The 136,904-nt window shown below is 42.6% G+C and overlaps 1 protein-coding gene across 1 annotated transcript; it reads right to left on the bottom strand.

The window, feature by feature from the left end:
- Nucleotides 1-20,399: 20,399 nt before the first annotated feature.
- On the bottom strand, nt 20,400-136,641 carry NCAPG2 (non-SMC condensin II complex subunit G2). Its single transcript, XM_077808360.1, has 28 exons — nt 136,604-136,641; nt 128,821-128,932; nt 125,180-125,368; nt 124,007-124,121; nt 122,744-122,904; nt 117,974-118,108; nt 109,225-109,319; nt 106,699-106,768; nt 101,974-102,060; nt 99,139-99,234; nt 83,715-83,840; nt 82,501-82,680; nt 81,405-81,557; nt 69,189-69,411; nt 66,918-67,030; nt 66,241-66,414; nt 58,044-58,114; nt 57,629-57,782; nt 57,298-57,471; nt 56,431-56,547; nt 56,200-56,346; nt 47,257-47,356; nt 37,580-37,767; nt 35,677-35,820; nt 32,436-32,539; nt 27,746-27,843; nt 27,190-27,292; nt 20,400-20,869 (listed from the first exon to the last, which is right to left on the bottom strand). The coding sequence occupies exons 2-28, from the start codon at nt 128,896-128,898 to the stop codon at nt 20,818-20,820; spliced, it is 3,447 nt and encodes a 1,148-aa protein (XP_077664486.1). The 5' UTR covers nt 128,899-128,932; nt 136,604-136,641; the 3' UTR covers nt 20,400-20,817.
- Nucleotides 136,642-136,904: the final 263 nt, after the last annotated feature.

The following is a 136,904-nucleotide window of genomic DNA, read 5'->3' as shown; positions in this document are numbered from 1 at the left end:
CTATTCATCTGTTTTCCACATCATCATAACCCAAGGAGGGAGGAAACAACGTTATATTAAGTGCAGTTACTGGATAAGTTTACAGTAAATATATCAATACAGTAAGAACAGTTCAGCCTGCTTAATTTTAAGTGAGAGGGAAAGAGTTGTAGAGGGGTGTTAACTGTGTGTCCACCTCAAAGAGATTTTTTTCAAAATACTTGCAACTTCTCCATGAAAATGTTATTTCTCCTTCGGAAGTATTTTAAGAGCCCACGGATGAACCATATCCAGCAGGGTTGATTTAGAAGTATTTGGATAGGATGTTAATTAGAAACCTAGTTATCACCCCAACATTCCCTTTAACTGAATGGCTGGCTATTAACTAGGGGTCAGGGGGATCTCGGAAGAACCTCTGCCAGAAAAAAACACCGCTTTTATTTGCCCTCATAGGCTCTTCTCATCACCTCACCATTTTGATAGATCCTTTAGTGTGACTAATTTAAATCCCAAGAATCTTGCATTCTTTAGCTCACACAGCTGTCCTGTTATTGCTCTTGCTGTCAAGCCCAGGGGCATGCAGGCAGCTGGACCCCAGTACCACACACTGTTAATGACTTAATTCATATATTGTTGCTAGGCCTTTATGAAGGTTTTTCTTGCTTCAGCCTTTATGCAAACGACCTTTCATTATATTTGATGACATTTTTCTTCCCCTTTATACTGGCTAGAATCATTATAGCCTCTCATTCACAAACTTTATAACGTTGGAATAAAGTGTTAGCTGTCACTTATCATAGATGTGGAGCTGCAGCATACATGAAGGCAGAGCATTGCATTCTGGAACCGGTAGGCTCTCGGGGTTGCCCTTCCATATTAAAGTTTAAAGTTACTGCAGTCTCCTCTTTGTTATACAAATTTTATGCAGACCCCAGCATTCCTACATTTTGCCTTTATGAGCAGTTTGTGAGCCCCTCCCTTAAGAGGTATGAGTGATAGTTGTGGACGGGTTATAGGGTTGCTTCCTTACTTAATCGTGGTGAAGAAAAGACAATTCATGACTTCTTGGAAAAACACAAGTTTGGAAAGTAGTAGGCACACAAAAGTGAAGATTATCATGATATCTAATTTCACCAGAAGTCAGGGAGTTTGGGGAGGGGAAAACCAAAAAGAAAAAATAGCAAGTTAGAGAACAGACACACAGAGATGGAAGTGCTGCAAGATAAATTAAGCTATGCTCATGGGTCATGCAAACCATTTGGCTCTAAAGCCAGCAGTAGAGGAAACAATGAAAAAGGCCATGTGAACGTACAGAAAAGTGCAAAAAATGACTGAGTTAAGAAGGGGCAAATGGCAGGCATAATGATATAACAAGTTGTTTAATATATCACAAGATAACTAACGTTAGTGCAGATTATTGTAATTCCTATTGTTTGCAGTGAGCTATCTTCATAGCAACTAAACATTTATTAATGAATACAATGTAGAGCATCATGGAAACTCAATACATTTGTATGCATAGTGTGCAGGTGATTGGAAAGATTACAACATTAATATTTAAAAATGTGAACTTGAGACATAGAAGGCAATTCATCAAAGAAAAGAAAAATAATAGGAAATCTTTTAAGTACACAAGGCCAGTGAAGTCAGGAGTAAGGCCTCAAAGAGAGGATAAACATAGTTAATTGACAAGTGAGATAGACATTCCAAAACTATTGAAAGGGCCACTGTAACAGGGTCGGCACCCGCCTCTCGCGAGTGCCCCCTCTGCTTGGGTGCGTCCGCGGTCTTTAAACCAGTCCCAGCCCTGCTGTTGGGCTGCATCCCCAGGGCTGCTTGCTTGGAGGACCTCTCCATTGCTCCTTACCTGGGATGAGTGTGGCAGGACCCTGAGACCTCCAGGAGGGGGCCTCTGGGCCTAGTCCACCCCATCACATTTCTCCCCTCCCCAACAGGATTGGGGTAGTAGTTCAGTAGTGAGTACTCTCTCATTTTGCCCCACATTAGCAGGGTCTTTCCCCTCCCAGACTTCTCTGTTTGGAGGGCTATTAGTTATAGTCTCTCTGTGCCCTGATCATAGGCACTGACTTCCTCTGTTCCCGGGGGGTGCTTGACCCCCAGTACGCCCCAGGCCTCATCCCCACTCCATCCCTTCCACCACCCTCACCCCCGCCCCTTCCTGCCTCCTCCCACCAGCGCCTCCTGCATGCCGCTAAACAACTGATAGCGGTGGGCGGGAGGCGCTGGCGGCAAGGGGGAGGTGCGACCTGTGGGGTTACCAGTGGGTGCTGAGCACCCACTATTTTTTTTTCCGTGGGTGCTCCAGCCCCAGAGCACCCACAGAGTCAATGCCTATGGCCCCGATCTAGCAGGGTCCTTTTCTCTCTGGCCTCTTCACTTTGAGAATCTGTATTACTTCTTGCCCCTTTCAATCAGGTCTCCCTCCCCCAGACCTCACTGTCTGGTGAGCTTCTAGCCAGGCTTCATCCTGTGTCCAGAGTCGAAGCTCCCAGGTCTTTCTTACCTGGAAAGCATGTTCATGGTCCTTGACTCACTTTCGCCTCCTGGGCTTTGGGGTCTCTGTACGCCACGCCTCTAACTGTGTTTCATAATCATACACTGTGTGGGGCAAGCGCTCTTTTTCCTCCTCGGTGAACTGGAGCTCTTCCGTCACCTGCTCATTCTTGAACTTGAGATCTTCCAGTTCCTTTTCTGCTGGCTCCAATCATTTCACCAGTTCATCCTCTATTAGGAGGGAGCTTATAAAGCCTGCATGCACTGTTTCCTTCCCTATCCTAGGGTCCTGTTCTTTATCCCAACCCTTCTCATTTTCCTCTGCAAGTGGGGGTGAATCTGTCTGGGCCTCTGTACTAGTTAGCACACTGGGTATTTTAGCCTGAGTTCCCACAGTGTTCTGCTTGATGCTGAACTCTGTCGAGGTCCCTGCTGTACTCTGCTGGGCCCAGGCCTTTTTCTGGGTCTCTATTGTATCCAGTTGTGCCCACTGATCCTTCTGCCTCTGGGCCTGGGCCAATGCTGCCTGCAAAGCCTCTGCCCCTTGGCTTCCACTTGTACCCGGGCCAATTCCTGCTCTACCCGGACCAGCTGGCTAATAACTTTTTCTCTGGAGATGTTAGCCTTGTCCAACTCTTGCCGACACTTCCTCAGCAGGTTCCTCACATCTGGGGTATTCTGGTCTCGCTTCTGGACTCTTTTCTGGGGTCTCCTTACCCTACTTCTCCCACTAAGACAAGCTGGAAATCCCTTACCCAGCTCTGTGCTCCACCTAGTAGGACCTTCAGGAATTTCTCTAGGACCACCTGAGCCAGGTGCTTCTCCACCTAGCTGGTTTCGGGGCAAAGCCAGCGTATCGCCAGGTCTCGTAACTTCTGGGCCATTACCCATGGTCATGCCCCTCATGGGAACGATTCCATCTGGAACTTGTGACTGTACGCCTCTCGAGTCAGCCCTAGCTGATCCAAAATGGCTGCCTTCACCACAGGGTAAGAACTTGCTTGCTCATTGCTTACCACCCAGTAAGCCACCTGTTGCCCAAGTTGACTCTTTCCAGGCTGCTGCCTTGGCTACCCGCTCAAAGGTCCAGAGAAAGACCTCAGGGTCCTCATCTGGTCTGAGCTTCGCTAGGCCGGGAGCCAACTGACCACCAGTTCTATCACCAACTGGGTTCTGGGGTGTGGGGTGACCCAACCACCTTTGTATCCACTCCTACTGGTTGGAGTGGATCTCCTGCCACCGTTGCTGCACTGCAAACTGGGCCTCCTGTTGCCTCTGCAGGTTCTTCATTACTTGCATCAGCAGGGCCTGGGGCCGCTGCTGCTGTTTCTGCTGCATAGCTGCCTCTTGCTGTTGCTGGCCTGCCACCAACAGACGGATCACCTTTCCCATGGTCATGCCCCTTGGTGATCAGGGTTTGGTCTGAAGAATCCTCACTTCTGGTACCAAATGTAATGGGGTTGGCACCCACTTCTTGTAAGTGCCCACTCTGGTTGGGTGTGTCCGTGTTCTTTAAACCAGACCCAGCCCTGCCTTCAGGCCATACCCCTCACCCAGGGCTGCCTACTTGGAGGACCTCTCCACTTCTCCTTACTTGGGATGAGTGTGGCAGGATCCTGAGGCCTCCAGCAGGGGGCCTCTGGACCTAGTTCACCCCACCACAGCCACTTTCAAAGTTGGTAAGCCTAAAATATTACCAAGATCCTATTTTACTTTAGGACTAGCTCTTATTTTCTAGTCCTTCTGATATTTTCCAGCAAATACTTCGTTTTTGCAGGATTTCTTAGTCCCATGTATTTTTCATCAGTTCTGCATTGCACCTTTGTGAACACACACCCAGGCAAAAACAAAAAAAGCAAAACCAACATATAAAAAACCTGTTAAGTTGATAGGCCTAAAAGTTAACCTACATATTCTTTCCACTGAGGAATTGCTTGCTCTAAAACTGGTGATTATGAAACAGTGAGTAATTTGGTGCACATACTAGGTCTTATAAATGTCCATTTTGGAGAAAATACTGAAAACAAGTATCAAACAAAATAAAATAGCTAGAACGTTAATTATGATTTGGATGTACATGAGAAAGATTTACAGTACATCTCTGTCAATGAGGGAGGGATCATGTCTAAGAAACCTGAAGATTTTTTTATAGCAAAAAGTATTGATGGTGGAAGCATCAAATGTAATTTATCTGGACATACCAAATGTTGTATCTACAGAACATATGAAAATGTGATCTACAGGCCAGTAAGGATAACGCACAGGAGAGTATGTGCAGCCTAAAGGGATAAAAAAAATCTAGCTAAGATATTGAGCAAGGAACTTGAGTAAAGAAGTTTCAGATACTGTGAAGTGACCAAAGAACATTACAGGGATCAGCGTTAGGACTGATCTGGTTAATTTTGTACTGTTAGGTAATGAACTTGGCGCAGAGGTACAAGAAGGTGGAAAAAATTGTTGATAGAATTTGGAGGGATGCAAGAGTGGAGGGTCGTTAAGTTGATGAAAAAACAACAGAAAAGTGGTTTAGTCAAATCAAAACAGAAAATGTCCAGGGTAATAGATCCAGGGATAAAAAACATGAAAAAGGAAACTATTTCAACAATCAAATAATACCAAATAGGTTTTTGGATGGAAGGGACAAACAATATGAAAGAGATCAGAATAAATATTTAAAGTTATGAGAAAGTTTGATAGCGCAAATATTCTAGAATATGTAAATAGAACTGTAAATCTTTCACTATGTATTGGACTAGTGAGGTAATATTTGAAAAACTCTCTGCAGTCTAGTTTCCTTATTACAAATGAAGGCAATCAGAATGCCAGAACTGTACACACACATACACAAGAATCATAGAGGCTGTGTTCATATGTTTGTGTAGGGTGGAGTTATGCATTTCACGTACTTCAATCTAATATTGGAGAACAAATCCAATTATAGGTTAATACAGGTACAAAGTAGAGTCTGTACAAAAGGTCAGTTTCAGCTACTAAGTACAGTGGTTAACATTATAAACAAATACTCCCTTAAACAAATAGCATCAGAATTGCATTCTTCACTTTATTTGTTCCAGGTAATCAAGTCTTCTGAGCAGGTAGAGTGTAAATTATCTGTTCTGTTAATGGATCCAAAAACTACAGGGATCTACCAAATAGTTTATCTTAGATAAATTATATGCTTTAGCAACCTATATATCTTGCCACAGCTTTCAGATTTTTGTGTGAGAGAGATTTATGGTATATTCCTGTCCATTTGAGACAAAATGTAGGCCACTCATTTTGGTCCTGCTGGGATCTGCTTCTGATGAGCCAATCATCCAGGTAAGGGTAGATGTGGATGCCTTATCTTCTCAGGTGCGCAGCTACCACAGCTAGGCATTTCACGAAGATTCTCAAGTGCTGTGGAAAGTCCAAATGGCAATACCTTGTACTGAGTGATTTGGCCCTACTGTGTATCTCAACTACTCCCTGTGGGCCAGGTGGATGACTATTTGAAAGTATGTATCCTGCAGACTAAGAGCCATGAACCAGTCTTGAGTAGCAGAGATGGAATCACGGACGCAAGAGTTACCGTCATGAATCTGAGGCAGCATATGTATTTGTTCAGTCTCCTCAGCTCTAGGATAGGATGAAAAAACCCTTTTTTCTTTGGAATTCAGGAGTAAAAGCCTCTTCTTTATTCCTGAGGTACCTCTTCTATGGATCATAAATGAAGCAATAAGGCCACTTCTTTCTGTAATAGGATCTTGTGAGAAGTCCCTAAAGAGGGATTTGGAAAGGGGGAGATAGGAGGTGGACATGAATACAGTTGCCCTGGGCAATGATGTCCAACACCCATTTGTTTGATGTGACAGTGGAGCTAGTCTAGTGAAAAGGGGTAAGATGGTGCCTGAAGATGGTAGCAGACTTTAGATTGGTTACAATTTGACTCCTGACACTCCACCAAATCTGCTGCCTCTGAGATGGTGCCAGGTGTGTGATGGAAGAGGAAGGAGGAGGAGAAATGTCTCCTGGAGTATTAGGGAACTTTTACTTGCAGGTACTCTTGCCACCCAATCTGGAAAGGGGTAGTCTCCTCTGTCTTTGAGGTTGGTGTTTATATACCTTTCAGTGTGTAGGTCCTTAAGGATGAGCAAATGGAGCACTTAATCTGTTCTGCTGATAAAGAGCTCCATCAAAGGGCAGGTCCTCTGTGGTGGCTTGCCCCTCCTCTGGAATGTGTGATGCCAGCAGCCATGAAGAGCTCCTCATGATAGCTCTGGTCATTGACTTGCGACCACATGTGATGCATTCATGGCCACTTGCAATGCTATTCCGGACACCATCTGGCCCTCTTTTACTGTCTCTTTCAATTCCTACCTATTCTTCTGAGGAATTTTCGACAGTAAGGGAATTACTTTTTCTCAGGTGAGGAAGCTACATTTTCTAAACAGGCCCTAGTAGTTCACAATCCTGAGGAACATACTTTGCACCCAAAGAGGTACAGGTCCCTTTTCCTTGGGGGCACTTTTTGTGGACCTGTACTTTTCTTGCACAGACGACACCATCGGATACCCTAGACACACCTGGTATCTCTTTTCTACTCATTTAGATGTGGGAAGGCAGAGTGACTGGGGTGTGCCATAGTTCCTTGCCAGTTCATACATGCCCTCATTGATTGGGAGGGTGATCCTGGCCAGCGTTATAAAGCTCAGTATGTCAAAGACCTTGTGGAACTTTTCTCGGATTACTGTGGTTTCAGGGCCCAGTGTCTCTACACTCTGGGACAGGAGGCCCTAGAAAGCTTTGAAGTCATCAACTGCCGGTGCCAGGGCCAGTGCACTGCCTTATCTGACAACAATGATTCTTTCAGTGGAGACTGAGGTTGCTGCTGTCCCTCCATTGTTACCTGCTCCTGGAGTTTGACATCCGACTCTTGAATGAGTGGCCTGGCTAAAGATGTCACTGAGGAGCCAGTTCTTCTCTTCTTTGACATGGGGGAGGTGGGATCTGACATTATGACATATGTGATGACGGTCCCCAGTGTGACCAAGGCTGCATGTTGTAAAGGTTGAGGTTGGCTGGCCCAGTGCCACTCCCATCCTGCTTGAGGTGGGGCCTGGAATCGGCGGCCTCTGGCACCTTCCCTGGGGTCACTCTGAAAAGGTATGGGAGAGGGATCTCTACTCAACATCAGTGAAAGCAAGTAGGTTGGCAAAGGTACTGAAGCATGGGCCATAGGATGGGGCGGCTCCAGTGCTGGTAGTGGAAGTGCAGGCTGTTGCTTCAGTGTGGAGGATGTTTCAGGTTCCCCTGTCGGGGTATAACTCAGACCCTGGCTGGGCTTGGCCATCTGTGCTGGTGGCTGAGCTCCATACGAGGTTGGGAGTTTTATCTCTGGAAGAGTGGTGTTTTAGAGTCCTCTTTGTGGGATAGACCCACAAGGTGCTTGTAGCTATGTTTGTGCTGTATTTGGTTTTGCTTTGCAGTGTCACTCTTTGGTCTCGTGGATGCTGGGGTAATCTATTTTCTTCCACACAGTATGTAAAACAAATGTTTACATTAAAAGGGGCTGAAGGATTTGTTAATCTGCTGGGGCCACAGCTGATGTAGTCAGTGACGAAGGCATCGGTCTCAAGGTTGTTGGTGTTGATGTTGTTGAAGCCTTCTTTGAGATCCCGGAATATAGTGCCTGTTTGAGGGAGTACTGACAAGTGATGATTTCTTCAGCTGCAGTCTGGTTGTTAGCATTTGCTCTAGGTCAGAAGTGACCCATATAGACTGCTCTAGCAGATGTAGTTTGAGCCAAGTGACCCTGGAGTTGTGAGTCCTCAGAGAGACTCTGGCAAACAGAGCACCTGTCCAGGACATTTTTTTAATCAAGATATACAAGTTGTATATAATTTTTTTTATATTCATGTTATTGTCAGTAGAAAATTTAAAGTTTTAAGGGATTTTTAATTGAAAATGTTAATGATTGTGCTAACTTTTAGGAATTGTTGAATGTTTGTGTCTGTTCCTGGCTGTAATAGCTTTTAAGGTCAAAAAAGAGCTGCTCCTATGATAATCTGCAACTTATTTCTACATACATATATTGAAAAGGGAGAAAAAACATGTTTTTTCTGGTTACAACAATTAATATTGTTTATTTATTATACACAGATATTTTAAAAGCTAAAAATAAAATGTCAAAAAATAATTTTTAAATTTCAAAATAGTTAATAACAAAGAGCTTGATCCTGAAATGGGATTACTCACACTAGTAACAAGCACTCTGTGTCACAGAAAGTGTTTGCAGCATCAGGGGACTAATGGCACTTATTACAGATGAGAGGTAAAACACGGGCCTTGTTTACTGGTAGTCATTAAAAGCACATGATGCTCTTCCCAACAGTAGGGCCTGGTATCTTTTCTTATCTACATTCTATTGGGTAGTTGCTCTTTATTTAAAATTACTAATTTCGTTTCAATTAAGTACAGTTCACTTAATTATTGGGCCAGATCTTTTTTGTTGTAAACAGGAGTAGCTCCACTGAAATCAATGGAGTTTCACCAGTTTATACCATCAGAGGATCTGGCCCTCTCTCTTTACAGTTCTTTATTTTGTAGCGTTACTGTGTGCAGTTTAAAGGCTTTTGCCATTCACTCCAAAGGTAGCTGAATTTGGGTGACAGACTATATGATTTCTGCATGTTTGTCAACCTTGTAGAGCACTTTGAGATCTTTGGATGATGGACACTATGGTCCCAATCCTGTGAACATGTATGTGTGTGCTCGATTTTCAGCATGTGAATATTCCCATTGATTTCAATGGGTTAAAGTTGAGAATTAGCTTAAATATTTGCAGGATTAAGGCCAATAGGCTATCAGCTGTTGTCATCATGTGAGTACAAAATATACAGCAGTTTCTGTCAATGCATAATGCAGCGCATTTGACACTAGGGTATATTCATAGTGTTGTGAGAGGCTGACTAAGCCACCACTACAAATAGTCCTTGGAGGTTTGGGAATTTCTTATGAATGGGAAAACACCGGGAAAAAATAAAAGATTTACCACAGTTAATGTATCACACTATTAAACACCCTAAATGAATGCTTTCACAGCACAATGCAGTTAGAATAAGAGAATTGTGTTTACACTTCGTGGGAGAACATTCAGGATTATTCTCATGAGGCAGCAGCAATTTCATCTGGAAGATTTTATAGAAACCGTGGAAAAAATCCTGGTAGGGGTTAACTTCCTGTTTGATTTTATTGCTGTTTTTAACTAGTATAAACTAGTATAGTATTTTCTACTATACAGTTTGTAACAATGTTTGCATTACACTGTGCTAAAAGGTTTACACTAAGTACTTCCAGGAATAGAGGAGGGAAATGAAGATGGAGACACAAAAAACTCCTCCAGGACTACATGAGTGATAGGGCAATGTAAAAAAGTAGCCTGATTTTAGTGATGACTGATGGGCTGCAAGCTGCTATTTGATTCCCTATGCTGCAGCTGGATGATAATAATTTTGTGTTGCCAGAGCAGAGCTGTTGGAAAGGAGCTTAAAATGGAGTGGTCAGGGCCTGCGAGCTGAAATGCAGTGAGAGCTGTGAGAACAGCAATAGATGAGATTTATGTTAACTGAAAACGACAAATGAGACTTACATTAACTGACGACTTCAGCATCTGCTTATGTGAGTGTTTGTAAATGATATTTTGAGCTGATTTGGAGGCGACACACATTCTCCAGGGTTTGGTACCAGACCAAGCTTTCTTAGTTTGTATGGAGGTTTGGGTTGTGTTGAAAAATTTTCATAATCCCTTATGCTAGATTAGCCATGGGCAGGGTAGCTTTTCTTAATGTAGGCTTTTGCTCACAGGTCTGGGCAGAACCCAAACCACTGTGATTTGGGGGAATTGAGGATTGTATTTGAATTATTCACATAGTCCTTGTGGAGATACTGGCACAGATTAACAAGACTATTGGAGCTGCACTTCATATAAATCTCATTGGTGAGAGGGCAAAGGTGGCATTTTTTCCTGATCCTGTGCATGGCAGACACAATCCTCTGTCCCCAGCACAAGATAGAGCAGCCTTGCCATTGCTCTATCTTACACAGGTTGCCTTTGAATGAAAGGGACTGATGTAGTAGCCAGGCATGTGGCAGACATAGAAGCTCTCCAGCCATGACCACTACAATGAGTATCTGTGGATGCTCAGAACCTCTGGAAGTCAGACCCAAGGTGTCCAGTTTGGGGCCAAACTCAGTGGCCACTTTTGAGAACTTTGGTCTAAGAAGAGGTATGTAAGGCTCAGTGTGGAAGGGGATAGTTCCAATGAAAACAGGGACTAAAAGCATAATAAGATCTTCTACACTTTCCACAGTATGCATCCGATGAAGTGAGCTGTAGCTCACGAAAGCTTATGCTCAAATAAATTGGTTAGTCTCTAAGGTGCCACAAGTACTCCTTTTCTTTTTGCGAATACAGACTAACACGGCTGTTACTCTGAAACTAATCACAGTATCCCACCAGTGCTACTGACATACACATATTGCTGAAATCACTGCATATCAATCTCGTGTGAAAATAGGATGAAGCTGGAAAGCCAAACTAGTGTGTGTCAGTGAGAGATTTAAAGAGGTTATTATTGTTAAAACAGGAGGCACTGCACTTTTAAATGTGTTTCATTTTCTAAAAGATTAAAAGAGAGAAAGAGAAAAGTAATGAGTAAGAGAGACAGAAAAAGAGGAATAATTGAGTCACATAAGAGATTTTTTTGAAGAATTTCTCTTTCCCTACCTCCCACACAAAAAGATACATGAAAGAGAATGGGTAGGATGTTTATGGGAGTAAGGCATCAAGGTGCTTTTCAAAATCCCATTAGGTACCTATCTTCATAGCTAAGCACCAAAATAACTAAAATTTGGCCCTGGCTGAGTCACTCTTATACCCCATTACCAATCCTCTGATACAACCTACTCCTCCTGCAACTGAATTAAAGAATGAATTAAATTAGTGTACTTTGTGATCTTGAAAGAACAGTCCTTCAGCTGATTAAATCACTTTGTCTTACAAGGGTCTAGGAATTAATTGTTCTGAAAACTATAAGAGCATTATAGCAGTATCTCCTATGTATAATAGAATAGATAATGAATGAAGCAACATTAACAGAGCTTTCTCTCTGTGGTAGTCAGAACACTTTTCTTTAATTTCCAACTATCTTTTGCTTTTCATTGGAGATACAGATCATTTTAAGACAATTCTTTATCTTGCTTTAGATAAATCATCGTTTTATGCTACTCATCTAAATCTCATAACTTCCTTCTACCCTTTTAGGAATAGAAGGTATTTTAATGTCCCTTATACAACTGAATCCAGGCAACATTCTTTCTGGGTATTTTTTTTTAAACTGAAAGACAATTCTGTTTTTAAAAATTACCACTTTTAGGTCTGTAATTGAGTGACCAGAGAGATTGAAGTGTTCTCCCACTGGTTTTTTGAATGTTATAATTCTTGACGTCTGATTTGCGTCCATTTATTCTTTTACATAGCGACTGTCCAGTTTGGCCAATGTACATGGCAGAAGGGCATTGCTGGCACATGATGGCATATATCACATTGGTAGATGCGCAGGTGAACGAGCCTCTGATAGTGTGGCTGATGTGAGTAGGCCCTATGATGGTGTCCCCTGAATAGATATGTGGACACAACAAGTACAACAAGAACAACAAAATGCCATGGTTGACCCAGTGAACAGAAGAACACTGTTTTTCAGATCAGACAACTTCTATTCATTAAGAGACCACCCTAATAAAAATGTTTAGTCTACACTGAAGTATAAGCTTAAAGGCCCAAAAGTGGGACACAAGAAAATCAATGATACAAGCTGCTTCTTTGAGTGCATAACACTACCTATTCCACTTCTAGTGCAATGTGCTTCATTGTGCTTAAGTTCAGATTCTTTTGAATAAAAAGTTTTTTTTTTTCTCTCCTGCTGGTAATAGCTCACCTTACCTGATCACTCTCGTTACAGTGTGTATGGTAACACCCATTGTTTCATGTTCTCTGTGTATATAAAATCTCCCCACTGTATTTTCCACTGCATGCATCCGATGAAGAGAGCTATAGTTCATGAAAGCTTATGCTCAAATAAATTTGTTAGTCTCTAAGGTGCCACAAGTACTCCTTTTCTATCTGTGCACTGTATGTAACTATTGCCTGTAGCACAAACTAGCTTTAGTGAAAAAAATAAACACAATGCTTACTGTTTTTTCCTGGCTGGAGTACTCACTATTAATTTATAAAATTTCTCTCTGAATAAAAGTGGGGGAATGTAGAATCCAACAACAGTGTCAACAGAGACTTCACAAATGAGGTCACAATTCAGTCAGAACAATTGAGTGCAGTTCATTGGCAGTAGAGTGTTATGAGTTGTTTCTTGTTGCCATTGGTCATTATGAATATTGAGTAATAAAAACTGTACAAAAAATTTCTAAATTAAGACAAAGTTAGACAGTCTTGTTTAGCTTGGTCTCATATTCCAGAGTACAAGCCTGCTTGTGTGTCTGCACATGTGCATCTCTCTTAGAGGAAGGTTATCTAGATCTATGTTGCACCCAAAAAGAATACAGGAAAAGTTTGTGTCAGTGACAGCTGGAAGTGGAAAAATTACTTGGACTATATTAAAGACTACACTGTGTCCTTGTAATGTTGAGTCAGGCAAAAGCAGAGGGCATGGAAAGACTATTAAAAGCTGAATGATAAAGGAAAAGTCAGGGTGTTCCTTTTTCATTCTGAATCTTCAGCTTAAAATATGTTTCTATTACCCTTGATATAGTTCAGAATGTTCTTGCACAGCACAAGAGACTAAACAAAAGTGTTTTATTTGGTCTCCCAAGGGACTCCTCTGTTGTGGCGGAGAACAGAACAGGAGAGAATGACAGATGTTCTATGAACTCTTCTGCTCTGTATAATAGATGATGCTCCAATTCCACATTAAGCAAGGAAACTACTCATACAGGACTCTTGAATTTCTTATGACCTGATTTTAAGATGTGCTGAGGACCCACAATTCCCACTGAAGTTCCTGGGTACTCAGCACCTCTGAAAATCAGGCCATTATTGTATAACGTTGTTCTAAGGTCTGGTCTACACTACGGAGTTAGGTCGAAGGATGCTGCCTTAAGTCGACCTGTTAATGTATATGTCTACACTACTGGGTCCTTTACATTGCCCTAAATCACTTCTGATGTCGACTGCTGTAATCCACCTCTGCTAGAGGCGTAGCACTTAGTTTGATCTTCATGGACCGATTGCGAGGTAGTGCAGACGCAGCATTGTGTAATTCGACTTAATTGGCCTCCAGGTGGTGTCCCACAATGTTCATCTGTGACCACTCTGGAAATCACTCAATTCTGCTGCACTGCAGCCAGGTATGCAGGAAACAGCCCCTCCCCTGCAAAAGTCCTGGGAACTTTTGATTTCCGATTTCCTGTTTGATCAGCATTGGGAGGGTGGCAGGTTGAGCACAGCTGATCATGCAGACTACACGCCCCAATCACGCTCCAGCATGGTCTGCACAGGAGATGGTGGATCTCATCGCTGTGGGGGGAGAAGAGTCTGTGCAGGTAGAGCTCTGATCCAGCAGAAGAAACCCTGACATTTATGCAAAGTTCGCTCATGGAATCGAGAAGGGCTACACGAGGGACACGCATCAGTGCAGTGTGAAAATAAAAGAATTTCGCCAAGCATTCCAGAAGGCAAAGAAGGTGAGCAGTCATTCTGATGCTGAACTCCGCACATGCTGGTTCTACAACGAGCTGCATGCTATTCTCGGGAGTGACCCTACCAGCACCCCCACAAGCAACATGGACACCTCACAGGTGTGAGGGTCTAGGGACAACAGGGAGGATGATATGGTGCATGAGGAAAAGGAGGCGGAAGAGAATGGAAGACAGCAGTGGATCCATTCTCCCCAAGAGCCAGGAAATATTTTTAACCCTGGAGCCCTCTGGGTCACAGGACATCATGGTGGCCAACTGTGATACCGGGAAAGGCACCTCTGGTGAGTATCCATTTAAAATGAAAGTCCAGTTAAACTTTAGCAGACACACACATTTGGTGGTATTGCATGTTTACTGTGAAGAAAAAGCAAGGTGCTGTGGTTCTCTGCTTACAAGAGGCCACTCCAGCTACGCAGAGGGTGGCTCCCGGAAAAGACTGTTTATGTTGACTGGGAGATTCTGGGAACCCTCCAGGGATATCTCTAGGAAACTTTCATGGAGGTAACTCTGCAATCCTTTGCAGAAGGTTTCTGGGCAAGGCAGTCTTATTTCTTCCACCATGGTAGGACACTTTCCCATGCAACTCCTGAATTAATTCTGCTGGCATCATTGCGGTACACAGAATAGCAGCATAAGGACCAGGTCTATACTCAGATGCTTGCAGCATCTCCTCCCTTTCTGCCTCTGTTACCCTCAGGAGACTGATAGGGTCACCTAGGGGAAATGGGGGAAGTTTTCATTAAAAGTGCTCTTACATGGAAAGAAAAAGGGCATGTAGACCCCCTCCCACACACACACTCCAGCTCGCCAAACCACACAGCTGCTAATGTGCCTTTCCTGTGCTCGGGATGAGTGGGCAAGTAGTTTAAAGTGGCTGATAGGGGACTGGGGCCCACATGAGAGATTCTGCAATTTGGGAGTGAAAACCTTCCTTCCCCACCCCATCCCATTTGTAAACAGCTTCCCATGGCGCTATGGGGAAGGGCCATTGTATGACTAGCTACCTGTGTGCCCGACATGAGCCTGCCATAAACTTCATTAAAAGTGCAGTCACCCATGACCCAGGGGGGCATACTCACTATGGCCGGAGCAGCAAAACAGCACAGTGAAGGTTACCAATTCTGATTATGTTATGGCTTGCACCTAGTGTAATAAGGGTTTTTATTTTATGAAAATGGCCTTGCTATGGAAACATTTTTATTCATGTACAATGGCTCCTTTATTTTTTCCCCTGACTGACGGCTGGAAATTTGTCCATCATGTCATCAACACCTGAAAGCAGACTTTCAGTGATTAGAAGGAGGAGAAAAGAACACAGGAGGATATGTTCACCGAGATAATGAACACCTCCGGGACAGCTGACACAGAGCTGAGAGTGTGGAGGATTTCATTGTCCGAGAAGTTAGACATGGACATGGAGAGCAGGAAAGCTTCCAATGAGCGAGAGCATGCGGCGCAGATTATGCATGCATACAGATGCTTCAGATTATGAGGGACCAAGCAGACATGTTGTCAAGGTTCCTTCCCCACTCTGAACTCTAGGGTACAGATGTGGGGACCTGCATGAAAACCTCCTAAGCTTACTTTCACCAGCTTAGGTTAAAACTTCCCCAAGGTACAAATTAATTTTATCCTTTGTCCTTGGAATATCCACTGCCACCACCAAACTCTAACTGGGTTTACTGGGAAACGTAGTTTGGACACGTGTTTCCCCCCAAAATCCTCCCAACCCTTGCACCCCACTTCCTGGGAAAGGTTTGGTAAAAATCCTCACCAATTTGCATAGGTGACCACAGACCCAAACCCTTGGATCTGAGAACAATGAAAAAGCATTCAGTTTTCTTACAAGAAGACTTTTAATAGAAATAGAAGTAAAGGAATCCCCTCTGTAAAATCAGGATGGTAGATACCTTACAGGGTAATTAGATTCAAAACATAGAGAATCCCTCTAGGCAAAACCTTAAGTTACAGAAAAGACACACAGACAGAAATAGTCATTCTATTCAGCACAGTTCTTTTCTCAGCCATTTAAAGAAATCATAATCTAACACATACCTAGCTAGATTACTTACTAAAAGTTCTAAGACTCCATTCCTGTTCTATCCCCGGCAAAAGCAGCATACCGACAGACACAGACCCTTTGTTTCTCTCCCTCCTCCCAGCTTTTGAAAGTATCTGGTCTCCTCATTGGTCATTTTGGTCAGGTGCCAGTGAGGTTACCTTTAGCTTGTTAACCCTTTACAGGTGAGAGGATTTTTCCTCTGGCCAGGAGGGATTTTAAAGGGGTTTACCCTTCCCTTTATATTTATGACAGAATCGATATGAGCAATCACTCGAAGAAGAAGGGTGACAGCCACGAGGCATGAGCACCCGCCTTACAGGTAGAGTTAGGCAGAATTCTCTGGGTTTGGTGTGCTAGGCGTCCAGACACCTAGATGGAATACACGGCTGCATCTATTTGAAGAAGAATTCTAGTTGTCATCAGGCACCTTTAATCCCATGCTGTACTGTTTCTACCACATGGGAGACTGCTCAGCTTGTCCTGGAAAATGTCTTCTACCACAAGTTACTGACAGGCATTATATCTGACTGGGATCCTAGTTCATCTCCCGGTACTGGCAGGAATTTTTCACATTCCTTGGCATCAAGTCCCTTACTTCAACTGCCTATCACCACAGACTAATGGGCAAACAGAGAGGGTCGATCTGGAAAAGTATCTTGGCTGCTTTTTGAGTTGCCAGCAGGACAACTGGCTCCCCTGCTATTCTATGCCAAATTTGCATAGAACAATGCAACCCATGCCTTGACCCAAATAGTCCATTCTTTGCAAATTATGGCTTTCATCCCCACTTCCACCCCAGTACTCGCTGCTGTGGATTCAGTCTCCCACCTATACCAGGTACACCAGGAATTCAAAGAATTCTTGCAATCTGCCAAAGAAACCAACAAACACCAATGGGGACCAAGAGCATCAAGCTGCCCCAGTCTGACTGTAGGGGACAAGGCGTGGCTCTCTGCTCAGAACCTTAAATCAAGTTGCCTATCCACCAAACTCAACTACAAATACCTGGGCCCTTTCAAGATTATAGAAAGGGTAAACCCATTGGCCTTCAGGTTATAGCTGCCTGAGTCCCTGAGGATCCACCCCATCTTTCACACCTCATTTGTAAAGCCCTACATTGAGAACCCACACCCCACCTGCTCCAACCTACCACTGCCACTCATAACAGTTCGCAGACAGGAAAAGCACTTGGTCTACCACATCCCCAACTATCAGCAAGTTAGGAGAGACTAGGAAGACTACGCCAGATGAGTGGTTTTGAGAACTGATAGAGAACATCCACACGCTGGCCATATTGTGAGAATTCCCTTAGAAGTACCTGGAAAACAGCCCCAAGGAGGCACCCTTGAAGTGGGGGACGGTCAAGGATCAGATCCTGCAGTAGAACCAGTCTCTGTGCAATCTAAAGAGGGTAGCTGGTCTGTAGTATGCTGCCTGACTGGTTACATCACTTCATTGGTTGGAGGAGGAAGCAGACTGGCTCTTACATGCGGTAGCAGTGGTACGGCTGCTCAAAGCATTCACCAGTGGCTGTGATCATTCCTGTGCCTGCTTTTTCCCAGTCCTACCTCACGTCAGGTAACCCAGATCTGACCTAAGTTCCCCCTTAGCTGTGTGGCTATAAAGGGCAGTGTAGGTGCACATCCACAGGGACCTGGAGAGGACAAAGGTAGGAAGTGGGCAGGGAGGGCAGCAAGTTGAGGCGTGCAGGGCTGCTGCAGGCCTCTCCCCCGGCCCCGGAGCTGCAGCCGGCAGGGAGAGGCACATCTCCCCCAGAGCTGCTGCTGGCAGGGAAAGGACTGGGGGGAGTCCTCTGGCCGCATCCCCGGATCTGCTGCCGGCAAGGAGGCCTATGGCCTCAGCCCCAGAACATCCTGCACCCCAAACTTCTCATCCCTGGCCCCACCCCAGAGCCCCTACCCCCATAGAGTCATAGATAAGAGTTGGAAGAGGCCACAGGAGGTTGTCTAGTTCTAGTCCAACCCCCTGCTCAAAGCAGGACCAACCCGAACTAAATCAGCTGGAGCCCTCACCCCAATGCTCTGCCTCAGCCCTGAACCCCTCATCCTCAGCCCCACCCCAGACCCCCCACCCTAGCCAGAGCCCTTACCCCTGCAGACCAACCCCCGCCTCAGGCCTGAGCCCCCATCACACGCTGAACCCCTCAGCCCCACTCCCAACACATATCTCCAGGTGGGATCACACGCTCAACGCCTCTACCTCATTTGAACAGTACTCAAGTCCATAAGATGGCAGAAGCCGAAAGTAAAGGATATCACACAAAGAAAGCCTCTTAGACATACATTTCCATGTATCCTTAAAGATGTTGGAGCCCACATGCTGTCTGATTCATGCCAAGGCCAACTTACTAATGAAAAAGGATCACCTCTAGTAATAGGAGGCAATTCAATCTCTCTGATTTTTGCATTCATGAAATATTTGTATAATGAGTATTTAGGGGGATCATGATTTGGAACACCTGCTTGCTCACAGATGCTTAAGCAGAGAAATGAAGGTCAAGAAATGTAGTATTTTATGAGTTAATAGACAGTTGGCAGCTTTACTGATTTTCCTATGGTGGCCAATTCACTTTGTCTACAGCAGCATCCTCGATAAAGCGCTGAAGGGACTCTGATCGCTTCTAGGATTCATTTATCCACATTTGTGTAGGCTTTGCTGATGCAAAGTTTGACCCACTTGCTTATGGAGGATTTGCATGCTTTTAGGCACAGATACTCTGGATGAAAGCAAGTGAATAGAAATGGAGATTTTCCCGAAGTCTTTAGTTTTAAAAAGAAAAACAGTTCTTCTCACAATCGGTATGTGCCCCAATCTTTTCAGGTGTTGCAGTTTTGGGTAAAACAGGAACAATAATTTGCTGTGATGCATGGAAATAAGTATTTCTGTCCAAGAACGCTTGACTGTGAAGAATGATCTTGTCTCTGTGGGAAGACTCATCAAAACTCATGCCTCCCAAGAGCAAAGGTTTTGGAAACTCTTCTTGCAGACATAATTGCAACCAAAAACGCTAGCAGAGACACTAAAACAATTTGTTTTGTGAACATATGTGACATAATATTCTCTGACAATTGTGCTTAGGAATGGACTGGGTACTGTTAGCAAAGTTGTGTAAGGAAAAAATAGTTACCTACCTTTCCATTCCAATGTAAGTATGTGCATACCTTGTAGACAGTTAGTCATTAGAGAACTTTTTCCCTTAGTGGTACCCTTCAGGGCATCTTGAGTGCCTTCTGTCACTCTGTGCCACTGCACACTGGTGTAAGAGTGTGGAGCCGCCCCCACTCAGTTCCTTCTTACTGGACATACTCCAAAAGAAAGGGGAAGGCGGTTGGGTCATGGCATGGACACGTGCAACATCTTTAAGAACGACAGTTGTGGAAAGCTAGGTAACCGTTTTCTTCAGCTGGTTACATATGTCCATTCCACTGTAGGTGACTCACAAGCAGATTAAAGTAAAGGCAGGCTTGGAGTCTACCTGAACAGCGATTTATAGAACAACCTGTCAAAAACTGGCATAGTTTCTTGACTGACAGAAAATGGCATAATGAGCACCAAAATGCAAACTGATGACCAGGCTACTGTTTTGAATGTCTTAAATAGGTACTTGTGCTAGGAAGTTTGCGGAAGCTGTTCGTGCTCTAGTCAAATGAGTCAATACTCTAGGAGATGGCAAGACATTAGCTAACTGGTAGCACAAGAAATCCAGGAAGAAATCTTTTGAGTGGAAGTTGGTTTGCCCTTCACCCCTGAAACTGCAACGATTACCTATTGGAGGGTGGAACGCTGAAATGACTGCCAAAGTACTTTAACTGAACTGTCAGGCATTGATTTTTTAGGTGCTACATATAATCCAAAACATAGATGGAAGCCTGCATTGGAGAGACACTTCTCTGCTGAGACCAGATAGAAAAAACATTTCCATTTGGCCTGGTAAGTATGCCATGTAGAATGCTTTTTGCTATTCAGAAGCAGCTGCTATTTCCCTTAAGTGCTCATGCCTTACCTTTTAGGTAAACCCATGTCATTCAATGTCAAAGGGTTCAAGAAAATGCTATTCAAAGGGATAGTTCAGTCATTTTATTAATTCTCTTTTTTAAAAAAAATATATAAAAGGTATTGATTTTATTTCACATGAAATACTTGGAATATACCTACAAGACCTTCCTCATAGCCATTCCAAAATCTTTAATAATACGTTATCTATGTATGTACAAAACATTTCTGCATACTTTAAAAGTTTCTGCACAATTGTTTTAAATATGAAAGGAATATAAAACTGATTTGTTTTTAAAAGTTATTCATTTGCTTGCTAAGACTTTCAATTATGTATGTATGTACAAAGCATAAGCTAGCATAATACAAGCATTCCAATAAGGTACAATTCACTATTATATTAAATATGTTTTTCAAGGTACCATATTCCTTTGCTTTATAAAAAACAATACATCTTCCTTCTTTCTACTTTTCATGACTTGAAGGCAGCGGTACAGTCAAGGATTCAAGATGTCATCCAAAATTTTCATCGATGATTCATATACGGTTCTGAAACCAGAGAAATCAGTGAGCAGCTGAATAAAACGTGCAAAAGAAACATTTGCCTATTTGCTTTTCAATAAATAGCTACTCCCTTATTTCTTTGAGAAGTTACACACCATTAGTTTAAGGAATTAAAGAAGTTGTTGTGTTTGATTACATTTAAGAGGAACAATCTTGCTCAGCATTTCCATTCACCTCTTTGAATGATTATAGACTACAGTATAGCTACGGAGAGTCAAATCTTTAATTTCAAAATTGACAAAAAAAGTTTGAATAAAAGCCTGAATTTTTTCTGTTTTGACAAGCTTTAAATATGATCATGCTATATTGTTACTGTTTAATATTTAACCTTCTACATACTTAAAACACTGTTCATTTACTTCTCTGAATATTTGATTTACTGCCCTTTTCTACCTCTGCCATCTTACTATCACATACACAGCATTAATCCTCTGAAGTCCAGTCTTGCCCTTTCCTCATTTCCCCTTCTCATCTCTGCTCTCCACTCCCCTACCTCCTCCTCTTATGCTCACTCATTTTCCCCATTCCCCGCCAATCTGTATAATTTCTGCATTCTCCTCTTCCTCCGGTATTTGTTTTCCCTAGTGCTGATCTTCCTGCATCTTTATCCTTAGTACTAATAGCCACCCATCTGTCACTTCAGCCCCATGCGTAGTATCCTTAGCAACATTCCCACCTCTGCACACACTGGAATTCTTATGCAATCTCAAAAAAGATAACTGCTATCCCCAAGCTTTTAATTGATCACTCTCTATTTCCTTGCATTCCTCATCCAACATTGCATCTGCAGTTGCACTCTCCCACAGAACTTCTCACACTCACCTGGCCTTAAACTGTCCTCAGAAGACCACAGTCAGGGCATCTGCCCTATCGCCAAACACTAATGCAACACTAATCTTTGTAGATTTGATTTTTCGATGCTTGAATTCATATTGTGACAAACTGTCAGCTTTATTTTCCATGCATCATTTGTTCAATATTTGCAATGTTAGTTATTTGTAAGATTCTAAGGATGCCCTATATTAGCAGTGCTAGTCACTAACTTAAGTATTGTTCCAGGTGCCCAAAGAGCAAACATACAAGGAATAATTCAGTAATTTTATTTAATATTTTGTTTGGCTTTAGATCATTAAACTGAGATGTCCCTTCACTGAGAGACTCATCATGCCCTAAGCTAATGGACGTCCAACCATAATAGAACTCAGAATGACTGTAAGGCACCCAAAAGAGGAAAAAACAAGGTAAATTTAAAGTCAGTTGTACTAAATGCTCTTTACCTTTATTATTTTGAGTATGCTGCAGGGAATCCTATACAAATAGTGAGAAACTATTTGCAAGTTCTCTTTAATTAGCACTTCACTGACAGAGCAATGAAGGGTTTGGAAAGATATCTATATGATAACGTGAGGAAAACATTAAATGTTTCAGCATAAAAGTTAAATAGATTTAATTTTAGTGCCCATAGACTGAAATGCTAAACATACTAAGCAAAGATGATTATATATATTATAAATTATATCATAATATTTCATAACTTATTTGTTCATTGGGAAAATCCATAATATTCGCTTTTAACTGTCAACTGAAACTGCTAGTTCAGTTGAGCAGAGAAGACTAGATTCTAGTAATTAGAAAAATGTGTACTTCTGGTGTAGTGAACTAATTTCTGATTTAAGGGCAGCACCTGAGGTACTCCAGTATAGCAGACCTCTACATATTTCTTACTGTGCTACCACATACAGATGTTTCCTGGTGCCCGATGCCCAAATTTAAAAGGTTGGGGCAGCATGCAAAGTCCCTTGGAAATTTAGTCAGTTCCCAGACTACATCCACCAGGGATAAACTAATTCCCAAAGGGCTGACATTTTAAAATAATGTAAACAGATGTAAAAAGTAACAAATTAAGCTTTGAGAAGAGTAAATTTATTACAGTTGATGTTAGCATATATAAATTAGTACATTATCAGACCATGTAATGAGCTGTGGACTAATATGCAAACAATTTTGACTACAAGTTTTCCTCTGGCCAAACAGAATGAGAAAGGTGTAATAATTAAAAGAAAATTGCTGTTTACCAAAATAAGGCACGTTGCAATCAAAATATAATTGCATTTGAGTCATTACAGCACACAATGAGGCACCTAACAGAACATGTGAATTGCCATATGGTAGCAGACTTGTGGTCCATTATCATCCAGCATCCTGTACCAAAAGCTTTTAAGGATGGTGCAAGAACCCATCAATAGAAGTGGGCAATAATGGAATATAACCAGCCCACTGGGAAATTTCTTCCTAAACCTTTTACAGCTAGTGGATTATACCCTGAAACACGAGTTTGTATATTCTTCCAAGTTCTTTTACAAAAAATAATCCTATATAATGAAGCTGTGGATGTTCTTACTATCTTTAACAATATGTAATCTTTTCTTAAACTCTGCTAAGCGCTCAGTGATAGCATGTGGAACTTGTCACAGTATAATTGTGTTTTGTGAAAAAGTATTTCTTTTTATGACATTTAAATTCTCTGCCTCTGAAATTCATTAAATGTTCCCTTGTTTGTACATTACAAAAAAAAGCATAAACAGGACAGTCTCCCTACCACATACAATTTGGTGTATCAGATCATGTCACCCCATCTGTCTCTCTAAACAGTCCTAATCTTTTACTTCTCTTCATATAAAAGTTTTTCCATGTTTCTAATTTATAACAAAACAAAAAAAAAAACATTACCAGAATTGAAAACAGTATTCCAGGTGAAGATGTGCCATTTATTTGTCATTATTTAATTCGTATAGCACTTTCCATTCTGTAAGGCATCCTAATGTTCTGTTCACTTTTTGACTGCAGCTGTTTATAGAGCAGAGGTAGTGTTCATAGAGTTGTCCAAGAACACCCAGACCACTTTTCTGCATGTTATAGTTAATTTACAATGCAGCAATGCTTGAGTTGTTCATATTAGTCCTTTGAATGTGCATTACTTTACATGTATCCATACTGATCATCATCTATAATCATGTTGCCTATTTATCTAACTTTGTTAGTTTCACTGTAATTCCTTAGTGTTTTCTGCAGTTTTGACTAAATGAATTGTGTAATTTGAAAGTTTTGCCACCTCACTGCTCATTCCCCTTTTCCAGATCTTTACTAAATTTAACATTGGTACTAATATAGAACTTTATGGGACCCCAGTGTTAACCACTTTTCAAGCATGATGAAAATTGACCATTTATAGATGTATGGCAATTCTTCAAAAAGGGCCATATTTTTGGAATTTAATGTAGCCACCCTATACACAACACCCAACTATAATTTGAAAGCTTATTTTATGTATGTTTAAATGAGGTATGATGTGGTGCTGTCAAGTGGTGCCATAAGCCTGTAGGTGATATGAAACAATGGTATCCAAAATGAGAAAGTGTCATTTTTTGCACAGTTCCAGAATCACTGCAACATGACTGTAACTTAAACAGCAAGAACTGTAGTCAGTTTAAATATCTTAATGTGGTGTTTATTGGTCAAAGCTTCCAAATGACAATGTATTAAAAGATTTGTATTGGTTTTGCATAGGCAAATATTTCTTTTTCAGAAATGAAGCTGTTTAGCATGTGACAAAAATAGCAAATAAGATTTTGCAATATACTAACATGCAATGTTTCACACTGCATATTTTTATTTGTCAAAGTACCTCACAAATGACCATGGTTTTATGCATTTTCAATTAAAATTTGCTGACCAGTAGATCAGTCTCACACTGAAAGCTGTAGCAGTAGATTGCATGCCCATACTTTATACTGCGTAGTGGGTAGATATACATGTATGTGAATTCCTAATGTAATGCTTCTCTACCTGTAACCTTTCGTACATACAGTGTAGTATCTAGTATGCCTGATAGAACGTTTTAATTTGTAATTGCCTATGCATGCAATACTAGTGTTTGAAATATTTTAGAAACCAGCTTGTTAGTTCAGTGACACTTATGCACAGGTCAGTATTACTGTTAGAGATGACACAGCTTAATATTATGAATATGCAAAATGAGAGAGAGAAGTGGCCTAAAGAGAAGTAATGAATACAAAGTTCACAAACAAGTCCTTGCCTCTGCACTGAAGAGGGATGAAGTGCATGTTATAGCTCTCATCAACCATGTCATCAAAAATATGACAAACCCATTTGACCCTGAATCACATTCAGAGGTGCTTATCAACATATCTACTGGACTGCACGTAACACCAGACGTACAAGAGTCTCCACTGAAAATAGCAGATGTTGGTAAAGAACAAATGGGGAGATTTTTGAGAGGTGCACTTGATTATGATGGAACACATAGCTTCTTCAGTCCAGTCTAGAAATCTGGCATCAAAACATTTGTTGACATGGCCAAGACGACCACATTTAAATCTGGCAAGGGAGGGACAATCACAGCAGTTATCAGTCCAGATATTGTTTTCTGCAGAGCCCTGTGGTAACAGCTGCAGATCAGACCTCGTATTGAAGTAGATGTAAAAAGCTTTCAAATAATCCATAGTGTGCTTATGTGTAGAGAAGGATTAAGTACACTAAATAGGTGCTGTCTGCTACTCATGCCTATTCTTCCTACTCTTTTTTTGTTTCCATTATAGTACTTTACCTATTGCCCAAGAACCACAAGAATTAACCACGGAATCTGAGCTATCATACATTTTTTGAAAGTCCAAGTAAATTATACCAACTAGTTCTCCTTATTTTGTTGACATACTGTAAGATTAGTGAGGCACCATTTTCCTTTGCAGAAGCCATACTGGTTTGTCCCTATCATAACAATGATCATTTAGGTATTTTATAATTCTATTACTACCATCATTTCAACCAATACAAAAAGTAAGGCTTGCTGGTCTGTAATTTCCAGAATCACAGGGCACATTTTTAAAAGAAAGATACATTTTCTACTGTTCAATTCTTTGGGATAGAAGCAGATTTAAATGAATGATTGCATTCTTTGTTAATAGCTCAGTTACTTCATTTTTAAGTTCTTTCAGAATTTTAGGGTGTATATGATCAGGTCTTAGTGACTTGTTGGCTTTTTAATATATCAGATTATTCCAGCACCTTCTCCTTTGACACCTTATTTTCTGACAGTACCTCAACTTTATTACTGGAAAATAGAAGATGTCTTCCCCATCCTCCACATTCTCAAGGATGAAGACTGATACAAAGGAACAATTTAGCTTCCCTGAAACGTTCTTTATCTTCTTTGATTGTTCTCTTTATTCCCTGATAGTCCAGTGGACTTACTAATTCTTCTTCTATGAATATCTTAAAAATATCTTTTTTTAAAAACTAGTTGTGGCTGTTTGCTCTTCAAATTCCATTTTAGCATTCCTAATTTCCATCTCACAAATTTTCTTCCATAGGCTGTCTTAGGTTCTTTTTTACCATCTTTTCCCACCATTAAACCAATGTGCTTTAAAAAACAAACAAACCAGAACACACGAAACAGATATGCATCAATGCCTCCCTGCTGCAACCACAGGAAACTGACTGTCCAATTTGTCTACCAATTCCTAACAAAAATTGTTGGAACCATACTACAAATTTATGCATGTCATCAGTGGCTATAACTTATATTTGTTATCCCGAGAACTCTGAAGAGATTATAATTACGTGAGGCGGAGGTTTTGAATATATTACATTTTATTTCTATCTGAATGCAGCAAATAAGAGTATTTTTAGTGTTAATGAAACTATGAACTTTTGTTTCAGACCATATGCAAAGTTTAAATGTAAGTGGTTGTAAAATTAGCATTTTTTACTTTTAACTTGTGAAACAGAAGAGGCTAATTCGGTCTAAAGCCAACCTCCTATAAAGCTGAAATTGCACCAAAAGCAGAATCTAATGACTGTGGTAAGGCACTAAAATAATTTTTTATGACCCTGGATACAGTTTTAGCTAGAGAGATCCATATTAGCTAAGACACAAAATGCAGACAAAACCCCTCAGCTCTTGTGCTATGAAACAGCAAAGTTACAAAGAATGCTTTCTTTTCTCTGTGCAGTTCTTAGTGAGATTGGACTTTAAAAGGAACTAGGTTGGAGTATTGTGGATTCTATAGTATATAGAACAAAACATGTAAAGAGAATTACCATCTGAAAGGGGGAGTTGAACTAGGAAATTTAGTTCCTTAATGGGCTCAATAGCCTTCAATATTTTGGCACTATTTTAATCCCTGTATCATATGGATTTCTGTAAACTCCTTCACCAACAAGTACAGAATCTTGCATCCCTTTTTCAGTCAATCAGTGGGTTTTTTTCTGTAAATCAGATTTACCTTTCAATGCCGCTAGATTCTGCCGTGGCAACTTCCCTGCATGTCATCAGCTTCTTTTGAAGGGCATGCGCAATATCCTTAACAAGTGAAGTTTTGTGCTTACCTATTTTAAATAATATGTTAAAAAATAAACAAGTCTGTATATTCCTGTGTAGCAGCTATATAACAAATTAACAGTTTGTTAAAAACTGGTGACATGTTTACTTAGATTTTCATTATCCAGGTTAAGTGTATAAATCTGTGCTATGTGAATGCTATTATATTCCTATAAAACAGGATATGGAAGAGTACTATGTTAGCCTAGCAGATAAAGATTTTTTTTTTTTTTTTAAAAAAAAGACCCCCACAAAGTTTTAGATCCAATGTCTAATAGCATCCCTTACAACTTTGCATTTTTCTTTTTAATTCTGTATTCCTATTAAAATCACTACTTCTGAATTTCCACAGCTAACTGGAAAAATAATGTAACATTTTAAAATTAAGTTGGAATAAAAATCTACTATTGACAAAAGTAGATATGGAGACAAAGATTGGAGACAAAATTAGTTTGACTGACCTTTGATTATAACAACTATGTACGCAGCAGCTGTAAGACTAATAATTCCTTCAATTTCTTCACAGACAATGCATTCCATTAATTCATTTAAAAATGACCTAGAAGAAAATCAAAGGCACATGGGGAAACATGTTCCTTTACAAACATAAACAGGACTCTTAGTTGGCCCCCCCAACAATGGTAGTTCTCCAAACCATCACATGGGAAACCATGATCTAGGATCAATCATGAGACTCCAAAACACATAGTTTAAGTGTGGGAATCACAAAATGTACTTCTTACAGAAGATAGTTAACTGGCTGATCTCTGGAGTTTCACTGCTGATAGTCTGAAGAAGCAATGTATTCTGTACAATGGTGGCTGCTTAGGAATGGAATGAGGGAATTTAGGTGAAATAATTCATATGAGAAGAGAAGGAGCAGTAACCAAAAAATAAAGATTTTTCGGTGTATTCAGAAAAGAAAAAAGAAATTCAGACAGAAAAAAGAAAAGTCCTTAAAAAGTAAAAATACTGGCTCTAAAATAAACTGGAATTGTAATTCATTTAATTGTCTGCCATTTGCTGTGGAAGTCAAACAAGTTGATGATGGTGTGAACCAAACTCCAGGCGGTGCTCTACAAATCTCAGATATTGGAATGACTCAGAGAAACAGCAGAGGTTGCTTGAGCTCTGGGGAATGGAACTTGATCAGTGTATCCTGGATCAGATGGATCCAGACACATTATCACATAGCAATTTCTAATAATGCCTAAATAAGTTTTGGATTGTATTTGTAATATCATAGCACCCTGGAGCACTAGTCATGGACTCCATTGTGCTAGGTGCTATACTAGGGATCGGCAAACTTTGTCACGTGGCCCGTCAGGGAAACCCGCTGGCGGGCTGGGACGGTTTGTTTACCTGCAGCGTCCGCAGGTTCGGCTGATCGCAGCTCCCACTGGCCTGGAATGGTGAACCGCGGCCAGCGGGAGCTGCGATCAGCTGAACCTGCGGACGCTGCAGGTAAACAGACCGTCCTAGCCCGCCAGCGGGTTTCCCCGACGGGCCACGTGACAAAGGTTGCCGATCCCTATGCTATACAAACAGAACAAAGGGACAGTTCCAGCCCCCAAAGAGTTTATGATTTAAGTAAAAGATTAGGGAACAAGTGAAGACTCCCTGTTATGGAACTACACAGGTAGCTCCACTGCTCTGAGTTGCAGAAGAAAGTTCATTTCCTTTCTTAGTAATATCTTGTGAGATGGATCCCTGGAAAGGGACAGGGAAATAGGGTAGGGAAGGAATGGAACTAGATGGTGTATCCCTATAACCTTGGACCAGTTGATCCTGGAAATCTGGTTCCAGGCTTTCTGAAAACAAGACACTTCCCAAAACAGGATGGGACAGACCTCAGACTCTTGACCATACCGTCAAACCTCCTGATGCAGGATGTATGGTTCTCCTCCTCTGGAACCTCTGCCTCTTCCTTGGAGGATCTTTGATGGCCATAATAGGGTTAGGGGGATTGCCTATGTCTCTGATAATTCTGAGTCCTGTATTGTTCCCTCATGGAAGAGGGAATATAGGCTTCCAGAGCATAAGATAGCTTGAGTCCTTTAACATGTGCAGGGTTTCATTATTATGCTTAATTAAGAGGTCAGAGCCATTGAAGGTGGTCATTTAGACCTCCTTTGGTAACCCTGAGAACTGCAACCAAGCAACCTGCATGATTGCAGAGTCAGAGGCTTCAATGGTGGCTTAATGAGAGGTCCATGCAACCAGATGCCACTAACTCCAGGGACTTAAGCTCCTCTCTGTGCTCCTGCAGGAAACTTTCAGTGAACCGCCCAATTCAAGAAGTCATACTCAGTCAGGAGTAGTTGGTAATTTAATAGTCACGCATCTGAAAACTGTCTGAGGAGTATGTCTTCCAGTCAGAAGTCAAGCTTTTTTGGAACTTTGTCCTGGGTTGTTCACCTGGGTAATCCCTGCTGCTTAAACATCCCTTGGACAGCAGTTATGACCAAGGATCCAGGCACTGGATGGTTATAAAAGTATTTAGCATCCTTAGAGATGACTGGTAGCATCTATATCTATACCTAAGAGTCACTTTGAGGTGGGCACCACTGAAGCTCCAGGACTCAGTGTTGAGAAAGATCCCACTTCTTGACTATGGAGGTGGGCACCACTAAAGCTGAGCTTTGAGGTGTGTACTGCTGAAGCTGAGCTTTGCCATAGGTATCTGGTTGGCTCCTACAAGCCTTTGGCAATGCCAATCTGCCAGGGACCAATCAACACAGACTGTCAAGACATTTGTATGACTTCTCATGCACTGTTCTCCACTAGAATGTCCAAGGTATGTGGCGTCCACTGGAGAAGTTCCTAGTTTTTTGGCTGGGTCAGAACAGCTAGGTGGACAGCCTCATCAGGAGAAGAGCACAAAAAGCATTTGAGAAATAAGGCTGGACCTCCCTCTCCTGCATGTTTTCCTGTTCAATTTCCTGGTCCTGAAGGTATGATTGTATTCTGGATCAGCTGGCCTTCCTGGGGGTCTATGGAAGAAGGAGACCTGGGTCTAGAAATAGGATCAATGGATAGAGCCCTTCTATTGGGATGCACTCCCTATGGGGCCCAGAATAGCCATATGTGCATGGGATAGGGGAATGGTTTTGCAGGCCATGGAGAATACTATGAGGGAAGTTCCTACCAAGAAGTCAAATGCTTTCTCTTGTAGAAGTATCCTCTGGACTCCCTGTCTAAATAGCTCAGTTCATAAGGCAGTGAGTTTGCAAATACATAGTTGACACCTTCCCAGTCACTTCAGATGTAGGAGGAGGAAAAGAAATATAACTCCTCCATAGGAGCAGGTCCTGGAGCATCCTCTACTGACACAGAGGATAGTGTACTTGGTTCCAGGACAATAGTTTCCTAGTAAGGGCCAACAACAGAGACTCTGGCAGCTCAGATGCCATCAAGCTTCCTTGAAACATGAGCATTGGTTCTGAGGCTGCTCCATTTGTATCTAGAGTTATGAATGGTACTGCAGAATCTGTGCCAGAAGATTTGGTACTAGGGCTGGAAGCTCAGTAGCTTGTACCAGGTTCTTTGGTGTTGGCTCAAGAAGCTCTGAAGAAGTTTTGGTTCTGAGTGCTTCAGGATGGGTGCTTGGCTGCCATCAATACTGGTCAAAAGAAGGATGGCTTCTTCAGAGGCGACTCTTCGGTACAGAGGCATCACTGGGATCCAGTGTGGGACTTAAACTGCCTCTAAACTTAGATCTATTATGTGCTGGAGAGAGAGACCTGAGTCTGCAGATACCATGGACATTATGCTCCTACCTTCCTCTCTCCTCAGAGGATTGATCTGAGGAATGTAGGGAAGCTCTGGCTGACTTCATAGTCAAGGACTGGGACCTTTCTCAACACTGAGTCCTGGAGCTAGAGATAGACTCCAGGTTAACCGGAGCGGTCTCATACTGTCTGGTCTGGTTTGGCTGCCTTCTCCTTCTCAGGAATGGATGATGCCCTCATGGATCTCTCTATCAGGAAAAGATTGAGGTGAGATTCCCTTGGTTTTGGGTCCTTTTCTAAAAGAAGGAGCACACAGAACACTTGTGTGGTGTATAAGCTTCATGAGGCAGAAGACGCACTTAGAGTGTCACTGATGGGAATAGCTGTCTCACAGGAGAGTTAAGCTTTGAATCCCAGAAGCTTTGATTCCACCATGTGCAGGGTGCCATCTTGTGCCAAGTCACCCTCAGACTTGACGACTTTTCCCTTTTTTGCCAACAGACTAAAACTATATAAATCTAACTAAACTAACTATAATTGGAAAAAACTAACTAGAGACAACAAAATCGCGCAGCGGGCAGAGATGTGGTTTTCAGTTTCCTCTTACCACCTGTGGTTGCAAGACAGAAGGGTGATTGTGGTTGCCCTGCCCTTTGGACTCTTGCGCTATGGAGCACTGGAAGGTGTACAGAGCACGGCATGGTCCCTGACACTGCTATTCAAAAAGATTCTGATCTGGGGTGCATGCACAGCAGAATTGGAATACATGTGGATAATCACTTGAATAAAAATAAGTTATGAACAATTTTTAAAAAGACAATTAAAATGAAAATTGAAATTCAGTTGTAACTGCAGCGGACTCAACTAACCTCCACTAAAATCGTGATAGAATACATAATAAGCATCCAATTTAAGTCCTACAGAAAAGTCACTTGGGAAAGCTGCAGAATGCACACCAAACTCTCTTTCAGGGCATACTTAATACTTAATATATTAACAACTAAATAATTTCTTTATGTCATTTGTATAGTGCCATCAGTGTGTATTTTACAGTTGAGTTTAAGCATGCATGTTGTTAGTTCCAGGTTATATGATTGGTGTTATTTCTGGTAAAGACTGGTTTCCTCTAAACCCTTCCATATAGGAAGAAGTAGGATTTATGAATACCCTTTGAAATAAGTATGTGATTATGAGGAAAGGAATTATCAGAATGAATAGTTGTAATAGAAAAAGCAAAAAACTAACACAATCAACGTACCAAAAAAGTAAAGGCTTATGGGACATTACATGGAAATGTAGTAGGTGATCTAGGTATTCACTGGCTAATTCCACAATCTTGAATTTAAGAATTAAAAGCTTATTTGGTTACTTACTGGTTTCACATTAACAAACCTTATGGAAACTAACAGACAAAGATTACCTGACCACATTTATTGACTTAATTATCATTGCCATTAAACTGCCTGAAAGTGGAGGAAGGTCTGCAATGGACTCTGGTGGTGCAAGTTCTTCTGCATTTGAAGCCTAAAAAGAAGACAGCTCAAATTCAAAATAAATACAGAAGCACATAGAAAATAATTAAGAAAAACAGAATTTGAGTAGCTACATTAACTGAATGCATGTTTAAGTTATTGGGAGAAACATTTAAATGTATTTTTTCTAGTTCATTTCAGAAAAGTACTTGACAGTTTAACTCAATAATGTCAAAATAAACAAAACAAAGTTGGATTGGAAAAATTAAAACTTTTAACCAGATATTTGGCATTTATATTAAAGGAAATAACTAATATCATACATAGTTGATCTTTAGCAAAAATGCCATTTAAGCTAGATTGTTAATTAGTATTTATAAAGGTGGCAGCTCACCCACATGGAAGATATTACATAAAAATTTCCATTCTAACTATATGTATTAGATCAGTTCTCAAACTTTTTACTAAGGCGATCCACCAATCACATTTTGTCTCTTTTGGGGACGCACTATGACACCCTTAATCCACCCTTCCCTTTCTCAGCCTGGTGCCACCCTCTCTCTCTTCCCCTTCTCAGCCCTTCAGTCATCTCATCTCCCCTTCTTCGTCCAAGCCTGCTCAGCTCCCCCCAGTCCTCTTGCTTTTGCTCTCCCAGTCCTCCCCCTCTTGCAGCCCTAGTTGCCCTGCCTCTCTTCATGGCCAGACCTATGACTGCCATCAGGTTGCTGACTGTCTGCTTACAGCCCAGATCCTGCTTCCCATGCTGCTGCCTGCAGGAAACAAAAGTAGGCAGGCAGCAGCAGCACAGAGGAAGTGGCCAGAGCCAGCAAGTGGACAGTCAGCAGCCTGTACATGCATTGAAGATGCTTCCGCCATGGTGCTGCCACCCAGATCTCGCTGCCTATGCTGCTGCCTGCTGCTCAGGGGATCTGTAAATAAAGGCCTTGGTGGGAAGAGGTAGGAAGACCAGTACCCCCTTTCACACCTGATTAGGATCTTTCCACCACTACAGTGGTGAGAGGACTTCAGAGGGGACCTGGACTGTCATATCTATGGCCTGGTCTACACTGGGGGGGAGGATAGATCTAAGTTACGCAACTTCAGCTACGTGAATAACGTAGCTGAAGTCGACGTACTTAGACCTACTCACCGTGGTGTCTTCACTGTGGTGAGTCGACTGCTGCTGCTCCCCCGTCGACTCCACCTTCACCTCTTGCGGCGGTGGAGTACAGGAGTCGACAGGAGAGCACTTAGGGGTCGATTTATCACGTCTAGACTAGACGTGATAAATTGACCCCTGCTGTATTGATCGCTGCCTGCTGATCCAGCCAGTAGTATAGACATACCCCATGTGGTGTCTGTTTAGAAGGCATACAAGTTCAGCCACCACAACATGCAACAAAAGTGAAGTCTGAAATGGTGCATGATGTGTGTAGAAAGCCTTGTGACCAACCAGACATAGGCAAGCTCTCACAGTAGTGTATGCATGAGTCTGCAACCATTTATGAGGACTACCATGATGTCAAACATGTCCTTAGGCAGATAGGCCCTGCTGTCATGGAGTTTAATTCTGCTCCTATGAAGTCTATTCTCTATACTGGCACCCGAGGACGGCATCTCTCTGTTGATTTTTAGGCCCAGTGCACCAAAGTTAAGAATTTGATCAATGGAGTCTTCTAGTTGATGTGGTAAGCAAACAGCCAAGTACACTACGGGTATAGAGATGCCAGGGAACAGCACCTGGAACCATTCTGGAGGTTGGTGCAGCGGATGGTGTCTGCCAGATGTTCTTTGCTGGAGCCAATAAAGCTTCATTCACTGGTAATGCCAGACTTGGGAGTATGAAGTACATTTGGGAGGTCAAGGTTCCTCCCCCACTCTGAACTCTAGGGTACAGATGTGGGGACCTGCATGAAAACCTCCTAAGCTTACTTTCACCAGCTTAGGTTAAAACTTCCCCAAGGTACAAATTAATTTTATCCTTTGTCCTTGGAATAACCACTGCCACCACCAAACTCTAACTGGGTTTACTGGGAAACGTAGTTTGGACACGTCTTTCCCCCCAAAATCCTCCCAACCCTTGCACCCCACTTCCTGGGAAAGGTTTGGTAAAAATCCTCACCAATTTGCATAGGTGACCACAGACCCAAACCCTTGGATCTGAGAACAATGAAAAAGCATTCAGTTTTCTTACAAGAAGACTTTTAATAGAAATAGAAGTAAATAGAAGTAAAGGAATCACCCTATAAAATCAGGATGGTAGGTACCTTACAGGGTAATTAGATTCAAAACATAGAGAATCCCTCTAGGCAAAACCTTAAGTTACAGAAAAGACACACAGACAGAAATAGTCATTCTATTCAGCACAATTCTTTTCTCAGCCATTTAAAGAAATCATAATCTAACACATACCTAGCTAGATTACTTACTAAAGTTCTAAGACTCCATTCCTGGTCTATCCCCGGCAAAAGCAGCATATAGACAGACACAGACCCTTTGTTTCTCTCCCTCCTCCCAGCTTTTGAAAGTATCTTGTCTCCTCATTGGTCATTTTGGTTAGGTGCCATTGAGGTTACCTTTAGCTTGTTAACCCTTTACAGGTGAAAGGATTTTTCCTCTGGTCAGGAGGGATTTTAAAGGGGTTTACCCTTCCCTTTATATTTATGACAGGGTGCGTAAGAGCTGTTCTGTACCACCTCCACAGGAGTCTTAAGTGAATCCACTATGCAGCAGAGCAAATCCTGGGAGCTTTTGTAATTATCTGGCTGAGAGGGTGTTGCAGGAACCACTGCCTTGTCCAGAGATAATGAGAGAGCAGTTGGCCGAGTCTGCTCTACCCTGGGAAGATGCTTTTCCTCTGATATCTCGACATGTTGAACTGCAACCTGAGACAGCCAAGCTTCTGAAAACATTTTTTTTTTTTTGGCATAACAGGATAATCACCAAAGCTTTTTATTAAGCCTACAAAAATGCCAGTTTTATCACTGCATAACACCTCCTTCAACAGGTCAGGATCTCTGATTTTCCTTTGATGTACAGTCAATGAAGGTTCAGATTAACCAGGGAAGGGCACTACTGTACAATTGAAGCTTGACCACTGCTAGCCCTCTTTTGAACTGCTTTGGTTTAAAGGTTGAACATTTAGTATAATAAACTAAAAAAGTACAGTAGATTATTTAAACTCTTTACCTTTCGCAGTGTGTGACTTATCTCAACCACTACTGCAGCTAGGAGAGTAGAGAGTACACCATGGTGAACTGTTGGACAAGATGAATGCCAGCACTGGACTGTGTGTATGAATTCTCCAAGAGCCATTTGAATAGAATGAATCAACTAAAAAAATAAATTAATTAAAATATAGATCAGTTACAGTATTTCCACTTCGGGAGCATTTTAGTGCAATTAAAAGCTTTTAGTCAGGGATTCTCAAACTTTCATAGAGTTGACTACATCTTGATAGAGTGTCTCAGGAACTGTCGTCTCTCTCCCATTTGCTATCACATAACACCTCTACAGCAATTGCTTACCTAGAAAACTAATGTTAGGAAAATATTTAATGTAGTTTAGCTATCTTGATGCAATTTAGCAACTCAGAGTAAGGAAGAGAACTAGCATTACGAGAGCAGTTAGGTCTCTGTGAATCTATCCTTTAGGCCCTAGTCAAAGGGTTGAAAAGCACAGGGAAAATCCCCCAAGGGCACTAAAGGCAAAGGCTTGGACCCTAAGTCTATGTCTACATTTGAGCTGGGAGATACTATTCCCAGCTCACATATACATACCTACACTAGCTCTGCTCAAGTTGGCGTGCTAAAAATAACATTGTAGCTAGGGTAGCATGGACAGCAGCTTAGGCTAGATGCCTGAGTATGTACCCACCCAGACTCCCTGGATATGTACCAAGGTGGGAAGCCCAAATTCCTGCCCACGCCATTCTATGCTGCTATTTTTAGCATGCTAGCTTGAGCACAGCTAGTGCAGGTGTGTCTACGTGAGCTAGGAATCACACCTCCCAGCTCAAATGCAGATTTAGGATTACTTGGAAGAATCCAAGACTTCCTGGCACTGATCCACTTATCTCAGCACCAGGAAAGAAACACTGTCCAGACCCTGCTATAAACATATAAAGTTCCTTTTCTCGAAGTAGAGTAGGTTCTGGAGGATTTTGACACCACTCCTTTTGGCAAGAGAGAACAGTTGTAAGCCATATACAGAGGCCAAGGGAGTTGAGGATGGAACAAAAGACTGAACCTGGGACAACAGATCTCTCTGCTCTGGTAAGGGGAAGATTACTTTTGACATTGAGAGAAGGTTCATAACCAGGCCTATCAGAACTAGAGAAGGTACAGAGAGCAGCTGATGGCTCTTTGCAGCAGGGAGGAGGCAGCCACTCATCTCAATCTCATTGGCTCTTTCCTCTCATCCAGCACTCAGTCCCATTCTCTCATCTCTTACCAAACCTATTGTTTTTAGTTTTCTTTCCTCACTAAGTTTTAAGTGCTGCCAGTCTGACCCAGTACCCACATTGCTGGCACCCACATCGTGGAAAAACATTTGCTCATTTCTTTCTCTGTGATGAGGCAACACCCGTGTATATATCCACTCAAGTTATCTGACATGGGGAATTTGATTCAAGCACAGAGGCTTAGCTTGAGAGTGTAGGGCAGGATATGCTTTTTATTATTTATCCAGCTTTAGATCTCAGCTGTGAAGAAGAGACAAACAGCCTACAGAAGGAGGAACTAGCATAAAAATGCCTCATCCGATTTGGCAGTCTAAACTGACATCACAAATGCATGATCCCTTTTTCACATTAGTATTTCCACTGAGCAGGACCAGGAGCGGGGAAAATCCTATTGATGACAAGGCTTAGAGCACCAGACACAAATGGCATAATGTCAAATCAATTATGAAACTGAGGATAATGAAGTATTTTTTGTGCCAATAAACCCAATGTGTCCAACTCACATCTGAGTAAAAGTCAAAGTCAGTGTTTATAGTTAACTTTACAATCACATGGTTTTGTGTGTGTGTGTGTGTGTGTGTGTGTGTGTGTGTGTGTGTGTGTGTGTGTGTTTAATAGGATGACAAATACCTGAAGCCCTTCTTCCCGCTGTTTTCTGAGCCTGCGTGCCACACATTCTAAAATTTTCTGGAACAGAGCCTGAACAGCATGGAGAAATGTTGCCACTTCTTCATCTGTATCAATGTTTTGAGTCAAAGAAGCTTCAATAATCTCTTTTAGAACACAAAGTAATGTAGGAATACAAAAGCAGCTTCTTTCTAGAGAAACAAATACCATATTAGACATTTAAAAAAATACAGATTTTTAACTAGATTGATATTCTTTAATTTAGGCCTTAAATTCTCACAGTATTTCCCAGAGCCTCGCCGCCTACCACTCAACATACTATAAAAACTCCAGGGGGGTTGAAAATATTTACCAGAGCTCCACTCTGGACAGCTCCAGCTGAATTTAAACGCTGCTTTAGCTACAAGCTTAGAATTAAATTCATTTACACTGTATAAATGGCTGTAATTTACTAGTGTAGATTATTTTATATTCAGCTAATTAACAACAAGGTCTGGGAGGCAGAAGCTGCCAGGGGGGACACTTTTGGGGGCCCCGCAGGCCTAGAGCGGCCCGGGTGATTAGCAGGGGGCTGGGAGCAGCCTGCTCCGTTTCCCTCGCCCCAGCCCCAGCCATGTCGCTCAGGGGAGGGGGCTTGGAGGAAGGAATCCTGCCCTGCACTCACCAGCAGTGGCGGAAGCAGAGCAGCCCGCTCCACTCCGCCAGCTCCCAGCTGCGGCGCTCTGCTTCCCGCCGCTGGTGAGTGTAGGGGGTGTCCTTTCCCCAACCTCCCTGCACTCATCAGTGGCGGGAAGCGGAGCGCCGTGGCTGGGAACTGGCGGAGTGGAACGGGGTGGGGCCACGTTGCTCCGCTTCCCGCCGCTGCCGGTGAGTGCCTGACAGGGGGCGGGGGTGTGGATAGGGGGCGGGGCAGTCAGGGGACAGGGAGCAGGGGGGTTGGGTAGGGGGTGGGATCCTGGGGGTGATTAGGGACGGGGGGGGGGTCTGTGGAGGGGGTGGTCAGGGGACAAGGAACTGGGGGGCCAAAGCAAGTTCGATATAACACAGTAAGATTTTTTGGCTCCCGCGGACCACGTTATATCGGGGTAGAGGGTGTGTGTGTGTGTGTGTATTGTGACAGGGTCTGGCCAGATTGCTGCAGGAGAGTGATAGAAGGCAAATATATTAGCCCCAGGTTAAGTAGGTCCCTTTACCCATGGCGAGGTAAGGTAACGGAAGGTTCCAGAACAATCAGGAACTTTCTGAAACAATTAAGGCAAACAGGCTGATTAGAACACCTGCAGCCAATCAAGAAGCTGCTAGAATCAATTAAGGCAGGCTAATCAGGGCACCTGGGTTTAAAAAGGAGCTCACTTCAGTTGGTGGTGCGTGTGAGGAGCTGGGAGCAAGAGACGCAAGAAGCTGAGAGTGAGATGGCGTACTACTGGAAGACTGAGAAGTACAAGTATTATCAGACATCAGGAGGAAGGTCCTGTGGTGAGAATAAAGAAGGTGTTGGGAGGAGGTCATGGGGAAGTAGCCCAGGGAGTTGTAGCTGTCATGCAGCTGTTACAGGAGCCACTGTAGACAGCTGCAATCCACAGGGCCCTGGGCTGGAACCCGGAGTAGAGGGTGGGCCCGGGTTCCTGCCATCCCTCCAACTCCCTACTTGATACCAGAGGAGTTGAACTGGACTGTGGGTTCCACCAGAGAAGAAGGTCTCTGGCCTGTTCCCTGATCCACTAGGTGGATCAGCAGAGACTGCGGTGATTGTTCTTCTTCCTTTCCCCATGCTGGCCAGTGATGAGGCTAACTGAGTGAACGGCAGATTTGAGTCATGAAAGTGGCCAAACTGAGGGCTGGTGAGAAAATCCGCCAATAAGCGCAGGACCCACCAAGGCAGAGGAGGAACTTGTACACACACACACACACACACTATAAGTTTTAAACAAACAATTTAATACTGTACACAGCAATGATAACTGTGAAGCTTGGTTGAGGTGGTGAACTTAGAGGGTGGGATATTTCCCAGGGAATGCCCTACTGCTAAATGATAAACTAGCATTTGGCTGAGCCCTCAAGGGTTAACATGTTCTTAACGTAGCCTCATACTCTACAAGGCAGCACAAATGGAGGGAGGGGAAACAGCATGGCAGACAGAGACACACACCATGTGTGTGTGAGAGAGACGGCAGCTGCGGACAGCAAGCTCCCGCCATCCTGAGCCCTGTTGTGTTCTCACCCTGCTCTATATGGAGAAAGGGTAAGCAGGGGGCAGGAGTAGGGGCGAGGGGGGACACCCTGACATTAGCCCCTCTCTTCCCACTCCCCACACAGCAAGCAGGAGGCTCTGGGAGCTGCTCCAAGGCAGAGGGCAGGAGCAGCACATGGCAGTGGAGGGAGGGACAGCTGAACTGCTGGCAATTAGTAGCCTGCTGGGCGGCTGTTGCACAGGGAACTTAGGGGAGTGGGGAGCTGATAGGAGGGCTGCCAGTCCATCCTGGTTCCAAGCCCCGACCAACTAGCTACAACGGGCTGCTCTTCCTGCAAGCAGTGGACAAAGCAGGCGGCTGCCAAACAATGTTATAAGGGAGCATTGTGCACCTTTAAACGAGCATGTTCCCTAACTGATCAGCAACGAAACAACGTTAACCCTGAAGACCTTAAGTGAGTAGTTACTGTAACAGCTAAATTGCAAAGCCATGCAGGAAAACGGGATCCAGACATGAAAAAGTTCAATTGTTTTCAAATAAACGTGCCTATGGACTTGTTCCCTTTCACGCCCTGTAAAATAGCTCTTTTGCACATTGAGAGCTGCTACTTTGCTTTCATGAAGAATTGAAGTTGAATTAACAAAAAATTTATTTTAATACAGGAAACTATGTAGTAGACGGAAAGAAAGTGTGTTTCAGAGGAGTTCTTGGGACTTTAGGGACTCTGTTTTTTGTTTTATAACAACGTTTGTAAAATTCACTCTACATATTGTAAAAAGTTGTATTAACCATTTCAAAACATCCAAAGGAAAGATCAAGACAGAGATAGCAGACTAAGTAGCTTCCCTCCTCTATTTAAGTGGGAGTTCACACAAAATCCTGTATGATTGAAGAAATCTAAGAGACTAGTTAGTTTACTGAGTTGTGTCAGGAATATTAGCCTGGTCACTTCAGTTAGTCTCATTTTCCATTTTTTAGTACACCAAGCACAACCCTGCTGCATTTCCAACACAGCAGAGTAATATTTATTTCTATATTATATGTGAGAGGGGCTGGAAACATTACACACAGCGTGAAAAATCCACTTCTCCACTACTCAGTAGGAAGTTTTCAGTTATGAATATTGGGGCCTAGCCTATAAGTTTCTTCAGAAATTAAGCTTTCACTTAGTCCTTATTATGGAGATAACTCCAAATGCAAACTGAATACTAGATATGACAGAGTTGTCTCCTGGAGCCTAGAGAGAGACAACTCCAATGACAGTTTGATCCAGCTGTAGTGGCAGTGTAAATAAGTAAAAATCACTGCTGCCATTCAGAAACCTGTGAACAACAGAGAAAAAACGGTTACCTACATTTCGTAACTGCTGTTCTTCGAGATGTGTTGCTCATGTCCATTCCATTCTAGGTATGTGCGTGCCCATGTGCACAGTTGTCAGAGACTTTTGCCTTAGCAGTATCCATAGGGCCAGCTGTGGCACTCTCTAGAGTGCTGCGTTCATGCGGCAGTATATCAGCCGCCACCGTCCCTATAGCCCTCTCGGTTCCTTCTTGCCAGCAACTCTGACAGAAGGGTAGGAGGGCGAGTAATGGAATGGACATGAGCAACACATCTTGAAGAACAACAGTTATGAAAGGCAGGTAACCTTTTCTTCTTCTTCTTCGACTGCTTGCTCATGTCGATTCCATTCTAGGTGTCTCACAAGCAGTATCTATGGAGGTGGACTCAGAGTTCACCGCTTGGCGGCTTGCAGTACTGCTCTACCAAAGCCAGCATCGTCCTGGGCCTGCTGGGTAAATGCATAGTGGGACGTGAAGGTAAGGACCAACGACCAGGTGGCCGCCCTCCAGATGTCCTGAATAGACACTTGGGCCAAAAAGGCTGCCGAAGAGGCCTGCGCCCTGGTTGGTGCACAACACAGGCCACAGAATCCCACCCACTCCTGCGAAAAACCTCTCACCTATGTCTGAGCTACTGAAGTCCTCAAATTGTGGTTTAAAGACTTCAAGGAGCAGAGAATCTTCCAGCAAGTGACCCGTGCCCCGTGCTACAGAGGAAGGCGAAAAACCTCCAGGGCCTCTTCCAATCTGCCCTGGAGGAAAATTCCTTCCCAATCCCAAATATGGCAATCAGCTAAACCCTGAGCATATGGGCAAGATTCACCAGCCAGATAAAAACACGATTGCCAGGGGTGGCCCCTTTGCTTGATTATAGCAAAAGTGAAAGCAGGCAGTGATCCAGGAGGAAATTCTCTGAGCAGAAACAGGATGAACTTTCATCCTGTCTGCCACAGCGACAAATAATTGTGTCAACTTATGGAATGGCTTGGTCCTGTCAATGTAGAAGGCCAGAGACCTCCTGACGTCCAGGGCATATAGCCTGCGCTCCTCCTCCAACTTATGTGGCTTCGGAAAGAAGACTGGCAAGTAAATATTTTGGCTCGAATGAAACCGAGAGACTACCTTTAAAAAGGAAGGTGTTAGCCTTGTTCTTGTAGAAGACTGTGTAAGGCAGTTCCGAGGTGAGCACCCAAATCTTGGATACCCAGCGGGCTGAAGTCACCGTGACCAGGAACACAACCTTCCAGGAGAGGATCAGGAAAGAGCAGGAAGCCAGAGGCTCGAAGGGGGGATCCGTGAGCCGTGACAGCACCAGCGTTTTCTTGTGCGTTTTGCCACACAGCAACCAAGACTTCAGATATAGTGCCACCAGGTTGGGGTGCAGGAGACTGCTGTGGTTCTGGGACAACAGGTCTACCCTGAGCGGCATCCGGAACGGGGTCGCCACCGAGAGGTCCAGCAGAGTGCTGAACCAGTGTTGGCGCAGCCATGCCAGCACTGTGAGGATGACCTTCGCACTGTCCTGCTTGATCTTCATGATGACTCTGGGCAGCAATGGCACCAGAGGGAAGGCGTACATCAGAGCAGGATCAGACCATGGAAGCAGGAGGCGTCCGACAGTGTGTCCCTGCCCCTGCCCTGGAATGAGTAGAAGACGTGGCATTTTCTGTTCTGCCTGGATGCGAATCGGTCCACCTGGGGAGTTCCCTACCCCTTGGAAGATAGAACTGATCACCTCCAGGTGAAGGGATCACTCATGGCAAGACGAGAATATCCTGCCCAAGCGTTCCTGGCCCATGGGAGATGAGCGACCAGATGGATTGCTGCAGACAGAAATCCCAGAACCGGAGTGCTTCCTGGCAGAGGGCAGATGACCTGGCTCCCCCTTGTCCGTTGATATAGAAGATGGTGGCCCTGTTGTCCATTAGGACCTGAATCACTCTGCCTTGTATGAGAGTCCAACAGCCCTGAGTTTCCTGACATTGATGTGCAGGGACTGATCGTGACTGGACCAACAGCCTTGAGTACTGAGATTGCCCAGGTGGGCTCCCCAGCCCAGGTCCAAACTGTTGGAGACAAGAGTCACTGACAAGACTGGGGCTGCAAAGGGGCCTCCCTCCAGCACAGATGTAGGATCTCTCCACCAGGTAAGGGAAGACAGTACTCTGTCCGGAATTCTGATCACCCAGTCCATACTGTGCCAGTTGGGGACATAGACCGACGCCTGTAGCGGCTGGAGGCGGAGTTGCACGTGCCAGACCACGTAAGTGCATGCTGCCATGTGACCTAACAATCTAAGGCATGTGTGGGCGGTGGCGAGTGTATGGGCACACAGAGACAAGATGAGGTCAACTATGGCCTGGAACCAAGTCCTGGGGAAAAAGGCTCTGGCTCGAATGGAGTTGAGTACCGCCCCAATGAATTCTATACATTGCACTGGGGTGAGGGTTGACTTTCTGTCGTTTATTATTTGGCCCTGGTCATGGTAGGTGGAACAGATCGAGATGCCTCTACACCTGATACGAGGACCAGCCCCTTATCAGCTAGTCATCGAGGTATAGGTAGATTTGGACCCCCCAACATTGCAGGTGAGCGGACACTGGCGCTATACACTTGGTGAACACACTCGGAGCTGACAAGAGACCAAAGGGCATCGCCGTGAACTGGAAATGGCGCTGGCCCAATGTGAAACGGAGGAAACGCCAGTGACCTGGGAATATGGAAGTACGCGTCCTTTAAAGTGAGGGCAGTGTACCAGTCTCCCAGGTCCAGGGACGGGATGATGGAGGCCAGGGAGAACATACGAAACTTGAACTTTTTGAAAGACTTGTTGAGGCGACGCAGGTCTAGAATAGGTCTGAGGCTCCCTTTTGTCTTCGGAATGAGGAAGTAGTGAGAGTAAAATCCTCTTCCCTCCACATCTTGCAAAACCTCTTCCACTGCCCGTAGGCGCAGGAGGTTTCTGACCTCCTGAACAAGGAGTTGGTTCTGAGAAGGATCCCTGAAGAGGTATGGGGAAGGGGGATGGAAGAGCTGGTCGGCTACAAACTGCATGTTATAGCCCGATGAGACTGTGTCGAGCACACAGTGGTCCGAGGTGATGTCGGACCAGGCCGACTGGACGGGTGGAAGTGGTTGACGAAGTCAGGGAACAGATCCGGTGCAGCGACTGTGGAGTCATCCTTGGGCGCACACTCAAACTGACTGCTTTTGGCTGCCTTGGTCCTTGGAAGGACCAGGCTGGGCAGGTGGATGAGACAACGACTGGTGGCGTCACTTAAAACCCCTGTCTTTGTCCTTCTTTTTGTAGAAGCCGGATCGAGGGGTACCCCAAGACCTTGACAATGGCTTTCTGGCCTGCTGGGGAGTATGCAGGCCCAAAGAGTGGAAGGTGGCCTGGGAGTCTTTAAGGCCATGGATACTAGCACCAGTTAGCTCCGAGAAGAGCCCAGTTCCCTTGAAAGGGAGGTCCTGAAGGGTTGGCTGCATCTCTTGGGCCAGCCCGGAGGTCCGTAACCAGGATCTACGCCTCATGGCTATTGCAGAGGCAACCACCCTGGATGCAAGTCCATGGTATCCCAGGCCATCTGGAGGACACTCTTGGCTACCGCCTTGCCCTCTTCTATCAGGGTGGCAAATTTTTGCGCGTGATCCTGTGGGAGGCTCTCTTTGAACTTGCTGCCAGAGTACCACAGGTTAAAATTATATCTGCCAAGTAGGGCCTGATGGTTAGAGACCCTAAACTGGAGCTTGCTGTTGAATACATTTTTCTGCGAAATAAGTCCAGTCTTTTGGCATCTTTATTTTTGGGGGTGCCACTTGCCTGGCCCTCCCTAGCCCTTTCATTGACAGTGGACACAATCAGGGACCCCACAGGAGGGTGCGTGTATAGGAATTCAAACCCCTTAGTGGAGACATAGTACTTCTTTTCCGCCTTCTTGGATGTGGGCGGAATGAAAGATGAAGTCTACCACACCAACTTGGCAATCTTTAGGACCCTGGGTGAACAGGCAATGAGAACCGGGTTGGGGTAGAGGAGGGAATGACATTGAAGAGGTCATTGGGCGCCTCAGCTAGCTCCTCGACCTCCAAGTTCAGGTTGGCTGCCACCCTTTTAAGTAGGGCTTGGTGCTCCCTTAAGTAATGGGGGGAGAAGGGGCCTACAGGTTTGCGAGGGCCCTGCCACTGCCTCGTCCAGGGATGAGGAGGATGACTGCACCGCCGGAGGTTGGGGGGTGTCCTCTTGCTGCATCGGAGACTGCTCTGCGGCTGCCGGGGCCTCCCGCAGAGTCACCGCTTCGGATTTGGCCCCTTGTTCCAACACTGGTGCTGGATGTGTCAGAGGCAGCTTGTCTGATGTAGCCTGGGAGGAGCAGTGGGAGCAGGAAGCTGGCATAACAGGAACCCCAAACAGGTTCCGGTACTGCCACTGGGCAGGCCATTGCCCTTGAGCCCATGCTGGTGCCGCAGGTTACTTAGCAGGCTCCTAGCTGGGAGACAATTCGCTCCGTACAGGGGAAAGGTTGAACTGTCCCTCTGACCCGGACCACTTCCCTTCTGGTGACCAGGGCGGGGCTGTGGAAACCCGAGTCTGTCGACTGACTTGTTGGCGACCGGTATGGGGAAGACGAGGGCCGGTGCTTGTCCAAAGAACAGTACCGGGGGCCCTGTGAATAGTGCCGCAACGAGGAATGGTCTTGTGTTGATGGGGACCGACGACTGGGAGATCTGTGAGGCGACCAGTGCCGTGGCAATCTCTGGCAGGAAGACTGTCGGTACCAGAAGTATGGGGATCAGCATCGCGACTCTTGAGTTCCATGTCTTGTAGGCGGAGACCGTGGTGTCAGAGATCTGCACCTTCTGGCTGGAAACCGGGGTTGCGGCACTGTGGTCCTCGGCCATGGCGAAGGGGAACAACGCCTGCGGTCTGGGGGCGTTCCACTGCCTTTAGGGGCGGTCCCATCACTGGAGTGGTCATCTGAGCTGGTGTCTTGGTGGGATCTACCATGCGGTCAGGCATCTGCGGTGCTGGTCGGCCTAACTATTCTTTGGCTACCGTGCCCGTCTCAGGCTCGGCTACGGGGTCTGACCACAGCGGTACCCCCAGAGCCTCTGTTGCGGGCACAAGACCTAACTCGGGTCCTTTGCCCAAAGTTCTCTTGTGTGGTGCCTGCCGACCAGACGACTTAGACTGCTTCTTTGGTACCGGTGAGGGGGAATGGTGCTGGGCAGATCCCGGTGCTGGCGGCGCACTGTGTGCTAACGCTGAAGTACTGGGCGTGGAGTCCGAGTCCGAGTGTGGGGGCTCTGAGGCCGGGCACAGAGCAGCCTCCATGAGGAGGGCCCCTAATTGAATGTCCCGCTCTTTTTGAATTTGGGAATTAAAGTTTTTGAAGCTCCAGTACTTGTCTTTTCTATGGGACTCCCCCAGGCACTTCAGACAACTCTCATGAGAGTTGCTGATGGGCATTGACCAGCTGCACTCAGAACACGGCTTGAAGCTCATGGGGAGCGGGGCATGCCCTGCTCCAGGACAAACTCCCATCCAAGACTAACTACTAAACTACTACTGAAACACTTAACAGATAACTTATCGCTGACTCAATAACAAAGGAGAATGATCTGAACAGTGAAGAACTGCTAATACTCTTGCTAAGCAAGACCAGGCGCTCCAAACAACCGTCACATGCGGTAAGAAGGAACTGAGAGGGCGTAGGGCCGCCGGCACCTGATATACTGCCGCATAAGCGTGGCACTCCAGAGGGCACCACAGCCGGCCCAATGGATACTGCTGAAACAAAAAGTCTCCGACAACTGTGGATGTGTGGGTGCACATACCTAGAATGGAATTGACATGAGAAAGCACTCAAAGAAGAAACTCGAGAATCATGTCACATTGATTCACACTATTGCTGCTAGCAGAAGCTACGAACATCAGCAGAGGCACACACTGGAGTTTGTTCATGGGGGAAGAAGATCCAAAGCAGAGCCAGAGGCTATGCTAATGTAGCAGAAATGTGTTCCCTAACTCTTCTCCTTAAAGCAACCAGGAGTCTCTGGGAGAGGAAGAGAGTATATGAGAAAAAACACCCCTTACAGCAGCATAGAGGAAGAAGCGATTACTACAAACATTGTTATTAGAGTGTACCTGTTTGCATAATTGAAAGAGTAACATCTAAAAGGTGTGCTTGAAACTCTGAATCTCCAAGGCCAACCATTATAGCATCCTTACACACTGTCAGATATGCCTAGACAAGAGAAAGAAAAACGCATCAACCCTAGATTATATTTAAGAGAAATATTTTAGTATTAGCTAAAAATAATAAAAACAGCAAATCAAGTTAGGAATTTTAAAAAACATTTGTATTTAATATTTTTCAGACTGAGGCCAGTCTACACTATAAACTTACATCGGTATAACCATGTTGCTCAAGGGTGTGAAAAATCCACACCCCGACCAATGCAGTTATGCCAACGTAACTCCGTGTTGAGAGCACTATGTTGACAGGAGGTCTTCTCCTGTTAACATAGCTAACAGCTCTCATGGAGGTGGATTAACTATGCTGATGGAAGAAGCATTTTAAGTGTAGACCTGCCCTGAGTAAATACAAAAAAAAAATGTAATATAACATTACAGTATTGTAACCTTTTGGTGTGAGAGCATATATAGGAACGGAAGTTAACATCTAATAATTAGAGAGAGCAAGAGCACTAAAACAGAAGCTAAAGACTGTTAAAGTTTTACAGTAGCACAAAATGTATGTATTTCCCAAGTCTTTCTTTTGTCTCTCTCATAGTCAAGAAACAGATTTATATTAAAAACCCCCACTATTCCTCTATCTGTCAGCTTTTTCACTAGGAGAATATCCCATAATATCTCAGAAGAGTAACAAAGCCTGCATCCACTTACTAATTTTGCTTAGGCACACCGTGGTGCTCTCAGAAGGTGAAGGTGTAATTTTGTATTATGGAATGGATAAATTTGGGATACCCGAAATCATGACGAATTTGATCCATTGGTAATTTCACTTTTTTAAAACCCCTATTATGAGACAAAAGGTTACTAGCCTGTTCTGTATCTGTTATTCTTAAAGTTGTGTTGCACATGTCCAGTCCACTTCAGATGTGCGCGCACCCAGTGTGCACTGTTCTCAGAGATTTTTCCCTGATCCCCCAGTTCCTTCTTACTCGACGGACTCCAATATAGAGGGGAAGGAGGGTGGGTCATGGAATGGACATGTGCGAAACAACTCGAAGGACAGTTACAGAACAAGTTAGTAACCATTTCTTCGAGTGATAGCATGTCCATTCCATGTCAGGTGATTCACAAGCAGTTTGATCTGGAGGTCGGATTAGAGTCTACCTGAACAATTGAAGGACCACACAATCCAAATCTGGCATCATTTGTAGACCGTTGGGAGATAGCATGAGGGGCAAATGTATGTACTGTAGACCAAACTGCAGCTCGTCAAACATCCAGAATAGGCACATGGGCTAAAAAGGCTGCAGAGGCTGCCTGCGATGGGGTTGAATGTGCTATCATCCTATTTGGTGGAGTTACAGTAACCATGACATAGCACAAGTGGATACAGGAAGGAATCCAGGACAAGATTCTTTGAGAACAAACGAGAAAGCCCTTCATTCTGTTTGCAGTTCCCACAAACAACTGCGAGGACGATCTAACAGTTTAGTTCTGTCCAAGTAAAACACTAACACACACCCCCTTGTGATCATGTTGGTGAATTTAGTAAATATATTGCCTGATTGATGTATACAGAGGGTCAGACACCAGAACCCTTAATTCACCCACTCTCCTGGCTGAGGTGACTACCATCAAAAATGCTACTTTCAGTGATACTTAGAGCAATGAACAGGTAGCCAGCGGTTCAAAGGATGGACCCATTAGTTTTGTTAAAACCCGTTTCAAAACGCTAGGGGGAACAGGAGCCTCTCTACTTGGAGATATAACCTGTTCAAACCCTTCAAAAACCTGAGCAACATGGGACTGGAGAAAAGTGACTGATCAACTGGAGGGTGAAAAGTCAAGATAGCTGCTAGGTGAACCTTAGTAGAACTAATGACAAGGCCTTGCTGTTTCATTTATAACAAATAGTCTAGCACATGTTGTATCGGAGCTCGGATTGGGTGAATGCCTTCCTGCTGGGACAAGACGGAGAATCTCTTCCACTTGACCAGGCAAGTATACCTATTAGAATATTTTCTATTATTTAAGAGGATGTTTTGTACCTCCTTTGAACATATTTCCTCCTGAGGTGTTAACCATAGATCATCTAGACTGTGAGGTGAAGGGCCTCCCAGTTATGGTGACCATGTTCTGTAGGCCAAGACCCTTCTGCAGTAAACAGCAGCTGCTATAGTAGGACAGCAGCAGCTATGAGCTAAGAAGCTGGGAGTCACATCCCATCTAAACTGAACCAAAATAATATAATATTGGGTTTTTATGAAGCATTTCTGTCCTAATAGCACAAATAGTGACCAGACAGACAAATCTTAAGGTGTGTAAAGAAAACTTTGCAAGATGACACAACCTGGCAACACCACTTATCAGCAGTTTCAGTTGAAAAGATACAATTTATTGCTTTTGTCTGTTTTTAAATTTGTAATACTTCCATTTGTTTACCTATAGTTATCACTGTGTATTCTTTAATTTACATTTTGACAGAAACAAATGAACTTTTAGGTAGTAGGCTAGGATTGGTGAAAAATATTGTTTTGTAGTACTTCAGTTTAAAATGATTGGTTAAGGGATTGCTAAGTAGGACCCAAGTTTTAACTATATAAACTGGGGGCCAACGGGAAGTTATTTGGAACCGAACTCCAGAACATAGCCCAAGGTCAGAGCTTCCAAAACCATCACACCCTGCTGACCACACCATTCAGAAGCTGGAGCCCCAGATGACCTGATCCTGACTGGCCATCAAGAAAAATTTGACAGCCTTGTTGGGAGTGTTGAGCATTATATGCTTCGCATGTGTATTCTGTTAACCTATATTTATTAATAATTGATCTATGATATTACTGTGCAAGGCTCTTTCACTGGTAAAAGGTCCCACAAACCCACATACGCCCTTGTCCCCTGAACCTAGGACAGGAAAGGGTGGGGTGGCTAAATTAACTGGGTTACTCCTTGAGCCCACGGTAGGGTGAAGGTGGGGTGCCCTAGATTGTGCGGGTAACAGGTCCTGTGAGATCTGGGTCCACTAGCAATGTCAACTGATCCCTGGTTGAGAGGTTCAGCAGAATAAATGTTGGCAAGGCCACACTGGTGCTACGAGTATCACTTGAGATTGAGCCTGCTTGATTTTTACCACTACTCTGTGTAGTAGTTGAGGTTTGCCTGGAGAGGCTGTTTGCTTGTCTGCCTCAGGCTGGAGAGACTTCTCCATTAAGATCATTTTAAGCCGGAGATCCCTGTCCCGTTGGGCTCCAGCTTTCAGGTTGCTGCAGTGGGGGCATTTCTGGGGAATATGCCCCTCACCCAGGCAGCGTATGCATAAAAAGTGTCCGTCTGAAATGGGCATGGCATCACGGCAGAAGCCACATCATTTGAAGGCTGGAGACCCAGGCATTTTAACTAGTAACCGTCCCTTCAGGGAGGGTTTGTCTAACGAACTAACAAGACCTTTTTCCCCCCCCTAACACTGACACTAACTCTATAACAACTTATCTAAATATCTATCTAAAAGCTATTTCTTAATGGTTTTAGGGAGAAGTGCTAACACTGCCCCTTCGTTCCGTCTTCGGCCGAGAATGGTTGAGAAGGAACTGGAGGGCTCGGGTCGTGTGCATGCCACACACAGCACCAATGGCACCACGAGATACCTACTGCGCACGCACAACCCACGTAGACACTGCTACCATAAATCTCCGATCGATAACGCCAGGACACACTGCCACCTAAAACTGGAGCACTCACAGGGACACTACTCAAAGAAGAACTAATGTTGCCTGAAGCGAGGTCATGCTCACCATTTTCCTCTCGTCCACCAAAGCCAGAAAATTTGTCTTGCCTCCTCTGGCAACTTGTTCATAAAGTTTAAAACATTGTCCCAGAGGGAAAAAAGCAGAACACCCCAGCTAAGCTTGCTGATTAGTGATCCGGAGCTGTAGTCCAGCTGCTGAATAAACTTCCTTCCAAAAAAGAAAAAGCTTCTTCACATCCTTTGATTTTGAGGTAGGTGCTTGCTGACCCTGCACTCTCCCTCATTGTTAACTGAGCCCGCCAAAGGTCCTGAGAGCAAGGGGGTGGGGAGAGGCGTAAAAACATTAAAACCCCTGCAAAGGAACATATCTCCACTCAATTCTTTTCAGTATAGGTAGTAGGGAAGAAATTTGCCACAGAACTTTAGTTGGCTCCAGAATAGACTGATTTGTTGGGAGCACCACTTGAGAAGGTCCCACAGATCCCAAATTAATAACTTATCTGTGAGACCTCTTGAGCCACTTCTACCTGAATATCTGTGGCAGAAGCCACATTCTGTAGAAGGTCCTGGTGGACTCTAGAATCATCCAGTGGAGGTAAGGAGCCCTCCAATACAACTACATCATCTGGCGATGAGAAGGAGAAAGCCAAGGCTGGCTGAGGTGCAATCTCCTCCAATTCTTGCAAGGGGGGATTCATCTGAGCAGATTACTCCTCTTTGGCACTGAGCCCAGTACTGGGAACAGCTTCTTGCAGTAGCATCGTGACACCTACTGGAGAACATAGAGAGGAGAGGATGCAAAGGTGATCTGGAGGCAGGAAAAAACCTGCAAGGGTTCCAATACGGCCACTGATAGGGTCCCGGGCCACAATTTCTTCCTGACCAAAGGTCTCTACCAGCTGGTGAATGGGGGGCTTCCACTGGATATCAGGGTGGAAACTCCTCAGAGAAGAGTGACGCTTAACGTGACAAAGCCGTGACATAAGAGCCCACTTCTGACTCTGACAATGAACCAGAATCATCTGACCAAGGAGGTGTGGTTCTTGTCAGTGCCAGAAGTCTGGAGAAAACAGCACTGGTGAAATCATGGTCATTTACCTCTTGATGGCACTGAACAAGGAGGTACTACAGTATCTGGAGGTGCCCATGGTACTGGGTGCTGAATTCCAGTAGCTAGCAAACCCTAACAAGTGACTATTAGTACGGGGCATGAAGATTATTGAATCACTGGTACCAACTATATACAATGCTAAGAATAAGGAAAAACTTGCATTAGCAAGGAAGAACACTCCAATAGCTGTCAGGGGCAGTAAGAAGGAACTGAGGAGGGTCAGGGGCAGCTCTGCCCTTTATACCATCACACAGCCAGCATGAGGAGACAGAAGGCGCATTTGCTGCCTGGATAGGTACTGTTGAGGAAAAAAATCTCCAACAATAGTGCATTGGGTGCACACATATGAAGTGGAATGGACATGTGCTATCACTTGAAGAAGAATGATATTTAAAATCCTTGACCAAATTCTTGTGCTCTGGAACAATCTTATTAAATATGAATAAAAATCCTTTTCACAGTATTCTCCCACTAGCAGTCATCAACATCTTTGTAGGTATACTGTTTACCACTTGGCTTTTTTATATAATTTTTTCCATACAAACATGAATGAATATATTCCTTTACAAAAATTATCCCATTTAATAGATGGTGAAACAGAGATTTAGAGGAAGGATGGTTCAGTGGTTAGCACATTAGCCTGAAACTTTGGAGACCTAAGTTCAAATCCTTTCTCTTTCACAGACTTCCTCTAGGAAAGTGAGCAAATCTGTCACACTTCCTCATAGGGGTACTGTGAGGATAAATACATTAAAGATGGTGAGGTGCTCAGGTACTGTAGTAATGGGGGCCACATACCTAATATGTATATTCCTTCACAGTTGTTGTGCTTGACAGTATGATGCTGCTGCATTTAAACAAGGGAATGCAGTTTAAAAAAAAAAAAAAAGCTATAAAATAATTAAAACAGGGTATGACATATTAAAGTACCCATCATTCAAGCAGCTACAGCACTGGACTGAGATGTATGAGATCTGGGTTTTGCAATACTTCCCTACCTCACAAGGTCATTATGAGGTGCACAGATATTTTGGTGATGAGTGCCACAGAAAATCCAACAAATAAAGCATGAAATTTTCATGAACCCAATCCTCCCTCTCAGCTATATAGGGCACACAACTCCATAGCCAGGTAAAGGGTTATAGAATCATAGAAATATAAGTCTAGAAGGGACCTTGAGAGTTCATCTAGTCCATTCGTGCTAAAGCAGGACCAAGCATACCTAGACCATCCACAACGGGTGCATATCTAACTTGTTCTTACAGTCCCTAGTGATGGGGATTCCTCAACCTCCCTTGCAAACCTGTTGCAGAACTTAACTACCCTTATAGTTAGAAAGCTTTTCCAAATATCTAACCTAGATCTCCCTTGCCACCGATTAAGCATATTAATACTTGTCATACCTTCAGAGGACATGGAAAACAACTGTTCAGAGTCCTCTTTATAAAAGACCCTAACATATTTCCTCCTGTGGGAATTCTGGGCTACTGCACACGCCCAGAATTCACGTGCCGAGCGAAAAACTTTTTGCAGAAAGTAATTTCTTCTGGAAAGTTGCTGCAGTTACGCTTTTTGCCCATCAGGGGCCACTGTAGCGCTAGAACAGAGCAGCCTCTCCTGGGCCAGCCCCAACTGCCGATAGGGAAGAGAAGACAGCACCCTGCCGGTGGGGCCTGGTCAGGAGACAGGGGATATGAGGGAACAGAAAGTGTAAGTCACATGGAACTGCTGGGGGATCCCATTCTTAAGGGCTATTGGGGGAGGACAGACTGGGACTGGGGCTGAATGGGAGTGAAGGTGCATGGCCACATGGGAACAGGGAGAAGGTGGTGCAGCACCACATGAGGATGGGGGAAGGGCAGTGGCTGAGTGGGTGCACAGGGACAAATGGGGATGGGGGAGGAGGTGCAGGGCCACATGGGGGAAGAGGAGTGGCTGAGTGGGGGCACACAGACACATGGGGCATGGTGCTGGAATGGGAGAGGGGGTGCAGGAACACATGGGGATGGGGGAGTAGAGGTGGCTGAGTGGGGGATGCGAGGACACGAGGATTGGGGGGGGTGGAGGGACACATGGAGACAGGAGCAGATGTGCCTAACTGAATGGGAGAGGCTAGGGGTCAGCCAAGGTCGGCGTGAGGGAGGCTCCCTAACAATCCCTCCCTACCCCACCCCCCAAAAAAACCCTTCCATTTTTCTCCAACTCACACCCAACAACCCTCCAAGTTCACACCCAGGCTCCTTCCCAGCAATTACTTCCCTCTCCCTCAGCTCCTCCGTTACCCTGGACTTCTCCAAGCCTTTGCGCTGGTTCTGAGTGGTGTGGGAAATATGGTTCTGTATTGTAGTTTAAATGAACTATTATTCAGAGTTCTATATTATGCCTAGTAAGGGATCTATTTGTCAAAAAACATTTCCTGAATCTTTTTCGTTGCCTGAATTGTTACAGACATACTTATTGACAGGCATTTTGAAACAAATTACCAAAATAATTGAAACTGGTGTGATTATATTGTTCTCTTTTTACAAATAAAATATGCAGAACTTTAAAATATTGTGCACAGAATTTTTAATTTTTTGGCGCAGAATTCCCCCAGGAGTAACATATTTCAAGACTTATCAGGTCATAGAATCTTAGAATATCAGGGTTGGAAGGGACCTCAGGAGGTCATCTAGTCCAACCCCCTGCTCAAAGCAGGACCAATCCCCAACTAAATCATCCCAGCCAGGGCTTTGTCAAGCCTGACCTTAAAAATATCTAAGAAAGGAGATTCCACCACCTCCCTAGGTAACGCATTCCAGTGTTTCACCACCCTCCTAGTGAAAAAGTTTTTCCTAATATCCAACCTAAATCTCCCCCACTGCAACTTGAAACCATTACTCCTTGTTCTGTCATCTGCTACCACTGAGAACAGTCTAGATCCATCCTCTTTGGAACCTCCCTTTCAGGTAGTTGAAAGCAGCTATCAAATCCCCCCTCATTCTTCTCTTCTGCAGACTAAACAATCCCAGTTCCCTCAGCCTCTCCTCATACGTCATGTGTTCCAGTCCCCTAATCATTTTTGTTGCCCTCCGCTGGACTCTTTCCAGTTTTTCCACATCCTTCTTGTGGTGTGGGGCCCAAAACGGGACACAGTACTCCAGATGAGGCCTCACCAATGTCGAATAGAGGGGAACGATCACGTCCCTCAATCTGCTGGCAACGCCCCTACTTATACATCCCAAAACGCCATTGGCTTTCTTGGCAACAAGGGCACACTGTTAACTCATATCCAGCTTCTCGTCCACTGTAACCCCTAGGTCCTTTTCTGCAGAACTGCTGCCTAGCCATTCGGTCCCTAGTTTGTAGCGGTGCATGGGATTCTTTCGTCCTAAGTGCAGGACTCTGCACTTGTCCTTGTTGAACTTCATCAGATTTCTTTTGGCCCAATCCTCTAATTTGTCTAGGGCCCTCTGTATCCTATCCCTACCCTCTGCCCCTGAGTATTTTTATTCTCAAAGGTCAGATTGTCAAAATCTTTTATAATTTTTGTTGCTCTCCTTTGGACCTTCTCCAATTTGTCCATATCTTTCCTAAAGTGAGGCACCCAGAATTGGACACAGTACTCCTGCTGAGGCCTCGCCCAGTTCTGAGTAAAGAGGGATAATTACCTCCTGTGGTAATAAATTACACTCATGTTAATAAACCCTCAGAATATTAGTCTTTTTCACAACTGTATCAGATTGCTGACTCATATTCAATTTGTGTTCCACTATACCCCCCAGATCACTTTCAGCAGGATTACTGCCTACCCACTTATTTCCCATTTTGTAGTTATTCATTTGATTTCTCCTTCTCAAGTGTATGGTTGATGTACACACTGTTTGGAAGTTGGCGTAGGCGCCAAACTTTAAATACTGCTATGACACTGGACTAGTGGGATGCAATTACTGTACCTAAACCATAAAAATCATATGAATAAAGCATTTAAAAACAATTGTAAAAAATGGATACTACTGTCAATTCCATCTGAAGTAATTATAAAGAGACCTCTAACCTGGATGATTAGCTGAGAAACTTCAATGTACTGCTCTAGAACATTCTCCTCCTGTTCGTGCATTAGAATAGAAGGTAGAACATGACTTTCTATCCAAGCACCTGTCTCCTTCAAATGTGAAAGGTAAACTTTTCCTTCAGAAGAAAACTGTGCAAGAAAAACAAACAATAATAAAAACAGAGCTTGATAATTGTCTTTTTCCCTCATGAATACCTCCTTAAAAAACAATACCTTGTGCTGAAGATGAATACTTAATCTGCAGTAGAGGGTGAAGGCTCTTATGGCAGTTGCTTGATTGAAGCTATGAGACCCTGCACCAGTTGCTTTCATAATCGAGCCAAGAATCTCCTGCAATATTATAACTTATAGTTATATTTAAAAACAAAATATATTTTCAGGAAGTCCTGTTCTGCACTTTGCTTTTGCTTAAAGACTGAAATTCAACTTCAAATATATTTTCAATAAAGCCAAGATTTTCAGAAAGTGACTGGGGTGTTTTTGACCACTTTGTTTTTTGAGTGCCAAACTTTACACTTCAAAGGGGCTTGATTTTCAAAAAAATGCTCTGCACCTATCCTCTGGAAGTCAGGCTCCTTTAACATGTCTCAAATTGGACAAGTTTGAGGCACCTGCAAAAAAAAACTAGAGATTTTTGAAAATCTTGGAGTAAGTCTTGCAGTCCTATAATTTATTTCTATTCATGATCTAAACTGCTAGTTATTCACAAAGTTCAGAGGTATGCAAGTTTTAAATTACAATAGTTACATTTGCTACAGATAAAGAGGTACAGCTAACCTCAGATTGTTAGTCACAACTGTTAAAGCATCAAATATGCAGAAGACAGCTTGGCAAGTTCAGGCAGTACACTTTCAGAAAGGAAGAGACCATTAAACACTATGGATAGCTTTTTGATCACTCTTTTCATGAAAGTATTTCATCAGTTCATATCATCATGAGTGTGATGGCAGAAGATCCAAAGGATGGAGGGGTGGTGGATCTTACTGAGACTTTTGAAGAAAAAATGTTAAATCTAAATTTCAGTAGTGGTACTGTGTCACATTAAATAGTGCTTTACATTCAATATTCTGCAAATATTACCTTTGCAGCTCCAAGTACTTTCAAAAGCTGATTCAATTTCTTTCTGGGGACAGATAGCAGGCAATCCCGATTCATGGAATGAGTTAATAAATATTCTAGATAATCAAGCGCTAATTCTGGTTTTGACTCATGTGTTACTTGGATACGTACTCGCCGCTCAGATGCTGTATTGCTCTAAATGTGGAGGAGAGAAGAAGCCCATTAATCAATGAGATACAAAGGATACTACAATAAACTTTAATCTGGAGGATAAGTAATTACTATAAAGGACAAATAGAACCAGATTATATAATGCAACATAGAGGTAGAATTCAAGGTTTTCTTGGCAAACCTTTCTTGGCGTCATCTCACTGGACATCCAATCACAGATTAACTCCATAATGTGTCCCACTTGTCCCCAGCGACACAAGCAGTCTATCAGGGTGGAGTATTTATTTTCATCAGCTTCCTTCTCAAGATTCCTCAATTTAGAGATCACACCACAGCTGAAAACAATTTCAGATATAGCAGCTGTTTTTATTCATTAGCACAGCAATGACGCAGACAAAATGAACTGATATGATATCTGAAATATTAACAAAACAGTTTATAGGCCTATTGGCACTACAGATTTTACTAAGTTTCAATTCAGGACAATTGATATGTTCTTCATTGAGGGTATTTTAATGTATACCAAATAAAAACATAAAATTAAAGTCGAACAACAGAGCACCCCCACCTCAATTTTGACATTAAGGAAATAGTACCTGAATGTAGGAATAGCAGAAGCTGGCATGAAAGATGCCAGAATAACTAATGGAATCATGCAACGATCATCCTAGGATTAAAAAAAACAAAATAACCAAAATTATAAAAAAAAAGACTGAACCCATCTGACTAATAGTTGCAGAAGACAACAAGAATCTAAGCACCTTTTTTCGAGGAGTGGATTCTGTCACTGCAGAATTTTCATACCCATTAAAGAACCACCAGAAACAGCATTGAAAAGAAATACTTAGAGTGGATTGTCAGATTCATATACTTGGGAGTGCATGTGCTCCTGGTGGCCATATACATGCTCTGCTACCAGAAGAAAACATTTACTTTAAGTTTATATGAAGATGCATGGCCATGACTCCATCCAATTCCTTTCCATTTAAACAATGTATTAGAAATAGAAACCAAAGAAATGGGTATACACAGGGTGAGGAGTGTAGCTTTATAGTGGCAATTTATTCGTACTAGATAATCTTTGTTCTCTAACCATTTTCACCACGGATCCCTAATGTTGGAAGATTAACTATCAGTCATCCCTCAAAGAGGTGGGTCTGAGAACTAGTCAAATGACTGTGCGATTACTTTCCAAAATTAGGCATGGGACCTGGATTCAAAGCCAATGGTAATGCTGCCTAAATGTAGGGATTAAACATCAAGTAGCAGCCTTTAATATCCTTGTTTAGATAGGTTTGTGCAGCACCTAGCACAACAGGGCACTCATTGGAGCCCCTAGGTGTCACTGAAATATAAAAAAAAAAAGTGACTTAGAGGTTACTTTGGATCTAGCGGCATGCATCTGAAAACCAGGCAGAGACACTTTCAAGATTTTACCAGTTTTATGCCAAAATCTTCTCTGTTTAAATTGTGTTTGAAGAGGTAGTGTCTCCTCTGGACTTAGCTCCATGAAATACAACATAAAAAATTTATGTACAAGTTTAGACCCATCTGGATAACAAGTGAGAGTGTCTCCCTCTTTTTAAAAAACAACAACAAAATGGTAACATTCACAGAAAAAGAACAGTTTTGCTTTTCCGGCAGAAGAGAGCCTCTTGCCTGAGTTCCTGTTCTTCTTGAAACTAAGACTCTGTTCAGACCGCTTTTCAGATCCATGCTGCTTCATCAATGCCAGAAAGCATGTCAACAACTAGGTCAAAGAGACTGCCAAAGCTGAAAAGCTTGTCCGAGTTTGGCTCAAAGCCAGCTCTGATTAAGAGAGAAGGTTACTCACCCTGTGCAGTAACTGTGGTTCTTCAAGATGTGTCTCCCTATGGATGTCCCACTCTAGGTACGCTTGCGTCCCCTGTGCTCCAAATTGGAGATTTTAGGTAGCAGTGTCCATTCAGCTCACACATGTTCCCTCTTCATCTCGTGCCCTGCACCAGGACTATATAGTGCTGTGTGGGAAAAATGCCCTCAGTTCTTTCTCTACTGCAGAGCTCATTGGAAAGAACTCTGAAGCAGAGGAGGAAGGCAGGCAGTGGAACACCCATAGGGACACATCTAGAAGAACCACAATTACTGCACAGGGTGAGTAACCTTTTTTCCTTCAAGTAGTGTCCCTGTGGGTGACCTCTAAGGGAGAGGTGGGGCTTCAGAGTCGAGTCTAAAATTGAGGATAAGACAGTGAAGCCAAATATGGCATTGGACACTGAGTTGTGAGAGACTGCATAATGTTCAGCTAATGTATGAGCACATGTCTAAACCGTGGCTTCATATTTCTGCAACTGGAACGTTTCTGAGGAAGGCTATGGAAGTGGAGAGCAATCTCGTGGAGTGAGTTCATACTCTAGAAGGAGGTTGAAGATCACGAGACTGATAGCAGTAGGTAATGCACCTTGATATCCACCTAGAGCAGGGGTCGGCAACCTATGGCACGTGTGCCAAAAGTGGCACGCGAGCCGATTTTTGATGGCACGCAGCGGTGGGCTGAGCTGCCACCACTCTGGGGTTTCCGCTGCTGGCTCCTGCCAGCCGGGGTCCCTCGCTGGTCCCACTCAGCGCCCGCTGCCGGCCTGGGTGAAGGAACTCCAGGCTGGCAGCGGGCTGAGACCCAAGCTGGCAGGAGCCGGAACCCCAGAGCGGGGGCGGGCTGAGCTGCTAAGTCGCAGCTCTGGGGTTCCGACTTCTGGCCCCTTGCCAGCAGGGGTCCCTGGATGCAGCCCTACTCACCTTCCTTCCGGTTGGAGTTCAGGCCCCCTCCCAGACAGGATCCAGGCCTCCGGCCCTGCTCAGCCTGCTGCTGGTCTGGGGTACCAGCGGCCAGCTCCACTTACTTCAGCTGCCGATCTGGGGTTCCAGCCGCTGACCTCCTGCCAGCCAGGGTCTGGATCTCCAGCCTTGCTCAGACTGCTTTCCGGCCTGGAGTGCCAGCAGGCCACCCTGGGCTCTGCTCCTGGCCTTGGATCAGTGCTCTGCAGCCTCCCTGCTGTGGCCCACTGTCCCCAGCCTGGGACAGTGAGGGTTGCACATGAGACAAGAGAGGGTGCAGCTCAGCACCCCCATCTTAAAATTGCTTATACCAGACCATGCTGCGTTTGACCTCATGCCTGCCGTCTATCGCCATTGTTTTTCCCCACTGAGAGTTGAAGGGAACATTTGACAAAATGGCAGCTCCTAAGAAAGCAAAGCTAGATGTCTGGTCATTTCAGCCTGCTTGGACTGACGCATTTGGATTTATTGAAAAGAAGGACCGTGCTATTTGTGCTTTCTGTTACGAAAGTGTTGTTTGTTGCACATCAAGTGTTTGACGACATTTTGAAACGAAGCATGAGAAAACCTTTCTTGACGAAGTAGATGACTGAATCAATCAAAAAGGCAGTAGCAGCCTATGAGAAGCAAAGCAGTGTTTTTAAAAGCTTAAGTGTAAGTAAAAATCAAGCTAGAGAAGGAAGTTACAAGATTGCACAGTGCATTGCAAAAAACGGAAAGCCATTTACAGATGGGGACTATATAAAAAGTTTTTCTCAGCAGTTTGGAGATTTTGTTCAATGATTTGCCAAATAAAGATACAATCATATCTAGAATAAAAGAACTGCCCATCTCTGCCAGAACAGTTGAGAGACGCATAAGTGAAATGGCAGAAAATGTTAAGGAAAAGCAGACAACTGCATTGAAAGACACAGCAGTGTTTAGTGTTGCAGTTGATGAGAGCATGGATATAAACTACGTTCCACATTTGGCAGCTGTTGCAAGATATTGTGCTTCCTATGAAATCCAAGAGGAACTTTGTTGCCTAAAACCCCTGCATGGCACAACAAAGGGGGAAGATAAACTGGAAAGTTTTGTACACCATTTTGAAGAACAAGGAGTTGACATCAGAAAAATATTTTGTGTGACAACAGATGGTGCTCCTACCAAGGTCAGAAAACAGAAGGGATTTGTAAAGTTACTTGAAGATCAAATTGGCCGTCCAACAGTCAAATTTCACTGCATCATCCATCAACAAAACCTTTGTGCTAAAATGTTTAATTCAGAGCTTAATAATGTGATGAATATGGTGGTGTGAATTGTGAATTTCCTTGTTGCTCAATTTGCTTTGACTCACCGACAATTTCAAGCACTGCTAGAAGAGATGGATAATGCTTATAACGACATCCCACTTCACATCCCACAGTGGCTAAGTCGTGGCAAGGTTTTGATTCACTATGTAAACTGTTTTGATGCAATCAAGGCCTTTTTGTCGGAAAAAGAACAAAACTACCCCGAACTGGATGATGACAAATGGCTGTGTAAGATCATGTTTCTAACTGATATCACCGCTCACCTAAACAAACTCAACTTCTGTCTCCAGGTGCATGGCAAATAGTTCTGGATCTTTATGAAGCCTGGAAAGCATTTGTTGTGAAACTAAGCAGTTTTTTCCAGGAATATTCAAACTTCTACTTTCCACTACTTCCAACTCATAAAAGAGCTATCGACACATTGCACTGTCAATGTCGATGAGATTGGAAAGTACATGCAAGAACTGGAATCAGAATTTTCTGACAGATTTCAAGATTTCCAGCGATTTGGCCCAATGCTTTCTTTTCTAATTAAACCTGAAAAGTTCAACGAAAGCGCCTTGGACGTGTCTGTTTTTCAGTGGATTGGTGTTGAAGATTTCGAAATGCAACTCATTCAGTTAAAAAGCTCAGAACTGCGGACATCAAAGTTTGTGGATCTGTGAAGCGCACTTGAAGCTACCGAGAGAGATCATGGGGCCTCTATTCTGACCTGCTGGATGTCCCTGCCAGTGAAATTTAACTGTTTGAAGAAAATTGTGTTTGCAATGCTTTCAGCATTTGGATCCACATACCTGTGTGAACAGGTATTTTCACACATGAAATCTGTCCTCTGTCCCTCTCAGAGCCGGTTAACAACTGATCACTCAGAAGCCTGTGTGCAGCTTAAAGTATCCAAATACGTGCCAGACATTGGAAAACTCAGCAAGGATCACACTAAACTGATAAGATCTGCATTTTAATTTAATTTTAAATAAAGCTTCTGAAACATTTTGAAAACCTTGTTTACCTTACATATAACAGTAGTTTGGCTATATAACATATAGTCTTATAGAGAGACCTTCTAAAAAACGTTAAAATGTATTACTGGCATGTGAAGCCTTAAATTAGAGTGTATAAATGAAGACTCAGCACACCACTTCTGAAAGGTTGCTGACCCCTGACCTAGAGAGTCTTTTTTTGCAGACTGAGGATCCCTTAGATCTGTACACAATGGAGAGAAATAGTATGGGAAATTTCCTGAAGGGTTTAGTCCTATCTAGATAGGAGGCTAGTGCAAGCACTCCTGACATTGAGTGTGTTTCAGTGTGGTTTCAGAAAGGAAACTAGGAGGTGGATAAATTGGTTTATGTGGAAGTCCAAATATATTTTTGGTAGGAACTTGGGTTGCAGTTGTAGTGTGACATCTTTAAATAAGACTGGAAAGGGGGAGAAATATGCCATTAGAACCCCTCTCTCTCCCACTCTTCAAGCAAAAGTAATGGCTACTAGAAATGCAGTTTTCAGAGAGGTGTAGAAGGGAGCAGGTGGCCATGATTTGAAAGGAGATGGTCTTAGACACCTGAGGACCAAGATGAGGTTCAGTGTTGGTGTATGCCATCAGATTTCTAAGAAGAGGTTACCCAGACCTTTGAGAAACCTTCTTGTGGGATAAGAAAAACAGAATAACCCTCTATCTTATGATGGAAGGCTGTGACACTGCGAGGTGCACTTTTACAGAAGTTAGAGATTATCCTGACCTTTTTAGTTCTAGGATATAATCTAGCACAGATGATAGTGGAAAGGATGTAGGAGGAAAATGTCTTGAGTCACATCAGAGTTTGAATCTCTTCCACTTTTGGATATGTGTGTCATGAGTAGTTTTTTCCTGCTATGTAACAGCACCGCCTTTACGTCCTAAGAGCACATCATTTCTAAGCTCTTGAATCATTGACCACACATGCCTTAGGCCAGAGAACCTGTAGATTGAGGTGATGGACCTGGCTGGCATCCTAAGAGAGGAAATGAGTGGCTGGAGAGTGATTGGTTGGCAAACAGCAAGCTGAGTAAGGTAGGGGAATCACATTTGTCTCGGCCACATGGGATCTACAAGTATAACCCTGTTTTTTTCCTCTATCTTAAGCAGGATCGTGGATATTACAGGAATCGGTGGAAATGCACAGAGGAGACTTCTGTTCCATTGGAAGTGAAAGGCATATCAGAGAGTGGTGACCCAGACCGGCCTTGGAGGAAAACTGAGAGCATTTGCTGTTTTTGACTGTGGCAAATAAGTCTATCTTGGGGATGCCCCAGTGTAGAAATATGGTGGTGTCTATTTCCCATTTGTGATCTTGGGATCTTAGAGCCTACAAGTCCATTCAGTCCTATTTATTGTTCAGCCAATCACTAAGAGAAACAAGATTGTTTACATTTATGGGAGATAATGCTACCTGCTTCATATTTACAATGCCATCTGAAAGTGAGAACAGGTGTCTGAATGGCACTTTTGTAGCCTACATTGCAAGGTATTTACGTGCCAGATATGTTGAACATTCATATGCCCCTTCATGCTTCAGCCACCATTCCAGAGGACATGTTTCCATGCTGACGACACTAGTTAAAAAATTAATGCGTTAATTAAATTGGTGACTGAATTCCTTGGGGAAGAATTGTATGTCTCCTGCTCTGTTTTACCCACGTTCTCCCATATATTTCATGTTATGGCAGTCTCGGATGACGACTCAGCACATCTTTGTTTAAAGAACACTTTCACTGCCGATTTGACAAAATGCAAAGAAGGTACCAATGTGAGATTTTTAAAGATAGCTACTGCACTCAACCCAAGGTTTAACAGACTGAATTCTTAGAGTCTTTAGGCTTGCCGGCAATGACGGTACCTGAGGAGCCTGCAGCCTTGTGAGTACTGAGCCAGAGATCAGTGAGTGCTGAGGTGGTCGACCTGATCGGAGATCATCTCTTCGTGGTAGATTCTCTACCCAAGGGACTTGAAGCCTGCTTTCTGGAAGCTTTTTGAGAGGAATCCAGGAATTTTTTCTTGGAAGCTGCGGGGGAGTATTGTGCCAAGGAAGTTGATGGAGACAGCCTCGTCAGGGACCGTTGGACAGTAAAAATCCCTGGGTTGGGGTTGGAAGCTGGTTGAAGCAAACTCTCCGTCATAAGCAGATGCAGTTTTACTTCAGAGTTTTCTGGCCCTTGACCTTAATTTCTGGCAGAAATTATACTTTTGAGGGACATGTGACTCCGGTTATGTCTGTCACTGACCGGGATAGCCTCTTGGCAGGAAAGATAACATTTAAACCCGGGGGAGCTGGGCATACCCTTTCCAGGTTCCTCTTCCCCAGATGGAAGAAAAAAGAAAAAATAACTATGGATGGTGAACAGTTCACTATTCTAGTAAGAATTTTTTTTAAAACTCAAAAAAGAAAAAAGGGAGTATAAGAACTAACAGAAACTCCATGAACTAACAAACTATCTTGAACAAGAGAAAAAAAATACAAGTTAGGTAATCTCAATTCAGAGGCTACTGAGGCTCCATCTTGGGCTAAGGCGGCTGAGAAGGAACTGAGAGGGCGGTTCACCTGTGCAACGCTATATTGCACTGGTGCATGGCACAAGATGTATGCGCAGGCCAAATGGGCACTGCTACCTAAAATCTCTGATGTGAGGTGCAGAGGACAAAAATGTTCCAAGAGTGGAGCACCCTTAGGGACACTACTCAAAGAAGAAAGGATAATTCTTCCACTAAGGAAGCTTTCAGATGGCTTTCACAGTCCTTGAGGGCTCTCAGAGCACAACTCACACAAATAAGAGAAACCTTCATTTGGATGATCCTTCCAAAGGCATCACAGGCAGCACATGTACTATTAGTAACAAACAGAGCCTGGCATCTCTCATGAGGAATACCGCAGGACTAGGTGAACAGATCAACTGGGCCAACACTATGAAGATTAATGGAACTAACTAAGCCAAACATGTCAACGCCTAACAATGAGCAAGTGCATCAAGAGAATGCTCACTACAAGGCAGAATTAAGATAGCAAAAACAAGTGCAAGGAGGGGAAGAAGAGTCTGGTGTTTCTAAGTTGTCTGCTCAAGTAGTGAAAGAGGAACTGGGGTAGTGATTATTCAGAATGGTGGGGGGAAACTCCTCATATGACTTAACACTGAATATTTTGTTCTGCAGGGGAGCCTCAAGAGCTATCTGCCAGACTCTTTGTGAAATTAGAGCACTCTCTTTTGTTTAGAAAGAAAAGGAGTACTTGTGGCACCTTAGAGACTAGCAAATTTATTTGAGCATAAGCTTTCGTGAGCTACAGCTCACTTCATCGGATGCATGAAGTGAGTTGTAGCTCACGAAAGCTTATGCTCAAATAAATTTGTTAGTCTCTAAGGTGCCACAAGTACTCCTTTTCTTTTTGCGAATACAGACTAACACGGCTGCTACTCTGAAACCTCTTTTGTTTAGGAAATTCCAAGGACCTCACTCCAGCCACTTTTTAGTTCATGGCATCATCCAAACACCATATGAAAACACAATTGCAGAAAGACAGACAAGGGACATGCGCACATATGCCATGCAAGCACTAGAATTAAAAATAATTTAAAATAAAAGAATACAGGTTTCTAGGAAGTCATTCATCTATATTTTAAATTTGCCACAATTTTAACCTGTGATATTAAAGTTTACCTTAAAAGCTTTAAAATATTCTGGCAGTACAGAGGCAAACTTTCTGATTGTGTAACCTTTGGCTTCTTCATTGTGATCCAGTGCTTTGTGAATACTTCTCCAGAGAATTACAGTAATCTCCAGTAAACTTGCCATGGAAGCCACATCGTTTATTGACAACACATTATTTAGCATCTAAAATGCAAACATTTGGGATTAAAATAGCTAACACTGTATAATATGAATGAAGGTTAAAATTATGTTTCAAAAATTGAAAACCTTTTTCTGAACTCTTCATTTAACAAAGGAGCTATGCTTACTATATGGGGATGTGAATGCCGCAACTCAGACTTAATCTGTGCATAAATATAGTCATTTTGATAGATCCATATTTGAATAAATACAATTGCAAAATAATTTCTACTATTGTATACTTAGAATAACCATCAGCATGAGACAAGCACCCATTTTAAGTATGCCTGGAATTCCTCTTGCTTCTTAAGCTACTTGCCACTCTTTCTCACATCACAGTAGTGGCTTGATCGCCACTTTTTCCTGTCTTCCTATCCCTAGAGATCACCATTTGTTCCCCTTATGGTCTCCCTCTTTCATGTTCACTTTCCTGTCTCTCACAACATAAGTGCTATTTTAAAAAGTTGTTAGTACTCAGCATAAAGTAAAAGCCTTATTTTACTTACACTTATATTCTCCTTTTCACTTTCTTCTTCTTCATCTTCATCATCTTTATTTTCTTTTATTGCTCTCTGAATGCAGGCATTCAAGCAGCGCCGAATAGTGAGCATGAATTTAGCTAAATTTTGAAAGTAGATCATTTAGACAACCATTCCACTTAAGAACCCTTTATCAGCAACAGATGATATTACAGGTAATTATAAAAATTTGAGGAAGTGGGAAATAAAAACCAGACACAGCTAGTATATAAGATACCAATTCCATTAAAGTAAATTTAATATATTCAAATATGGAACACTTGTGGTTTAAGTAATCACCGCCCTTTCTGATCCAATCATTGAAAACAACAAAACAAAAAACAAAACAAAAAATACACAATCCCCTTGTTTGGTATTTTTCTCCAGAGAAAAGATCACAGGAAGCTATACTAAATTTATTTGCAATAGCTATTACTTCAATGAACTAGTCTCAAAACATGATGGCTCTCTGTGACATGGAGACTCCTTGGCAAAGGGTCCCCTGTTATTTGCAAACTCTCACCTCAGAGCTAAGACACCCACTGCACCAAACTCAGTCTTACAGGAGATTTATCCATAATGAGTAACGTAAGGTATCTACAGAAAACTCCTGGTCAAGACTCAATCATTTCAAGATGTATGTATGTATGGATAATATTTCAAGAATAATGTATTTATATTGAAAGTATGCTTTATGGACTTGGGAGTAAAAATTGGGCTTGGTCTACACTAGAAGATTAGGCTGTTGAGTTACCATGGTGAAAAATCCACACCAGAGTGGCATTGCTAAACCCCGCAGTGCAGACAGCACTAGGTCAATGGAAAAATTCTTCTATTGACCTAGCTACTTTCTCTTGGGGAAATGGATTACCTAGGAGGATGGGTAGCATTTTAAATGTAGATGTACCCTAAGTCATCGGGGTAGTGTGTCTTGGTGATGAGCCATTAAAGCAAGAGGGAGCTGTCACTCAGACAGCAAAGTAATGAAAGGCTCTATTATTTACCTTTGCCACAACTCAGAACAATGGAAAGCCATCAAAGACAACACAAAACAATATAAACCACTTGGAGGTGACAAGGAACATTATAGCAGGCAGAAGATCACCCTGGTTGTGAATAAATACAAAAGACTGTTGTACATTTGTATCACCAAATGTAAGGAAAGGTTCTGTAACCATTCACTGAAGAAATCCTTTAAGGAGCAGGGGACTTTCATGAATGTTTGGATCCTGATTCTTGTGAAACCAGCCAGCTCTCCAAGGGGCTGAACTTTTTGGGGGTAGGAAGCTTACTTTATTATATAGGAAAGGTAACTATTGACAAGAGTAAACCTAGGTTCACATGTTATGATTTTGTTTTGAGTTGTAATCAGTTGTTCCCATCACTTTCTTTCACTTCTAGTTAAATCTTTATTCTTTCTTAAAACAAATCTACTTTTGTTTTATTGTAAGTGCTTACAAGTACTGTGTGGTTTACAGAAGCAATGGTTTAAGATAAAACTGGTAATCTGGGGTACACTGCACCTTTGGAGGCTGATGATCTGGAATTTCTGTGAGTAACCAATGTCAGAGGCTTGATATCAAAAAGGAATGATTCCAAGTGATTCAGGGTGCACCTATTGTTAACCTGCAAGATGAAGTTAGGGCTGGCATAGTCCGGAGAAGCGTGGTCGATTGGCTGAGAGGCTGGTTGGTGTCAGGGAGAGGATACCCAGCAACCACAAGGAAGACTCCCTCTCCCTGAAGGTAGGGAGTAAAAGTGACTGAGTCTTATGTGCCCTGATAACCATCACTCCCCCCCGGACATAAATCCACAATCTTTACAGAACACATAACTAGGCTACTATCTTTGAAATCTCTCAGTGTCCACACAACCACCCTCATCTCTAGAATGCATGTGTAGGGATTGTTCTTTGGGTGACCTGATGTCTTGAGCATGGAATCAACCTGTGCAGATTCCTTATTTCTTTCTGACATTAGCAAGTTCTGGAAATAAAACCACTCTGCTAGTTTGCTTGCTGGCATGGATTCAATAGCATTCTTCGCTAGAAAGAAAACTTCCTGCAATGTATCTCCCTGATACTGCTGGTCTAAGAACATTTTCAATTAGGGAAATTTGGAAGAATTTTTCAGAAGAGACTTTTGTAGAGTCAGCCATTTGACAATACTGAAGGCCTCCAAGTACTGGAGACAAACTAAGTGTTAAACAAGTAATATAAAATTGACATTTCCAGGACTCTTGTAGTGTCCAGTACTTTACCTATGTTGGTGGGAGCAGTATACTCGTAAGCATACTGATAGAACTTTCTGGCTGCTGCTGGATTCATCTGGATTAGTGTAACACAGCGTTCACACCATACCTCCTCAAGTTGATTAACAGGCAAGAAAGAGTTGAATAGGAGATTTACTAAGCGGCGTGACACAGGACGTGAATCAACTTCAAGACGAGTCAGAAGATGCTCCATGGGACAAATTTTCCAGAACTTTTGAAATTTTTTTTAAAAGTGAGAAGGGGAGGAAGTTAAAGGGGCAACAGAAGAAGGGAAAGAGAAACAAGATATTACAATTTTTTTTGGTTAACAGTACTTTCTGCACCAAAACACTGACTGAACAAAAGTAAAATGTATTGTTTAGGAGTAAAATACTAAAATACATAGCGCTATATAGAACCAGTACTCTAGCATTATTCAGGTGCAATACATAGCATATTGAGTGTATTAGTCAAATTCCAACTCTCGCAATTACAATCCAGTGTACCTAAAATTCTTTATTCAGTTCAGTTGATAAGGAAGAATTACTTACCTGCAGTAGTAATACTTTGAAAATATCATCGCAAAAACTGTTATTCAGGATTCTTACTCACGTCTCACTCCCAGCTTCAGAGAGAGTTAAATTCCCTACCTATGAAAATTTTAGGTTCTGAGGCAGCTGTAAGGGTGACTAGTGCACAAGCTACCTTCCAGATATATCCACCAAAGATTAGCCCATGCCATCAGCTGCCACTACTTCAGTCCTGTCTCAGCTACTGCATTACAGACATGGAATGCAGGAAGTCAATTCTTAGTTATGCAATAGTAATGCTACTACTTTACATCTGTCATTTTTGTGGCAAGGTCTTGAATTAATTAGGTCTATGCTTTTAGATATGTGATTTCAAAAAAAGTTTTGGAATTGTTATTAGGCACTGAAAAATCTGCTTCCTTATGGCTCACTAAATACAGCAGGTTTTCCCTTGTGGTTACAAAATATGGTGTTACCGCATGCAGCTCAATAGATCAGCCTCTCCTAATAATCACTTTACTAACAAGGGCTTATTGAAAACATATTTTCCAACATTCAATACTTAACAAAAGTACACATTTCCTATTTATTTAAAGAAAAACAGTTACTAACCTTTTGTAACTGTTGTTCCTCAACGTGTATTGCACATGTTCATTCCAGGTGTGTGTGCACCCTGTGCACAGTCATTAGAAATTTTTTCCTCAGTGGTACCCATTAGGGCAGCTTAAGCACCTTCTTCTGCCATGCACCAGTGCATGCCAGTATGAAGGGCTCACCCATCCCTGAGCTCCCTCACTTCCTTCTTGCCAGACAACTCTGAAGCCAAGGGGTAGGAGGGCAAGTCGTGGAATGGACATGTACAACTCATCTCTAAGAACAACAGATATGAAAGGCTAGAAGCAATTTTTTTTTGGGGAGTGATTGCACATGTATATTCCACTCAGTGACTCACAAGCCATAACGTATGATGGAGTTCATGTACACACAGACTGGAGTACAATTTGTCCAAATTTAGCATCATGTCTGGAGTACGGAGTACTGGCATAATAGGATGCAAAGGTATGAACTGAACACTAGACTGCCACTCCACAAATGTCCTGGATTTAGACTTGAGCGAGGAACACTCTAGAGGCTGCCTGCCATATCATGGAATGTACTGTCAGTCTGCCCAGCAGGGAAATGCCTACCAGATCATAACAAACATGAAGGCAGAAAGTTATCCAAGACAAAATTCTTTGCAAAGAGACAGGATGACCCTTCATCTGCCTGCTATGGCCACCAATAGCTGGGCTGACAAACAAAACGCTTTAATCCTCCCTATGTAGGATACCAACACTCTTCTGACATCTAAGGTGTGCAAACGTTGCTCCTCTGTTGGCATGTGGTTTGGGGTAAAATGTAGGAAAGTAAATTGACTGGTTAATATGAAAATTAAATACCACTTTTGAGAGAAATCTTGGATGAGGGCACAAGTACACCTTATCCTTAAAAGGATATTGTATAAGGTGGTTCGGATGTCAGAGCACACAATTTGGCTACCTTCCTGTCCGAAGCGATAGCTATCAGGAAAGCCACCTTTAGAGATAGGTGCAGTAAGGAACATGTTGTTAGAGGCTTAAATGGTGGCCCCATGAGCTTTGACAAATCTAAAGTTCAAGTTCTGGTGGGGATAAGTTCCCTTATTTGAGGGTACAACTTTTCCAGTCCCTTCACAAATCTGATTGTTATATCATTAGAAAATATAGAATGGTTATCTACATAGGGATGGAAAACTGATATTACTACCAGAATCATTTGGTAGAAGAATCATTAACTACTGCTGTTTAAGTGCAATAAATAGTCCTCTATCCAGCATAATAAATAAATGCTGGAGAGAGGACTGCATTGGTGAGACCCCCAAACTGGCAAGACCAGACCAAAAAAGGCCTCCATTTTGACATGTAAGCAGCTCTGGTAGAGGGCTTTCTAACAAGACGTGGTGAACTTGCTTCAAGCAAGACTCCCTCTAAGACTTTGCCATGGAGCCTCCAGGCTGTTAAATGAAGGACCACAGGTTTGGTGGAGCAGCTGACCATTATCTTTGGAGATCAAGTTCAGGTACAACAGGAGCGAAATTGGAGCTGCCACTGACAGATCCAATACAATGGCGAACCAGTGTATCAAGGCTAGTAACATAGCATAGTAACATTGGGGTTAGTAACATAACTTAGACCTGATCCTGCTTGTTCTTTAGGAGTACTCTTTGCAGGAATGGGATTGTGGGGAAAAGCATAGTAGAGCTTGTTTGTCCAGGGTAGCAGGAAACCATCTGCGATGGAACCACGACTCTGGCCTTGTAAGGAGCAAAATTGTTGGCATTTCTTGTTGCCCTTGTTTGCAAATAGGTCTGTCTGAAAAATTGGGAAAACTGTGAAAAATTGGGAAAACTGTCTGGATGCATTTGGGCAGAGAAACCATTCATGACAACTTGTAAATGACCTGCTTAGGTGATCCACCAACTCATTCTGCATCCCTGGAAGGTAAGCGGCTTCAAGACGGATTGAATCGGCAATGAAAAAGTTCCATAGGTGAACTGCCTCCTGACAAAGAAGAGACGAGTGGGTTCCCCCTGCCTGTTGAGGTAAAACATTGCCACAGTAGTGTCTGAGACACCAAACAAGCTTTTGGACTTAACATGTGGTAGGAAGGCCTGACAGGCAAGGCAGACAGCCCTTAGCTCTCTGACACTGATGTGAAGAAAGAGATCCCTTGAGGCCCACAAACTTTGAGTTCGGAGGGCATCCAGATAAGCTCCCCACACCAGGACAGATGCATCTATCACCAGTGTCAGTAAAGGCTCGGGGCAGACAAAGGGAACACCCACACAAACATTGAGTGAGTCTGTCCACTTATCTAGCAAGGTTGGTACCTGTGAAGGCACAGTGAGCACAGTGGTAACTTGGTGAATAAATGGAGGCCAGCCAACTTTGATGAGTCCTGATTTGCAGCCTGGTATGTTGGACTACATGTGTGTATGAAGTAATACAGGAGTTTCATACAGTTTTGAGTTGATGTTGGGGGGAACGTTAAGGTCTGCCACAAGAGAATGAATTGTTTGGACTCTTGTGTCTGGAAGGAAAGCTCTGGCCTGAGCAGAGTCCAATAGTGCGCCTATAAAAACCCTATTCTCCGCACTGGACAAAGGAAAGACTGATCAACTTAGACAAACAGACCTAGAGCTTTGAAGGATGATGGGATGAGTTGTACACTGGAGAGAACCTGAGCCCTGGACCAGCCCTTAACTAGCCAGTCATCCAGGTATGGTAGACCTGTATTCCTAGTCTCCTCTGAAACGCTGCTACCAGACATATTTTGTGAAAACCTGAGAAGCTGCTGACAGGCCAAAAGGCAGCACAGTGAACTGATAATGAAAGTGATTCACTATGAACCTGAAAAACTTTCTGTGACCTTGATAAAATGCCACATGAGAGTAGTCATCTCTTAAATTGAGGGCAGCATACCAGTCTCCAGGATACAGGTATAGAATAATGGAAAGCTGGAAGGCAAGGTGACCACATGAAACTATCTTTCTGAAGTATTTGTTGGTGCAGGTCTAAAATTGGTCTGAGATCTCCCTTTGGTTTCAGGATTAGGAAATAACAGGAAAAGAACCCTTTTCCTCTGTGACACTGCAGAACCTCTTCTATGGCTCCTACCTGAAGGAGAGACTGAACCTCCTGTAGAAGGAGCGCCTCGTGAGTGGCCCCTGAAGAGAGACAGGGGGGTTGGGTAGAAATAAATTGGAGGGTATATCCCACTTCCAGTGCTTAATACCCATCAGTCTGAGCTAATCCAGGACCAAGCACTGGGGAAGTGGGAAAAGCAGTTTGCAAGTGTGGGGAAAATGGAAACTGGCATGGCGAGCTTTAGCATCTCATCAAAATGCCTGTTTAGCTTCCCCTGGGTGTCTAGATGGAACAGACCGTGACGCTGAGACAGAAGGAGAAAGAGGTCTATATCTACAACCCCTACTCTTTTTTTCTCTGCAGATCCTGCCAAGGAGCAAGGACAAAGTAATAATGGGTCTGCTGTGGGTGTAAGTGCTAACTGGGTGGGACTGGAGTATATACCCACAAAAACTTCTTCCACTGAATGCATCCGATGAAGTGAGCTGTAGCTCATGAAAGCTTATTCTCAAATAAATTTGTTAGTCTCTAAGGTGCCACAAGTACTCCTTTTCTTTTTGCAAAAACTTTAGAGTTGCCCTGTCAAGTCCTTCAAGCCAGGGATTTTAGAGTTAGTTTGCTCCAAAAACAGTGAAGACCCTTCAAAGGGCAGGTCCTGTAAAGTCTGTTGAATCTCTTGTGGAAGCCCCAAAGATTGCAGCCAACAGCTCCTGCACATGGCCACTGCAGAAACCATGGACCTAGCTGCCGAGTCCAGTGCATCCAGTGCAGCCTACAGTGCAGATCTTGCTACAGATTTCCCCTAATAAGATAACGAGGGGAACTCCTACCTAGCATCCTCTGGCAGCATGTCTCTAAATTTAAAATGGAATCCCAAACATCAAAATCATATCATCCCAAAAGTGCTGGCTGGTTGGCAATCCTGAGTTGCAACCTCCCAGTAGAATAAAAACTGCTATATCAAACAGATGTAGGGTTTTGGGGTTTTTTTTCATCTTTTGATTTGGGGGTCACATCTTGTTACCCTTGTTGGTCCCCTTCATTGGACACTGACAACACAAGAGACCCTCACCTAAATTGAGGCTGGAGGAAGGGGTCTGCCAGAGAGCCGTAATAGGGTCCATACTAGCCTTGTTAACAGGGAGACCTCTCTTGAAAGCCAGGCTGTAGCCAAAATGTCAACAGGCATTAAGAGGGTTCTTTAACCTCCTTCACCTGGATCCTCACCCTCTTCAACAGCTCTTGGTGGCCTTACAGTCATCTGGGGGAGGCAAAATGCCCAAGGAGACTGCTTCACCAGAAGAAGAGGCCAGCACAAGCTGACACTGCTCTTCCTCCACTAGATATCCAGCAAGGTCCTCCTGAACCACCTCTTGCTGTTTGGTATGGGGACTGGCACCAGGCTCAGGAACACAGTGCCTGGCGAGTAGGTGCCCCATGCCTCTCTGAGGACACAGAACAGGAACATCTCCGATATGACCTAGAATCCTGAAGAAAACCCCATGGATTCCAAAATGGGCCCCGGTGACCCCCTAGCCATTGAGGGGGTGGCCAAAGGTTCCCGAGCAGAGAAGTAGTGCCTTAGTGGAGTGGAATGAAAGTGGCTTTGAGGGTGGGAAACATAGGAGCCAATCTCCGATTCAGTGGAGGACAACTCTCCCCCCTGCAGACCAAGTAGGGGCTAGTCCCAATGATGTCGGAGTCCAATGCCAAGTCAGAGAAGGACACTGAGCAGCCAATGTTGCAAGCTTCCCCTTTGATGGTACTGATGGATTTGCAATTTGAAGCAATGGAGGTTGACATGGTACCAAGCGCTGCAACACCCCTGTCTGCTGGTACTGAGAGCACAGTCTCCTGCACTGTCAGAGAAATTGGCACTGAAAGGCTCAGCAGATCTCTTGCTGCTACAAACTCCTCCAGTGTGGTCACTACCGAGATGGTCTCAGAATGGCATGGTACCACAGTTGTAGAAGGCATTCCCTCAGGCTTCAGACGTGACTGCACCTGCTTTGGTGCTGGAATCAATGGTGCCAGCTTCTGCGGTGCCACAGAAGAGCAGTGCTTAGGTTTTGGCCTCACTCTATTCTGATCCCTATGCCTGGCAACCTTCCCCTCTCAGTGGTCTGTTTAAGAGGTCTTATGCCTCTTCCTAGACAGATGGTGCACTGGGACTCAGGCAGCATAGAAGGTGCACTCCTAATGAAAGCTGAAGCACTCAGTGCAGGGTAGGACTGACCAGGCTCTAACAGAGGACTTAAGGCTGCCTCAGTGAGCAAAAACTTTAGCCGGCCTTCTCTGTCTTTCCTTGTCCAACGCTTAAAGTCTCTGTAGTTCTGACAATGAATATGAACTTCTCCTAAACACTTAAAGCAGCTTGAGTGTGGATAGCTCACAGGCATTGGCCTAGTGCAAGAGATGCAGGATGAAGCCCAGCGATCAAGGCATCATACAGTACCAAGTAATAGACAAAAACCCCCAATTGAGCCAAAAAAGAAAAAACTTACACTAAGTACTAAACCAATACATCTAGTAAACTATGTACAATTAATTTACAATCAACACACAGAGCACTGGCTAAGGCAAGCCAAGCAATTCCAATGACTCACAGGCTGAAGGAACTGATGAAGCTTGGGGGCAGCTTGACCCTTTATACCACCATGTGGCAGCAAAGGATGCTCGAGCCACCTGACGGGTATCACAGAGAGAAAAATTTCTGATGGCTGTGAGCACGAATATCAAGAGTAGAATGGACATGTTCAAATCTCTCGAAGAAGAAATGTAACTTATGACAAAACATGTAAGAGTATCAATATTAAACAGTCTGTTTTAAAACAACAACACATCCATCTATTTTAACAAAACGAAGGTAAATAGATTTTGGAAAAATTTTAAATTTAGTGCACATGCAGAGTGAGAAAGCTTACCTCACATTCCCTTTTGGAAAAACATTTTACACAACAATTTTCAAGCACAGTAAGCCAACATGTCAATGGAGAGGCAGCTTAATTAACTCAACCTACTGGAAATAAAACTAATAGCAATCTACTGCTATAGCTCATCTCTACTAAAAAATTTAGAATATTTTAAACAATACAGCTCTACATGCAAACTTAATCACTATATCAATTTTTTTTAAATAAATACTCAGACCACATAGGGAACATTTCCAGAAACCTACATCTTAATATTCCAATAAGAATTTAGTATTACATGCCTGTTTCTTTCCCTCTCAAATCTTTTTATACTAAACAAAATAAAGGTTACTCTAACCTACAATAAAAATAGGTGTCTGCACCATGTACAGAGAATAATAGGAATGGAAGACAGGGTTGTTGTTTTTTCCCCCCACTCTTACAAGAGACTCTTCTCATGGATATTTGCATGGTACTTTTATGTAATGCTTCCCATGAACCTTGTATGTTTTACATAATATTAGGGGAGCCTAGAAAAACTAGTAACCAGAAAGTAAAATGAGATTTAACATGTGAAGGTGCAAATTAATACATCTGGAAAACAGTCACAAAAGACAATATTCAGTGGCAGTGAAAACAACCACATATTGCCAATGATCTTCCACAATGAGGACTGCGGATCTTTGCAGTTACCCACTGCAATGTGGCTATAACGTTCATTAAGGCCTAAGTAATTAATTGAGTGTGAATACCTTGGAATTCTACTACTTCAATTTCCACATAGAAAACATTAAATGGGCACTCGGATCAGAAATGCAACAGCTACAGTTCCATGTACAACCTTAATTCTTTTCTTTTTGCCTGTGCATTAGGATAGTGTGTAATCATGGAATCAAATTATTTCACAAACAACAGAAGAACAAATGTATGCTGTGATTGGAATGCTGTGCATTCATCTTTAGAATTTGTCTAAAGGCAAGAACTTCACGTTTCATTTCAGATCAAATTGAAAACTTTTTTTTTTTTAAAAATGTGACAAAAAAGTCTTAAAAAACCTGGGTTTGGGTCAAAATGAAATGGTATATAGTTGGAAATCTCTCCCCTCACCACCCACTAATAAAGATAAAGTGAAAGAATGGCTGTGAGTTACAAACTACTGATGAAAGGAGGGCTGGCAGTGAACTTTACAAAAACGAGAAAGCTATAAAAATTAATACAATCATATTACTAGGGAAAATCTTTTTCTGTTATCAATCTACTGGAGACTACTTTTTCCTAGTGGAAAAATCAATTGCATAAACTTTCCTTAACAAGTTATTTTAATTAAACAGAAAAGGCTACATTAAAAGACCATTATGCTTCCTAAATCAAGCACTCAAAAGTTAGTAAATGACAAAATTAAGGTTGCCAGTGCACTATGACACAATCTTCAATTACAGGATAACATACTATTTTTTCCACAGCACCCTGCTTCCATCTGTGCACAGGATGGACGGTGCTCACTTAGTGAGTAGTTATTTGATATTTTGTTTTCTCCGCATTGTTCAGTATGTGTAGAACCCTGTGAAATTCTTTTTTCTTTTCAATAATTTTTCAGAAATTTTGTTTTATCTCTTGGGAGGGGAACAAAACAAAATAAAATGAACATTGCAGAAAAATTCCCAGGGACGGAAGAGGGCATGGAGAGCAAGCCTACTCCAGTCTAGTGAAGAAGGAAGATCCTAAGGGACAGGGCTGGAGAGTGAGACCACCTTGCACTCACCCTGCAGCGGTGCTCTGCATGTCATGCCCTGGCACATGAGGTCGCAGCACTGCTCAGTTTTGGCCCCATTGCCCTTCTGTCATCATGACAGAGGAGTGGCCAGGCCAAACCTGAGCAGCACTGCGACCCAGTGCACCTGTTTTTTTTTAGTTTTATGGTGTTTTATTTTATGCTATTTCGCATTTGCAAAAAACACGAGGCTCTAAATATGTGGCTCCAGGCATTATTTACCACAGACTATTCAAACCCTGCCCAGAAGGCAGAACTATTGATCTCCTCATTGGCTTTTTCTATGGTACCCATTACAGCATTTCTTCACAAACATTAATATTCTATTTTCACATTATCCCTCTGAAATGAGAGGGTAGGATCATCCACATTTTATAGATGGGGAACTGAAGCAAAGAGAGATTAAGGTCAGAAGTACCCACTAATTTTCTGTGCCCAATTTGAGAAACCTAGGACTTGATTTTTTGAAAATATGTAGCATAATACAGCAATTATGTTCCAAGCATGACTTCAGTTGAAGTCAACGGGAGCTCTGAGTGCTCAGTACTTCTGCAAGTGATACCCCGGGGTCTCAAGACAGGCACCCAGAAAATGAGGAACACAATTAATGGCCATCTCTGAAAAATGACTTCCTATCATCATGTATGAACTCTGTGGCAGAAGCATGAATAGAACCCAATTCTCCAGCATTCATCAGCTGCTCCAACCGTGAGACCAACTTTCTCTTTCTGAAATATCCTGCCTCATTCACTACACACCCTCCATCTTCTATAACAAATGAGGCAGGAGTCCTACAGACAACAGTCTGTTTTACTACACAACTTGATTGATCTGGTGGGAAAAAAAATATGTGAACATGTAATTAAGAACCGATATAATGCACAGCCAGGCTTAATTCTGGCATTTCCTAACCCCAGAGTGCTTGACTTAATAATGTTCTTTTAATATTTCTTTAATAAGGCTAGGAAGTTGCACACAAAAAACCTAAAACCACCCAAACAAATTCTATCATGTGCCAACATATTAACACCTACATAGGTCATTAGAGGGCTGGAACCTTTAAATCCATGGCCCAGACCTCTTCCAGTTGAGCTGATAAGCAACAGAGCAATAGTAGGTTGTCATCCTCTATGTGGACTAACAACAGAATAGGAATGAGACACTTTGCCAGTATGCTTCACAGATATATACTGATGGCAGAGGAATGGTGAGGCTTGGAATCTTGGGTTCCATTCTAGGATCTGGAGAAGAGTGTCCTCTAGTGGGCACAAACTTCTCTCCATTCTCCTACAACCTGTCCCTATAGATCTTCCCCACTCCTAGCTCATCATCCCAGTCCATTTACCTCCCCTAGCCAGTCTAAGTGTCCATTCCTCAGGCTTCTCATACAAGTCCCAGTTTCCTTGCCCAGCAAATCCTACTTCCCTAATCCCAGTCTCCCCCATTCTCAGTTCCCTACCCAGCCAGTTCCCCCCCTACTCCTAGTTCTTCATACAATCTGTCTCCCTCACAATTTCCAGTAACTTCCTTCCCTATCTGCTCATGGGCCCAGTCTCCCTCCCCAGGCTCCTTATCCAATCTCAGTGTCCCATCCGAGCTCCTCATCAAATCTGTCTCCTCATTCCCCATCCCTCCCCGCTCTGGCTACAAGTCCCCTCCTCCTCTCCACACTGCCTGGCCATCAGTGGGGGGTGAAGAGGAGTGTCATTCAGAACACAGATCAGACAGGCTCCCAATTCCCAATTCCAGTGGATCTGGCACAGCCTGGAGCAACCAGAAACTGCAATTGCAGGGGAAGTCCTGCTCAACCAGCTGTAGTTCTGGGCTGCAGCACATTCTTAATAGGCAACCTTAACAACAGGCAGTGCTATGAGCCCCTCCTATAATAAATGTAATAAAATGAACAATTCATACTCTAATAGCAATAACCATGTCAGCACAGACACGTGTACTACAGGATATTGGTGCATTTTTAGGATGGCTGAATCTCATGCCTCTTGGAAAACCTGAAGTATGTGCCAATGCATGACCACTGTGGATTTTCATATTAGAAACTAAAATAATACAGCCTCATTCCCAGAAATTGCTGCTCTTGGCCCAAGATACATGTTGACATGAAATTTGCAATTTGCTGCCTTTTCAAATCTCAAAATCTTATTAAAATTTAAAATATGAAGAAAAGCATTTTGATAGATGAGATTTGCAAGCAAGTCTAGAATCATGTCCTCTGAGACTAGCATTAGAGTAATGAGACATGCACAAACTTCCAAGACACCAGCACTAAGCATTAATATCATAGTAATCAGTTTCTGTCAGATGGGTAAGATTTGCATTGAGGCTTAACTTGCAGTACAAGCACAAGCATTAGTATCACAGTGATCTTTCTGCCACTCCATGTTAGCTCTGCTGAAAGGAGAACTATTAGGAAATCCTGCTTTGGCATCAGTATTTTAGCTAGAGCCAGGCTTAAACTTTTTCAGAGTGGGATCTCTCTCAGAGGTGACCACCTCCTCTATTTGGAACACTGCAGCCTCACTGTAACCACTATTGAACTGCTTTTAACTTTTCTTTAAAAAAGGATAATTTTATTTAATCTCCCCATCCCATCTCTTCCATTTCTCTCTCTCCTCCATGTTCCCTTACACATTATTCTCCGTGACTTGTTTCCCTTCTTCTCTGATCTCATGGACATTCTTTCTCCAGTAGTGGCCCTGCCCCATAAGCAGCTTCTGTTTTTTCTTCTCCTGCCCGTTCTGGTCCCAGAGGGCTGATTCCGTATCCTCTTTTTCTTAAGTAGCTACTGGCCCAACAGAAAATGGCAAGAGCTGAAACTCTTCTGGTTATTAAAGAAGGAACTGAGAGGTACCAATCAAGAACACACTAAAGTTACTAAGAATCTAAGAGGAAAAGATTAACTTGTTATATGGAAAGTTTGATCCTCATTTGAGATAACAAAAATTCTGATGCAGTAATCTCCTGATGTGGCAATATTTCCTAGTGATGCCCCCATTTCCATTGAAACAATCATGGAGAGGCAGGAAGATTACAGGACACTAGACTTAGGGTCATGGTACTTAACAAGAATCTAGACAATCATAACATTAACTTAATTTTCAAATATATAGCAGGAAATGCTTAAATACCACTATCCAGGATTTTACATCTCAAACCTTTAATGGGACATACATGACCAATAAAACAATTTCCTGTAAGTTTCTGCAAATTATTGGTTAAGTATTCTAATAACGGATTGACTGCGGTATTGATAAATATACATCTTTCAGAATAAATTGTCTTGTTCTGTTTACATCTCCTGTGTGCAGCCTACCAAGTCCTATTTATCTTACCTTAGCAGCCCTGACAGCCTTAATTTTCAGCAGCATATCGACAAAAGCCACTCGCACTTTCTCAGAATTGTCATGGAGACTGTATTTTACTGTTGGCAGGAGCTGTTCCAATAATGGGTGGCTTAGTTTGTTGTCCAAAATTATAGGCAGACACTGCAACAGAAATATCACACTGAATAAAAAAATAAAATAAAAAAAAACAGCAGACATACAAAAACTATACTAAAATTTTTAAACTTAAGGCTAAACATAGTAGCAGATGTTTCATTTACGTATTTTTTTTCTATAATTACCTTTTAAAAGAAAATGCTAAAGAGCAACTCAAAATCTCTTAATTCCTTTCATTTCAGATGAAGTGGTTTTACCTTTTAAGATCTTCTGACCTGAGGCAGTGTTTTTGTTCATCTCTTGTACTTGAGGAGTACATGTTTATGCCCAGGAAGTGAGTGTTTCTGACATTTGTTAGATGGAGTTGATCAATCAATCCTGGTTTACTGAACAACTATCTGGGGAACAGCCTTCCCCAACACACAGACAGTAATATATGCATCCAACCATGGGAAGACTGACAGTGGGGTACAAAACACAGCACTTAAACCTGTCTTTTTTTTTCCAGGTCTCGCTCTCTGGGTCACACATGATGCCTTGGAACTGAGCTGGAAACATTTTCTACACAGTTGTGTAATTAAGTATACATCTTTAGTTATTTACAATTATCTGAACAAGAAAGTCTAATCAAAATACCAAACCAAGAGCATGGAAAGGAGGTCTTTCCACCCTCAGGTAGCCAGAGAGAGAGGAATTGAGGTGGTCAGGGATCACATAGCTACTCAAACTCAGCTCTAAATGTTTGGTTCCACAAGGGGTTGCTTGTTCATTCCCAGAAGGCATTTTTTCTAGAAGGTTTGCAAAACTTAAATACAGGAAGTACATCACAAGGGAAATTATGCAAAGATCAACTCAAAGAAGAATCAAAAGGTTTTATAAAAAGCACGCCTTCTACTGAAGTTGACCCTTAACCCACGCCACATGCTTCAAGGAAAACTTAAAAGTTTACTATCAATACAAGTTTTTAAAGTCTGCTTATTAAACGTACCTTAAAAACAGAACAGCGAACATCAGCTGAAGTTACATCAAAAGCCAGATCTCCAATTAGTTTTTTTAAAAGCTCAGCAAGGATGGTGGCAGGAATCATGTCCCAGTATTTGGATGTTATTTTACTAACACCAAGTACCCCTGTAGAGCGGACCAATGGGTGAGGATCTTCTAAAAGACTCTATAAACAAAGAAGAAGAGAAACAAATTTCATGTATGCATCGTCATGCTGTCCATTCATATTTAAAATAAGAAACAAAAATCATCGCTATTAGCATTTAACCAAACCATATAAGATGTGATATTATGAAATATTTCCATATCTGGAATATTCTCCAAATGAGTGTTTATTGCTATTATTAAACAACTTTTGGTTAGAAAACAAAATTAAGATAAAAATATTGGGAACGATTTTCAAAAACATCACCCTAAAGTTAGGCTCTTAGAGTAGAATTTTCAAAAGTTATTGAAAGTCAATGAGACTTGTGCATGAAAGTCACTTAAACACTTGAAAATCTCACTCCTGAGGTTTGCCTTTATGCACCTAGTTATCAAGTCTCACTGTTCACTGTTTGTGAGGCAATGACCTTAAAACCTGGAATTTCCAGGAATCTTCAGTGATCAAATATTTATTCTTGTGAATACAATAAATTTCCCCAGACAGAATAAAACACTGCTTTAGGAATAAACTGGCTTGCCCTCATCTTTCCAATTCATTATTTTAACTCTTATCTCCCCCATACTTCTGTTTAGATACTCCATCATAGGAGCTGCGGATACTTAAGATTAGGAATTAATTGCAGATTTTCAGCTGTTGCAGCACAAAAGTCAAGTAATCAAGTATAGAGCCCTCCTTACCCATTGTATCCTGAGTAAATGAATGAAAGTAAAAGCCAGTATCATCTGGCTTTCCTAAGCACTCTCTCAGGTTTTTGAACCATACTTGTAGCTCAATTAATGTAAACTCAGACCCCCACTTCATTAGTATTTAGGCCCCTTTCCAAAACATTGCTATTCCACCAGAAATCAGAGCGTGCACAAGATTAAAGGAATTTAATTGCATATTTCTGCACTCTTTCCTGTGGGTAACATTCTCAATCCCCTTACTCCATTGATTGCAGTACATGTATTTCAAATGGTCTTACTGCCAAGTAAATTTTGGCAAATGTTTAACTTAACATTTTGTTTTCACATTTTGTCTTCATGAAAACTTACGAAAAGTTCTTCAAACTGTTTCTGAATTTCATTATCCATAGCCTCATTATTAAAATGGGGATCACGAATAGGAAATGCTTCAACGAACAATAATGCTGCATTTGATCGAACTTCTGAGTTTCTGGCCTATTACAATGGAATAGAAAAGAAATTGTTCATAAAATTGGTACTCTTTATTAAAACTTATTGACAAATATTCTTCAAATCACCCTTATCAGTTTAGTACTTCTAATCAAATAGGAATTCTAATAAAGTAATTGGATTAAACATAACAATTTATAACAACTTCTACATCTCACAGTTCAAAGTTCTGCCCAACCAGTAAATTCTAGGTTAGCTGTAAATTGAGTTCTCAGAGCATATTGGCTTCAAAGATGCAGAGGATTCACACTTGGAGGAGTGCCATCTTGCGTAGGCCTAGAATAGTTAAAGTCAGTTAGCACTGTTACAGACCTTCAAATATGTGCTCTGTGGTAGAGAGGCTGCAGCTATAGAAGGTGGTACTTTGGTCTCAGCCCTTAAATTAGTGCTCAGAATATGGAAATTGAATTCAAGCAAACATACTTGAAGGTTTTATTTTGGGGGGCAGGGAGCGGGGAGAAGGTCATCCTCTGACACTTTTGGTGTTTGTCATTACTTGACAAAAAGTAGAAATTTCATAGGGATTTCTTTAAATTGGTTTGAACATTTTATTTAATTAAACAAACAAACAAAAACTTAAGTATATCATCCACCATATTCTTCAAGCAGTATGTGTATGTAAATAATTAGTAAGTTTAATTTACTCCTTAAATTCAGAAAAGGCAATCTTGTAATAACCTAAAATTAGAATTTACAATACATAATAAGCATTTTTGCATCAGTACCCCCAATATCTGTCTGAAATTGATGAAAGTAGCCCTGGTCCTAGCAAACACAAGAATCCTCAGTAGCTTTAAAAAGGGAGGATAAAACGGTTACCTACCTTTTGTAACTGTTGTTCTTCATATCCGTTCCATTCTAGGAGTGCGTGCGCCCATGTGTGCAGTCGTTCGAGATTTTTGCCTTCGTGGTATCCATAGGATCAGCTGTGGCGCCCCCTGGAGTGCCGCGCTCATGCATCAGTATATTAGGTGCCACCAGCCCTACACCTTCTCAGTTCCTTCTTCCCAGCAACTCCAACAGAGGGGCAAGAGGCTGGGTAATGGAATGGACATGAGCAACACATCTTGAAGAACAGTTATGAAAGGTAGGTAACCATTTTTTCTTCTTCGAGTGCTTGCTTATGTCGATACCATTCTAGGTGACTCACAAGCAGTGCCCATGGAGGTGGACTCAGAGGTCATGGTCACACAGCTAGCAGCACTGCTCTACAAAGCCAGCGGCATCATGAGCTTGCTGGGTAAGTGTGCAATGAGATATGAATGTGTGGACAGACAACTAGGAAGCAGCCCTACAGATCTCTTGGATTGGTACCTGTGCCAGGAAGACCGCTGATGACGCTTGTGCCCTAGTTGAGTGTGCCGTCACGATTGCCAGCAGAGGCACTTGTGCCAGCTCATAGCAGTACGGGATGTAGGCAGTGATCCAGGACAAAATCATTTGAGCAGACACAGGGTGACCTTTCATTCTGTCTGCCACTGTAACGAACAACTGCATCAACTTATGGAATGCCTTTGTCCTGTCTATGTAGAAGGCCAGCAACTTCCTGATGTCCAGGGCGTCGAACCTGCATTCTTCATCTGACGTATGAGGCTTTGGGAAGAAGATAGGTAAGTATACGTCCTGGCCCTTTCATTCACAGCAGACACGACCAGTGACACCGATGGAGGGTGCGTGTAGAGGTATTTGAACCCTTTTGCAAGGATCTAATACTTCTTTTCCACCTTGCAACAAGTCGGTGGAATGGAAGAGGGGGTTTGCCACAGCCATTTGGCAATTTTAAGACCCATGGATGGACAGGCAGCGTGACCCGGGCTGGGGTGGAGGAGGATATAACATTGAAGAGGTCACTGGACTCTTCTGTGACCTCCTCAATTTGTAGGTTAAACTTAGCAGCCACTCTTTTAAGAAGGGCCTGGTGCTCCTTGAGATTGTTGGGGGGGACTACCAATTTGGGAGGGATCTGCCACCGCTTCATCTGGGACGACTACACCACTTGTGGAAGAGCAGGTTCCCCCTCTCTCTCCAGGGATGGCTCTTTAGGCGCTGGGGGTCGGTGTGCTGCTCCCGCATCGGATTTTGCACTGCGTTCCAATTCCGGGGCTGGTGGTGCCAGGGCTGGTTGGTCCAAGGTGACCAGGGAAGGCTGGTGAGAACACTGGACCGGCATTACTGGCACGCCCCGCGGGTACCAATATGGCCACTGAGCAGGCCACTGCCCCTGCTGCACATTATCACTGAGGGTGCCACACTGGTCTCACGAGTCGGCAGTGCATCTCCCCTTCTTGGTGAGGGGCTGAACTCCCAGTTCGACTCGGACCGCTGCCCTTCTGGTGATCAGGGCGGAGCAGTCGAGGCCTGAGTCTGCCGACTGACTCTGGTCAGCAACCGGCAAGGTAAAAGCGAGGAACAGCACCTTCCCAACAAATGGTACCAGGGAAATGGGACTGGTGCCGTGACAAGGAGCGGTCCTGCCCGGGCGGGGATCAACATCTTGGAGACCATCTGGGCGAAGGTGAGCTGGGCTACGGCAATCTCTGATGGGAAGCTCACTGGTACTGGTGGTATAAGGACCAGCGCTTCGACTCCAGTGTCCCATGTCTTGTAGATGGAGAGCGCGTTGAGGACCTGGGGCTTCTAGTCGGTGACCTAGGATACAGTGCCGGAGTCCAAAGCCACAGAGATAGAGATCTGCACCTGTGGTCCAGTGATCAAGGGTGCTCCACCACCCTATGAGGCGGTCCCATGATTGGCTTGCCCTTAGATGTCGGGGTCTTAGCTGAGTCTGCCGCCTGGTTAGGTGCCAGTAGGCCTACTTGCTCTTTAGCCGCTGGGGCCACTTCGGGCAACGATGGCCCTGGGAGAGACCATGGTTCCCTACCTCTCCCTGGAGTCAGATCCCTAGTCGGGCTGGGGGGGACCAACCTCCGCGGTAACCCCGTGAAGCACCAGGGTGGGTACATGGCCTGACATTGGTCCTTTGCCCAAAGATCCTTGCCCTTCTGGTGCCAGGAGGCTCTTCTTCTTTTGCCACTTCTTAGGCAAGCCAACTCTACGGATACTGCTAAGGCAAAAGTCTCCGACAACTGTGCATGTAGGCGCACACACACCTAGAATGGAATCAACATGAGCAAGCACTCAAAGAAGAAAGCATTTTACTGGGTTGCAAGTAAATGAAGGCTTTTGTTCCACTGACTCACCTGGCAGATGATGCTTTTTTAAAAATACCACTGAAACCTGACTTAAGAAGAGTAGATTGCCTTCACACATTACAATAAGGTTGCAAGGCAACAGTTGCCAAATGCATAGAAGGAGTCAGAAAAACAGTCTGAAAAGTATGCATGTTTTCCTACAAAAACTACTAAAGTGAAAAGTGCCTTAGAAATTCAGATAGGGTCCTGCTATTTGTTGTAGTGATGAAATTATTTGAACTGAGAATTAGGAATAGCATCAGCATTAACAATGCACAAAAGAAAAGGTAATGCTTTTATATAAAAAATTGTACAGCTAATTTATTGCCATGTGTTTATCTAAATCTAAGATGTATTTCATAAAGGAAATATGTTCAGTACTGGTGTATTTTCAAATCACTTGTAATGCATGTATTTCTCAACATTATTGTTTCCAAATTGAACAAAGATTACACTCAAAGTGTTCTGCTGTTTGGTATTAGTGCAACATAACCCCCCTTTCCAAAACCCCACAACTATACAACCTTTAGAAGTGTAAAATGCATATTAATTATTATTTGTATAACTATAGTATCTAGAGGCCCTAGTCATGGGCCAGGACATCATTTGGCTAGGTGCTGTATAAAATAGAAAAAAGTAACTGCTCCTACCCCAGCGAATGGTACTATTTGAGCATAAGAGAGACAATAGATGAGGAGTACAAGAAAATAAATGAGACAATACTGATGAACATGATAGGCAGTTGTCTCAGCACGAGTGACCGAATTGTTGTCACTTTTTTGTGGGCATTATGGAAAAGGAGTTTTAAGGAGGACTTTGAAGGTGGATAATCAATGAGTTTTGCAGATGTTTACAGGAGGAGCAGCATGGGAGAAAGCACGAAGATGCTTGTTTGGAAATTTAACAACTGGGAGATTGAGGTTGGCATCATAGGCTGATCGGAGGTGGAAATCAACTTCTTGATAGCAAATCACAGAGGATAGCAGAGAGTGAATCAGGATAAGGACAGGCCATGAAGTGCATTCAAAGTGAAAACAAGTAGCTTAAGTTTGATGTGATAGAGAAGGGGAAGTCAGCAGAGCAATGCAAAGAAAAGGGTGACACGGTCAAGTGATGAGCTAGCAAAATGATCCTTGCATGCTCACTTAACTAAGGAAGACCTGAACATATTTTTCTGTAATTTACAAAACAAATCACTTTTATATTGTTTCTGTGATACTCACTTCACTTACATCATGGCAAAACTGTTTATGAAGCTATCACTGGTTCCAAGTTAGGTGGTACACAGTAAACAAGGTTAGATTAAAATAATGTACAGGAGGGGTAATATTAAATCAAATTCAGAAAAGAATAAGAAATGTTGCTCAAAAAGAAGTTAAACATCTGGTGAATCAGCACTGAATGCTACTCTCAACGAGGGGCATACTGGCCCCTAAGTGGTCCCTTCCTCCCCATTCCCTACATAGATCTCCTTTGTTTCCTGACATCTTGTGCCAGATGGAGAGGGGGCAGAAACTCAAGTGCCAATGATGTAAAACAAAGGCTGAACACAACATATGTCTCAAAGCCTATGCTGAAGCTGTATTACACAACAAGTGAACCTTCCCTTTCAACTTCCATTGAAGTTTCCAAATCTCACCCCCAGGAACTATCCGGGTAAACTGCTTCTTCATCAATCCTGAGACTACAGCCTGCATCAGAACTATCACCCTACTTCACTGAAAAGATCTTTCACAATCAGGAAGGCTTCCTAAAGAGGAGATAACTTACCTGTAATTGAAAAGGAGTACTTGTGGCACTTGTAATTGGAGATTATTCAAAATGCATGGTCCCCAGCTGTATTCCACTGTGGTTTACGCATGTGCACTATGCACCCAGAGTCAGAGAATTTGAAAGCAGTGTCCTTTGGTCTATACATGCACCCAAGCCATGTGCTTCCATCCAAGGTGACAAAAGGTGGGCGAGACCGACCACATCTCAAGTTCCTTCTCCATCGTGAAACTGACAGATCTGAAGCAGAGGGGACTGAGGGCAGGAAGTGGCACACAGATAGGGACCACACATCTTGAAGAAACTTCAGTTACAGGTAAGTAGCCTTCTCCTCTTCTTCGAATAATGGTTCCTATTGTATTCCATTGTGGGTGATTGACAAGCAGTACCTACATTGGAGCAGGGTGTGAGGATAAGGATGGAAGGGTCAAGTGGAGAACCACCATGTCAAACAAGGCATCCTAAGTTCCCTCTAAGCTGCATGACCGCCCAGCAGACTATCAAGTACCGCACACTTCAGGTGCCCCTCCGTCCACTGCTGCACTGCTCCTGCTCTCTGCCTTGGAGCTCCTGGGAGCCTCCTGCTTGCGGTGCAGAGCAGGGAGGGAGGGAGATGGCATTGATGTCAGGGTGTCCCCCTCCCCTGCACCCCATCTCCACAGAGCAGCGGAAGGGGCGGAGAAGAGAATATACACAACAGGGCTCAGGAGTGGGACAGATGGAGCTTGCTGGCAGCTGCTGTTCTGTCTGAACAAGCAGGCTTCAGACTGGTGAGCGCCGATCTACTTAAAAGGGTAGCGTACTTAAAGGGGCAATGCATGTCTCTGTCTCACACACACACACAGTCTTTCACACTCACCTCCAAACACATACCTGTATTATTATTGTTGTTACTTCTTGATACTTCTTTCAAAGTGTGTTATTTTAGTTTTTTGACTGGTCTATGCATTTCATAATTTTTATTTCTCTCACGCTTAAATTTAATTCGAGTAGTGAGTTCTAAAATGCCTAACCTGTCCTGGTTGGAGTAAGTATCCCTATGGTAACTTTTTAAAAATATATAATATATCTAGGTTTTTTGTTTCTGCTGGTGGCACACATCTGCACATTACCTCGATATGGTGCACATAACAAAATTCATTCCACACATGGATGGAAAATATTAGAGGGAACATTGGAGGCATCTGCTGCCGAGTCCTGGACCAAGGCATTGTGAACATGTGGACAGAGCTCCACATGGTTGCTCTACATATGTCTATGCGAGGCACATCCTGAAGGGATGTCGTGGTCATTGCTTGAGCTCTAGTAGAGCTAGCCTGTATGCCAGAGTGGGGAGGTAGATTCAACAGCTGATAGAGTTTAATGTAGTCAGAAATCCATTGGGAGATTCTCTGGGTGAAGATGGCCTGTCCCCTGATTCTCAATGTTGTTACAATAAACAATTTAAGGGACTTCCTGATTATTTTTGTTCTTTTCAGGTAAAAGGCCAGAGCTTGTCAGATGTCGAGGGAATGGAGCCTATGTTCTTCTGCAACTGTGAATGGATTGGTAAACATGAAACCGCTGAGAAAAAAATTCAGGCATAGGTGTAAGGAAGCTTTATCCTTATGGAATACTATGAATGGCAGGTCCACCATTATAGCTCCAAGTTCCCAAACCCTTCTCACCGAAGTGATAGCAACAAAGGCGGCGGCCTTCATGGAGAAGAGGGACTGAGAGCAAGATGCCATTCATTCAAAGTGTGTGTGTGTGGGGGGGGAACTGTTAATACCAAGAGTACCAGATTCAGGTCCTATTGAGGTGCAATCTTTTGCAGGGGTGCAAAGATTCTTAAGAAGCCTTTCAAAATCCAGCGGTTAGCAGGTATGTAAAAACAGTAACCCTCCACAGGAGGATGGAATGTGCTGAGCACGAAACCTGATGTCTTGAAAGATAGAATGTAGTCCAGGATTTGGGGAATCTTCACAGCTTCTAGGGGAGTCTTTCCTACTCTTAGAGAGAATGTCTTGTAATGCCAAGGAACATGCCTGTTCTATAGTTTATGCCCATCCAAACAGCACACTCTGAGGTGGAGTGGACATGGATTGGGATGCTTGATCTTGCAATTGTATTGGATCAGAAAGACTGGGGAAGTTCAGGATGGTAATCAGTGGACTGGATGACATGTGCAGGAGATTGGGGATCCAGAACTGTCTGGGCCAGAAGGGTGCAATCAGAATGACCGTCGTCTTGTTTCATCAGATTTTGTATATCACACAAGGTAGGAGAGGTAGTGGAAGAAAGAAGTAGTTGAATTGGTCTGACCAGCAGAGAAAAATGGTTACTAAGCTTCTCGTAACTGTTGTTCTTCAAGGTGTGTTGCTCATGTTCATTACAATTAGGTGTGCGTGTGCCACGTGCAAAGCAGCCGGAAGATTTTTCCCCTAGCAGTACCCATTGGGTCAGCCTGGGCACCCCTTGGGGGTCGCATCTTCATGGTGCTCAATATAGGGCCCTGCCGATCTGCCACCCCCTCAGTTCCTTCTTACTGCCAGTGAGAAGAAAGAAAGAAGTACTGCCAGTAAGGCTAGCTGGAACACCCTTAGATCTTGCCTCAGCAAGCGCATCTTTGCAGTGTCCTGGTATATAGTTGTTTATAGTCAGTGGTTTTAGTAGTTATATTCTAGTTACTAAATATAACTATTTAGTAGTTATATTAATTTGGGCCCCCCATCCCAACACCAGGATATGCCTCGGTCCCTGGGTTTTAAAGCCTGCGAGGACTGTGGCAAGTCTATGCCCAGGAGCGACCCACACACTTCGTGTTTGAAGAGTTTGGCAGAGAGCCATTTGAAGGAGCACTGTAAGATCTGCAAGGGGTTTCACCCCAGAACCCTAAAAGACCAGGACCAGCATCTCAAATTCTCCGATTCCTACAATGGAATACAGTAGGGACCATCACTCAAAGAAGAGCAACCTGGATTTGCCCTCCTTGCATTCACCAATATACAGACTGCCTGCATTCCTGGTGTTCAATATATGCACTCATCAAGAAGTTCTGGACACCCTAAAAGAGTCTTGATCCAAGACCTATGAATCCGATCCATGTGCCCCCTGGCTTGTGAAAGAGTCATAAGCAACTGATGCCACACACAACTGAAAAAGCCAACAACTCATTCATTCACCTACAAAACAGAAGAGACTATCGTCATGTTTCTCACCATTGAGCTCAAAGAGATCTCTGTAACATATATTTACAAGCCATCAAAGATACTTTTCAATTTCATCAGACTGCCCACACAACAACCAAGTGTACCATATGAATCATAACTGGTGATTTCACCAGCCATACCACTCAATAAAGCTAGACAGAGAACAGTGACGATGGACGTGACGTGGGCAGTCGCTCATCAGTTAAGCCTGATTCATCACCTGAAGCTACATAGTTTTTAACAGTTGCCGGTAGAAACATAGAAAATTAGGGTTGGAAGAGACCTCAGAAGGTCATCTAGTCCGATCCCCTGCTCAAAGCAGGACCAACCTCAACTAAATCATCTCAGCCAGTGCTTTGTCAGCCAGGGCTTTGTGTTTATACTCACACGCATAGAAGTGTGAGTATAAACCTGACCTCACCTTTGTTAGCACTTCATTAGCTCTCACACGTAGAAAATTGGTGCTAGACCCAATTTCGAGATAACATCCTCCTCCACTTGGAATTGAGGTACATGCTTCTGCCATTCCTATCTTTACACCATTCTGATGTCAGTTCAACTTTGAAAGCAAACTGGTCGGCATTCTCCAAAGATCTTGACATAGCTGTCAGACTTATTGAACCAATACTTAAGAACTACATCCACTTTACTGATGTTATGTGTCGCTCTGCTAGGAGAAACCTACCTTGTCAGACGGAATATAACCCCTGCCTAACACCCCAGTCAGTTATACTGTAGGAGGCATATAAAAATTCTAAGACCATGTCTTTGCCTATGACAATAGTCGCTAGCAAACATTTGCTGTCAAAAGTCACTCAAGAATGCCTAAAATCCTAGCAGAACTTGATAAAAATAGATGGATATGACCCATAACAGCAAAAAAACTTGGTCAACCATACATAAGCTCTGACAATAAAAAAATGAGTGGACATTTCAACATCTCAGCTGATCAGATCACCCACTGAATGCTACTCATTGGGAAGGTTAAGCAGACCACTACCAACTAGTCATTATTCCAGCAAACACCCCTGGATATATCCCACAATCTAGATCTTATAGTGTCTTTCTCCCTGAAGGAATTGGATGCTGACATCAATGCCTGAAAACAGGGAAACCAGCAGGGCAAGATGACGTCTGAAGTGGGCAGATAAAAAATTTCTCCCCACATACACAGAAGTGGCTCTTGAGTATGATCAATACCAGTTTCATCCAGCTCAAACTCCTGAAAATCTGGTAAAAAGCCAAGGCAGTGGCCCTTTCTAACCATCCAACCCAAAAAACTTTCAACCTATCTCACTCCTGTGTGATATTTTAAAATTGTTTGAACGATTACAGTTACTCTGCCTTACACCAATTATCAAACCCTTTCTTATCAACAAACATAGGCTGGTTTTTGCTGGGATCGGTCCCGTCCTGTTCAGCTTCTGAATTTGACAACATATTGAAGATGGACATGAAAGGGGATTAATTATAGGAGCAGTGTTTATTGATCTCTCAGCCACTTATGATAGTCAATCATCGAGGATTCCTTGCCAAGGTACTAACATTAACAAAGAACCACCACTTCATGAAGCTAATACAGACTATACTGGAGGACTAAAGATTCTTCATGAACTTTTGTGGCAAACGGAGCTGATGGCGATGACAGTAGAATGGCCTCCCACAAAGTATTGTCTTAGCACCTACATTATACAACATCTACACAAACAACCCTGGAAAAAGGTGCTTTATCACCACACACACAGCACAAGGAGTTTGACTTGAATACTCTGGTGAATGCACTTAACCTCGCCAAGTACAGTAAAAGCTTTGTCATCCAGCATGTTGGGAAGGGGGTGTGCTGGTTAATCAAAAATACCGGTTAACTAAGAGTTACACTTACCAATGGAATACCAATTTTCAAAGAATTAGAATATAATAAAATCAATAAAGAATAAAATAGTATACAGGTACTCACCAATCCAGCAGTAGTACTGCACTGCAGAGTGCTTGGTTTCTTGAAGCACTTAGGTGTATACAGGTCAAGTTTTCTATACAGTAGGTTATCTTATGACACTACATATCGTTATGGGCAGTGCATGGCGTACACCCAGATCACTAAATACGCTTAAAACTAAAACCATACTGAACATAATGTGATCTTTCTTTGATGATTCAGAAGGCACTTCAGGATCTTGCAGTGCCTCAGTGTCATCATTATAAACATCAATTCTCATTATAGATGTAAAAGGTGCAGGAGATTGGGCTGAATCTATAATGACCCTATGACAAACCCTGAAAGCTGCTTTTTGAATACATTCCTGATATCAGCTTGCTTATTGTCTCCTACCTCTTTTCCATAGAAGAGTGCAGAATGTGCAATTGCGTCACCTCCTGGTCAGTATACTAGTCCCAGTTACTAGATTGAAGATTTGTATTGGGAGATATCAGAAATACTGGTTAATAGAGCTTTCTAGTTGATAAAGTGCCGAATAACACAGCTTTTACTGTACTATTACTCCTGGGGAATTCTGTGCCACTACACATGCACAGAATTTATGTCACCTGCAGACGGGGAAGCAAAGGGAAGCCACAAGAGAGGTCACGCAACTGTCCCCAGCAGTATGTTTCAGGTGCCCGGGGCAGCCAGCAGAGATTTAAGTTACTGTGAGGCAGAACTGGGGAAGACCCTGCTGGTGGCTCCTACCCTACACTGGGCTCAGCTGCTAGTTCTGGCTCGACAGGATGCGACTTCCTCTTCCCCCTGCATGGCATCCAGGGCCACCCCCAGGTTTCTCCCCCAGCTGCAGGAAGCTCTGCAAACTCCCCCCCCCCCCCCAACTGCTTCCTGCACCCATCGTTCCTCAGCTGCAAGGGGAGGGATCCCTGTATAGGGAGCTGCTCCCACATCTGCCCAACACCCATGCACCCAGACCCCCTCATACCCAGACCTTCCCACCAAGCCTCACCCTCCAATATACATTCAGACCCTTCCCCCAATGAGCCCCATTCCCCCTGCACCTGGACTCCCACCCCACCGAGCCCCAACGAGGTACACCTGGATCCCAACCCCACTGAGCCCGACTCCCCCAGCATCTGGATCCCCCATTAAGCCCCCCACACTCAGACCCCCCACCACTGCTGAGCTCTATCCCTCCACATACAGACCCCCCACCACTTTTAACTGGACCCCCCTGTAGAGTACCATCACCGTTGCACCCAGAACCCCTCCAACAAACCCTTGTGAACCCAGATCCCCCTCACACCTGGATCCCCCACTTAGCTGCCCACACCCAGATCCCTCTCAACCCACACCTGGATCCCCCCCACAGTAAGCCCCTCCACTTTTGGATCCTGCCTTGCTGAGCCTGCCTGCCCACACCTGGTGCACCTGGCATGGAGGAGCGGGGCCCTGGGATGTTTCTGGGGTAGGCCTGGTCCTTGCACTGTGCCAGGGTTGGGTGCAGCCTCACCGCTGAGTCCGTGTCCTGGGTGGGAGCTGCACAGTGATCTCCCACCTCTGTGCAGCCAGTGGTCTGTGCTTCCCAATGCCATGCTGGAGCCTCCACATTTATATGACAAATAAAATTTGCACAATCTTAAAATATTGTGTGCAGAATTCCCTCAGAAGTATACTATGTATCCAACCAAATATGGGCAAATGAAGCAAAGATGCAAGTCAATGTATTGGCTGCTTACACAAAGCTGATGGAGGATGGGCCAGCTGGCTGAAATTGGAAGGCCTTCTCCTTTGAGATCTCTCTCTAAACTGGATAATCTGACTGCCGGAAATACTTCTGGGAATACTGTCGGATTGTTGCTACTGTTATTGCTGACACTCGTGGAAACATCTCTCTATCACTGGGCTATAAAATCCCAGCAAACAAGGGACAATGCTTGAAACCCAGTGAAGGCATTATACCAGGCAAAAACAAACTATCAAACTAACTAATCGAACACTAAGGTACTAATACTAACTATAACTATATACAAAAAAAAAAAAAAAGAGAGAGAAGGAGAAGAAAACTCTCTGAGTTAAGAAAAGGGTGAGGTAAATACCACACAGAACACTCCGACTTAAGCTGCAGACAGTGAGAAGGAAGTGAGGAGGGTCAGGGCAGTGCCGCCCTGTCATAAATATAAAGGGAAGGGTAAACCCCTTTAAAATCCCTCCTGGCCAGAGGAAAACTCCTCTCACCTGTAAAGGGTTAAGAAGCTAAAGGTAACCTCGCTGGCGCCCGACCAAAATGACCAATGAGGAGACAAGATACTTTCAAAAGCTGGGAGGAGGGAGAGAAACAAAGGGTCTCTGTCTGTCTATATGCTGCTTTTGCCGGGGATAGACCAGGAATGGAGTCTTAGAACTTTTAGTAAGTAATCTAACTAGGTATGTGTTAGATTATGATTTCTTTAAATGGCTGAGAAAAGAATTGTGCTGAATAGAATAACTATTTCTGTCTGTGTATCTTTTTTATAACTTAAGGTTTTGCCTAGAGGGATTCTCTATGTTTTGAATCTAATTACCCTGTAAGGTATCTACCATCCTGATTTTACAGAGGGGATTTCTTTACTTCTATTTACTCCTATTTCTATTAAAAGTCTTCTTGTAAGAAAACTGAATGCTTTTTCATTGTTCTTAAGATCCAAGGGTCTGGGTCTGTAGTCACCTAGGCAAATTGGTGAGGCTTTTTACCAAACCTTGTCCAGGAAGTGGGGTGCAAGGTTTTGGGAAGTATTTGGGGGGAAAGACGTTTCCAAACAGCTCTTCCCCAGTAACCAGTATTTGTTTGGTGGTGGTAGCGGCCAATCCAAGGACAAAGGGTGGAATATTTTGTACCTTGGGGAAGTTTTGACCTAAGCTGGTAAAGATAAGCTTAGGAGGTTTTCATGCAGGTCCCCATATCTGTACCCTAGCGTTCAGAGTGGGGGAGGAACCTTGACACGCCCTTAAATAGCTATGGGAGGGGCTATGAGGGACAGACGGCCCTGGCAGGTACTGTTAAGCAAAGTTCTCTGACTTCAGTGTGCACGCACACTTGAGTGGAATAAATATCTGCAACCACTCACTCAAAGAGGAACTGGAGTGGTGGCAGGTCTGCATCTCCCTATATTCTCTCATCCTGGAGCACGAGGGCATCTACAGCACAGGCACAGACACTGTTGATGAAACTCTCCAACCCAGGGTACACAGGCGAGCACACATCCTGATGTGAATCTCACACAGGGATGCTGTTCAAAGAATTAGCTGAACATGACAGAATGACATTGTGGCTAAAAGGGCTAATGCAATCCTTGGATGTATAAACAGGGGAATAGCAAGTAGGAGTAAGGAGGTTCTATTACCTCTATGCTGGCATTAGTGCAAGTGCTACTGGAATAGCATGTTCTGGAGTCCACAATTCAAGGAGAATGTTTGAAAGATTGAAGAAAGTTCAGAGAAGATCCACGAGAATGATTAAATTATTTGAAAACATACTCAATAGTTAAGCTTCAAAGGATTCAGTTTTTATTGCTAAGTGTTAGTTTCACCATACACACAAACCAATGAAAAAATATTTACAGATAGGCAAAGTACAAAAAATGCTGCTTGAGAACTCTGATTTAAGCAATTTTAGTTCATACATTTTGACGAGCGATGTTGACAATTTGTGTTTCAATAGTTATAAAGCTCTAAATGTTTGAATCTCAATGTTTACTGCCAGTAATAATTATTCTGACTCCCCCCCACATAATTTCCTGCAACTGCGAAAAGTTAAATGGTTAAAAATAAAACATGCTTTTAAAACATCTGTTGACATCACTAAAAATAAAAATTGAATTCTACCAAACCCACTTATAAAGAAAGATGCAAGGACATCAATCTTTTTATCTTAAAGAGAAAAGATTAAGTAAGGGGTGACTAAATCACTGTCTAGAATATCCACAGAAATTTTAATGTGGGCTGTTCAATCTAGCAGGCAAAAGGTACAAGAAGAGCCAATGGCTGGAAGCTGAAGCTAGACAAATTCAGACTGGAAATAAGGTGCCAATTTTTAAGTCATGGTAATTGACCGCTGGAGCAATTTATCAAGGGTTGTGATGTATTCTCCATCACTTGGAATTTTTAAAAATGAGGTCTGGATGTTTTTATAAAGTTACCTGTACACTGCACATCGCTGTCAGCACTGTGTAAGGTACATGTAGCTACACACCATAGCGAAAAGCAGGCTGCATCCACAATGTAAAAGTTTAATCAATTAACTGATAACTGAAACTGATAAGTATCAAGCTTAATGATTAAACACCTCTGCCGCTCCCTGGGTAAAACGTGGGGGTGCTGCAGCACCCCCACACTGTTAGCTCCCCAGTTAAACATTTAATCAATAGAATTTTAATAGTTTACACAGTTACTGCTCTACAGTGGATGAAGGCTCCAGCACCGGGGAGCTGGTGGAGCCTTTCCCCACTCCCTTCTCATTGATGGAGCCTTTCCCAACTGCCAGTCTCTCCCTATAGCAGGGGAAGGCTCCAACAGCGTGCCTTTACTAACCATAGCACTGTAGATAGTGAGGCATTGCTTTTTATACCCATCTTAGGTGGGGGACTAGCCATGCAGGTATTCTACATGCCCCCATAAGAAGAGTGCAGTATAGACATACCTTAAGAGAGATGCTCTAGTTCAAACAGGAACTAATTCATGGAAATCTAATGGCCTATGCTTTGCAGGTCAGACTAGAAGATCACAATAGCCCCTTCTGCCTCAATCTTTGAAACAAACACAGCAATATTTGTAAAAATAGAGATGTTTAAAAATTCCAAAACAAGACATCCACTGCAAACACTTCTCCCTCTGGGAAGAGGATGGAAGAACAAACATGTAAAAGTTTTAAGTCACATTGCTTAATGCACTAGTGGAAGGCAGTGGAAGTGCCAGTGAGGAGCACAGTACAAGAACCTGTATACGACACAATTATATGAGTCCTCGTTCCTTTTAGGTCTCCATCCTTTAGAGCCACTTTGGATATAATTAAGCTCCAAGCTGTATGGAACCCCATTTCATAGACATTTTGTTTCAATACAACTATTACAAATTGTAACATTTTAAAGAAAAAAAAAATCAATGTGAATGTTACACCAACTGCAATTTGAAGATATCCAGTAAAGGAGAATTACCTTTAATGCTCTCCAAAGGATAGGTTGATACAATCTGTGCAGCATTTCTTCAACTCCCTGACGAACTTTACTTTGTTTGTGAAAGTAACTCAGTAACTGTCAAAGCAAAACCAATGTTAATGTATGAAATACATTTCATATGCTAGGTTCAATACATTTGAGAAAGGTAGCTTGTTTTATTCCACTATGTTTTTTACAAAAGAAAATTGACTTTTTTAGTCTGCATAAATACAATTATTTTAGGTCAAGCTAGTCTATGAATTAAAGTGTTATTTTTAAATATGTTCAGATCACTTAGGGAACAAAAAACTCTCCTTCCCAGATATCAAAGTTTTATTATGAAATTCTCACTGAAATCTTATTGTACACTGAATAATGATTGCTACATTATTGCATGCCTTCCTCTCCAAAGTCTCTGCCATGAGATAGATCCAAAGAATCAAGACATTGATTCCTAATAGATTGAAAATGCAGACTCATCACCAAAATATTTCAAGAATTAAAGCCTATTCTGAAAATAAAGTTCTGAAAGATACAATAGTATAAGAGTGAAGAAGTTAAGAACTGAATTATTCTAATGTATATAAAATTAAAATATTGAAAGCAATATGTCAAAAACCAAAGTAAGGCAGAGAACCCTACAGTCATCACTTGTCTTGTACCTGAAAGATTCACTTCCAGTAAATAAGGTTTTGGCCTGATTTTCATATGTTCTAACACTCCCACTGACTTCAAGGTAAGTTGCAGATGCAGAGCACTTCTGAAAATTGGACTTTAAAAGAAAAAAACAGGGGGTTGGGGGGAGGAAGGAAGGAACCCATTCCAAAATAAAGTTGGAGTTGTGGTTGAAAATTTTCTATTTATAGAAAGGAAAACATCTTAGAAGAATGTTTTAAAAACCCAAATATTAGAAAGCCAGGAAATTAAGTTCAGCAAACAAAAAACGATCAGTTATGGAAGATCATTACTTGGAATCTGTGATGAAGTCTGTATAGGTTTGTATGATACATACTGTATATGACTATACAAGGTCAAGATGCTAAGATGTGTCGGGGCAGGAAGTTTCAACAAGTTTTCCTCTTTGACAATTATAGTCATTAACTCCTAAGCAAGTTTAACGTGTCACCATATACACCAACTTGATTTTGACAATATTTACATGCCAGATTGGTAACTATCTCCGATTAACCTTCCCACTTTGGCTAAATTTGTTACCTGTAAGGCAGTTTAGCCAGCTAAAGTTATTGTTAAAAAGTACCTTAAACATTAATTTACATATTTTGAACTTTTCTGTCTCACAAAATGAACCTTAATTTAGAAAATGCCCTGGTTTTCTAATGTCTTGATTTTAATTCTACTACTATGTTGTATAAAGGTTTTTTCCTCCCTTTAAATTACTTATATTTTCTCAATATTAAAATTGTGTCTGGGAGTCTTTTTTTGTGTTTTGAAAGTCTTTAAGAACTGCTCAGTGAAATGGATCCATGTTGCTGTTGGGGTTTATAATCTCTTTGAGGTTCTAAGGAGGCTTCTAATCCAGTGTTAGAGGAAGGCGCTGAAAGCTAGTCTGGCAGCAGGGAGTTTCCAAAGCATTACCCTACTGGATTCCCCACCCAAAAAAACAGATGAACTGGCCATGAGCAGTTAACTCTCTGAGGAATGGAGTTCTTAGACTAAGTTACCATGAATAGAACTTCAATTAGTAGCTGCTAGAAGCAGGGAACGGTCTCCCTGTCTAACTGAAAGAAGGAGCTGTTTTCATGACTGCGACACTCTATCCCATGAGATAAACTCAGTTATGAATGAGAAGCAAGAGCTGATTTGGGAAACATGAATCCTCTTCGAGAAGCAGCTTCTGCCACCACTATGAACAGAAGAAGTAAGGAGCATGGGCTGCCAGATACCATAACAACCTGTGATAATAAAATAGGCTGTCTCTAAAGACCAGGGGGTAGAAAATTCCCATAGGACCAACGGCACATAACTGTACTCCTAAACTAATGGAAAAAGAAGCATTTAAAAAGTTATATTTGCATTCAATTGGGAACTAATTGTTTTTAAAGCTGACTTCCTGAAAACAGTTTACATGCAATGGGCACACCTGACAATGTAATTTTAAAACACAGGGGATGCTAATGGGCTTAAAGTCATTAGGGAAAAAAATTCTTACCTATGATACTAATGCAACCATGAATAATGAACTTCAAAAGCTAATTTTCACCATCTTTATTGTCTACCTTTTCATTTCACTCATTTTAAAATAAATTAGCAGTGTGACAATTTCTAGTCAAGTTTGCTGTGTTTTTACATAAGATACAAAGCTTAGGTTGCAAATAGTGCAGGGAAGCATATAAGCACAAACAAAAACCCTTCGAACAGATTTTATTTTAATGTTATGAAATTGAACATAAATTTATATTAAGTTGTACAAAATCCCTTCTTCTATTTTTTGATCTGCATAGAATATCAGGGTTGGAAGGGACCTCAGGAGGTCATCTAGTCCAACCCCCTGTTCAAAGCAGGACCAATCCCCAATTTTTGCCCCATATCCCTAAATGGCCCCCTCAAGGATTGAGCTCACAAGCCTGGGTTTAGCAGGCCAATGCTCAAACCACTCAGCTATCCCTCCCTAAATTTGTATCTAAAAGATTTAAAGTGCCCCAGTTAATAAAAACTAATTAATAGATTTTCAGAATCAGTACACTATTCTTAACATAGATTAAGACAAATTTAAAACAACCAGAATATTCTCATATTACAATAATCTGATTGTGAAAAGAACTTTAAAACACACATTGTGCTAGTACTTCTATGTTGTGTTTGACAACAACATACCTCTCTCACTTTAGGATGCACTGGAGAACTCCTAGGAAGATTAATTCCATGATGCATGAAATCCTGAATGCAATTATGCTCAAGAATCTAAAGTAAAAATGCATTGCAAACTATAGTTAACATACAAGATTATAGGCTGCACAGGTATGATTTACTTAAGGTTGCTTGATACTTTACATTTTCATACTTTGTTTTCAGATGCCTATAGCTAAGCCCCTTCGTTTTCAGTTTAAACGGATTTTTACCGAAAAAATCCTGGGTTTTACAAAAGTATTATTCATTTTTCCCCCCAATTTTCACCCTAGTTTTGTATCATTCAGATACATTAAAAAAAATCTTGTTTTATTAAGAAAATAAATATATCTCATGCAACATATTGTATTACGATAATACATTAGTCTGTGTATATGCAAAGTGGCCTGTTGAAGTAAGGGTATGTATTAGACTAGAAGATACACAACAAATAGGCACACATGCAAACTTTGAAGTACATGCGCATCTGAACATACTGATGAATCTCACACCCACCACGTACACATTTCAAACTGTTAGCAGATAACTAGGGCTGTCAAACGATTAAAAAAAATTAATTGCGTTACTAAACAATAATAGAATACCATTTATTAAATATTCTGGATATTTTCTACATTTTCAAATATACTGATTTCAATTACAACACAGAATACAAAGTATACAGTGCTCACTTTATATTTATTTTTGATTACAAATATTTGCACTGTAATAAACAAAAGAAATAGTATTAGGTGAATTGAAAAATACAAGTACTATAGTGCAATCTTTTTATCACGAAAGTTGAACTTACAAATGTAGAATTATGTACAAAAAAACCTGCATTCAAAAATAAAACAATGTAAATCTTTAGAGCCTACAAATCCAAATCAGTCCTGATTTCTTGTTCAGCCAATCACGCAAACAAATTCGTTTACCTTTGCAGAAAATAATGCTGCCTGCTTCTTAATTACAATGTCACCTGAAAGTGAGAACAGGCCTTTCAATGCACTGTTGTAGCCGGCGTCGCAAGTTATTTACATGACAGATGCGCTAAAGATTCAAATGTCTCTTCATGTTTCAACGACCACTCCAGAGGACATGCGTTCATTCTTATGATGGGTTCTGCTCGATAACGATCCAAAGCAGTGCGGACTAACACATGTTTATTATCATCATCTGAGTCTGATGCCACCAACGGAAGGTTGATTTTCTTTTTTGGTGCTTTGGGTTCTGTAGTTTCCGCATCAGAGTGTTGCTCTTCTAAGACTTCTGAAAGCATGCTCCACAACTCACCCCTCTCAGATTTTGGAAGGCACTTCAGATTCTTAATCTTGGGGTGAGTGCTGTAGCTATCTTTAGAAATTTCACATTGGTATCTTCTTTGCATTTTGTCAAAATTTCCAGTGAAAATGTTATTAAAAACAAACATGTGCAGGGTCATCATCCAAGACTGCTATAACATGAAATATATGGCAGAATGCAGTTAAAGCAGAACAGGGGACATACAATTCCCAAGAAGTTCAATCACAAATTTAATTAATGCATTTCAAGAGTCATCAGCATGGAAGCATGTCCTCTGGAACAATGGCCAAAGCATAAAGAGGCATATGAATCTTTAGCACAGCTGCCACGTAAATATTTTATGATGCCAGCTACAACAGTGCCATGCAAACGCCTGTTCTCACTTTCAGGTGACATTGTAAGTAAGAAGCGGGTAGCATTATCTCCCGTAAATGTAAACAAACTTGTTTTTCTTATCGATTGGCTGAACAAGAAGTAGGACTGAGTGGTCTTGTAGGCTCTAAAGTTTTATACTGTTGTTTTTTTGAGTGCAGTTATGCAACAAAAAAACCACCACATTTGAAAGTTGCACTTTCATTGATAAAGAGATTGCACTGCAGTACTTGTATGAGGTGAATTGAAAAATATTTCTTTTATCATTTTTACAGTACAAATATCTGTAATAAAAATAATATAAAATGAGCACTGTGCGCTTTGTATTCTGTGTTGTAATTGAAATAGACATATTTGAAAATGTAGAAAAACATCCAAAAATATTTAATAAATTTCATTTGGTCTTCTTTTGTTTAACAGTGTGATTAATCATGATTAATTTTTTAGTTAATTGCATGAGTTAACTGCAATTAATCCACAGCCCTACAGATAACGGTTTAAAGATATGACACACTAAAATGGGAAGAAAACGAAAATCTGTATCAGAATGTGTTTCAGAAGACAAGAAAGTATTCAAAAGTTTAAACAAAAAACAAGAGAAAAGGATTAAATTGAATGTGTGCGCTGCAAATGTGTGGCTCAAGTATTAACTGTAAATATTTATAGGCTAATAGTTCTAAGTCTACAACAATAAACTATTTATTCAAATGAAAAGTTTTATTTGGGGATTAGAGATATATTGTTTTCTTAAACTCAGAGGTGGCATTGTTTTGAGTTCTGTTTTAGTTCTTCAGCAAACTACATTAAATTCCATTCATCAAAGCACTAATCCACTGCACGGGTTCTCAAATTTCATCGTACCACGACCCACTTCTGACAACAAAAATTACTACACAACTCCAGGAGGGGGGACCGAAGCCCGAGCCCCACTGCCCCGGGCAAGAGGGCCAAAGCTGAAGCTCAAGGGTTTCAGCCCCAGGCAGGGGGTCTGTAACTTGAGTCCCACCGCCCAGGGCTGAAGCCCTCCAGCTTTGGCTTTGGTCCCAGGCGGTGGGGCTTGGGCTTCAGCCCTGTGCCCCAGCGAGTCTAACCCAGCCCTGGCGACCCCATTAAAATGGGGTTGCGACCTACTTTGCGATCCCGACCCACATTTTGAGAACTGCTGATCTACTGAGAATACTTCTTTCCCTGTCCTTCCGTCCACCAAAATAAACCATGATATTGAGCCAGAAAAATTTTTAATAGTTTTTTCCACCGATTTTTACCGATTTTGTGGTTGTGGTCATAAATACTGATAAATTCCCAGGAAAAAATACATAAAATAAAAAACAAAAACGAAGTGCCCTACTTATAGCTAACTATTTTGAGCTAAATTTTTCCATGCTGGGTGCCTCTCTTGGACTGATTTTTTTTAATGTTTCATCAAAAATTGTTCATCCATTTCTCAGAACAAGGTTAGGGATATAAAATGCCTCCATGCTGTAGAGCAGGGACTTGAAATTTTGCTAGGACAGTGGTTGGGTATCAAGGATGTGCTGTTTGCTGTCCCCTTAAAAATCTGTCCAAATTTGGCCAAAATTACAGGCCTCTAAATTTCTCAGTTCATCAGTTCTCTGATGACTGCCTACACTAAGCATGCTCAAGTTCAGGACTGCAGGGGTTAACTTTCCTTCCAGTTGTTCCTTTCAGCTGTCAAAGGCTGCCATGGTGCTGAGCATAGAAACAGAGCATAGAGACTCATGTATGTCTAATGATCCCGCTGTTAGTGCCCAGGTAATGAGAAAGAAGGAGAGGAACTGAGCCTGCGTTAATGGCAAGGCGTGGGGGAAGACTGAAGGAGAGACTAAAACCAGGACAAGAGGTCAAGGAAAGTCTGGAGAGAACAGAGGAAGAAGGGTCTAGAGTACATCTTCCCTCAGAACCTGGAATTGAAACAAGATTTCTGAGTCTCAACATTCTATGGATGTCAGCAAGTAGATGTTAAACCCACTGTGCCTTACCTCCCTTCTAGTGGCTAGTCTAAATAGAGGATGACAACCTACAACTGTGATCAGTTATTATGTTAGCTCAAGTGGCAGAGATTTACGCTGTGTATCTGAAGATTCTAACCTTGTTTAAGAACTAAGTGAATGGCAATACGGTTCAAAATTGATGAAATTTGCTTTTTTTTAAAAAAAAAAAACGTGAAACTACAATAAAGTGAATGCTAAGATTATAAAGTCAAGGACACAAAAGTTAGGAAATGCTGAAATTAAGGTTACCCATGCAACCTTAAGTTATTTCCTTCTTTCACAAACTTCATATCGAAATCACGTTAAATTTTAAAATGCTAGCTGCCTACATCTGTTACCTAAATTATATTTACTTATCGAAAACAGAAAAACTCCAAAACTTGTCAGAAATATCTACAGCTAAAGGTTAAGCTTTATTTCAGAAAAGCTATAATACTAAAGTATCTTAAATCTAGTTCTTACCACAGTGTCTTAAAAGAAGGGGGGAAAAAGAGAGAGAGAGAGAAAGAATAAACGAACGAACACATAAGAAACATGCCCTAGGCATGTAAACTCAAAAGCCGCTAGCAAGCACTATCCTTCAGGGCAAATGTGCATACTCAGCCACTACTCAAAGCTATAACTCAGTTTCTTCCACTAAATTTGGAATATTGCACAAAAGATTGAAAAAAAGTAGAGAAGATAGACATGCTGTTTGAATCTAAATGGGCAATTAGATCAAAGAACTACAGTGGCTGAATTAATCATCCTTTCTCCTTCCAGTATTACTTCTGAAGACAGGAGATTAAGCAGCAGTTGTGCTCAGGAGATGGGTCAGAGAATATTTGTCGAAAACTGATTGCTCTCCCAAATAAGGCATCAGATCTACTGGCCAAAACTAAGGGAGAAATGTTGTATAAAGGTGTGTATGGAGCTATACAATTGTCAAAAGAAAAAAAAAATAAATTCTGAACCTTTTAACTGGTTCAATTTCAAAGAATCTTTAGATTAACTAATCTTAATAGCAAATTCAAAACAGAGTATGTACCTCTAAGATCTCTCCTGAAGCCTTCTTCCAAGCCCTGAAATAAATTTCTGCAACATATGCCATCAGAGATCTGTGTTAACGAATTAAGAGAAAAGAAATATTAAACTTCTATACCATCTTTACAATAAATATTGTACAAAAAAAGTTAATATGTTTGTTGGTGTTGAGTGGCAAGGGGTATTGAGGGTATTACACAGTCTCTTTCAGCACTGTTTTTAATACCAGCAAAAACTTGAAATCTATTTTAGTAATTAATACACCAACAGAAGAATATAAAGTTTACTCAGTTACAGATTTCAAAGAAACCCTCCATTAAAATTTTATGTATTTTAAAGAGAAAACCAAAGCACCCACTGAATATTATTGCAGGTATTATATATTACCTCATCTTTAAAAAAAATTAAGGGTATGTTTCCAAAGCAATGCAGTTTTTAATGTTTACATTCCAAAATATGTAATACAGTGATGTCGCAAAGTATTGTGCAGTCTGCTTTGGCAGCATACATGCTGTAACCTTATATTAATGAAATAAGAACTACAATCAAAAGAACTAAGCATAATAGCATTTGCACATTTCAGAAGTGAGAGAACTGATGTATTTATATAGAATAAAATACTTGCACTGAATCTCGAGTGTTTTAAATTATTTAAAAAGCAAATCTGAGAAGAACAGTTCTAAATCAGAAGCATTATGCAGATTATTTTAACTTAAAAAGAATACCTCAGTATCTTTACTGAACTATTTGGCAATTAATCTCTCACAATCTCTTTAAACTGGTACCATATAAAAGAGTACAATGCTACGTAATTAGTAATTTATCACCAAACCAGATGAATTCTTCCAATTAGGCAAATACAGTTTTGTCCCTATCCAGAGGACCTGTGCTAGTTTTTGATATTCTGCAATATATTTAATTGTAGTAATCCAATCAGGACTGGTGCCCCATTTTATTGGGCAACATATAAATATACAAAAACAGAGGTTTGTTTTCACAGCTAGTTAGTGCATGACAAGATGGGGTGTGAAGGTACAGCATGCTAGCCTGCAATGTACTAAACTGACTGTGTGGACCTACTATACTGCACTAAAAATTCCCTACTGCACATGTAGCGTGGTGTACAGTCATATCCGGGCTTGCCACGCATACCTAGCCATGGACACAAGCCATGGGTCAACCTTTTTGTGGATAGAAAAGGAGTACTTGTGGCACCTTAGAGACTAACCAATTTATTTGAGCATAAGCTTTCGTGAGCTACAACTCACTTCATCGGATGCATACTGAGCTGTAACTCACGAACGCTTATGCTCAAATAAATTGGTTAGTCTCTAAGGTGCCACAAGTACTCCTTTTCTTTTTGCGAATACAGACTAACACGGCTGTTACTCTGAAATCTTTTTGTGGATGTATGCCACATTTATATTATGAAGGAAAAGTAAAATTTAAAACCAAAACAGGTACAGATAAGCCTGTGTGTTTTTATAATTTGTGTAAAAATATGAAGAGTCAACATGAAAGTATATGGTTCAAAATATTTAGTTGGCTGACATAAACATCCATATATTTTGAGATTCCATGATGTTTTGGCCATTTGGCTCCCATTCACTCTGAGAATTGTATACAGCTAAACCACCTGTTGTTACTGATTGATGTAGTTAGGTTCACAAGAAGTTCAATACAACATTAGTTGATTACTTTGTAAAACAGAGTCCTTGGGTTTTTAGATAGCTAAAAAAGAAAAAAAAAATCAATACTAAAAAAATACATTCTTCATCCACACATCAGGCCCTTGGGCGCCAATCCCGCAACTTATTCCTCAGAGGCAGACTCCTATGCACAACCTTACTGAAGTCAATGGGAGTCTCCACATGAAACAAGTACTATGCATCTTTTTTATACAGGACATTCCACTTATTAGCTACCTCTCAGTTCCCAGCAAGAAGTTGCTATTATCAAAAGGCAGCCAATAAGCAAAAGGCAGATTTGCAGGGCTGCAGGCAAGGAAGGAAGCACTAGAACATGCCTTCCTGGATGCAGCCCTGCAAACGTATCTGCAGAGGAAAGAGATACCGTGCAGTCACGTGACCCCCAGTACCTCCACTCCCCATGGAAAGTCCTGCTATCTGGGCTGCAGTGCCTCCTTCCTGCAGCTGCCAGGCCCACACCTTCCCCTCCCGGCTACAGGCAAGTTGGCAAGGCTGCAGCCATGAAAGACATGAAAAAGTGGCATAACTATTGCCAATATTTGAATCCTATTAACATTAAAGTCTATGGAACAGGATTGGTTCCTGTAAAAAGGTTGCTATTGGCCAGAAGTTAATATCAGGATTGCTATTAACCAGCATCCACTGTATAGACAAGATATAGAGTTATTGAAGCAATATGGAAGTTATTCGGTATATTTGTAGAACCTAATCTTTTCATTCAGGTATATTTCATCCATGAGCTAGAAGTTCCATCTCTGAAAACTTAAAGCAAAGTTTGCCATTATGAATGCTGGGCTAATCACTGTAACTGTGATACATACTTTGAAAAACACTGCAACTGGTTTTTAATAGTCCCATGGATCATTTTAATGAAGTTTACATTCCAGCTCAACAGAAAGCTTAGGAATCTTCTTCCCTGTTAAGGAAAAAAATGGAAATAAGCCCAAATCAGGAATCATCAATTTAAGATCCATTTCAAGTTGTTAACTGCAAAAAAATGGTTACTAGCCTTCCATAACTGTTGTTCTTTGAGATGTATTCCTCATGTTCATTCCAATGTAGATACGTGCTTACCCCAAGCAACGCCACCGAAAAGTTTTTCCCTGTGGTGTCCGTCGGGTCAGCTCTGGTGCGCCCTGGAGTCATGCTCCCATACCGCTGGAAATAGGGTCCCAGCGGCCCCTCAGTTCCTTCTTGCCAGCTAACTTCGACAGAGATGCAGGCGAGGAAGTTTTGGAATGGACATGAACAACACTCTCAAAGAACAACAGTTAAGGAAGGTTAGCAACCATTTTTTCTTCAAGTGCTTGCTCATGTCCATTCCAATGTAAGCGATTCCCAAGAGTTGCACAGGTCGAGGGTTCGGAGTTTATTGACACGTTAACTAACACAGCGCGGCCAAAACTCGCATAATCTCTAGTTTGCTAGGTGATGGCATAATGGGATGCGAAAGTGTGGACTGACAACCCTGTTGCCATTCTACAGATGTCCTGAATCGGAACTTGTGCCATGATGCTACCGCCGATACTTGAGCTCTTGTAGAATGGGATGTCAGCGGAGGAGCTGGGACCTTCGCTAGATCATAGCATGTGCGGATACATGAAGCAATCCACGATTAAATTTTCTGGGCTGGGACTGGACAGCCTTTCATTCTGTCTGCAATGGCTACAAAACTTTATATCTGTGTGTGAGGATATCAGCAGATATAAAGCGGATATCCGAGGAGCTGCAGATCCCTACTGGGAACGGCAGCAGTGAAAGCAGCTGCACGTCTCACAGGAGCCAGTGGCCCGCGCAAGCAGTTCCTCTGGCGTGGCTGAACCACCTCCAGCTCCGCTCACTGGGGCAGACACCAGACTCAACGGCACCTGTCCCTGGTCATGCTAGTCCAGGAGCATTACTCCTGGAGAAATTCTGCGCAACTGCGCAGCAGAAAAATGCTCTCTCTCCCCCCCCCCCCCCACACTTCCTTGCAGAAAATGATTTCTGTGGGGAAACAAAGAGAAGCTAGCTGCACCAGTACTCACTCACCCCTCCACAGCAGCTCAGATGTGTCTGTTCGGGAAGCTGGGGGAAGAGATAAATCACTGAGGGAAGGGGGTCTGGAGATGCCCTGGCTGCCCAGGGACGTTAGTCCCAGCTGGGAGGGGAGGGAAGGGGAGGAGGACAGAGAGAGAGTTGCCCCTCCACCATTCACGGAGCAGCCGGGGCTGAGTCAGATCAAGATGCAGAAACTTCCCCTGGCTGCAGGAAGCTCCGCACTGTGGGGAGGGAAGGGAGAGAAAGCTGTCTTGGTGCTGAAGAGGGGTCTGGGTGCAGCGGAGTGTGGAGGGGTCTGGGTTCGGGAGAGCAGCTCCCTGTCAGAGACCCCTCCCCCCATCCGCACCCCCAGATCCCCTTCCTCCAGACCCCCTCCGCATCAGGAGCCCCCCAAACCCTCACCCCCCACTGACCCCTACCTCCTGCATCAGGAGCCCCCCACACCCGGACCCACACCCACTGAGCCCCAAGCAGCAGCACTCTGACCCTCCACCCCACCAAGCCCCACTCCCCCAGACCCAACCCCGGCCCTGCAGAGTCCCATTTCCCCTGCACACATAATCCCACACCAAGCCCCTGTGCATGCAGACCCCCCACCGAGCTGCCCGCACCCAGATTGAGCCACACACAACCCTGGTACTCGAGGGAATTCTGCACCAAAAAAATTCTGCAAAGTTCTGCGTATTTTAAATTGTCAACATAACACAGAAACAACAATATAATCACACCATTTTCAATTAATTTGGTAATTTATTTCAAAATACTTGTCAGCAAATAATTGAAAATGGTGTGATATTGTGTTATTTTGACAAAATATGCAGAATTTTAAAATATTTTGTGCAGAATATTTAATTTTTTGGCACAGAATTCCCTCAGGAGTAGAGCATGCAAGCCAAATATCCATGTTATATCCACGGATATAAATTTGGTATCTGCACAGGGCTCTATGGATTTCCAAAAGGGCTTAGTTAGTCCTTTCTATGTAAAGAGCAAGTGCACGCCTAACATCCAGCAAGTGGAGTGTCTGTTCCTCCCTTTTAGGATGTGGCTCACATATAAGACTAGAAGGAAGATATCCTGGTTACTACGGAATTGTGAGACCACCTTTGGCAGGAAGGCCGGGTGTGGCCGCAGCTGAACCTTGTCCTTGAAGGTTCAGCTGTATGGTGTATGGTGGTTCTGAAGTAAGAGCTCTGATCTCTGAGACCCTTCTGGCAGAAGTAATGGCGACCAGGAGGGCCACTGTCCAGTACAGGTACAGCAGAGAGCACATTGCCAGTGGTTCAAATGGGGAGCATTTAGCCTGGTCAGCACCAAGGTCCCAGGAAGGGACTAGCTGGCATACCTGGGGGTATAGCTGCTCCAATTCCTTAAGAAAACAACCACAGATCAAGTTTGAGACAATCAACCAGTCATTCACCCACAAGTGAAAAGTCGAGATTGCAACTAGATGGACACTAATAGATGACATCATTAGGCCATGCTGTTTCGAGGGGAGTAGGTAATCTAGAATAAAAGGGCAGTGTCGACTGAGTAGGCGAGATGCCCTTTTGCGCTGAGCAGATAAAGAATCTCTTCCACTTCGCCAGGTAAAAGCACCTCATCAACAGGCCCAGAGCATTCCAGTTCTGTGGGGATCAACCATGGAGCTTCCATGCCATGAAATGAAGAGACTCAAGGCTCAGATGATGTAGACAGCCGTGGTCCGGACAGATCAGGTCCGGAAACGGGGGCAAGCTGATTGGCCTGTCCACTGAGAGATCTAGGAGGGTGGTGAGCCAGTGCTGATGCATCCAGGTCGGGGCTATCAGGATAAGACACATCTTATCCCTTCTGACTTTCAGCAGGACCCTTTGTATGAGAGGGATAGGAGGGAACATGCAGAAGAGATGGTTCGTCAAAGGGAGGAGAAAGGTGTCTGTGAGCGAATCCGGGCTGTAGCCTAAGAAGGAGCAAAACTGAAGATACTTCTTGTGCTTTGTCGTGAACAGGTCTACCTAGGGGTTCCCCACCTCTGGAAAACGGTATTCACAACGTCTGGGCAAATGGACCACGCATAATGGTTGGAAAAGGATCTGTTGAGATGGTCCACTAAATTGTTCTGTGACCCCGGGAGGTAGAAGGCTTTGAGGTGGATCAAGTGGCTATGCAGAATTCCCACAGGTGAAGAGCTTCCTGGGAGAGGAGTGCGCTCTGCCCTGTTTATGTAAAACGTTGCTGTCATGTCTGTAAGGACCGACACGCAGTTGCCTGCCAAAGGGGGTTGGAACACCTGGCAGGCTAGGCACACTGCAGTCAGTTTCTTCATGTTGATGTATAACAAGAGCTCCTCCGGGGACTAGAGGCCCTGAATCCTGAGGGTCCCCAAGTGAGCCTCCCCATCCCATCACCAACACATCTGTGACAAAAGATATTGGCGGTTGGGGCCTCGAGACTGTGACTATTGCACATACTGTGCATGGGTCTAACCACCAAAGGAGGGTGGAAATCATCGACAGGGGAAGCGAGACTGCCCTGTCCAGATGGTGTTGGCCCAGTGCGTATACCGATGCCAGCCAAGTCTGGAAAGCCCTGAACCATAGTCTCATGTGTTGCACCACATTGGTGCATGATGCCATATGCCCAAGGAGCTTTACACAGTTTCTTGATGCGGTGATGGGGAAGGCTCTGGCCTGGGTCAAGTAGAGAACCACCCCGATGAATTCTGTCCCTTGAACTGAGAAAAGGGTAGATTTCTGCATGTTTATCAACAGCCCCAAGGCCTGGAAAGTTGACTGTATTAACTCCACATCTGCCTCCACCTGGGCCTTGGACCAACCTCTGATCAGCCAGTCATTGAAGATAGACCTGAACCCCTTGTCTCCTTAGAAAGGCTGCGACGACTGCCATGCACTTTGTGAACACCCAAGGGGCCACTGACATGCCGAATGGAAGCATCGTAAATTGGCAGTGCATGCAGTTCACAACGAATCGTAGGAACCTTCTGTGTCCCCAAAAAACTGCAATATGAAAATACGCGTTCTTCAAATTAAGGGCGGCATACTGTCCCCCTGGATCCAGAGAAGGGATAATGAAGGCTAAGGAGACCATGCAGAACTTCAGTTTCTTCATGAATCTGTTGAGGTTTCGCAGGTCCAAGATTGGTCTGAGATCACCATTAGCCTTCAGGATTAGAAGGAGAGGGAGCAGAGCCCCCAACCCCTTAAACTGGTGGAACCTCTTCCACTGCTCCCACCCTTCGGGAGCGATGGCATCTCTTGGGCCAGAAGCTTCTCATGAGAAGGGTCACTGAAGAGGGACAGGGATGGAAGGTGGGAAGGAGGGGAACAACTGAATTGAAGGGTGTATCCCAGTTCTATTTTGCATAGCACCCAGCAATCTGAGGTAATGTAAGCTCATGCCTAATAGAAGTGAGATAACCTGTCTACAAATACAGGGGAATTTGGATCCACACATTGTCCTGGTATGTCACTCCATCAAAAGGCCTGCTTAGACCCTGCTGATTGTCTTATGAGGGGAGGTACTGGAGCAGATGAGGATTGCAACAGAGGCCTTCTCTTCCAGCCTTTACTCCTCCTCCTGCTGTAATCCTGCCTCTGCTGTGGCAGGAAGAAGCAGGACTATTGGCTGGGGCTTATAATGCATCTTGGCAAAAGCCAGTGTATGTAATCAGGGTGGCTCTAGAGTCTTTCAGTCCATGGAGCTTCGAGAATGTCAGCTCCAAAAAGAGCAACTTGCCTTCAAACAGAAGGTCCTGCACAGCCTGCTGCAACTCACAGGGCAAATCAGAGTACTGAAGCCATGAGCTTCTTCTCATGCCTACAGCCAAAGCCATGGATTGGGCTGCTGAGTCTGCCATGTCCAAAGCTGCATGAAGGGACGCCCTAGCCACCAATTTCCCCTCTTCAGCTGAATTTTCCCTTTATGGCTGAAAACTTGCCCCTAGACTCGTTTGGCAAAAGCTTGAATTTAGCCATTGCGCTCCAGCAGTTGAAATCACATCAGCTCAGCAGCGCTTGCTGGTTTGTGATCATGAGCTGGAGGCCGCCAGTTGAGTACACCTTCCCGCCAAAAAGGTGTAGTTTTTTGGCGTCTTTGGCCTTGGGAATCAGCCCTGGCTGACCTTGACATTCCTTGTTTGCCACTGAAACAACCAAAACCCAGTAGTGGGGGAGGGAGGGGTGTACAGAAATTTATACCCCTTCGGAGACACAAAGTACTTCTTCTCCATCCTCTTCACAGTGGGTTGGAGGGATGCAGGGGTCTGCCATAAGATCTTGACAGGGTCCAAAATGGTATTATTCAAAGCAGTGGTCTTGAAGCCGCTGAGATGTCCACCAGGGTATGAGAGATTCGGAGATCTCCTCCACCTGGATAACCAGGTTCTGGGCTACCGTCCTGGGAAGGCGCTATACTTGTCCCCACCACCACCTCAACAGCAGAGGTGGAAGAGGATGCCTGTACTGGTAAGAGGCCTTGTTCCTCACCCTCTGCACCAGCTAGGTCCCATGAGGTAGAGTCTTGCAATTTGGTACCAGGCTAGGCACCGAGGCCTGGTCACTACTCCAAGGGAGGTGGTGCAAGATCTCTTGACTCCAATGCAATGGAGTAGAACCTCCTGGACTGTGCATCCTGGACTGGCTGAAAAGGGTCAGAGATTGGATACTATAGGGCCAGAATGGATACTGTATGGATACAGAATGGATACTGTAGGGCCAGAATGGATACTGTAGGGGCATCTGCCACTGGGTCGGTGGCCAGGCTGTTGGCAGAATACCCAGGCTCATCTCAGTTGTTGGGTGTCACCGATTGGAGTCACTGCTTGGTGACCAGAACGGAGCAGTGCCGACCAGTGCTAGAGAACGGTGCCAGGAGGGAAGAGACCAGTGCTGTGACATCATGTCGGGTTGCCCTTTGATGGCACCTAAGGTCTTGGTACCACGGCCATCCTTGCCTCTGGTACTGCTCCCAAATGGCAGGGGATGGCAATACCAGGAGGGACAGTAACTCCCTCGCTGTCTCAAATTTCTCCAGCATGGATAGTAGCACCAGGGCCGAACTCCAGTGGCTCTCTTTTGGCGGTCAGTCCAAAGGTGCTGGACTCAACTGTGCCCTTCTTGGGGCCGGAGTCAACGGTACCATACACATCGCTGGCAACTCTGAGTGGCCCGGCATGGGTCACACTCTGTCAGTGTCTCAATGTCCCGCAGACCTTGGGGTTGGGGAATGCCCTAGTCAATCTTTTTCTGCTTTTTTCTAGGTACCGGCGATGGAGAGCAGTGCCAAGAGACCCTGGAATTGTCTTCCTTAGCACTGGAGATGAGTGTCGGTGCCGGGAGTCCTGAGCCATACACCCAGAGTGCTTCCTAGGTACCGGAGAAGTGGAACAATGTTCTATCTCCCTTAGAGATGCCAAGGTGCTTCTTACTGAAGCCAAAGTACCCAGTGCTGGGTCAATGTGACTCTGCTCCACAGGGGGAAAAGCACTGCCTCCATAAGGAGGAACTTGAGTCTAATGGCCCTGTCCTCTTAGGTCTTGCAAGTCCTTGCAAATCCTGCAACGCTCCTGCATGTGGGTCTCCTTCCAGACACTTGAGGCAGATGGAATGTAGGTCGTTAACCAGCATCAGCTTATGGCATGATGCACCCAGCTTGAACCCCGGGGTCCAAGGCCTACCCTGATGCCAGGGAAGGGCTAACCCCACTAAGCGGGGTCTGCTACAAACAAACAAACAAAAACTCAAACTCTAGAAAAAGAAGTATTTACAGATGATCAGCAAAGTCCACAGAGAGGTACTGAAAAAACGCAAGGATGAGCAGCAGTTTCAGTGACTTTCATGGGCGGTAAAAAGGAATTGAGGGGTCGGCGGGGCCTTATATAACGGTGCTATGAGGGTGCAACTCCAGGGGGCACCACAGCTGACCCAACAGATACCACAGAGAAAAACTTTCCAGCGGCGGTTCTCAGGGCAAGCACACACCTACACTGGAATGGACATGATCAAGCATTTGAAGAAGAACTTAAGGTCACAGGTAATGTTTCTTAAAGAAAAAAATTTCATATATTTCAGTGATATTCTGATTGTTTAAGAAAAGTAGTAAGATTCTTAAGCATTTTTATTTCCTAGTATAACTGAAGAATTGCTTAGTATTCACTTGTACTGCAGTAGTGCCTAGGGACTCAAACTGGATATCAAGAACCCAATATGCTAAGTACTATGTACAAGTTCAGGCTAAATTCTCCAGGTACTATACAGTTCACCTGGTACTAAGAGCCCCTTAATAAAATTGTTAAGTCAGGTGTAGAATCCCATTAATGCACTATCTTTCAAAAGGCAGAGAAACTGTTTACACATAGTGGTGATTTTCTAAAGTCTTTTTTAGTGAGAACACAGATTTGTAACATAGTCAAAACAGTATTTCAACCTGAGGAAAACTGGAATTGTGGTTGGTCTATGGAATAATGGGTCTGTAGTAACAAGTGAAGGCCTTATAAAAAACAAGATCTGGAGAAACAAGCATACATGTTGATTTGTTGCTGAAAGATAGCTAATGCAGATTTATACATTTGTATAATAGCTAGTTTTCAATGCTTCTATCGTCAATATATAAATAGGAAATATTAAAGTAAACCAGATCATTCAGAAACTACCTAACTAGAACAAAATTATTTAACATGGCTAATATTACCCTTAATTCATATAATTATATTGTTTCTGTAGCATAGGATGTGACCAAGCAAGCACAGTTCTGAGACTTTTTCAATACCTTTGAATGCACTAAGTCAATGACACAGTAACAAATTTAGAATTTGTTTTTGCTGTAGTGTTATAAGAATAAAACAACTGGTTCATTACCATACTGTCTCCATTGGCTTAATATATATCTCAGTTTCAATCCATGCTATGACATTTTAAGGTGTGTAATGTATAGACCTCAATATTCCCTAGTGTGCAAACCAAAGTAAAAAGTTACAGCTGAAAACAATTTTTCACTGAGAAGCGATCAGGTTTAAGACTTCTGCAAACACAGTACAAATCTGAGTCTGCAGAAACTGATAATACTTCAATAATTCCAAAAGTGGGCTATGATGTAGAATCAGAAGGGTAAGAATTATACTGTAGTTTTTGGAGTGCTTTTTCCCTTTCCTGACAACATTCCTGCAGCACAGAAAGGTTTGTCTGTGCTTAGGGAGACAAAAGTCAACGGTGAGACAATAAGAACTGGAAAGCCTGTTTCACAAGGTGTTACTTTCATGATAACAGATGGGGCCAAATCCTGTTGTCTTTACTCAGCAAAAAAAAAAAAAAAAAAGAGATTCACTTTGGGGGAAAAAGCCTACATATTGGCTCTTAGCTCCATAACCTGAAATAAGTGGTGTATTGTCTGTCTAAAGTTCACTATATGACTATAAGAACTGGTACTTCCACAAATACTATGTCACAAAAAGACTAACTCTGAAAGAAGTTAACTTAAAAACTTAAAATATGTGAAAACATATGGAAAAGCATAATGGGAAAACGTGTTTACCTCTTCTTTTTTTATATGGTTAACACTCATAAAGCACTGAAGCAACAAATCTTTTACTTCGTAACTCTCCTCAAGGTCATAATCAAAACACAGTAACATCTGGTGTAGATGCCATAGACGAACTATATCTGCACCCTAAAAAAAGAAAGAAACACGGCTATGCTGTAGTGAAAGTAAACCCAATTACATTTTTAGATTTTGCTGTCTAAGAGCTCTCCTGCCAACCACATTTCAGTTTCAGGACCTGAACCAGTCCCGTACCATATAGGCAGTGGTACTTTTTCAGACTGCATAAAACATTAATTTCCTTGATATAGTGGAAATGGAAACAGATTGAAACAACATGCATGACCACAGAAAAAAGACTTGCAGTGAATCTGAGAGTCCAAGAGGAAGCCAAGGAAAAGAAACCGAAGATCACTAGGATAAGGGGAAGAAACAAGACAATGTTGCAGAGGTGGGATGAACCATGACAGAAGCAATTAGAATGATGGAGATGACAAAAATGAAAATGACTGTAGAGGAAACAATTTCTTGGGTACTGACACAGATGTGCACAGTGCTTTACAAAACACAGTTCAGACAAAAATCGTCCGAGAAAATTAAATCGAAATCAAACTGAAATAAAACAAGCAATTAAAAATGAGACGTAAGGATGGGAGCTAAGAATTATAGTTCATCAGCAATGGAAAGCTGAGCAAAAGGAGTGGACATGCCTCTGGAGCACACTGGGTGTGGAACTGCAGTTATGTCTCTGCCTCAGTTTCCCCTACTTGCCTTTCAATAAATTCAATGAGACTTGTATACAGCGAATAATGCCCCTTCTGGGGTCTAGTTTATTTAATCAACTGCCAAACATGGTATGTAAACAAGCCTTCTCCCTCAGCTGTAACTCCCCTGGCTTCTCCACTGCCTAGTCTCTCCCCTGATGACTCAGGGCATCTCCTCGGCCTTCCTGTCCAGAGAGCTTTGTAATCTCTCCTCTGGAAATCTGTGTTCTGGGGTAGTTCCTCTCTCCAGAAGCTTCCTCTGTATTCTGGCTCTTCATAAAGCCCAGGTGTTCCTCTACTAATTAACTAACACCCAGCTACTGAAAGACACCATAATAGAGGTTCAACTTAAATGTATACCCCAAATTTAAAAAAAAAATTGTAAGAAAACCAAAAAAGTGCCACCGTGGCTAAAAAACAAAGTGAAAGCAGCAGCGAGAGGCAAAAAGGCATCCTTTAAAAAGTGGAAGTTAAATCCCAGTGAGGAAAATAGAAAGCAGCATAAACTCTGGCAAATTAAATGTAAAAATATAATTAGAAGGCCAAAGATTCAAAAAGGAATAGCAAAAAATGCGTTAAGTACATCAGAAGCAGGAAGCCTTCTAAACAACCAGTGGGGCCATTGAACGATCGAGATGCTAATGGAGCACTCAAGGATGATAAGGCCATTGTGGAGAAACTAAATGAATTCTTCGCATTGGTCTTCACGGCTGAGGATGTGAGGGAGATTCCTAAACCTGAGGCATTGTTTTTCAGTGACAAATCTAAGGAACAGTCCCAGATTGAGGTGTAATTAGAGGAGGTTTTGGAACAAATTGATACACTAAATAGTAATAAGTCACCAGGACCAGATGGTATTCACCCAAGAGTTCTGAAGAAACTAAAATGTGAAATTGCAGAACTACTAACTGTAGTCTGTAACCTATCATTTAAATCAGCTTGTGTACCAAATGACTGGAGGATAGCTAACGTGATGCCAATTTTTAAAAAGGGCTCCAGACGTGATCCGGGTAATTACAGGCCTGTAAGCCTGACTTCAGTACCGGTGTTGGATCATATTAAAGAAGTTCTGTATTAAAATCACAAATGAGTTTGATTCCCCCTAGTTTAAATTCCAGGGTATTACTAATTAAGAGGTCTCTTGGTTTTTGGTACTGTTTCTCTCCCTCTCTGTGTGAAACCTGCAAGCTGCTAATTGTGTTAGTACATTCTAAGACAGAGTCTGTTCTCAAAGCAATTCTTTGTAACAACTACTACTCACACAGAGAGAGACTCAAAGCAATACTCTGTAACAACAGAAACAGCACCCAGAGACTCCCCGCCCTTTCGTTGTACTCATCTTGCTTTGTTAACAATTGTGATTAAAATAGGAGATAGAGGATGTATGTGGATGGATGCTTGGTATGGATAATAACTGAATGATCAAGGAGGTGCCAGCCTAAGAATCCAGTGTCCATTGGCTGAAGAAGGCGTCAAGTGGAAATAACCAGAGGACCCCCGGAGGGCAGACGGGAATCCACCCAACAGCCTCAAGGATGGGAGAACCAAAGAACAAGATAACATCTGGCAGCATGGAGCCGTCAGGAATGTGCTATCTGCTGACTGATTCAGCAACAGCATGATGAAGCAATTCCCATAGACTGGCATTGGAAGAAATTCCTATAAAAATGGACTCTAGAAAGTGAGAACTTTGGGGTCTGATTCTGCAAACCAACTTCCAGGAGCGTCAGATGAGCATCTGACAAGGCCCTGCTCCCTCCTCATGTCCACGCCACCTGGCCAGTGGCTTGGCATGAGCAACTCTAAGGCTGGTAACTATGATAACAACCTTGCAGAACCTGTGTGTGTGTGTGTGTGTGAATAAATATGAAATTGAATGGAATGTATAGCTATAACTAACTGCTTACTATGATTCTTTCTGTATTCACAATAAATGTAGCATTTTGCCTTTTCCCCTTTAATAAGATCCTGCTCGTTTTTATTTTATTGGTATAACACCGGGCAAACTGGTTGAAACTATAGTAAAGAACAAAATTGTCAGACACATAGATGAACATAATTTGCTGGGTCAACATGGTTTTTGTAAAGGAAAATCATGCTTCACCAATCTACTAGAATTCTTTGACAGGGTCAATAAGCATGTGGACAAGGGGGATCCAGTGGACATAGCGTACTTAGATTTTCAGAAAGCCTTCGACAAGGTCCCTCACCAAAGGCCCTTGAGCAAAGTAAGCAGTCATAGCATAAGAGGGAAGGTCCTCTCAAGGATTGGTAACTGGTTAAAAGTTAGGAAATAAATGTTAGGAATAAATGGTCAGTTTTCAGAAAGGACAGAGGTAAATAGTGGTGTCCCCCAAGAGTCTGTACTGGGACAAGTCTTATTCAACATATTCATAAATGGTCTGGAAAAAAGGGTAAACACTAAGGTGTCAAAATTTGCAGATGATAACTATCTTGAGTGCTTTTGTAAGACCCAGGCAGACAATAAAGAGCTCCAAAAGGTTCTCTGAAAACTGGGTGACTGGGCAACAAAATGGTAGATGAAATTCAATGTTGATAAATGCAAATTAATGTGCACTGGAAAGAATAATCCTAACTATACATATAAAATTAGCTGTTATCACTCAAGAAAGATCTTGGAGTCATTGTGGATAGCTCTCTGAAAACATCCACTCAATGTGCAGCAGCAGTCAAAAAAGCAAACAGAATGTTGGGAATCTTTAAGAAAGGGATACATAAGACGACAGAAAATATCTTGCCTCTATATAAATCCATGGTACGCCCACATCTTGAATACTGTGTGCAGATGTGGCCACCCCATCTCCAAAGATATATTAGAATTGGAAAAGGTTCAGAAAAGGGCAACAAAAATGATTAGGGGTATGGAATGGCCACCATATGAGGAGAGATTAATAAGACTGGGACTTTTCAGCTTGGAAAAGAAATGACTAAGGGAGGATACGATAGAGGTCTAAAAATCATGACTGGTGTGGAGAAAGTAAATAAGGAAATGTTATTTATGCCTTCTCATAACACAGGAACTAGGGGTCACCAAATGAAATTAATAGACAGCAGGTTTAACACAAATAAAAGGAAGAATTTTTTCCACACAACGCACAGTCAACCTGTGGAACTCCTTGCCAGAGAATGTTGTGAAGGCCAAACCTATAACAGGGTTCAAAAAAGAACTAGATAAATTCATGGAGAATAGGTCCATCAATGGCTATTAGCCAAGATGGACAGGGGTGCTCCCTAGCCTCTGTTTGCCAGAAGCTGGGAATGGGCAACTGGGGATGGATCACTTGATTATTACGTTTCATTCCTTCTGGGGCACCTGGCATTAGCCACTTTCGGAAGACGGGATACTGGGCTAGATGGACCTTTGGTCTGACCCGTATGGCCATTCTTATCCCATTACCAATCCACAGGTGGATCTAGATTGGTTTACTCTCCTTAGCCGAGCCTGGGTGCCTGACCCCTCCGAGGGCCAGCCCCTGTGACATCACATAATAAAGGCTGATCTAGCATGAGGCTGAATTAAAAAAGGATAATTTCTGAAAAGTGCTGAGCACATGTACTCTGAAAAATAAAGCCCTTTTCAGGTTATTCAGGAACGACACCGCAAAATTGAGTCACCCGAAATCATTAGCCACTCTACAAATATTGACTATTAACTTTCTGGGGGAAGGGGAGAAAGTGAGAGGAAAGGTTGCAGAACAAGTGGCTAACTTATCACGTGATATCATTTTCAAAAGGATTCAAGTTTTAAATTCATTCTACACCGGATTATAACAATTTAAAAACACAAATTGCAAGACAGGTATCCATTGGAGACCCTTTAGATCCAATCAGCCTTAAACATATGTTGGATAAATTATATTAGAGGCCTTTATGACTGAGACGACCAATTAGCTCAAATAAAATGAAGGATATTTTAGATACATATGAACTCTGGATATTCAATAATAATTATAAAGCTATCCACGTAGCTTCAACATACCAAACCAGTTTTGCTCTTCAGACTTTTTCTTAGCAGCATAATAAAAGCTGTTTTCCCCAGTTGTTCTTTTCCTTCCAGTCCTTTCTCCCACCACATACCACATAATTGCTGGATGGCACCCTGCAGGACTTTTTCAGATTCAGATAATGCATAAAAAATACCTACAACGAGTGCAAAGCAATTATTTACTGCAAGTATAATCAAACTCCTGTGGCACAACAGCCTATTAGCAAGTTGAATCTGTCTCATGATGCCTACCTCAAAGTTCTGTTCTTCCTACGTTTGTGCCCACAATACCAATCACTAACAGAAAAATAAGTTGTTTGGGTTTACATAAATGGTTCTATTAAGCTCTAAGCTCTTTGTCAGAGTATACTGGGTCAGCAATAATTCAATTAATAAGATTCACCCATTTTAATAGTGACAGAGAGATAAAGGTACTTACCTACCTCACCTGGGGTAGTTAGTTATGTTTGTACAGGATTTGGGGGATGAAGATGCACAGCTTAGCCTTGGACACATCTCTAAATTATAACCCCCCACCCCTTTTATTTTTCCAGCACATAGATAGAATTCTAGATGCCCTACACTTGAAAAAAATCAATCTCATAGACAGAATTTAAAATCAAACACTCAGTATACTTAGCGCTATATTAGCTTACACAAATGCACTAGAAAACCACAAATCATCAGCAGATGAACACATAATTAAGCTGGTGATAAATTTATTTTCAGATGGTACCTTGATTCTTGACCAGAGTGTCATTGGAGCAACAGTTATATCTATGTGAACATACTGATACTTCTTAAATAGTTGAGGCACAATTACACTGACTTTCATCTCGCCTTCCATCTTCCTTTGACAACTGTCCCATAGAATGTTGGACATGAATATTTGAAAAATGTATTTAAACTGATAGTTTACTTGTTTTTTAGGGACAGGAGAGTCAACCAACACGATGTAAAAAAAGAATGACATAAAACTGTTTTTCTTATGGGATGGATTGTAAACTTATTTTTTGGAGGAAATAAGGAATCCAAATTAGGATATGCAACCCCCTGCCTGCCATCCTTCACAGTAAGCTGTCATAGTAAATAAGGCCTGCAGGCCAAAATATTAGTGTCTCTGGTACCAAAGTTCACCCTTTTATTCAAACCACAACAAAAACAAGACAACTCAACCATTAGCAGCAGAACAGTGTACTAAAGTGCTGCCGAAAATCAGCATACTATATAACATTCCACATTAAGAAAAATACCCACCATTTAATATTAGAGCACATTCTAGAAGAGCTTTGTAGTTTATATTTTCATCTACTACAGGTATCGAAGCAGTAACTACAGTTGTCACCCCTTGGATCACAGCTGTCATTTGTTTCTGAAAGTTAAAAAACAATTCATCTTAAGTAAACTGAAAAATAGTTTTCTTTATAATAACTCGAAAGGCTTCAAAATAGGCTATAATTCTGAAAAAAATAAAGTCTCAGAAAATAAGCATTAGCTACAGAAAATGAGCGTGCATGGCCCAAACAATGTTCTGGACACATATCCACTTGCTTCGTTCAATGTTAGATGGAAACTATCAAGTCAATTATGGCACAACATTCATATCTGCAAAAACCAAAGTTTTTACAAAATTTAAATTCAAACAAAAGGCTTTTGATTTTTATTATCTAATTCCTAATTTAATTACTAATACAGAATTTTTGTTTCTATTTAAGCCACGAGCCTGGTTTGTAATCCGAACTTCGCAGCATATCCCCATTTGAGAGATAAGAAATTATATCTACTTAGCAGGGTTGTTTTGTGGATTAATGCATTTGTAATTTTAAATTGTTTAAATCCTCAGCTGCAATGTGCTATATAAGGTAAAGCATTATTGTGTTAGTACAGCGGTTCTCCAACTTTTATAATTTGTGGACCATTACATCACAGTCTTGCTCCCACCAACACAAGTGCTCTACTACACCGACATAATAACTCCACCTCCACAAGAGGCGTAAGGCTTATGTCCGTGTAGTTAGGGTGATGCAGCGTCAGTGTAGACACAGAGTTAACCAATAGTCAATGTAAGTGTCATTCTTGTCAATTTCACGGCTCCATATCGGAGATATGAAATTGACAAGAAAAGCTGGCAGTCTTCCTGCTGTGAACACTGAATTTGTAAAAGACTGAACTTGTAATAACATTTGATCAATTAATACACGGTTAGCATCACTTAAGTATACCCCAGAAACAGTCAAAACTCCAGATTATAAAGAGAGCAGGAAAAGATTAAAGAGCGTTAACTCTGAAAAACCCCAACTTGTTTTTTGGAAGTTCTACAAACCAATTCTGTGCCATCTCTAAGTAGATACATCTGCTGGTAGAAGATCCTAATTCAAAGTACTCAGAATCTTGAATAGCACACTGGAAGATTTTGTATTTTTATTTTACCATTTTGGGACTTTCCTCTATTTCCATATCATCATCACTTTCATCTTCAATCCTCTGCCATCCTTCCACTGGGTTCTCTACCAAAATTTGTGTTAATAGATGCGTCAGCCTCTCCCATAATACTTCCTTCTGTTTTCTTGGTAATTCCTGAAGCAATTCATTCAGATCAAATGGATCAAATGGATCTTTCTGTAAAGTGTTCAGAAAACATTACATGGCACAAAATAACAAATTTATTCTGTGTCAGTGTAGTGGTTTACATTGATACAGTCACACTGCAATAAAATAAATGCTTATTTTAAACAAATCTTTCATACTATACCTAGTAATAAAGGGAAAATTACTTGCTTGAAATTCTGCTTATTTGATGACATCAATTTGAAGGATTCCTACTTCTAAGTCTTAACTCCTTATCAAAAAACAAAGAGAACTTCCTTAATGCAAAGTCTTTTAATCTTTGAGGGCAACAGTAAGTGGGATCAATCATAAATAAAGCTAAGTTTTTGTCACGGATATTTTTAGTAAAAGTCAGGGACAGGTCATGGGAAATAAAAATTCATGGCAGTCTGCGACCTGTCCCTGACAAAAAATATCCCTGACAAAAGGGATAGGTAGGTTCAGCACCCACTGCTGCTGGGGCTCCCGGGTCTCACACCGATGCAGTGCGTGGGAGCTCCGAGGTCCCTCTTCCTCGGGGCTGGGCTGCTGCAGGGTCCCCCAGCCGCCCGCCACTGGGCAGCTGCGCGGGATCCCACCGGCTGCCCACCATGGCTGGGCAGCTGCACAGGGTCCCCCCACCAGGTTGGGGGCTAGGAGCTCCAAAGGCAAAGCTGGCTGGGAGCTCCAGCCCCAGGGCAGAAAATGTCAAGGAGGTCAATGGAAGTCATGGATTCCGTGACTTCCATGACATAATCGTAGCCTTAATCATGAACCAGGTTCCCCACTGACCATCAAACAATACCACCTGCTGAGTATAAATGCTCCAAATGTTCCTATCACGTCCTTCTTGACTTACAGCTAGAGGGAATTTCACCATTCTTCCATTACAAAATTAGAATCCAGAAGTAAGAATCCTGCACTGATGGTATTTTTAGATAAACGTTTGTGATAACATTCAAAAGAACAGGTTTCAGAGTATCAGCCATGTTAGTCTGTATCTGCAAAAAGAAAAGGAGTACTTGTGGCACCTTAGAGATTAACATTTATTTGAGGATAAGCTTTCGTGAGCTACAGCATGCACCCGATGAATTGAGCTGTAGCTCACGAAAGCTTATGCTCAAATAAATTTGTTAATCTCTAAGGTGTCACAGGTTTCAGAGTAACAGCCATGTTAGTCTGTATTCGTAAAAAGAAAAGGGGTATTTGTGGCACCTTAGAGACTAACCAATTTATTTGAGCATAAGGTTTCGTGAGCTACTTCATCGGATGCATACTGTGGAAAATATAGTGGGGAGATTTTATATATACAGAGAACATGAAACAATGGGTGTTACCATACAGACTGTAACAAAGTGATCAGGAAAGGTGAGCTATTACCAGCAGGAGGGCAGGGAGGGGGGAACCTTTTGTAGTGATAATCAAGGTGGGCCATTTCCAGCCGTTTACGAGAACAGTAGGAGGGAAAATAAACAAGGGGAAATAGTTTTACTTTGTGAAATGACCCATCCACTCCCAGTCTTTATTCAAGCCTAAGTTAATTGTATCCAGTTTGCAAATTAATTCCAATTCAGCAGTCTCTTGCTGGAGTCTGTTTCTGAAGTTTTTTTGTTGAAGAATTGCCACTTTTAGGTCTCAAAAACATGGTAACACCCATTGTTTCATGTTCTCTGTGTATATAAAATCTCCCCACTATATTTTCCACTGTATGCATCCGATGAAGTGAGCTGTAGCTCACGAAAGCTTATGCTCTAATAAATTTGTTAGTCTCTAAGGTGCCACAAGTACTCCATCTCATCATGATGTCCTAACAAAATATCAACTGAGCGATCTGTTGACAAAATTCCTTTCCTCCTCACTGCCCTCAACTCAAACAGGATTTGTTAGCTTCTAAATGCAGGCTAACCAAAATTATCCTGACATAAGGTGTATATCCCAGCTTCAAAAAAAAAAAAAAAAAAAAAAAAGGGGGTGGGGGCATATAATGGTCACTCTCAAAGACCTAACTTTCACACACGCATACACGCATCATAAAGTTCTTAGATGACCCTCAGTAACAGTCATCCATGTGGGAACTGAATTCACCCAGAACAATTAGCGTGACACTGAGCCAGCAAGGGTTAAGCAACCAGCAGGCTTTAACAACCCTAAAGGACATATTAGAAGAGTGCTGAAATGGCAAAACAGGACTATTCCTTGTAGATAGTTAGCAAAACCATGTTAAGTAGATTAAAGTGCCTGTATTGTTAGAAGATCAAAAGTAGATAATAATTGTATTTGTCTGTGTTTACTTAGATCCTGTTAGAAGTTTAACAATGTGATAGAATTAGGTTGTAGATGCTAAACTTCTGTTCCTGTCTATAATGTTTCATTACTATATTCTATTGATTCAGAGATCAAAATGAGATATTAATATTTAGACGGAATTTCTGGTGTAATAATATTGTCTTCATTTCTCTTTGAAATTTGTAGTAAACTACCCATGAATGGTTTGATTTGCTTTATGCTAAGCAACTCAATTACCAGTGAATGAACATATTTTAAGAGTGACCAAGTTGTATATAAGACACCAGCGTTTTATAAAACATACATACATACAATATAGTTTCTTGGTATTATGTCTGCAATAAATCAGGTTTCATTTTTGAGTCAGGGTTAAAACAAGCACATTTTCAAAGTAGTGTGAATACAGAACTGTCCAATTCTTTATTAATGGAAATCACATGGTTAAATCTTCATTTGCCATTTTGACAGCCTACTCCTGATTAAGTTATTTGGCAATTAAGCTTCTCAGTTGAAGACAGTGATTTATGGGTATTTGCCATTTGTAATACTTAACTCTAAAGTCTATTTAATAGTTCATATGTATATAATTTGATGAAATTATACTTTGTTTCAGGATCTCTTTATGGAGCTCAGGAATTTATATCTGGCATGGGATCGCAGACAGCTCATATTTCAATTTCACCTGTGGGACAGACTTATATGGAAGGCTCTTATAACAGCATATTAGTGAAACTGAGTAGAACGCAGTCTAAGCTTCACTGAGAAACACAAGTATCCGGTTGCAAACTATGCAAATAAACATGCTTAAGTCAGTTTCATTGAGATCCCGTAACAGCACATGCTGTATCTTAGCAGATAAAAGATAGAATGAATAGAGGACGTACAAAAGATGATGGGAAGCAAAAAAATACCAGAAGGAGAGATGAGAAGACAAAATATCTCTAAAAAGTGGGGGAATGGAGAGAAAATAAATAAAAACAAATTAATTTTAGTATACTGGATTGGTAACCAGAAAAACTCAGTAGTCTAAGTTGACAATGCACTTTAAGTACTAATTTTTAAATTAATATTTACCACAATAATTATTCTAAACATGGTTGCAGTTACTAACATGGAAGATTTAAAAAAAAAAAAAAACTAAGTATTGATAGGTGGGAGGATTTTACTACTATTATCCATATTTATCATGGATTACTTACATGAAGCTGCAAATAATGCACAAACTCTTCAACAGTATCTGTAGATACAACTTGTAGAAATGCTTCACGTCTTGTCATGATTTATTTTTCCAAAGGTCCTTAATTTGTGAAGCTAGGAGAAAAAAGTCAGTTATTAAAAAAATACCTTTTTTCAATCAGTATATAGTGTAATTTTTCAGATGAAGAGGCATTATGGGTACAAGAGTAAGATTAATAAATTTCTCATCCAAATCATACTTCATAAGAAACAGACCACATCATTTACTACCCCAAAAAGCATGTTCACAGATAGCTTTACTAGCTAGTTTTCTGGTTAATAATGACATCAACCTTCAGAATCTGTACTTTAAATAAAAAACAAAAATGCTTTAGTAGGAAAGAGATCTTTTTAAAGAAAGTTTAGAAGAACTTAGGTTTTTTTTAAACGAGGATCATTACTTTTTCCACCAAACTCTCTTTTTAGCTAATAACTTAGCATCCCAGACAGCAATATTTACTTACACAAAGCCACAAACAGTGGCAGTTCAAGTTTTCTCAGTGCTGCCTCACCAAATTTTTCAACTTTGACCTAAGGAGCAAGACCTAGACCAGCAAGAGCTAAGTAGTGCCCAGTTAACCCACAGTTTATACTACAAGATATACTTACTAGTCCTGTTGCCGGCCTTTGATAGGAATGCCCGATTTCTAACAGCTTTTATTGGTATGATGGGAGAGAAAAAACAAACAGTTCTCTAAATATATTAAGCCTAGCTCTTGACTACACTTCTCACTAGTGTGTTACCCAAGGATCTCTTTGCTGAAGCCCCACACATTCATCTTTCATATCCACCTCTGATTACTCTGCTGGATATATGCCATCATGTGCCAGCAATGCCCCTCTGCCATGTACATTGGCCAAACCAGACAGTCTCTACGCAGAAGAATAATGGACACAAATCTGACAACAGGAATCCCGGTCGGAGAACACTTCAACATCTCTGGCCACTCAGTAACAGACTTAAAGATAGCAATTTTGCAACAGAAAAGCTTCAAAAACAGACTCCAACAAGAAACTGCTGAGCTTGAATTAATATGCAAACTAGATACCATTAACTTGAGTTTGAATAGAGACTGGGAGTGGCTGGGTCATTACAGGTTTCAGAGTAACAGCCGTGTTAGTCTGTATTCGCAAAAAGAAAAGGAGTCCTTGTGGCACCTTAGAGACTAACCAATTTATTTGAGCATGAGCTTTCGTGAGCTACAGCTCACTTCATCAGATACTGATGATGTATCTGATGAAGTGAGCTGTAGCTCACGAAAGCTCATGCTCAAATAAATTGGTTAGTCTCTAAGGTGCCACAAGGACTCCTTTTCTTTTTGGGTCATTACACACATTGAATCTATTTCCACATGATAAGTATCCTCACACCTTCTTGTCAACTGTCTAAATGGGCCATCTTGATTATCACTACAAAAGTTTTTTTCCTCCTGCTGATAATAGCCCAACTTAATTAGTTTAATTAGCCTCTTACAGTTGATGTGGCTACTTCCACCTTTTCATGTTCTCTTATGTATGTGTGTATCTCTCTCTCTCTATATATATCTATTTCTATCTATCTTCTTAGTATATGTTCCATTCTATGCATCCGATGAAGTGGGCTGTAGCGCACGAAAGCTTATGCTCAAATAAATTTGTTAGTCTTGAAAGTGCCACAAGTACTCCTGTTCTTTCTTCTGAATAGTAATCCTCAAATTTTTCAGGCATTAAAAATAATCAAAACCTTTGGATCAGCTGAATAATTGACATTTGCTTCCAGCCTTAAAAACAGGGTAAAAATTTATTACTGATATTTATAACGTCCCTCAACCAGTTCAAACCTGTTTTTGCAAGGTATATTTTTGAAGTTTTGGAGATTTTCTATAGATCTTACCCCAGCAGTAAAACAGTTCACTTTACAAAGCCAAAATATTTGAGTGACACTGCAAGGGAGAAACAATTTTAGATCTCCACAAAAATGTGAGATCTAATGCGGGGAGGGAGCAGAGGAAAGTACTTGTGAATTTTAACAAAATTCCTCACATTTATATTAATTTGCTGACTGAGCTGGCTACATCGCAGAAGTATTACATTATCCGCTCCAGAGATGACGTATGTTAAATGCCATGGACATATCTGTATTACAAACTTTGGATGATACAAGTTACATGGGCATACAGCTGTCAAAGTTCGTATTTCTTTCATTTGTGTGTATACTTGGCTGCTTGTGTGGGGCTGTACATACTTACTAAAAGTGCATGAAATAATCAGTTTAATTCACCAACTACAGGTAATCCCTTGTTTAAAAAAAAAATCTTTTAGTTGTAAATGTGAAACATGTTTTATAAAGGAAGTGTATGTAGCCAAAATATTTAATTTAAATGTCCTGTTTAATAACAATAATTTTTTATACACTGTTGTATGTTTAAGTTCCGTTACCATCCTAATACAGTTTGATACAAATCATGAACAAAAAGTTAATAAATAAGCACTATGGCATTGACCATTTTCTAACAAATTAAAGGTACACAATTAAGAATCTGAATATATTAAGCTATATAATTGCTTAAATAAATGTATACAGTTACAGTGTATCCTCCTAGGCAGCAAAAAAGATGCACCAAATCTAGTGTAAAAGCTCTATGTAACTCTAAATCAACATATTTTAATGCTTGTCAACCAATGAGCACCTTTCCTTAGAAAGAAAAGGAGAACTTGTGGCACCTTAGAGACTAACCAATTTATTTGAGCATAAGCTTTCGTGAGCTACAGCTCACTTCATCGGATGCATACTGTGGAAAATACAGAAGATGTTTTTATACACACAAACCATGAAAAAATGGGTGTTTATCACTACAAAAGGTTTTCTCCCCCCCCCCCCACTCTCCTGCTGGTAATAGCTTATCTAAAGTGATCATTCTCCTTACAATGTGTATGATAATCAAGGTGGGCCATTTCTAGCACAAATCCAGGGTTTAACAAGAACGTCTGAGGAACGGGGGGGTGGGGGGGTGGGGGAGGGAAGGAATAAGCAAGGGGAAATAGGTTACTTTTTATAATGACTCAACCATTCCCTAAGAGACTGGGAATGGTTGAGTCATTATAAAAAGTAACCTATTTCCCCTTGCTTATTCCTTCCCTCCCCCCCCCCCCCCCCCCCCGTTCCTCAGACGTTCTTGTTAAACCCTGGATTTGTGCTAGAAATGGCCCACCTTGATTATCATACACATTGTAAGGAGAATGATCACTTTAGATAAGCTATTACCAGCAGGAGAGTGGGGGGGGGGGGGAAAACCTTTTGTAGTGATAAACACCCATTTTTTCATGGTTTGTGTGTATAAAAACATCTTCTGTATTTTCCACAGTATGCATCCGATGAAGTGAGCTGTAGCTCACGAAAGCTTATGCTCAAATAAATTGGTTAGTCTCTAAGGTGCCACAAGTTCTCCTTTTCTTTTTGCGAATACAGACTAAACACGGCTGTTACTCTGAAACCTTTCCTTAGAAAATAACTGAAGTACAAATAGAAAAGTTGATTAAAAACAATGATTTAAACTGAGGCTTTCCACTTGGTGATTTAAATTGCTGATTTAAAATCAATTCACCCTGCAACAGGCAATGCAATATAAACTATAAACAAAAATTAATGGAATGGAACTTTGAAATTGGAAAGGCAGCAAACATTTGTCCATTTTAGTGCACCAGTCTAATCTGCTGGAGCTACACATACACCAGTCATGCTTCTCACAGGTCAGTATGTGATATTCTGGTTTTCCTTGCTGTCCCCACACGTGGGGTAAGGATATAACCTGTGATGCCAGGTGAAACGTTGTGGGGGGTGGCGATATAAGGAGCTGCTACCATGGAGTTTTCCAAGCAGAGGGGAGTCTGAGATTTTTGGACCTGTAGGTCAACCAGGATCTGCAGCATTTCGGTTTGCTGCCTGAGAAGACCCATTATGCCATAGTCTCTCTCGCTCTCCTTTTTCCGCTGGAATTCTGGGCCTCTCCCCTCTTCGCTCTTTCCTTCTCCATGCCACCTGCAACAATGGCCCTCAAGGCCCTGGCTTGCAGCATCTCACTGCACGTCCTCCTTAGTCCTCTCCCTTTCTCCTCCTCCTCAGGGTCAAGGTGTTCTGAAGGTATGGAGAATGTCACAATGCCAACTGCTGACAGATGCATCATTGTATTTACAGTCACAATGGAAAGGGAGAGATAAGTTTCAAAACTCTTTTCCCTTATTCCCATAAAAACTTTTCAGATGACATCTTATTGACACTTCAGCTTTGGAGTGCCTCTGTGCATTGCTACTCTCCAGCCCCAGCCAGCTGCAAGTGAAAGTGTGTTGGGGGGAGGAACTTCAGCTGCGAGAAACAATAACTTTTTTGTCCATATTCCACTGGTATGAGTATAGGGAAGTGGCATTGAATACTAGCACTGTTTTCCACAGATGGTGATGGTTTTAGCTGCTATCTCATTCCTGAGGGTAACAAAGGCACAAACAGCACAGCTGCTACTGGCATACTGAAGCCACCCAGGCCCCACCGTGTTGCTAGCCTGTTTACTGCAAGGATGCCAGCCAAACTCATCACAGACCAAAGTGGGAAAGCATCCCACCCCAGAGGAAGAAATAAGGCAGCCATCCCTAGAAACCTTCAAGAGACGATTGCTGAATTTCTCCATGAAATTTTCACCAAGATCTTTCAGGATAATATGAGACGTCCCTATGTACATAGGCAAACTGCTCCCACTGGGTTCCCCGCCAACCCAACAGGGGAATGAAAAGCAGTTGTCAACTCTACCTATTTGTTGTAGCACTAACTCAACTCATATGAGTAAAACAATGAGAAGTTGATACTGGTGTCATGTTAACTTGTGGGTGGGATGGGCACTGCATGATCTTTAAATTCAAAGATTGTAAGGAAAAATGTATGCACACGCTTACCAGAGATCCCTTCCCCTGGCTCCTCCATGCTTGGCTGGCAGGACTGGCTAGACTATGGTGGAGTCTCTAACAGGTCCTTGCTCATGGCACAGCTAGAACAGCCTCCCTTCAACTTCCCCTCAGCAGAGATCTGTCACAGATCAGAGATCTGTTCACAGCAGAGATCTGTCTCAGGCTCCTCACAGGTATCCAAATTGATCTGTGGGGTGCTGATGGGGTCTCCACCAAATATGGCATGCAGCTCATTGTAGAAGTGGCAGATCTCTGACTCAGGATCAGATTTATTGTTGTGCTCCCTGGCATTGTGGTATAACTGGTGTAGGTCCTTTGCTTTCACGTGACACTGCTGCTGATCCCTGTCATACCCCTGTGCAATCTGTTCATAGATGTCCATGTTTCCTCAGCTGGTCTGTAGCTGTCCTTGCACAGCTGCTTCTCCCCACAAAGAGAATTCAATACCTCCTGTCTACTCCAGGCAGGAGCGCATCTAGTGCGTGGAGCTGGCATGTTCAGTTGAGCAGCTGCACACAACAAGGATGAGCTGCTAGATGTGCTCTCCAAGCTGGTCAGTCAGGAAAAGGCATTTCAAAAATACACAGGCAGGGAGGGGAGGTGATGCTTCCGGTCTCCGTGACCCTGGGCTGCACAATTCACAATTGACCAGACCAATCACTGTCACAGGAAATGGGGCATTGTGGGACAGCTGTTGGTGGACCATTAGGGTCAACACAGGTCACACAGTTTCTACACTAGCACTGCATCGACTTCAGTAGATCAACCACAGCTCCACATCGCTATGGGGAAGCGGTTTACTACATAGCCATAATGGAAATTTTGTCTCTTGCAGACAAGTGCAAGTCTGGACACATGCACTAATAGCTTAGCACAAAAGTTTTAGGCGTAGATCAGGACTTGGTCAAGGAAATCTTTGTGCCCTGTCCAAGGAAGATTCAACTCAGCACTAAAGCAGAGCTAAAGATCTCTTCTAGATCCTTTTTGAACTGGTTGAATTTTTTAAAATACTTTTGTTTTGTCTTTGTGCAATTTACAGTAAGATGTTAAGCAATAAGAAGCAAGAAATACCCACACTAATGTCTTAAGTGAAACTTAAATCAGCAAGAGGATTTCTGTACCATCTAAGCTAGAATCCAGTAAAAACTAACAAGAGAGAATGAGGAGAATGGTGTGAACTGATTTTGTTTTAAGTATCTAGATAAAAGATTAACTTCACAAAATTTTGAACTTTTGAACAAAGAATAGAACTTCATCCTGTGGTTACTAACAATCAGAACTAGTTTGATTCACACTTTTCTGCTAGATCATAAAAAAAAAAAAATTGGTGGTGCACCTGAGGTATAATACTGCCTGTATCACCTAGCAAGAAAATTTAAACAAGAATCCAGCATTTAGTGGAGATGGTCATGTGACTATAGATTCAGATACTGAGGGTAACATCCATAATTAGCTTTGCACTCTCTGCTTATTTCTGAAGCTCATTAGAGGTTAATTGTTTGTGGCAAAAAAATAATAATTTTGGAAGCTGTAATAAGTTTAAAATGGGGTGCAGAGTTGAGTGTCAAAGTGCCTTTTCAGTAAGAACAAGACACATTTCCCACTTTTCATGTCTACCTCTTTACATTGTAATTCTCCCTTTTACATAACTACCTACAAGATTCAGCTCCCTTCTGCCACCATCAATAATGCTTATACTTGAGGCATGTTATTGTCATTAAGGATATTTACCTACCTATCCCACTTTATTCTCCTCTACATAATTTCCAAATATTTATTGCAAATCTTCCATCAACTTTGGTGGCTGAAACATCAAACTTTCTGATACTTTTTTCTCCTGTTTTTTCTGTATCAGTAGTTTGTGGTATTTTTTTAATTAGCTCCTCCCTTTTATGTTTTTAATTTAGAAATAGTAAGTGGGTACAAAGGGGTAACAATGTATATAGCAAGGTAATGAGCAAAGGCCTATGGCTATAAAACTCAAGCTGTAACAATAAAATCATATGCCAGTGCAGGAAGTGTGAGAGAAAAAGTGAGGTGGAAATTAAACAGGAAGTTGACATTTCAGTTGCTAATCATACATAAGCCAGTTTTTACTTAATAAGTGATAACACAAATAATGTGTTGTAATGGTGTAATTGAAGTATATTCCATTTACAAAGCCCTTCATCAAAAGAACTTGTAGAAACGGTAGAGAAGAAAAAAGTCTTATTTTATTCTCTAGCCCTGTCCCCAAGGCCCAGTGTAGCATGATTGGTACTTGCAGCATACCTATGGGTTTTGCCCAGTTAATGGTACAGGTCCTGTGGGTGACGATTTCACAGTCTGGAATATTTCAATGGTATGAATCCCCTCCCCTGGTTTTTCTGTTTTTAATGTCGCCCGACTGCTCGGTGAGATTCAACAGCCTGGGAATTTGAGAGGCAGGTCGCTTCAGGAAGGAGCCAGGCCAAGTCTGCTAGCTGGGGCAGAGCAACGCTGCCCCTAGGGGCACCTCTTCTCTGAGGCGCAGGAGCCCAGCGGGAGGACTGGGGAAACAGACACCCGATGATACGGATACCCGCCACCGCGAACCGGGCTAGCACCGCCACCCCGCGCGCGCGCGCGCGCTCCCTCCCTCCCCACCCAGGCAGCCCGCCCAGCATCCCACCGCTCCCGGCCGCCTGCAGCCCCGCACTCTCTCACACAGCCGTGACAAAACCAACCTCCCCCTGCCCAGGCTCCTCGGCCAGCCCTGACACTGACAGGCAGCAGCACCATTCCTCAGCCGGCCCCCAGCGTCAGCCCAGCACCCAGAAACCCCAGACTCACATCGGCCCGAGCCACTCTGCGCTCGCTCTCCCCGTTTCGAATTCTCCCGCGGCGCGGCGGCCGTTAACCGCCAACGCCCCTTACGCAAGCGCCGCTACACAGCCGTGCGCGAGGGGAAGTGCGAGCGCGCACCCGTCGCCTCTACGTCCACCCACTCGACTCTGTCTGCACCACAAAGGGCGTGACGTGCGCGCGCGAGCACTGCGGCCGTTGAAGGGAGGAGCTGGCCGGTTAGGGGTTGCCGCCGCTCAAGGTGGGAGGGGATACGTCTGCCCTCCAGTTCCTGCGCTCGCCAGCCGGT

The sequence above is a fragment of the Eretmochelys imbricata genome, chromosome 2 (genome assembly GCF_965152235.1).
Source record: "Eretmochelys imbricata isolate rEreImb1 chromosome 2, rEreImb1.hap1, whole genome shotgun sequence".
Taxonomy (NCBI): domain Eukaryota; kingdom Metazoa; phylum Chordata; order Testudines; family Cheloniidae; genus Eretmochelys; species Eretmochelys imbricata.
The sequence above is the reverse complement of the archived record's forward strand: the minus strand, read 5'-3'. Positions and strand labels throughout refer to the sequence as shown.

What these genes read in the sequence shown, in the direction of transcription:
- NCAPG2 (XM_077808360.1), bottom strand. Translation starts at nt 128,898, where the DNA reads ATGACAAGACGTGAAGCATTTCTACAAGTTGTATCTACAGATACTGTT. An exon ending in GTGAGATGACGCCAAGAAAG is followed by an intron (nt 57,472 to 57,628) that starts GTTTGCCAAGAA and finishes CTCCACATTTAG; the next exon opens with AGCAATACAGCATCTGAGCG. An exon ending in AAGTACTTGGAGCTGCAAAG is followed by an intron (nt 56,548 to 57,297) that starts GTAATATTTGCA and finishes ATAATATTGCAG; the next exon opens with GAGATTCTTGGCTCGATTAT.